At 36.8% G+C, this 139,068-nt stretch overlaps 1 protein-coding gene across 1 annotated transcript; it reads right to left on the reverse strand.

The window, feature by feature from the left end:
• Positions 1 to 7,697: 7,697 nt before the first annotated feature.
• LOC134654563 (glutaredoxin domain-containing cysteine-rich protein CG31559-like) lies at positions 7,698 to 63,296 on the reverse strand. Its single transcript, XM_063510025.1, has 4 exons — positions 61,684 to 63,296; positions 29,751 to 29,984; positions 13,639 to 13,704; positions 7,698 to 7,888 (listed from the first exon to the last, which is right to left on the reverse strand). The coding sequence occupies exons 1-4, from the start codon at positions 63,073 to 63,075 to the stop codon at positions 7,712 to 7,714; spliced, it is 1,869 nt and encodes a 622-aa protein (XP_063366095.1). The 5' UTR covers positions 63,076 to 63,296; the 3' UTR covers positions 7,698 to 7,711.
• Between the last annotated feature and the right edge of the window lie 75,772 nt (positions 63,297 to 139,068).

Raw genomic sequence — 139,068 nt, forward strand, 5'->3', positions numbered from 1 at the left:
CTTTGATTTTCAGCGCATTTTGAACCTTAATCCGTGTTAAACAGAGTTCAGCTTCGAACAAGGGATGTGAGTGTATGAGAGATAATATCTTTTTCATGTTAATTGAAGCAGTTTGAGTGTAACATTTTACGCTCAAATGAACACAACCCCGTGTCACGCACACTAGCGTACGCACCTTGCCTGCATGGGGTTACCAGCTTAAAACAATTACTTAACTTACGTAATATTCGAAAATATTATACCTACTTTTATTTTACCAAAAATCTTACTAATACCTACTGTTGCAACGTTTTCGGACGAAAAACGGTAAAAAATCATCCTAAATATTCTACTCAATCTGAAAATGCTACAATTAATGTAAACAAACTTCGAAGCTTTTGAAAGACAATTTTAGTTACCGATTTGTTTTAATTAATATGTTGTATGTTGTATGCTAAAAAATTAACCAGATAATTCAGCATTTCATTCAAAAGTACCTGCGTAAACTACCCTACCCTGCCATCTGTATGTTGACACCTGGAAATTTCAATTTATCGTAAGTATCGTATGCAGGATTTCGATGAACATTTCTACAGATGTAGTGCATAAATATTTTCCTTCGTATTTTCACGGAAACTTACGAACGTCTCTTGCTATTTCAGTCAGTCTCGGAACAAAAAGTACTGAGGTTGATTGAAGTATCATGACAAATACGAACGTTTCCGAGGAAATACGATGGAAAACAATTATGCAAGACATTTGTATCTTCACCACTTAGTTGGTTGGCAGTCCTTAACTGTGCGTTTCTCCAAAAACTCCCTCGGCGCGATTCGAGAAATGAATTATAGATTCACTAGATATGAATTAGTAAAGATATGTGACGTTCCACGGCAAAAGGTACCTTATGGCGGCTGGCGCTTACGCTATTATTAACTCCGCTCCAATATTCAGCCGGGGCAATGGCACCTTTTGCCGTGGAACGTCACATATCTTTACTATATCATATCTAGTGAATCTCTAAATCATTTTCCGAATCGCGCCGTCTGTCTCGTACAGCTAACCTGTAGAATGAACTGTAAGCGGTATTTTCGGACCGATACGACCTTCAAATCTTGATGAAAAGAGACATTTTAATTAAAAGTCGGCAACACACAACCCCTCTGGTGTTTCGGGTGTCCATGGGAGACGGCAATCGCTTACCATCAGGCGATTTGTCTACTCGTTTGCCTCCTATATCATACTAAAAAAAACTAGATGTAACTAAAAAACAAAAACTCTTTGTATTACGCGGTTTAACCTTGTAACTAAAAATATACCTACACACATGTGAAAATTGTGTAATCATTATAATATTATAGGTAAATAATGTTTAACTGAATTTTTAACTTAAAATCTCCTTTTGTTTACCTATAGATGTCAATTTACATTGTCCGGATTTTTCTTTACCATTACACGGCAACCCCACCTGCACTCCCAGATCCAGACAAGCCGGCTCGCAAAACAAAAGAGACAACGCATACCTCTTTCCTTTAGTTAGAGCAGCGCCACCAGGTGATATTGACCTTGCGCGGAATGACGTCATTCGCGACCTAGCTGCAGCTTCCCTCCGTGTCCGTGTGTGTGTGATCCAGACCCTGAAACTTTGCTAGTGTGCGTTTCCTTATCGCTGTGTGGAGAGCTTGCAAATTTTGTGACTGTGTGCGTGTCGTTTCCTTGCCGCGTATTCTTATTGCTTAAATAGAGCAGGCGATTTTAATTTAACTTCCTGTGTAACTATGAACTTGTAATTAGTATAAAGTGTAGGCTACGGAGATTGAATTAAATTGTTTATTTTAATATTTGATTACGGCCCCTATTAAGTTAAATACCTTCTAGACATAAGTTAATAGGTAGCACACATATACATTTCATAAACTTAAAAGTAAACAATATTTTGGCGACAGAACGGCGTGGCTCCGTTGAATCATCAGATCTTATTGTGTTATAATATTCGGCAATTTGCTCCGGAACCTCCGAAACACAACATCTGCAGCGGTCGGGGCACACGCACCAGAAAAGAGTTGAAGTGCACGTAGTGACACGTTCGAAGCCGGAACACCCTCAGCGTGTAACCGGAATTGTGGTGTACATGTCACCGTAAAATTGTAAACACTCGTCATTTTATAATCTAGTTTTATTATAAACTAACCGCAGTTAGATTACAAACTAACCTAACCTATGTTAAACTTACGGGTGCGCAATCTTAAAGTGTTAGCACACTGTCGCGACCTTGGTGCGTCGCACACATAGGTGAGAGCGAGAAAGAGATATCTGTTTCTTGCTCCCACTTATGGGTGCGACGCACCAAGGTCGCGGTGCGGTGTGATAGTGTGTTACCACTTTTACGGTGTCATATTCCACGACTTCAGCAGTCGTTGCTAAACTTGCTTGCTAAATACTGGTTTGAGTAAAGCGCCCCACTGATTAACAGTCCGCCGGACGGTATCGGCCTGTCAGTTAGGACAATTTTTTTACAGTTCCGAACAACTGACAGGCCGATACCGTCCGGCGGACTGTTAATCAGTGGACCCCTTAGTGTAAGGCCTGAGTGGACGCTCGAAGCGGAGCGTTCGGCGGGGCGTGCAGCGCGGCGTCGGGATCACGAGTGATTTGAGCAGCGTGTACTAAGGCCGCTCCTGTACGCTTGCATTTGTTTAACATGCACGCCACACGCCCCGCCCCGCTGCACGCCCAACTCGAGCGTCCACTCAGGCCTTACACTTAAGCTTACGATTCGCCAGCACTCGTTAAGCAGTTTCAATACCATCGGTGTAAGTATCTATTGTGTGTACGCAACAGGTTTGTGTTAGTGACATTGATTTCTCGCACAGAAGCAACAGGCGATTACTTTGTCAACGCTATATTAACTTTAGTTCGTATGAAATATGGATGTTGTTTGTTTTGTTTTAGCTTATTGGATTGTTGGCAAGTGCGTAACTATTCGGAGTCGTATTAAATATTAAGGTGACCAAGAATTATTTTGGTCCAATTCTGTGTGTATTTTGCTACATTAGTAGGTTTTCTTTTGATTAACTTCCAATATAAAGTAGATCGTTAAATAAATATAGCTTAGTACTATGATGTTAAGGCTCCGTTAACGATTTTAGAGCCAAAATGTAAAATTGATAGATTTAGTCGTTGAAATTGTACTCCTTTTGTTACGTAATATCTAAATAACAAGTATTGGTTTCTATTAACACGTCTTCTCATCTTGCCTTTTAATAATAAGGTCCCGAGCGTGCGTCACCGGCAATATATGACGAGAAGGGGCAGTTTTTAAAAATTCATCAAAAAATTATAGTTATAAATTATAAAAAATGATGTATAAGAACAGTTTCAGGAAATGTTGTAGATTGTTTAAATATCAAAATTACGTTGAAATTAAGTCGATTTTCACGAAAAATGTTCACTTGTTTTGAAGTAATTTCTGGTGAAAATTGATTTCGTCTAACTTTCATTTACTCTTGTTCAATATCATATAACAAAAATGTAGTCTATGCAAGTTGGAGTACAGGATATGTGTAATACAAAATTACCATTTTTAGCAGTCCAAACTTTACGAAATTTACAAATAAGATCGACTAAATCAGTGCTTTCCGCGCGTTTACCTAAACGTCCATCAGAAAAAAAATCATTACTAATTTAGTGAGTCAGTTTTCAAAAAAATGGTCTGTACAAATGCAAGATAAGAAGATGTGCTAATAGATACCAGTACTTGTTGTTTCTATTACGTAACAAAAGGTGGACAATTTCATCGACTCAATCTATCAATTTTACATTTTTACGACTAAAATCGATACCGGCCTCTTAAGTACGAATATATATTATGTTTTGGACTCACTGCTAGTATGGATTGGTATAACTAACCCATACGGGCAATATGTACCAAAATATGTGCCAAGAATCGACGATACAACATCAGTGTAATCTGAAAAGTACATAGGTAAGTACACAATATACAAAAGAAATCAATAATTCAAAGCAGTTTTACATACATGAATTTAAATTATATTTTGGCCATTTTAAACCACGTTATAGACATTTCATTCCACATTCCTATTAGACAAATACATATTTGTAATGTACGTACCAGGTATGTACCTTATTATATACAAAAAGTGATTCCCAGAAATTCCTAGTGTAAGACTAACAAAGTTTGTTTCTTAAATATTTAAATGAGGTACCTCTACTTACCTACCTCTTAGAAATTAAACAGTGTCTTATCCGCATCATTTATTAAAAAAATGTTGTTCACATAATGCCCAACGGATAGACAAACACACATGAAAAATAATTTGGAAATGACATGTCCTTCTTAGTAAAACTAATATGAATGTTACAGTCGACTTATAAACATTTTTAATATCCTCTTAAGTCACGAAACTTCCGTGAGACACAGATATATTAAATATATTAAAACGGGTCACTTACGTATTTTAATATATTTAATACTAGCGACTCGCCCCGGCTTTGCACGGGTTAACAAATTATACATAAACCTTCCTCTTGAATCACTCTATCTATTAAAAAAAAGCGGCCAAGTGCGAGTCGGACTCGCCCATGAAGGGTTCCGTATTCAGGGGATTTATGACGTATTAAAAAAACTACTTACTAGATCTCGCTCAAACCAATTTTCGGTGGAAGTTTGCATGGTAATGTACATCATATTATATTTTTTTTAGTTTTATCATTCTCTTATTTTAGAAGTTACAGGGGGGGGGGGGGGACACATTTTACCACTTTGGAAGTGTCTCTCGCGCAAACTATTCAGTTTAGAAAAAAATGATATTAGAAACCTCAATATCATTTTTGAAGACCTATACATAGATACCCCACATGTATGGGTTTGATGAAAAAAAAATTTGAGTTTCAGTTCACAGTATGGGGAACCCCCAAAATTTATTGTTTTTTTTTCTATTTTTGTGTGAAAATCTTAATGCGATTTACAGAATACATCTACATACCAAGTTTCAACAATATAGTTCTTATAGTTTCGGAAAAAAGTAGCTGTGACATACGGACGGACAGACAGACGGACAGACGGACGGACAGACAGACAGACAGACAGACAGACAGACATGACGAATCTATGAGAGTTCCGTTTTTTGCCATTTGGCTACGGAACCCTAAAAACCGCATCAAAATCCGTTACGTAGTTTTAAAGATCTAAGCGTACATACAGACAGACAGCGGAAAGTGACTTTGTTTTATACTATGTAGTGACATCCTCTTACGTCTTAGTGGTTTGTTTTTAGAATACAAAATAATTCTTGGCGTGACAAAGTTTGGCAATTTCATCATTAATATCAAATGTCTATGAAAATACCACGTTTATAATGACCTTTCCTCACTTTGTTCTATTAATGTCGGTGCAAAGTTAGCTTAAACGGATTTTACGTAAATTTAACTCATTAAAACCACCGTTTAATTATAATAGTTCATGTCTTTCGAAATGATACCTAGTAATGCTTTATTATTGCAATGAATGAAAAAGTTACAAGTTGAAAATTTTAAATTTATGGGTGAAATAATTCAAGCAACTTAATTTGAGAAATGAACGTCCATTTAAAAGACGAAAACATACCAAATGAAGAAACAAAACACTTTTAAATACATGCATAAAAATATATTTATCCTATTTGTTTCATAAGGATTCCTTAAAATACATTATAACATCCAATATTTTATTAATTATTGTAACTAATTTATGGCATAATTATTAAAATTACTGCTTAAATTATTTTAAGGTAAATGATAAATCTTACAACCTTTCGTTCTATTTCAATGTCCTCTTGTAAATTCAAGTAATAATATACCTGTAAGTATTTGTCTTAGAAGAGAAACAATTAAAGTACGCAAAATTCAATTCCATTTTATACTTACAGAATAAAAAAAGTGTTTCTAAATACTTTTTTTTTTACCGAAAATGTAATATTAATATAATTGAAATATATGTTTTAATGTATGGGTGCTAGTTAACATTTGCAAAATTAACGAAAGCAAATATTGAAAAGAATATGAAATTACTTCATTAAGTTTAAGATAAACATGTAAAAATAAAATATTTTGTTGCATATTCCCGATATAATTAACAGGTACCTACATTATTTCTTGTTACTTCGAGGCTACATTATTATATTTAAAATATTTTTAACACAAAGTAATATAAATATTACCTGGTTTCGCCGAAAAGAATGCTAAACCAGTAGTAAAGATACATAAGATAATATTTTCGTTGAACTAAACATTAATTGAAGTACTTACATATGTATTAACATTGTTTAGTTAGAACAATTTTAAACTAAAACAAGTACATACATAAAGGTCCTTATTTATATTTTTTCATTGACCACATTACATTATACGAAAACAAATATTGACATATAAGTAATTAAAAGATATTAAAATTTATTCTACACACTCTTGCACTTTATGATCGATTGATCATACAAGTAGCAAAGTCTTGGCCTTATTAGGCCTGTGTAAACATAGAAAAAAGTTCTTACACAGGCCTAATAAAATACAGATTATCGCGGGATATTTACACGATAAATAGCCTGTGACAAACTGTAAATAAATGGTTACTTATGTTAGTTTCAAATTGTATAATATCTAAACTTATATTTGTTACTCACAATTGACAAAATATTTATAAAACTAACATCAATATTATTTACACAGTCAATTTGACACTAATTATTTCATTTTAATACAACACTTGAAAACTTTTCCGTTAAGCATTTTCGTACAGTTGAATTAGCAGCAGACAACTCAATAATTTGAACAGCTCTACAGTAGAGTAGGTACTATTCGCTTTAGACTTCACGATTTTCCTGTCTGAACAGATTTAAATCATGCCTTATTCATGCAGATATATTTTCTACATTTCGACATATTTCCCTAACTTTATAAGTCCGTCTTTGCATTTCACACATATCTTGTAACCACATTTTGTAATTTTCTTGAAAGCGTATTCTCAGCTTCAAGAGCACACCTCACACCGTACGAGGCCGACCTCATCTTAGTTCATACATATTCTTGTAACCACATTTTGTAATATTCTTGAAAGCGTGTTCTCGGCTTCAAGAGCACACCTCACACCGTACGAGGCCGACCTCATCGCACTTCATACATATATTCTTGTAACCACATTTTGTAATTTTCTTGAAAGCGTGTTCTCAACTTCAAGAGCACACCTCACACCGTACGAGGCCGACCTCATCTTAGTTCATACATATTCTTGTAACCACATTTTATAATATTCTTGAAAGCGTGTTCTCATCTTCAAGAGCACACCTCACACCATACGAGGCCGATCTCATCGCAGTTCACACATTTTGTAATATTCTTGAAAGCGTGTTCTCAGCTTTAAGAGCACACCTCACACCGTACGAGGCCGACCTCATCTTAGTTCATACATATTCTTGTAACCACATTTTATAATATTCTTGAAAGCATGTTCTCAGCTTCAAGAGCACACCTCACACCGTACGAGGCCGATCTCATCGCAGTTCATATTATTCTAGTAACGACATTTTGTAATTTTCTTGAAAGCGTGATTTTGTAATTTTCTTGAAATCGTGTTCTGAGATTCAAGAGCACACCTCACACCGTACGAGGCCGACCTCATCTATAGTTCATACATATTCTTGTAACCACATTTTGTAATTTTCTTGAAAGCGTGTTCTCAGCTTCAAGAGCACACCTCACACCGTACGAGGCCTACCTCATCGCAGTTCATACACTTCAGGGCGACGAACTCGGCGGTGAAGTGGTTGCGGTGTAAGCTCTTCTTGGAACCGTTGCAGATTCTGCAGGGTAGTAGGCGGAACCCGCCGCACATCTGACACGTATTGCAGGCGTCGGGGCTCTGGAAGATAGAGAAAAGGGTATTTTACACATGTTGAATTTTATAACTAAATCTAGTTTTGTTGGAAATTTAAAAAAATATATGGGAATAATAGAAAAATACAAGACCTTAAAGTTAAAAAAATAATAATTTCCAAATAGGAGAAAAATAATGATACCATTCGATTTCTTACATTTTATTTAAAAAAAATATTGTATAGCAACCATATACATAAACGCAATATTTAACCGACATAATCGCAATTTCCTTGTTTTCCATACATTGAAACGGCTTCTAACGTTACATGATGACGTCACGATGTATCGCCATTTTGTTCGAAGCGTTTCGTCCGTAAAGTGCGTGTGCCAGACTTTGACCATCATTTATAACTTTTGTATTACTTTAAGACAATGGGTCCTATACAGACATTTGATCCCCAAAACAACCCTGATCGACTGATACCATTCATAAAAAAATGTCAAATGGGCTTTTTCTCATTCTACTAAGAATCGACAGCACTCTCCATCCTACCATTAAAAAAAGATGTCCCAAAATGTCCATTCCATTACGTCACGTTTTTAGTATGAGAAAAATTTTCACTTATGAATGAATGAATGAATGAATGAATGAATGAAATAGTTTATTTCAGGCAACTAGTGGCCCATACATAAATACCTTAAAACTAGCATACATATTATAAAAATATAACTAAACACTAAAAAACACATTATGATTGCGATGCATTACGCAACCCCGCAGTGTCAGGGAACCGGCCGCGGAACCGCCGAAACTTGACACCCTTCGGCCAAAACTCCTCCTTGGTGAAGGTCGCTAGATGTTCAGTCGGAACGATCACCACAAACGAATTAAAATTCGCATTGTGTCGAGATTCCAACTTCGCGACCCTCAGGATGAATCCGGTTTTTACTTTCACATACTTTACGATATCATCGACCTTCGTAAGGTAGTGTAGACGGGACACATACAGCAGCGTCGACGGTGTTGCAGGACGCAGCAAATGATTGGGTCCGGTCGGTGCGGTACCGCACTGGTTCTGACGAGCTGGTTTCCTTCTCTTCTCCACCTTTTTAAAACCATCTTCGTCGCATCGCGACTCCCTTAGAGCCGGCTGTTGGTCCTTGTGAACATGTTCACGAAGGCTCTGCACCCCTTTCTTCGGCCGCTGCTTAGGCTTGGACACAGCAGGCGGCTTAGCGGCAGTATCAGCGTAAGAACGTTCCGGGGTTAACGTACTCTCGCGTGACGTGCGCGTCTCCGGTGACGTAGACGGGCGGGCGGCGGGGCGCGGGTTGGCGGTCGCCTTGTCAGCAATCGCCGACGCATCCAAATTCGCGGGTTTTAAACCGCCGATGGACACATTCCGCGCCACGTGACACACGGCTATGTTAGAGGTATCTGACCTACATTCCGAACTTGCGCTACGTAATAATGCCAATTCGGAACGTAGCTCACTGATGGTATTATTAGATACCTCTAACTTAGCCTGCACTTCTGCCAGACTCGTCTTCAGGAATGTAATGTCCTTCAGCAGCCTGGTGACGTCGACGTGATCGAAGGTAACCGGTGGTAACCGGTCTAGCTGCTTCGCAACGAAGGCAGGCACGTCGTCTGGATCGGTCTCCTTGAACAGTTTGATTATGTCCTGGAGACTCTTCACACCCCCATCCCTCCGACGGGATGGCATCTGGTCAGTTTTGCCGAGCGTCTGGAAGAGCAGCGCCTTGCCACTGCAAATGTCGTCTTCATTGAAACTCGATTTGCAGATCTGCCTGATGCTGACTTCGTCCATGGTGTCTATGGCATTCTGTACAAACGCCAGTAACTCATTCGCTATGAGTTGTTGTGAACCCATCGCGAAAAAATACGGGGCAGCGACCTAAGTCACGCCGATCGCGAATAAATATATTATTCGATATTATGCAGTGAAGCGCGTCCGATTCCAAGCGCGCATCGCACTGCACTTATATGTAACGTGACGTAGTGGAATGTACAATTTTCATACGAAATTTTGGGACAATTTTTTTTATCACCAGGATTGAATATGCTAGTGATTCTGAGTTGAAAGAACCCAAAAACACCAGCATCTGAGAGAATCGGGTTTTCAATATTTATTTTAGAAAACGCCCAAATACCTACCCTAATGTTTGGTTAAATACAACTCAGCAAAGGTTTAAGGGAGACCACAGGTGAACGACGTTCGGATTTCTCGAACTTAAATGAATGTCACCTGCTCTGCATGATGAACACCTTACGGCCAGTGGGGTCAGTGGGGTCGGTCAAACTCGACTCCGTTCGGCTCAGTATTGCTCCGAGCAATTATTAGGGTTGACACAACTTGACGTCCCTTTGCGTGCACGACCACAGATAAAATAATGGCTTGAATTTTGACAACCCTAAATAGCCGAAAGGGATAGTGCAATAAGTTAGAAAGGGATATCATGGTTCGACCCTGAATCGCTGTCAAACTTCAGTTTTGTAGGAAGTGTCCTTTCTGTACGGTAGTACTATTACCTATTCTGTGGTAGGGGCCGTAGGGCTACCACCAGTTTGACACTGACAAACTGACATAGGTATTCGCTAGCGTGTGCGTAACTTACTTACTATGCATCACGCTCGTACTTTTGGAATCTTTCGCTTTAGAGAAACCAATAAAATTTCAACAACTATAAAATAAACTTTCTGAAAGCTTCAGTATTTGTATTGAATCGCAATAAGCAAATCCAGACAGTATCAAAAGAACGAGGAAAATGAAACACGAAAATAATAATTTCGCTCACAAAAAAGTGTTTCTAACCTCTTTGATGTTTTCTCATAAAGAGCGAAGCTAATAAAATCAGGAGTTTAATTTTGATTAATCAAATATTCTTAAGAACTTTGAACATAAAGTGTTAGGTAATATTAAAATTCCAATTCTTAAGAATAAAAGTCTAGTTACACAAAAATAGGGTGAGTTTTTAAGAACTTGCTCTATTTTCAGTAATCATTTAGTTTTTAACATATTTAAGTGTATCCTGTTTATTTTCCTACAAGAGTTTCTCTTGTCCCATGGTTTGTCTTACCCCACCTAACCTTACTTGTTTTAAGTACATGTTTAACTAACTGGAGAACCAAATTCAATCAAATCAAAACCGCCGCCCTAGTAACAATGGCGGGAATCAATCCATTAAATGGCTCCATGTGTAAACGTAAACACGTAGCGTTAATAATGATGGATTGCCAAACTGAGCGCCTACCGCGAACCAAGTTCGACGTGTTGCCTCTCTGTCGCACTTGTAAACTCGTACGTAAGTGTGACAGGGAGGTAACACGTCGAACGTGGTTCGCGGTAGGCCCTCTGTTGCTAGCCGAGTAAAGCCGGGTACACAGACACACTGTCCTACCTGACAGTTTTACTGTATGTAAGGCCGTACCGTAAAACGTGCCAACTTTTGCTCCCCACTGGGTAATTGTATGTATGTATGTATATAAAAAAACACGAGAAACACAGTTACAGAGTTAATTAAATACAATAAAGGCGAACTTAGCCCGTACCATGAGTAAAGTTGACAGTGTCAAAACTGACATAAACGCTAACCGCCATCGGGAATGTATTGATTAACATTTAATGACGATTATTAAAGTTACTGATTTAGGGCCAGTTGCACCATCCGCACTTGATAGACATCAACGTCGCCCGGCGCGCCGCGGCGGTTTACTATGAAATTTTCCGTACAATAAAATTTAGCGAACTCTTTAACGAAGACAAACAGTTTGATGCAATCGACACTTATTCTGACACAAAAAGGATTTTGTTCAGATTCCTTTGATGGTTATTTGGCGTTTACACCAGGGATGTTGCGGATGCAGATTTTTTTGACATCCGCGGATATTTAAAGGCTCACATCCGCGGATGCGGATGCGGATGCGGATGTCAAAATTAGGTACTTAGAAAACGTCAAATATTACATTTTTAGTATTTTTTATTAAAAAAAAACGAAATGTTTAGTATTTGAGCAAGAATATAGGTGCGTTATATTTAATAAACGGTAACTTGGCCGACTTTTTCTGGATCTAGACGATTTCGTTATAGGTAATGACGAAATTACCTAGCACTTACGCCGCCGCTAAGACGTTCCTGTACCGACTTGTCCGACATCCGCATCCGCATAAGCTCCGCATCGATTTTATGCGGATGCGGATGCAGATGCGGATGTTGAAAATAATGCGGAAGTTCCGCGGTTGCGGATGCGTATGCGGATTTTTGCAACATCCCTGGTTTACACGTGCCTATTAAATATAAGTAAATATGTATTATGCGACACTATTATAGAAATTGTTTACATCAGCTCAGTAAAGCCTGTGATGTGGGTACTAGACGATGATACATATAGAAAAATAACAAAGTAAATACATATATCAAATCAAACATCCGTAATTCAAGAACGAATATAAATTTCTATATCCAAATTGTGTCTCATATTTGTACAATATTTGTAGGTAAATAAAAAATTAAGGAATATCTTGATATACCGGCTTAAAACATACACTTTTGTTTAGTTTCGATACATCTACAGAATAAAGGTAAAACGGGGATTAGACAGCTCGCAGTCTTGTCGCGTCTTACTTTACAAACAACACAAATTCTATAGTTCGTTTTTTTAGCATTAGAAAAAGACTACGCGATCTAGACGTGTCTATTAATTGAAAAACGCTTTTTAAAAATCAGTAACTAATACTTATGAAAGCAAAATAATGTAAATAATCGTATATAATTCATAATTTTTACATATTTGCCGTGACTTATTATTCAAAAGTGTTTTTCAATAAAAAGACACGTCAAGATTGTTTACCTCTTTTCTAATGCGAATAATATAATAGAAGCAAGAACCGTTCGCGATCTCCTTTATAAATTACAACATTATTCTATCTTTGTCTTATCAAAATTTAGACAACAACGCCGGCCTAAACTTGATACAATAGTCTTCACCCAAGTTCCAGCTTCGAACTTTAATGATTTAAGTACAGGAGCTATCCCAGTATTCCCAGTTTCGACTTTTCAAAGTATTAAAGAGAATGAAAACATGGAAAACAAAGCTCACGGTCTGAACAGATCAAGAAATTGGATAACTTGCAAAGGAAATTAAAGGAAACTTTTGTAACAACAAAGGGAAACTGTTTTGGCCATAATACAGTGCTGAGTTAATTGGTATATTCCGATCTTCCTTCTTTGTCAGGATTACTGATTTTTGGTAATCACAGTGTTGTATGGGATAGTAACAAATAAGATATATATTTTACCATTCAATTATCATTAAATGGCTATAATGATATTTACAAAAGAAAAATGTAAATAATCGGGATGTTTCATTTCAATGACGCCCAGATTTTTTTTATACCACATCGGTGGCAAACAAGCATTCGGGCCGCCTGATGGTAAGCAGTCACCGTAGCCTGCAACTCCAGAGGTGTTACATGTGCGTTGCCGACCTTTTTAAAAACCTGTACACTCCTTTTTTGAAGAACCCCATACTATGACCCTCGGGAAAACCTCGGAAGGGAGCTCATTCCACAGCCGGAGCGTCCGCGGGAGGAAATTTCTTTTAAACCGCACAGTACGTATATTACAAAATATAGCGCTCATATATTTCGTGTTTAGGTTAGGTTAGATCTAAACATTCAAACGTATAAATACTCACAAACAAAACAAGTTTTTCTACACAAAATTCCCATACAAATTTAAATTGCAGTTTTTGTAAAAAAAAGATGATTACCTTATAAGGCTTAAGCATTTTCCTGAGGTCCCCACTCTCGTTTAGTTTCTCCACGGTGTCTGCGTCCTGAAACAATAGGCAATCCAATTAAAACTTACTAATTACTACTTCTCTGTTAAGGCTAAGACTTTACGCCCCGCCAGGAAAATAGAAGGGAACAAAATATATGGCATGCTGCGCGAAACTTGCAACAGAAAATGTGGTCATCGTGAAGATTTAACGTTTATGTACCACAATAACTATGGAAATATATTTTTCTTTTAAATTGTTATCGTCACATCCTTCGCTATATCACTAGCTATTTAATACTAAAATTACTTATACTGCTAGGGTAACTATTAGGGCTGTAGGGTAACCGATATACAACTGAAAATAAATACAAATTAACCTACACATGTTTTCGTGGTTTTATTTCTAAAAAGCCAACTTTAACAGTTTAAGGTTTTTGTTGGGGTCTGCCCTAACCATAGACTAGGAATCCTCTAGACTGAGCATAGTAACGCTACTCCCTCCGCCACTTATACGGTAGTTTTACTCCATCTTCGAGTCAATCCCGTGCCGTGATTGGTCCGTGTCTTTGAACGGACCAATCACGGCACGGGATTCGCTCACCTCGTCCCCCCGCACCCGTATTTTTGGCAGCATCGGTTTCATGAAATAATTGCTCTAAACTCAGTCTATAGTATTCCTAGTCTATGGCCCTAACTAATATAGTCTACGTGTCTGCGTGATTTTAAATGACATTCTCCGTTGATTAACCTGTCGAATCCCACGATATGACGTCACCATAAGCGTTCTGGCTCATATATGAGCTGTGGGAGCTGACAGATTACAACGTATAAGACAGAATGCAATATAAAAACTAAAATTTTGCGTTAGCCCCCTCTTAAGCCACCGTCCGACCGGTGGAGTTTAGCGATCTGCTACATAATGTACCTACAAGTAAGGAGCTAGGAAATTCTGCCCAATTCTACAGGTCTTCTAACACTTCTGCAGGAGAAAATCGCTTCTGATTGCCTCCACATCAGGGATGTTGCGAATATCCGCATCCGCATCCGCAACCGCGGAACTTCCGCATTATTTTCAACATCCGCATCTGCATCCGCATCCGCATAAAATCGATGCGGAGTTTAATGCGGATGCGGATGTGGAATAGGTCGGTACAGGAACGTCTTAGCATCGGCGTAAGTGCTAGACTGCTAGGTTATAATTTAGTCATTAACCAAAAAACCTATTAGAAATGAGCAGTCAAGCGTGAGTGGGACTCAATGTACGGAACTCTTGGAACGCGAGTCCGACTCGCACTTGGTCGGTTTTTTTAAATAAAAATTACTAAAATGTAATATTTGACGTTTTTTATGTACCTATCTTGACATCCGCATCCGTATCCGCGGATGTGAGCCTTTAAAAATCCGCATCCGCATCCGCATCCGCGGATTCAAAAAATCGGCATCCGCAGCATCCCTGCTCCACACATGCCAATTAGGACGATTGATAGTCGAAATCCAAAGTCGGCCTTTCGACGATGTGCGCGGAACCGGTAGGTATTAGATAACACAAATGCAAACGTCATGACTTTGCTTGTTTACGGCACGTCACTGCGATTCCGCACCGTCATCAGCTTATTTTGAATGAATGAATGAAATCTTTATCTCAGGCAACTAGTAATCTGTTGCCCATACATAAATACCTTAAAACTTAGAATACATGTTATAAAAATATAACTAAACACTAAAATAAAACACATTATGACTGCGATGCATTACGCAACCCCGCAGTGTCAGGGAGCCGGCCGCGGAACCGCCGAAACTTGACACCCTTCGGCCGAAACTCCTCCTTTGATTTTGAGCAGTGATGTGGCGAATCCTTGATTTAACTTAAAAGCGTATCTTTCAAGAACCAATCCTCGTGTGTCATATAAATTATATCAAATAAATAGGTTGCAATGTCAGGATTGTTTGCATACAAGTCGAGTCTCACGTTACCTACAATTGTGTCTGAAGGCGGTATGTTGACTCCACTACCTTTATTACTTCTTCAAAGAAGATTTCAAATATCTAAGCCATATATATTCGAAAAAGCCCAACTATATTGGTGGATCCCTGCCAGAGAATATTTTCAATTGGCATAAGTATCTACCAGTTTAGCCAGCTAAGTTGTTTATCAAAAACCCTTCAATCGTACCTTAACCTGATCTTTCTAAGAACGCCGTTTCATAAAAGCGAAATGTTAACTTTATTTTTCTCTCACGGCTTCGAATCGTTGTACAAATATAAAATTTATTACAGAAGGGCAAGGTTGAAATTGGTTTACAGAATTGGATGAGTTAAGAGGGTGATTCTGTTTGTTGGTGTAAATGGAATAAATTACGTTTTAGTCGAATGACAGTGTTGATATTTGATACTTATGTTGCTTCTGTATACCTATTGTATAAGTACGTATACTGATAGCATGCCATAATATGCTAGATCTGGACGCATCTTTAAATATTAACGGACGGAACATACTGTCATGAGGAACCAGCGTGTGGTGTCAGAGCTACCTTCCTCCCTAGGGGCTTCAACCCCAGCAGGGAGGGGACAGCCCACAAAGTCTGGCAGTGGGTAGTGAACCTGCCTGTGAAGCCGATGGTCCTGGGTTCGAATCCCGGTAAGGGCATTTATTTGTGTGATGAGCACAGATATTTGTTCCTGAGTCATGGGTGTTTTCTATGTATATAAGTATGTATTTATCTATCTAAGTATGTATGTCGTCGCCTAGCACCCATAGTACAAGCTTTGCTTAGTTTGATCTGTGTAAGATGTCCCCTGATATTTATATTTTGTATTTATATTTATTTCCTATGCATGTGGCCTATTTTTGAGTTTTTATATTTTTTTCCATCCACTTAGATATTTTATATAAACAAGGCAGCATGTAAAGTTGTCATTTAACCACAAATGCACCACATAACACATTTCCTCTTTCCCCGATCATTATAGGAGAAAGTGCCATTGTTAGTAGTTTTCCATTCTGTCCGTCTGTCACAGGGTTTTGCGGAAGCTGTCTCGGTAACTTTGCATGTATAATATGAGAAAAAACAACACTTTTTATGTAGAAATTCTACATGAATAAAATTAACGGACCTTAAAATGCAAATGCAGGGCAAATGCCTTAAACAGGAAACTAAACTATACTTGGTCAAGCAGATCTTGTCAGTAGAAAAAGGCGGCAAATTTGAAACATGTAGGCGCGAAGGGATATCGCCCCATAGAAAATTTGAACTTCGCGCCTTTTTTACTGACAAGATTAGCTTGACCAAGTATAGGTATATTAACAAGGGTAGACTTTAACCAAAACCTTAAAATGATCAAGAAAATGTAAGGAAACATTTCTCATTTTCCTTTCATTAAACAAAGATATGATTAAAATATAGTTTATTCAAGGAGGCATATATTACAATGCGCTTATGAACGTCAAATAAAGCTACACCGGCTCCAACCCTACACCTCTGCCCCGAGAAGATTTAAATCCCCCCTCAATCAACAAACTCGGCGTGACACATCTTTTCAAAAAATTACATCTTTATAATTAACATGCATTACTAGTAAATAAGGACAATTTATTTTATAGCCCTTAACATTCCATATGTCTACAGGAATGACTATTTATAGGGTATTTGCTATAGTTATTGGTCACTGATTAGTATTTAGCCACTCTTAACAATAAGACATCTTTTCGCTTTTTTCTTTCTGATTTGTTAGGAAAGGCCAATTACTATGTAGTGACCAATACAGCAGTCACTCTATATAACTCCTATTGCTAACTGTTTTCACTCAACAAGACAAGACTTGAAGTCACTTCACAAAAACTAGCTGACAGATTGACTTTCTCAGGAGAAATGGAAGAAAGTTTAGTCATCTTAGTATGTCACCAACGCGAAGTGAGGATGGCCACTAAGATTTAATCATGTTTGTAATAGCTTGTCTCGAGGAATGTGAAATAAGTACATGTTTTTGTGGTAAAGATGGTTAAAGTGAAACACTGCACGGCTTTATAACACGGTAGTATTTGTTATAAAAACTGTGTTATCGTTTTAACAAAGTTAGTAGAAATTGTCAGTAAGGCAAGGCTTGTATATGACACCGTAAGATAGTGAACCCGTTAGTTTACAATCTAACGTAGGTTAGGTTAGGTTAGTTTATAATAAAACTCCCTACCGTCAGTTTATAATTTAACTAGCGAGATTAACAATTTTTTTACGGTGACATATACATAGGATAGATATTATATAAATAAGCACAGCAACACTGCGACATGTAGTGTATTCTTAAGATGGTTAAAAAAGATGGCGCAGTACCTCAATATTCTCGCCTTAAAAACTAAAAAACTTAATATGATATCATTGCAGTTTAGTTCTTATGACAGAACCTGAATCAAAACCATGTCATATACAAATTTACAAATGCTCTCCTTGAATTCGTATGAAAATATAACGTGTACAGTCTTTATTTTTCCATGGTCTATTCAAGTACTCGTTTAGTCTTTAGTTTATGTCACTTTGGTACAGCATAATGAGAAAGTCAATCTTCGCTAGAATTTCACAAATTAACTGTTGAACAAATTGCGACATTGTTTGGTATACGAAGAAAATCTACGTTAGTGTAGATTTTCTAACCGCTGTATACAGTATGTACTCTGTTGTCTCTGTATCATGGAAGAAACAGATACGTATAGAATAAAATTACTTACACCTTATCACCTTATATTTTCAAATTATTTCGTCACTTGAAAATGGTAGGTTTCAACTGGGTAAGGGTAAAATTCAATTTCTGCGCAGCTGCACTACTGGTACTGAACGCGTCGTTGTTACTGTCAATTTCGATAGTAAGTTAAACAGTAGTGCAGCTGCGGTTGGAAATGGACCTTAAGTCACTTGATCTGTAGGGTACCTACGAGAAGAGATTTCCAATTTAATTTTAATGAACATTTTTTTGCATATTATTCAAAATCCGAGGTAGTAAGAAATACCAATATATCGGGGTTATTCATAAACGTCTGCTAAGTTAATCAGTTGATGATCATCGTTTCTCCCTCTCTATGGCATAACGATAGATAGGGACAAACGATGATCATCAACTGATTAAGTTAGCAACCGTTTATGAATAACGCCAGAGCAAAAACTGCCGATAATCCGTATAATCCGCAGCAATGCAAAATAAATTTCACAATATAAAGGGGATGGTTCTATATCGAAATCGCCGTTACTACACGTGCAAATCGACCTTGCCGGAGACTCGTGCTGGGCACTCCTTATTAGAAAACGGTCAATTTCTCATTATACCCTTTAACACCTACACCCTTTTAGAATGACAGACATTGTTGGTATAGTATCCAGCACGCATGACCCCTCATTTATTTACGCTGAGGAAATGTTATAGTTCAACATTAAATGGGCAAAGAGATTTAAATAAATTGTTTGCGGGCGTTGTTTTAGTGGTAAGTACCTATTAATGGGAGGGTGTGGAATTTTAGGAAATAGGTTGTTTAGGTTAACATAAAACATAAAGAGGTTGGCAGGATATTACCTATGTTATTTTTTTATTTATATTTGAATGCTTACCGAATGAGTAGATAGACACTAGACATACATACATACATCGTGGATATCTACTACGACCCGCACTTCTTTCGCTTCAAACACTTTCATTACGGTCTTACCTATACAGTCGCCAGATATAGGTACACCTCTGTAGGTAGGTACTCACTATACAAATTAATAAAAATACACAGAAATGACGCGTATGATTAAATTTAATGTGTGCAAAAGGGAATAGGCTACATGACTAATTTTTTTTTATGGTATCAATCGATCGGGTTTGTTTTTAGGATCAAATGTCTATATGGGACCCATTGCATTAAAGTAACACAAAAGTCAGAAATTGTAGTCAAAGGCCGACAGTCGCACTTCACTCGCGAAACGCCCTATACAAAACGGCCAAGGGCCGTGACGTCATCGCCCATCTTGTAGTATGGACAAAACAAGAAAATTGCGTTTTTGTCGGTGAAATATTGCGTTTATGTATACAGGATGCTTCCTGTAACAGGAGCAATTAATTAAACTGTAGGCTGTACTCCTCAAACTGACCAACATTTGTTCAGCAACTTTTGAAAATAACTTATGTTTTGGTTTTTATTACACTTTAAAGTTTATTCTAAGACGCAATGTATTGCAAATTTTGTTATGTTTAAAGCGTGACAAGCAACGTCAAACACACTGATGTCAGCGTACATTGAAGGCAATATTTATTTTGTATGAAAAAGAGCAAGTCTAAAGGATTCATAAATTTTAAAAGTTGCTGAACAAATGTTGGTCAGTTTGAGGAGTACAGCCTTTAGTTTAATTTATTGCTCCTGTTACAGGAAGCACCCTGTATAGTTGCGATACAATATCTTATTGCATGAAATGTAAGGAATCGAATGTTACCCTTACTTTTATCGTTTTTGGAAGTTAAAAAAACTTAAATTTGGAAACTTTCAGGTCCTGTATTTTTGTAATTTTTCAATATTTTATTTTAATATCCACATTATTGTGATAAATTGCTCGTATTTTACTAGATTTTGTTGTAAAATTCAACATGTGTCATCATCCCTATTAAGCCATCACGTATATGAAAATTTCATGACTTCGAAAGAGGGACACTATAAATGAAAAGACGTGACCACTTTTTTGTTTCATAGCGGCCGCTAACGGCCATTCAGGAGCGGTGGGCGGCTATTATCGTACTGTTAGAGAAATAAATAATTTACACATCACATATTAATTCTGAATTCAATACTTCCAATGACATAATTCCGACTTTCGTCGCATTTTTAATATTTGACAATCATGAAAATTCTAAAAACATCTGTAGAATAATCTGAACATGCATTCCGGAAATTTGATAATAAAGTTATTTTCAGATATGTATTTGTAGCGCCAATAGCGCCATTATGATATAGCGAAGAAGCGAAGCAGTGAATTTAATAGCACAGAGATTAGAACTGTCAAGTTAAATGTCAAATGTCTATGAAATTGTGAAGTTTAAAATAACACTTACAAGCTCTGTGCTATCAAACTCCCTGCAAACTTATCTTAGTCCGACTCTACTTTATAATATTGACATGATACTTTTATTGTGTAAGTAATTTTAATGTGGAATAAATATATTAACAAAGTACATTCGCTGTCAGATATATCGGAGCGGCCAAGGTGCTCAAAAATATACACGCACTCTAAAGTCAGACAATAAGTATAGGCGTGTTCAGATATTTGTGAGCACCGTGGCCGCTCTGATATATTTGATGGCGACTGTACATATATTTATTTCCCAGGTCAGAGCTAAGCCGTAACCGCTTAAGCCATCTGTAATGTCCACTCCCATGTGCATGTGTGTGTAGCATTGTAGATGTCTGGATTCTGGACTAGTGGAAGAAATAGAGTAGTCCTTTGGATAATTACATGACATGGAAAAACCGACCAGTTCACGCATAAAAATAAATCGGGCGTAAAATTGTATACATTTGTATTAGAACAATTTCGTATTTCATTTATTTTGTCCAGAATTAGTAGCTCTTTAAACCTACTAACTTTAAATCAAATGTGTAACGAAATAAAAATCGTCATAAATTAAAAACATGGCTCAAGTCTGTCTGGTAATTAAATTTAAAAGTTTAAGGTTAATTGAAAGGAGTTCTTCGGAAGTCCTACCTACTAATTGTTATAACATATTTTTGAATTAAGTACATAACTCTTATTTCTCTCGGCTTAATTTAAACAAGTTAAACAACTTTTTAATGTTAAGAATTTTTTTTAACAGGTTTCAATAAAACAAAACTACTTATGTGAACGGTGACGTATAATAAACTTAGAAAACATTCCGACGTTTCGAACCCTTTACACTTTACAGGGTTCGTGGCTTCGTGGTCAACGGGAGACACGCACTATACGCAATATAACCCGTGTACATAATTTTATTTCATGAGTAACTATCGCGGCAACAGAAGACAATATTATGTTTCAAAAAGTTTTATTTTACTGTGGAATCCTGGCTTTTTGTGTAAAAAACAATGATGAAAATAATGACTATATCTCTGAACACTTTTTTTCGGCAACTCCCACACTAGGCTTAGTCTGTATCGTGGGAATCAGGACTAATTCCGACTAATTTACTAACACTATTCCTCTTAGAAGCGGAAAGGTTGTTGTTTGGCGACTAAGCATTGGGAAACGCAGCGTGGGAGGGCCTTTAAATAAGGCCTGACAATTAGTCAAGGTAGCAGGTAGTCGTGGGATGTATTTTCGTTGACATAATGTACATTATTTTCTATTTGGACAATTTTTGTTATAAAAGCTTTCGTATTTGCTATTGGTGTAATATAATCAGACAATGCTTAGGTGATGATAACAGGAAGTCATTGGATATCTTTCCTTTGTACGTTATTTTCTATTTGGATCTTTTTTTGTTATCACAGCTTCCGTATTTGCTAATGGTATAATATTAACTGGAAATGCTTGCAGTTGATTAGCATGGACGCCAGATTCTAATCAATTTCAACTTCGGTTCCTATTTACGAGTTAAATAAGATATAGAAGCGACTATTATCGCGATTTTAAAGGTGCTTCTAGCTTTAAATATGCTTGAATGAAAGCTTTGCTATCTGACGAACTTGCGATCTGAAAACCTCGAAAGATATTAGATCAAAAAAAAATTGAGAGAGGCTGTGTCAGGGACACAGCCGCAATGGTTGACGTGAAACGTTGGTGTGGATAGCTAATGAGAAAACTGAAGGCCAAACTCTGTGTAGGGCCGAAGGCCCGAAGCGTCATAGTAGTAAATGTGTCTAAATGCGAAGGCCGAAGGCCGAGCTCCGCGTAGGGCCGAAGGCCCGAAGCGTCCAGGATGCGTGCTTAAACACAGAACAATAGTATAAGTGTCTAAGTGCGAAGGCCGAAGGCCGACCGAGTGCCGCTATCACATGAACATTAGTCACACTTAAAGAATGCGGCACCCTTCACACTTAAAGGTCGGGCGAAGCCCGACATTCAGCGCGCTTCGTGCGCTCTTACATACAGGGCGCCGTAGCGGCGCCCTTCACACTTAAAGTTCGGGCGAAGCCCGACATCCAGCGCGCTTCGCGCGCTCTTACATACAGGGCGCCGTAGCAGCGCCCTTAACACTTAAAGTTCGGGCGAAGCCCGACATTTAGCGCGCTTGACGCGCGCTTTCATACAGGGGCGCCGTTCTCACTTAAAGGTCGGGCGAAGCCCAACATTCAGCGCGCTTCATACAGGGCGCCTGCGGCGCCGTTCACACTTAAAGGTCGGGCGAAGCCCGACATTCAGCGCGCGAACGCTTCGCGCGCTCTTAAATACAATTTAAAATAATAAATTACAACGTCACACCTGTTTAATTATAAATGATCAATTCATTTTGGAGTAATGAATGTAATAATTAGGTACAATTTTTTTGTAAATTACACACCAAAATTACGAGAATAGATATTTTATACGGGTAATACACGTTTTATAGCAATCTCGTTCGCGTCTTTCCTGTAGACATCGCAAATTTAAGGGAATCTAATATCATTTTTTACGCAGCACCTTTACAGGCGGAATACATGTTTTCAGTTCTTGAGTCTCAAATGAGAAAAACGGGATATATACGTACCAGAGTCGTTACCTTTTAATGTATTGTCCACAGAAGTGACCTTTTCTAAAATTTGTTTGACCCATACAGCAGAAAGTACTCAACTAAGATAGTAATTAGGAATAGGAACTCGAGATTGTCAAGCAGCTACCATACGTTCGTTCTACGTGTTCTTACTAACTCGCGCCGCCGCGCCGCCATAGATTCTAATGATTTGAGGAGATTAACAGGTTTCACTAGAGTAAAAGTGGTATGTAAAGAACCGTATTTGCGTTATCTTACTACTTCAGGTAATTTGCGTCAGTTTTGCGCCTTAATTTTCGCACACAGTGTTCTCAAACAAGAGCAGTGATAAAATTTCTGTAAAAACTGTCACTCTTTTACCTTTTTGCAGCTTATTATAATTTCGCGTGTATTATTTTTCTCTTATTTCGTTAAAATGGAATAAGATCTATCAAATGACTCTAATTTTACCGAAATCGGTTAATGGGCTGATGAGTAATTACTAAATGAACACTGAAAATAGGGGTCATTTTAGCTCCTATTGCGTCGTTTCTAGCGTAGAATCAGCGCCATCTATGTCAGCGGAACATGCATTTCCGAGTAATGGCTACTTTCCTCTATACACTGATGTTATAACTATACATATACGTATTACAGTTACAGAGATATAAGCCACCGCGCCATAACACTTTTCGTTACACTTGGTTTTTGGTCCGGCACCTCTACTAAGGGTTTTTAAAGACGTTTCACGTCAAAAATTGATCTATACCTAACCAGACAGCAAAAAAAGATATAATAAAGATCTTTTCGCTTCTTAAGTTACTGTTTTCAGAGTACCTTACGACAACGAAGTCCGTGAGACAACAAATTGTAGACTTTTTTAATCAAGCAGATACATCTGCAAGCGATACTAAGCCTCCCAAAGCGTGAAAAAAAAAGAAGGAATGGAAAGATTTTGCACGCTTCTGGTAAGCCCCGGTAGCTCAGTTGGTTAAGAGCGATCGGACCACTGTTCCGTACGGTCGCAAGGTCGAGTAACGTCTTGTCCGAAGCGGTGAAATTTTCCATATTCCTTTAAAAAAATGTTTTTCATGTAACTATAGGTACTTAGTTGACTCTAGTGACTCCATGGCTTCCATGTTCCAGTGTGCTGTAACATTAACAGACGAGGCACGTGGCTCAACAGGCGGTATCGACCGCCGTGAAATGGGCTTGCAGAGAATTGCCGTGGATGGCAAGGTATAATGCATTTCGATTTAGCCCCTAAATTGCATAATTATAGTAACTTTATTAGTACTAAATTAACAGAAAATAACTTAAATGATGTATATTAAAACTAACTTATTTATAAAAAAATAGTTTAAACGAAGACTCTACGTATTTCAGTTAGCGTTTTAGTTATTATCTGTGAATCTGCGGAATAAATAACATCGTTTAATGCGCGTTTTTTGTGTTCATATATTTTTCAAAAAACTACGTTTTTAGGGTTTGAATGGTTTGATGAAAGTTTTTTATCTTGAGTGTGCAATCACACTCAAGATAAAAAACCCACTCAAGATAATTAAACTTGCCGCTCAATAGCGGAAAGTTCAATTTAAGGATGACTCACTCTAGACCGGGCCGGGGCCGGGCCGGAGCTTCCGGCGCTTCGTTTTCTATGGAAAGCACCACGTGATCACCGATCAGCCGTCATAGGAAATGACATGTCGGCCCGGGCCCGGCCCGGTTAACGAGAGTCATCCTTTATTATCAAGTTGGTTAAAATAGAGATGTATCTTCTATCCCCTCAAAAGTATTTGTCACAGTCTAATTGTTCTACATACAGATATATATGTACAGTCACCAGCATAAATATATGACTGTGGGCAGCCGTGCAAAAATATCTGATGCTCCATTGGAGGCATAAGTATATGACGACACTACCTCGGTAAAAATATGTGATGCTTTGTGGCCGCCAAAAATATCGTTAGTCTCTATCCGCATAAATATCGGATCGGGTCGCTTAAAAATATTTGATTACTCATAAAAATCAAAATTATCTGATTACTCTCATCTGGCATAAATATCTCTCCACTGTGAAAGCAAATACATCGGATGGACGACGGGCCGCCTATTATATATAATATCTGACACGTTGGAAAATCACAAATATGTTATCGACCTTCAAAACGAACCATACATGTTTGGTATAGAGCCGTAAATTGTATGAAGTGATTTGACAATTCACGAAAAGAGTGCAGACTTGTCATTGTATATGTCTGTCTCACATTATATTCTATCATCGATTTGACGGAATAAAATGGATATAATTTATTTGTAAATTTGAAGGCATTGCAATCATATCATGAATCTAGTATATAACTGGATCTGGCATGACGGGTGGGGGAAATGACCGAACGGGATAGTCTTATGTATCATTCAGTAGGAGTAGCAGCGAAAGCGCTATTATTGTTTGTCCTTGTCATAGCCCACAAGTTGACTTCTTTATCATCCTTTTTTATGTAAGAAGGAGGTTTATTAGTTTTATTACACATCTTCTATTAAAAGTCTACCTGAATTATGTCACAATTTAAAATTGCAAATGAAATACGTGAGACAGACATATGCAATGACAAGTCTGCACTCTTTTCGTGAATTGTCAAATCACTTCATACAATTTAAGGCTCTATGCTATCCAGGTATGGTTCGTTCTTGCCGATTTATGACATACATATTTCATAATTTCGTGTCAGATATATAGGCGGTCCGTCTGCCATCCTATGTATTTGCATTGACAGTGGAGAGATATTTATGCCAGATGAGAGTAATCACATAATTTTTATTTTTATGACTCGTCAAATATTTTTAAGCCACCCGATCCGATATTTATGCGGATACAGACTAACGATGTTTTTGCCGGCCACAAAGCATCACATATTTTTACCGAGGTAGTGTCGTCATATACTTATGCCTCCAATGGAGCATCAGATATTTTTGCATGGCTGCCCACAGTCATATATTTTTGCTGGTGACTGTACATACATCATATAACTTTTTATTAAGCTGTTAGAAAATGGTAGATACTGTTGATGCTGACTGTACCTACAGTGTACACTATATGCCTAATTCTTTTTGAAACTTTACTAAACAAAAATTTAAGAAGCGCTGGTGGCCTAGCGGTAAGAGCGTGCGACTTTCAATCCGGAGGTCGCGGGTTCAAACTCCGGCTCGTACCAATGAGTTTTTCGGAACTTATGTACGAAATATATTTAAAGTCTATTTTTTTATTCGGTAGACTAAAATGACATTTCATAGTATGGAATGACACATGATGTTCATACTATGAAATGTCATTTTAGTCTACCGAATAAAAAAATTGACTTTAAGTACCAGTTGCTTTTCGGTGAAGGAAAACATCGTGAGGAAACCGGACTAATCCCAATAAGGCCTAGTTTCCCCTCTGGGTTGGAGGGTCAGATGGTAGTCGCTTTCGTAAAATTAACTAGTGCCTACATCAAATCATGGGATTAGTTGTCAAGCGGACCCCAGGCTCCCAGGAGCCGTAGAAAAAATGCCGGGATAACGCGAGGAAGAAGACTAAACAAAAGATTTAAGGTAACGTGCAATCCTGGTACGAATAATTGAGAGAATTAGAGAGTCAAAGTCAATTTTAATATTCGATTTAACTTTAACAGAAAAACTAAGGGCACCGCCTAACATGGCACGCATGTGATGCGGAGGGATGAAAGTCATGTGACGAGAAAGGTATTACGAATTAATGTGGAGGGAAGTACGAGGAGAAGAAAACCGAAGAAAAGGTGGATGGACTGTGTGAGAGATGATATGAAACGAACATAAGTGAATGATGAGATGACGGGTGACAGAGAGGTATGGAAGAGAAAGACATGCTGCGTGACCCCAAGTGAATGGGACAAGGGCAAGAGAATGATGATTCGATCGTATTGAATTTCCACACTATTATTTTACAGGTATCAAGTTTAATTTCACAGAGGGGACTACCGCGATATAATTTCATTGTTTTTACGTTTCAGCGTCGGAATTTAAGGTAAAAACAAATTATATCGCGGTAGACCCCTTTGTGAAATTAAATATGTGTACAAAACGCGAGAGTTTAAAGTGTTATAATATAGGTATCAAGTTCTACCAATGTTGTGTTTAAGTTTATCTAAGTACTCGTACTACTAGACCACGACAAATAGGTCAAAGTCAGTCGAGTATTAGTTTACTAAGTTACTTACACTCGAATTTTATTACACAAGTTTCACAAATATATTGAAAACGGTGACGTGGGTTGTTACGTGTATTTAATTTAGAATTACGTCACGTAAATAGTAATTTTGTGTGTGCTTCCTAAAAACACAGTTGCCTCTTTACAGCAAAAATGAAATCAACAGACGAATACTGAGTGTTAAGTATAAAATAAATAAGTAAATATTAGAATTTTTTACACAAATTGACAAAGCGCGCCACAGTAAGCTTAAGAAGGCTTGTATTTTAGGTATATAATCAGAATAGTATATAAACGATAGGTATATAGAAAATACTCATGACTCAGAAACTGCAGCCCTAACTGAATGTGCAGTATATGTAAAGTCAATAGCGGTGGCGAGCGGCCAGCAATGCGCTAGAGAATGCTACCTGCCATTACTGTCCCGGTAATATCCTGAAGCACTACGAGCAGGGTTGTCGCTAGGCCGGTTCTCTGTTAATTTCGTGGCTTTTTTCGCTACATACGGGAAAAACTTTTACATCGGTTACGCTCGTAGCGCATATATAGCTCGCACTGGCAGTGGATGTGTTGAATGATTTTTTTATGAACGCCCCGATTCGAACAATGCCATTACGATGTCACAGCGATACGATACCGATCTGTCAGTGTCAAAATGAAATTTCTTTAACCAAAAACGTCACTTTTGACACTGACAGATCGGTATCGTATCGCTGTGGCATTTTATAGGTAAGCATCGTTCTAAATGGGCTAATTGTTGCCATATCTAGTAGTAGTTAGGTAATACCGTAAAATATAAACCTGTAAACAATACCGCGAAAACTCCGAATAATAAACATCTTATTTCTTCTGAAGTTTATTATTTTCAAAGAAAAATAGCTGTGGCACCCCTAACGGCCCATTATGATGATGTGACATTGCCGGGGCTTTACGGGGCTCTGTAAGGCGACCTCTTAATATTGCCTTAATTAAAACCTCAAACGGATGGGAGGTACATTGTAATAAGGGTACTAAGGAAATGTAGTGTAATATGAGTTACACTATAATTGTTCCACACGACATAAGTAATTATATTTATCATATTTTGTTAGCTACACTCTTTGTTTATGTATTTTATCTGACATCCTATTAGGAAAAATGACGAACGTACGACCAGGGGGCCGATTTTTGAATTTCAATCGCTCGATTTCGTGTATTTCGTTTAGTAATATCTCCAATGCTAGTCATGTAAATTCTACTAATAGAATTGAAAACGAGTGGTCAATGGCACTAGATTCCCAATTTCTATCGCTCGTATTTCAAAAATCAGCATTTCGCCGTTTTCAACCGATTTTCGAGTGACGAAATCGAGCGATCGCAATTCAAAAATCGGCCCCCAGAATTACAATCAGGCTTCGTCGAATGAATACAAATACAGATCAGCTGTAGTCACATACAAAATAAATAAATCCGCGACAGGCCTTGTCAATGTTATTCTTTCAATGCCAAGAACTGAGGAATGAGAAAAAGTGGAGAATACAAGAAGAAGGCTTCGTTTTCGCTGTCATAGAAACCTTCATACTGCTTAGGTTCATATGTGCTAGCCTGTGATAATCAGAGTTCGGACAAATCATCGCTAAACCATCTTCAAACAGTTATATCAAAGGTTATATCTCAAAAATAATAGAAGATTAATTGAAGTACACACAATAATAATTAATAGACGTTAATTGAAGTATGCACAGTATTATTGAAAAATTGTTTTTTTTTTTCAATTTATACTCTCAAGCGCAACTCAATTCTTCTCTTCAACCTAGGGTATTCCCGGCCTAGTGCCAGGGTCAGCTTAAACGCAATATGTATTGTCAAAAAAATTACATCTTATTTAAAACAAACCGTATCTGTTTTTGCGATAACCTTTCCGAGCTCTGGTAATAATTATGTTGGCGTGTAAGTAAGTAATTATTAGCATATTAACACAATGCGTTCGAACGAACGACTGCGTTAAAGCCCTTGCTACACGGTCGCCGACAAGCCTTCAGACCGCGTGGCCTTGGTCCGTCCCGGACCGTGTAGACAGTTGTTTCCAACAAAATTTGACCAAAACTGACCAAGGTCAGACCAAGGTCAGACGGTTCTGAAGGCTTGTCGGCGACCGTGTAGCAAGGGCTTTACAATCGACCGAGGGTCTTGTAAGTAAATACTTAATAATAAAAACAAAATCAAAAACTGACCCCAACATACTGGCCATCTACAAACAACTGCGGGATTCGAATCTGGTCGCTCTTCATCCTATCTCTGATCTCATCTTGATACTCCGTGCTCATGAACACATCCCGCTCCTCGTATTTGACGAGTAGGTTCCTGAGGATCTTCTTAACGAGGTTGCAGCGCTGGTACGTGCTGCGGACGATGCCCATGGTGGTGGTGTAGATTACCACTTTGCCGGCGTCTTTTTCTTTGTAGCTCTGTGAAAGAAATTAATAAATAAGTTTTTGGCAAAAATTACTTTTTGGTAAAAGCTTTTAGCGCTGACTGATGTACTTTTCCTTCCACAGACAACTAAGTGTAAGGCCTGAGTGGACGCTCGAGTTGGGCGTGCAGCTGGGCGAGGCGTGCGGCGTGCATGTTAAACAAATGCAAGCGTATAGAAGCGGCCTTAGTGCACGCTGCTCCAATTACTTGTGAGTCCGACACCACGCTGCACGCCCCGCCGAACGCTCCGCTTCGAGCGTCCACTCAGGCCTTACACTAATACCCATCGAGACCATTCTAAAAATCCCATTACTTATATTGCATTGTCACCCGACTTACATACGTATGCAAAATTTCAACTTTACGGAAACCGGGAAGTCGATCAAATTTAACTTGCAAGATTTGACCCGTACAAACATACATAAGTACATAGTTAGTTACCTAGATAGGTACATACAATGCAAGTAAAGTAAAAGCATGTAAAATAAGTTCCACGAATAAGTTAGACCAGGATATATCAGGATTGTGGCAGAAAAATAGGTACCTATGCTGGGGGTCTAGCCAAATAAGAATCGTTTACAGAACACGATAATCGAAACTTAGATAATGTATGAAAATGATAGCGTGACCATATTTATTTATATTTAATAATGCATTGTAATTTTTACGATACACATGGAAAATATTCAATGTAACCTCATCAAGTTTGGAGCCCAGTATAATGGTCTGTTAAAATAAATAGGTAAGTAAGTCGAAGTAAGTAGTTATTGCGAGTTCATATTAAATAACACCGTCTGACAAGGAAATACTCGTACTAGTTTGTTTATGCTCTTAAGTACCTATATAACTTTTAGTTAGGTAGGTAACGAGATTCTTCACATCATAAAGTAATATATGTAATTCAACATTTACGAGGCAACAAAACCCTAAAACTTATTTCAATTCGAACATTCTATCTATCTATTAAAATATCAATGTTACTGAACATATTAAAACCTAAATAAATCGAACTTAAGCAATTTTGATTTATGTTAATTATTCAGAGAGTAGTTTATTGAAACTAGTAATAGTTTATTGATTTAAAATAACATGATTTTCACTCATACTTTTATAACTACCACGGGACTTTATCGCGTAAGACTTACGTTTATTTATGGTCTGGTATGGTGGTCACAGGCAGACCACGAACGTAATGTCACGTTCGAAACGTCAGGCCATAAATAAACGTAAGTCTTACATGGTCTTACGCGATTAAGTCCCGTGGTAGTTATAAAAGTACTAGTAATAGTTGTTATAATTGGGTATTAATGTTGAGAAATGTTTGGCATTACGATATCAAAAATAACGATACCTATAGATGGATATACCTGTATGTATTTGTATTTTTAAGTCCATCGATCCTCCTCCTCCTCCTCCTCTATACCGAGTCAAAGAACAAAAACACTAAATAGTCATACTAGTTAGGTACTTACTTTGGGAAGAAGGTGTTGTGTTGTAAAACTTAACTACCAAACATAATAATGTGATATTTGCAATTTAATTTGTTTTAAAAATTCTCGATTGTTTAATGAAGTTATAATGAATGAACTTATAATGGCCATGTCATGTCAACCCAAAATTAAGGTATGGGTGGGTACATATGCAAATCAGTTATTACATTATAGGTAACCAGATTATATACAAGTAAGGGAAAAATATTAAATATGTTTTTTTATGATGTAGCATGTATTTAAACGAACAGACAAATACCGCCTTTATTTAATAATATCATAAGGTAGGCGATAAAACTGCCCGAGACCCTCAAGGAAGCGATTATTTGACAGCAAAAGGTGGCTTAGAATGTCAGCACTGTGAATCCTGAGAATTATGTTTAATCGCCTTGTACAGAAATGAAATACGTATCTTACGCTTCCGACATTGCAGCCTATGAAGTATTAAAACTTACAAAACAGAAGGCGATGAAGGCAAAATATCTCCAATATAATTAATATTATCTCAACCCAACAACATAAGATACTAAATACAAGATTTTATACGCTATACAAGATTTTGCCCATGCACTCTTATTTATAAATCTATCATTATTGAACTTTGAAAACAGCGCCATCTACCGTCGAGTAGGATAATCACGTCTATGCTAAGACAACTTGCGATGTAACAGTGAGACTCAGTGTATATTTGTCCTTAGTTATAAATATTATGTATAGATGGCGCTGTTTCAACTATTTTATTTTATTGTGTTCGACTCTAAAATACAATAAAATTAAAAGTTAAACGTTTGTATTACTTATGTGTTTTTTACCATTAGATTTACAGATTTATGGGGCATGGCACACTGCGTCCGATTCGCACGACGTGCGAGCGGGATGTCGCTATAATACACGCATACCGTTGTCTCGCTCAATCTTCGGCCCTCTTGTAATGTAATAAACAAACTAATGTCAGTTGCGCATAAATTCATTCGCTGAAGCAAATAAAATAAAAAGCGAAAGACTGATTTAGAAGCTTGCGAAAAGAAAGAAAAACTGGCCGAATTAGAAGTACAGTCAGTTAGAAGTCCGTATCATAGAGAAATATAGTAAGACAAGAGTGCTCACTCCATACATCAGTTCAGACTATTAATTTCAGTGTCTACATCTAGCATCGAGTAGCGGAACTATCAGTACTGCTACTTGACAATAGATGTAGCAGTACTGATAGTTCCGCTACTCGATGCTAGATGCTAATAGTCTTTTTAGTACTAAAACTGATGTATGGAGTGAGCACTCTATGTATTTTTTTCTCTATGACCGTATGATATTAAATGGTGAGCAGTAAATAATTTTGCTGGACTTGGACTTCAGTTGGTAAGTACAGTCAGCATTAATAGTAGCGTATCAGACTACTTACAGACTACGCGCCAATCGTCTACTCTGGGCTACCAAGTCTCTGATAGCTTAACAAAAAGAGATGTAGAATAGCTAATCAAAATTGTTGCAAATACTTTTGTACGGAAATTTTCGACATACGAGTATGTCCTATCTCTCTTTGGAAAAGTACTTATTTGAGGGTGGCAGATACTTTTGATGCGTTGTTTCATACGTTACTTTTCACGCTCACTGTACTGTGAGGTTTTACCTCAAAAACATAAAGACAAAATTCCCTTCTCTTTCACCTTTTTATCGTAGTCTAACTACGAAAAAGTACGCACGCACGTGACTTCGTAGAGACAATGTCCGATTTGCCAGTGTCATTTTACTATTGCATAATCTATACCACGGTTGACCGATCCTAAGTAGGTATGTAGGTAGACTGACAGGTGTTAAAAAGATTGCACGAAGTCGCAGCGGGTTGAGAAATGCAGGATGCTCAAATATTTGTGTTAACTTTGACATCTTTTTGTGATTTTATATGGACATTGGACAGTCAGAAATGACTATACGTAGACTGTGCAATAAGTAAAGAATATGACCCACATTTTATCCGTGGTTCCGTGGGAATCTGCCAAATTCTACGCCGTAACAGGCGACACAACAGAAAACCACCGTGTCGCCGAAATAAAATATTTTTTAGCTTGTAAGATTTTTATTATTGTATGTATATGTTAGTTTGTAAGGTATGTATATGGACCTTATTTGCTTGATAATAAATGATATTTGATTTGATTTGATTAAATTTATTCTTGCCATACCCAACACCGGTCATGTAATCATAGATTTGGAAAATTGGTCGCCTCAGTATCATAGATTTGACTGTTTACCTATGTAAAGTTTTGTCTATTATTGATCAATATTATATATTTTAAGTGGGGTAACTTGATATTCTATTAACATTATTGACTTTAAAAAACCGGCGACCGTAACGAATTAGGAAGGTACCTACCTATCTGTGATTTACACATTTTGGTGCCTTCGCACATATAAACAGACGGCGGGTTAAAAACGTTTTAGTATAAATTAAGGTTATGCAACTTTTCTGTGGAGATCATGAATTCATGACATAGACATACAACGGACTATAAAGCTAAGTTTCGTAGGTAATACTTTATGCTTTTAGGCATGTTAGCATTCTTTTAATTTGTATGATGACAGTCTTAGAAAAATGTATCAAAATCGGTAACTTTTGTAATGTCTACAGAAAAGATGCCGACTTGCTCTAACGTTTTTGACCCAGACATTGTGTAGTGCTCGGAGTAGATCTAATACAGGAATAGACTGTACATTTACTTAACATGACGGTTACTTCAACGACAATACAAAAACGTTTAGTTTACAAGTAATGTAAGTACAGTCTGCCTATGTTTTCGGCTGCATTTATTCACCATATTTTGATTTTTTTTTATTGAAAATGGCCGACTGTACCAAATCCCATCTTCATTACATAACACCATACTATAATCGTCGTTATATCATAGTTTGTCGAATTGCGCCGTATTGATTGGTTTATTGCAACTCGCGATATGACAGGTGATTGTAAAACTATTAGGGTTCCTTAAAAGATTATATTGATACTATTCTAGAGCTAATGGATTCCATTCTATTACATCAATCCTGCATTTATGCAACTGTGAAATATCTAATAAATTGAGTACATATTCAGTCAAAAACTGCAGTGCGGCGTGTGTTAAAATATCTAACTACCTATCCCGAATTTAAAAATACGAGCTAATCGAGCTATACCCTGGTCATAGAGTAATATAGTAAGACAAGAGTGCTCACTCCATACATCAGTTTTGGTACCAAAAAGACTATTAATTTCAGTGTATATACATCTAGCATCGAGTAGCGGAACTATCAGTACTGCTACTTGACTTTCCGGTCGGTGCTACATCTATTGTCAAGTAGCAGTACTGATAGTTCCGCTATTCGATGCTAGATGTAGACACCGAAATTAATAGTCTTTTTGGTACCAAAACTGATGTATGGAGTGAGCAATCTATGTATTTTTTTCTCTATGGCCCTGGTCTATGACTGTTGCAGTAAAGAGTCTCCAAGTCCTGGCTGAAGGAGGTCAGGTGTTTGCCAAGTATATTAGGCGGTCATGGTTTTAAACCCCGGTTCAGCGGCTCGGCTGTGATGATTGATGACAGAGACAAAAATCGTTCTAGGTAAATTAGAAATGTGCCACTTATCCTTTCATCATCTTCCTCGCGTTGTCCCGGCATTTTGCCACGGCTCATGGGAGCCTGGGGTCCGCTTGGCATCTAATCCCAGTAATTGGCGTGGGCACTAGTTTTTACGAAAGCGACTGCCAGTGCCATCTGACATTCCAACCCAGAGGGTAAACTAGGCCCGTATTGGGAATACTCCGGTTTCCTCACGATGTTTTCCTTCACCGAAAAGCGACTGGTAAATATCAAATGATATTTCGGACATAAGTTCCGAAAACCTCATTGGTACGAGCCGGGGTTCGAACCCGCGACCTCCGGATTGCAAGTCGCACGCTCTTACCGCTAGGCCACCAGCGCTTCAGTGCCACTTACCCTTTATAAGTGTTTCATCTACACAACTACGCAAACGAAATTTGATCCTTACATTTTTAGATAGGTACGAGTACTGTCAAACTACAGCCAACTTTGCCTCCTTACTCAAAAATAGATTTTAAGTAGCCAAATGTATAAAACATAAACAGTGACACTTTATTTTTAGTAGACAATAAGTTATATTTGCGACAAAACTATATAATACATATGTGTTTAACTTTTCCGATTGTTAAACAATTGTAGGGTGATTTTTTGCGGGCATAATCTTGTAATGCAACAAGCTACATAATTATACCTTTAGAGTTTTAGACAGTTTAAGAGTGTTGTAAGGCCCTTATAGGTATAAAGTTACGAAAACCCGAAGGGCTTTGATTCTTACGGACATAAAAACCACCAGACCATTATGTACGTTTATCCGTAAAAAATTGAACCTCATTTAAGCGAAGAATGCAATAATTTGATAAAAAGTTCGTTGAGGTGTGGTCCACGCAAAGGTCAATGGGAATTTCGCGGTGCGTTGCATCAGCGCAAATAGTATGACCACACACCTGCTGGGCAATGTACCTAATAAATGTTTTGCTGAAACACTGGCAGCATTAAAACTTCGTAGATACTTTATATCTTTCGACGCATTGTTTCGTAAAAACGTACAGAGGCGTATTCTGCCTAATAACCGTTTCTGAATTTGAACTGCATTTGTTATGGATTAATACTATCTCTGGAGTATAGCCACAGAATAAATAATAGTACTAAGTACAGAAGACTCACTCTCTAACAAAACGCGTCTGTTACGATCAGCACTGATATGGCCGCTAGGTGGCGACAGCGCCACGCGCGGCTTATGGCTTTCCCCAAAATTGGTGTGGAACGGACATCCGTTCCACACCAATACAAATAGCAAAAGTACATACTTTTAGCTACCTGTAGCAAAGCGACGAAATCGCGGAGTGAGACACGCCTGGTATAGCGTTATATGGAAGCGACACGTGGACATTAATCCAGCGTGATAGACACAAATTGAGCGCTTTTGAAATGTGGACATGGAAAAACTTAGGTACTTACTACAATCTACTACATCTGAGCTTTAAAGAGTATTAAATTATAGCTTGAAAACATAGTACCTACTTTTAAAAGAAAATTCAAGAAGCAACTCATTGCGTCACCGGCCCTGCGCTTAAAACAAAAAGTCCTAAGCGACGAAGCTTTTATTGAAAGAACATTGAACTCTATCAACAGCTCATAAGCCTCAAACTGCAATAATTATGTTAGTAGAAGTTGTTATAGCTTGTAATTTTCTGACCTTCCCGGGTCACGGTTCATTTTGTTACTTTCATTCAGTCATACGAGTACTATTGTACCGACGCTTCCTTGCTTTTGTTTGATTTAATTAGTTTGTGAACTTAGATTAGGTTTGAACTCGAATTATTTGGTCAGTATCATTATTCTAGCGTACCCATATTAGGTACCTATTGTTGAAGACGGGAATATATTTTACAGTGCTACTTTCCCGAACTAGTGCGGGAAATAGCACTTTCCGTGCGGATGTCGAAAGTTTAAAGTGCCATATGTACTGTAAAACGTTGTACGATACACGTGCGAATAGGTAATTCGCAACCACAGTCAAACAAATGTAGTTTTGTGGAGCTTTGTCCTTAACAAAAAAGTTGTAACTTTTGTGTAATATTTAAATAACTACAATAAAAATAAGCTCGTGTCGATTTAAAATTTAAAACACTCCCTTCGGTCGTATTTTAATTTATAGCCACTCGTTTCGAATTTCCTCTTTTCCGCACTTGTATCGTAAATAACTATTATTACAGTACATATGGTGCTACTTTCCCGAACTAGTGCAGGAAAGAGCACTTTCCCTGCGTATGTCGAAAGCTTAAAGTGCCATATGTACCTACTGTAAAACGTTGTACGATTCACGTGCGAATAGGTGATTCGCACTCGTGACGATTTAAAACACTCCATTCGGTCGTATTTTAATTTATCCCCACTCGTTTCGAATTTCCTCTTTTCCGCACTTGTATCGTAAATAATTATTTCTCAAACATGCTCGAAAATGGTCGGTCGCATTTTGTTCGTAAGGTCAAGTGAGGTAAATGCAACTATGGGGTTATTGCGTCTCTCCGTTCTTTCTCGAATACGATTGGTCGAAACGCCCTCTACTATGCAACGTTTCATTTCCAAGTAGCTCAGGCTTTATTACTAGACGACGGGAGGGCGTTTCGACCAATCGTATTCGATAAAGAACGGAGAGACGCAATAATCCCATAGTTGCATTTACCTCACTTGATCTTAAATCGAAGACGAAAAGTGCCCAAATTTTTATCTCAGAATCAACAAGGCAGCGCCATGCAGTAAGGCACGGACTCAGCGGAATAAAATGAAAATTGTTTATTTGATCCTTCGGCAACAATATACTCGTACTTAAACTAATATGCTGTTATAGTCCGTCCGTCTAAACAAACTCTGTATAATCGTTGAAGTGACGTCAATTGGTGATATAGTTTAAGTGTGCCATTATAAACGACATATCGTCAGGTGACAAGCAAAAGTCACTAATTACTATAAAATATTTAAACAAAAATCAACCTTCTTTTCGTACTAATATGGTTCACTATGGCTATGAACTTGTGGTGGTACTTAGTGATTTTTGCTTGTCAACTAACGATATTTTCTTAGGAATTAGTCGTTGACGGTGACACTCCTACACTTTTTCTCTGTAAAATCTGAGAAGGCACTCCTACACAGCATGTTGACACTCCTACACTTTTGCTCTGCAATCTCAATACATAAATGTTAAGAGGTAAATATACGCATCATTCGGTCAGAGAGTGTGTCAAATATTGCATATTGTAACAAAATGTCTATAAACATTACCAGCGGATAAGCTAAAGAGCTATACCTACAGTAACATGAGCCCTTCCAGTCTGAAATTAGGTCTCACACCTGACCGGTCTCGATTAAGACCTCACCGTTACCTTACGTCAGCGCCTTGCGGTCACTTAATGCACTAACACGTGCTAGAGTTAAAAGCGCTTTTAGAGATAATGCGTTGGTCAATCGAGTGACATAACGGAGCGTGATAAACAGGTGACGCTATGTCTAGTCATAGAGAAATAAGTAAGTAAGCTTAGAGGCACTCCATTAATCAGTTTCCTTACTCAAAAATAAGTTGTATGGGAGGTATGGTATGATAAATGGAAGTCTATCTAAGTATTAAGTACTTATTTCCTTTGTCTAGCTAGTGTATTAAGGGGCCCACTGATTAACAGTCCGCCGGATGATATCAGCCTGCAGTTTGAGCAAAAAGTTGACAGCTCCGAACAACTGACAGGCTGATACCGTCCGGCGGACTGGTAATCAGTGGGCCCCTTTAAGTTACACTTAGGTACCTACCATTCGGATTCATACTACAGTCGTCATTATCACTCAGTGTTCCAACTGATCGTCTAGCGACCTTCACTAAGGAGGAGGCTTTTAGCGATGCAGGATTCAATGTGCTATCGTTTGGTTCAAAACGTAATATTCATTAATGGACGTTAATGTGCTTAATATAGAAGCGTAAGTGTACACAGATCGTAATATTCCTACATCTATCTTAATTAACTAGATTGTGTAGGCATAGTAGTAATTACATTAGCATGCAATTATTGAATGCACGATTAAACTGGACAGTTACTGAGTGTTTTAGACGTAGCGATGTCGTGACGACGTCGTGTCGTTTCAAGGAAATTAAAGGTGTCAGTCCATTTCCAACCGCAGCTGTACTACTGTTCATTTTACTATGGAAATTGACAGTAACAGCGACGCGTTCAGTACCAGTAGTGCAGCTGCGGTCAGGAATGGAATGTTACCTACCCTAAGAGTGAAATTATTGTAGCGCGTTGCCATCCGAATGTCACCTTAACTTTGTAACAGTTAATGCTGCTGTGCTGAAGTCGTTATTTAAATTTCACCTTAACTCAGCTCACAATGAAGATACTGCAATAATCATCTGCCAAATTGTGGTACCTAACCAAAGATGATAACTGACTGACATAAATTTACATTGACAAAAGTGGCGCCGTGTGCGCCTTATCTTTGACACCAGTGTGAAATCCTCCTCATCCACAATGGCACCAGGAAGCTTCTTCTTAGGACCCGTTATGTCATCAATATCCTTTGAGGGAAATAATTGGATACCTCCCCCACTAAGTGTACAGTAAGTTGCAGAGATAACTGACCCCCTGAAAACAAGTTTATGTACCGGGGGTTAGTTATATCTACACCTTACTTTACAGTCTACTTCCTTTGTAAAAAGGCGAAATATGTAAACATATCTTTGGCGTCGACCTGTACAAGAAAAGGTCTGCCTGGGCGTTCTATCAGCTAGGTACCGCAGGAGTGACGAAGCCCAAAAAGACCTGTCCGCCCTCGGAATGCTTAACTGGCGTGAAGTGGCGCAGGATAGGGCAGAGTGGCGCTCTCTTGTGTCAGAGGCCAAGATCCTTTTTGGGTCACTGATTTATGTATGTATGTACTGTATGTATTTAGCTGGGGAGGTAGGAAGGAATAGAAATAGTTCGTGTAATCTAAAAGTCTTTCCAATGCCATATAGAACAGTTAGTTAAATTGCACATTACACGATATGCGACTTTGAATGCTCACTAGCTTGTAACATCACTTTACGATTATTTTAATGGGTTTTAAAATAGATTATGTACTTGAAATATAAAAAGAATCGTAAAAACTGTCATCAGTATTGATAGCGGGTAGGTGGTAAAGATAATTTGCATTCAAAAATTCGAATTTATATTCCATATAATTCTGGCCAAAATGTCATTGGATAATGTGACAGGTTTACTTTTTCTTGTATTTTTTATGTGTCAATAAATACAGAATGGTTGCAACCCGATTCCAACGCGTCGCACTGTACCTATACCTAGTACTACTATATAAATAATTATGTGTAAGTGTAAATAATATTAGGTACGAGCACAGCTTTAATATGTTTTGTGGGTACGAGTATCATATTCGTATTACGTACGTGTCAGTATTTGGATATGCCTCTATTTCTAGGTAAGATAAATAATACATTATGTTAATGTTAACTAGATTGAACGTGTATAGGTACATTAAATTTGTGTTCCAAAAAAGTTACATTGAAATTGGGTTCCAATTCATAGAGAAATTCTGTAGAAATTGTACTCTTTTTCGTTGTCATATTTGACCAGTCATCATTGTAAAATAGATACGTGCCTTTCAAATTAATTCCCACCTGTACTCAACTCATGCTGATATAAAAGCAATTAAAGTTGGTAAAATCATCTTAATTACCGACAAAATGACCAAGATTCTACTGTGAAACCTCACAAACAACCGCAAAACATTTACCATTGCATTACATTCCTTATTACTAATATCTTAAAGTTCAAGTTTATGTCAATGTCATCTCAGACACTTAGTACAATAGGGCGTATGTGAGTAAGCAATACATGGTAGTTACGCCGTTTCTGAAAGCAATTGTTGCACTTGAAGATGAGATTTTAATAGCTTGAATGAATATACATATTTCATTTCTTAATTGCAAGGTTAACGACGTTTTAAGTTTATGTGAAATAGTTTTGCAATTGCCGAGAGGCCATTAAAGTTAAGGTTTTATTAAAGTTTTATTGTAGTGAGTTGTGATAGGTACCAGCCGTAATTATGGTGACCCGCTAATACTTGCGTAACATACCAACTATGAGAGTTTACAAAAAATGACGTCTTTATTAAATCAAAAATAAATTAAATCGCGCAACGACGTGCTTTTTTCTATAGAGCTAACTGAATCTTCCGTTGCAAATATAATCTAGTTTCCATGTGAATTATTTTATGACATTTACCCTTAATTAGAACGTGTGAATTCAATGAAAAAACTACTAATTTGCATTAGCCTTCCTTAAGATTACGTTCTACACATTATCCTACTCGTAAACTAGACCGCGCTAACAAACTTCACCTAATTCTAATTAGATTACGTCGAAACACTTAGATTACGTCGAGATCAAACTTCACCTAATGAGAAACCATGAATGTTCTCATTACTCGGCAGGAATGTCCGGGGAACCGGCAACCGGTATGCACCGCTATGTAACCCGCTCGCCTCGCAAGGTCGGCGGGCCGGTTCTAATGGCGTTGGCGTGGCGTCCTGACGCCGTTAACTGTCTGTTTCCTAAGACACACCATTTGTGTACATAATACGTCCGATAAGACCGTCTGTTTAATGCCCCTATGTTTAAGGCGAGATGGGTTAAGAAAAATATAAAAAAAATAGTGTTCTTCTTACCCATAATGAAAATACGCGCATCCCATGACACGAGTAGGGGTAGCCAGGGATCGGATACCGGTATTTTTTGTATGGGAACGGAAACGGTATTTTTTCGTTCTTTGCTAATTACTTCATTTCTAATTGGACAATCTAATAATACAACTGAGTCCTACATTTCTAGTATAAATAATTCGAAAAAAATGGTTATTTCAAAGTTTTTGCAAAAAACCGGTTCCGATCCCTGGGGGTAGCATCCATTCTGTACACTTCATTAAATGGTGACATATTGTGGACGTAAGTGTGTACAACATTTTAAAATCAAATATGGTGTGCGAGATCCAACGATATTTCATGGATTGACTTAAAAATGACTTGATACAATTGTTCTTTGTTAACTATAGATATAAACAATACCTGTAAGCAACAAGTGTTTGCATTCTTTCCGAATGTAATTCATTGTTAATTGACAAAAATCCTTGACTTGATATTTCTTTAACTGCTATGCTTTAATCTAACTTGATCTTTTTTAATTTTCACTTAAGTGAAATACTTACTGGAGAAACGACTTAGATTCTCATATATCCTGCATATTTTATAAATGTAAACATACCTTCTTTCATTTGCCCTACTTTCAAGTTTCTACATTCAAAACAAGAGAATCCTTAATCGGAATGTAGTCACTCAAGGGCTATATTATCATAATAATAATTAATAACCGTCCTACATGAGAACGAGAGAGACAATAGATCTTCCCACGCTTTCTTGCATGCTACACATACCGTAAATTGAGGTATCGCATGCAATAATCCGATATATTTTCAATTAAACCATATGTAATGGGTAGATCTCTACCACCATTGATTAAATTAAAATACAAAAGCAGGTTTACATCGTCATCATGTAGCATCACAAGTAGGGTTTGCACGACGGATCCAAAATGCATGGGAAGATCTGCGGATCCAGATCCAGATCCGGATCTTTCATACATTTCGGATCCGGATTGCAAACCCAAATCACAAGTAACGGATCAGGAACGGAACGGAACAGACTACGAGTCAAAAATTTCTAACATTTTCTAATAGCTAAACAAAGTCCCTGTATGCAGAACAATTTAGACTGTGAGAAATAATAGAACAATTTAAACTTTTGATCGCGAACTGTAGAGTTCATAAGATAAGAGCACTATACATGACGTAGCAGTATGAAAACTAAGACTGGTTGGATGTTACTATTTTAAAAACATGTGGGCAATATAGGTTGGTATACGAAACTCATCAAGTAGGACCTCATTAAGATATCCGAACAAGGCAGAAATACGCCTAGTAAATATATGCTTCGACGACCGGTCTGGCCTAGTGGGTAGTGACCCTGCCTGTGAAGCCGCGGTCCTGGGTTCGAATCCCAGTAAGGGCATTTACTTGTGTGATGAGCACAGATATTTGTTCCTGAGTCATGGTTGTTTTCTATGTATTTAAGTATTTCTATATTATATATATCGTTGTCCGAGTACCCACAACACAAGCTTTCTTGAGCTTACCGTGGGGCTTAGTCAATTTGTGTAATAATGTCCTATAATATTTATTTATTTTATTTATTTATTTAAATAAAGCAACCTATTGTCTTATGGAACTCTAGTTCAAATATACATGGTAAACACTGCATGTTTCGAACGGTATCCAATATTACTGTACGTCTAACGGGTACCAAATCATAGCAAATAAGATGCGACAAAAAATGGACAGCAGCGATTATTCATCGAAACAAATGCGCGAGCCACATTGCCGAAATGAAAAGTCGTATCTTCATAAAGGTTTAATAAAAACATGCTACCTTTTGACTATATGAACGTAACTGGTAGCATCAGCAAAATAAGTCGTTAGATGACTAAGTAGTTTTAAGTTTTTTTTTTAAATCAAAGGTGGAGGTAATCCTCATTGGATACTGCCAGCCCGGTTTTGGCAGCATGTCCGACTCAGCTGGGATTGCTCCAGCTGCCTACGGACTAAAACCCTCCACCCTGTCCAGTGTTATGTTTCCGAAAACGCGGCGCTATCGGTATACACGTTGTTTTCGGGTGTGTTACTGTGTGATCCGGGATATAGTGTTTGTGTAGTGTGAATGTAAAGTGTGAAGTGTGTGTACTAGGGTTTGCTCCCGGGAAATACCGGTACCGAAAGTACCGGGAATTCCCGGGATTTAGAGCCAAGTAAAGAACCGGGATTTCAAAATTAAAAACCCGGTACTCCCGGGATTTTCGGGACTAAAATTTCCGGTACAATATTTGACTGCTTTCTGTTACTTAGCATGAAATATCATGTTTTATAAAGAAAAAACTATATTTTATCAATCTAAGGCTAATGGTAATACTTTTACGGCTGACCACTACATTAAAATAAATTAAAAAAAAAGTCAATGGGTTTGATAATGCCGACAATATAAAATTGCGTAATTTGATACTTTATGGGCATAAATGCTTGTACGATAAATAATTTTATGCGAACAATTAGTTATTTCATATTTGTATACTAACTAGAAGCAAAAATAGAGACAATTTTGTAATTAATAAAATACTATTTTTAATTCAAATTCAAACACGGCATGATTTGTCGTATTGATAGTTCTGTTACTATATGTTCGAAAGTCCACAGCCCATTTTGAACGTATGCGAAATTTATCATTTGTTTTATCCTTTTTCACAAAACGCCTTATATATTAAAAAATAATTATGATATTACTGAACCACAATTCAGTTTTTGCCAATCAACAAAGATAGTAAAAATATCATGTAGTCTAGGAAAAAAAAAACAAATTATATTAATGATTGTGTGACTTAAAGACACATATTATGATACAAAAGTAGTGTGTACCTTCACTGTGCTACTTTTTTATTGTTTTAAGAAAGATTCGTGGTCGTTTTACGCTTTTTTTTTTACTGAAAATTGATGTGAAAACTGATTTTTGAAGGCAGTCCCGAAAGTACCGAAAATACCGGGAAATCCCGGTTCCATTTTTGCTCGGTACCGAAAATCCCGGTTCTTTTAAACAGTACCGGTTCTGCAATCCCTAGTGTGTACAGTGTACATGAAAAGTTACAGGTGAGTTATAATCGAAAATAAATAAAAGCATTATGTTGAGAAGTACGAAAAACAAAATTATTTTTAAGGCCGACGGCAAAATTTAAAGTTCATTTTCGCTTGTAACTTCTGTCGAGCGAACTTCATTAAGTTTAGTCATGTAACAGTAGCAATATAAGAGTTAACATGAGCGTTAGTTGAGCGTTTCTTTTATTTTTTGCCATTTTTATTTATTGTGACCTTTTTTGCCACTTTTGTGTTATTTCTACTCAGAATCACGAGCTCTTTCTATCCTAATGGGATAAAAAATGTCCCGGAGTTTTTTTTTCCTATTATGTTACCATTTTCCCCATATACTTTGTATGATGGTAACAAAACGGAAAGTTTATGGAAATTTTAGGACTCTTTTTTTCTCCTATAAGGATGAAAAGGGCTCGCGATCCTGACTAGAAATAACACAAAAGTGGCAAAAAATGTCACAATATATAAAAATGACAAAAAATAAAAGATACGCTCAGTTAGATATAGAATTTAATCGAAAATTTGCAAGATATAAATAATACTGCTATATGGATAGGCTATAAAAATAACGACATTTATTAGATATTGTATTCTATTTAAATTAAATTGTTGTTGGCTGCAGGCTTCAGCTTGATTGCATCTAAACATTCCATAAAGCACATGTCAATTTAGTTACACGTTCGCCCAATTATCATCTATTATGTTGTCGTATGTTTATAATTAGTTTGCTTGCTGGCGGTACCTTTTAATACTTTAAAACTTGACCTTGACTTGAACTTGACGACTAGTAGAGAATGCATCATGGCATTAAGTTCGCCTGTTGTACATTAAGTTTTTCTTTTGTGCAATAAAGTTTAAATATAAATGAATAAATATAACTTGTCGACTGATTATGGCTGCCAGTGAATTGGGGGCCTAGCCAAATGACAAACGTTTATAGAAAAAAGCCAATCAAAACTTAAACACTCATATTGTATGGAAATAAGAATGTCACGTTTCGTTTAATTTTTCATCCCAATACATTTTTACTTTTCGATTGGCATTGGCTTGGCATTGCTAGCTGTTAATGTTTTGGTAAAGAATTAAAAGAATAGCATATTAATATGAAAGCCATAACAGATTTTCCACCACACCAGCTCGTAATGACTTTCTTTACAGTAATATTAATGTAAATTAATTAATTATTAAATAAAGTTCATTATGATTTGTAATATTTTATAGTTAGTGTTTTCCTCGCGGTGATAATTTTATGTGTTTCACTCGGGAGCAAAGTACGTCTTGAAATCCTCGCAACGCTCAAGATTCTATTTTCCGAACTACTCGCTGCGCTCGTGGTTCAATTTTGCAGTCTTTTGCTTGGTATCAATAGGTGCGAGGGGTCAAACCACAACTTTGTCCCCTTGCAAAACAAAAACAAACTATTTAAAATCAGAATGCCGTTCCAGGCCGCGTAGCCAAGATGCCAATCGCTTACGCTTCGTAGCGATCGAAACGCAACTGTCACTGTCGCACTAATATGGAAGAGTGATAGAGAGACACAAAGCGTTTCGTTGTCGAAGCGATAGCGATTGTAACCTTGGCTAGGCTGCCTGAATAGGTACTTAAAATGTAATACCTATCGTTTTCTTCTTCTTTTTCTTCAAAAGCTTCTACATGTCGGGTAGGTATGTAAGTATAGGATGCTGCTTAGCAAAAATGTGTCAACCCACATTTATTTTGCAATAAAATGTCAACTTTAAGCGTCATTTTTTGAGTTGACGTCTTATTGTTAAATTTGTGTGGGTTAACACATTATTGCTTATCAGCATCCTTATATTCTATGTATATTACCATTAAGCATGTAACCGCTTTTGCAATCGCCCTTTTACCCCAAAACCGCCGTCAGCGGATCATAACGAGATTTTTACCAAGAAAACCCACTAAGTGGAAACAGGTTTTTTAAAAAGCCGTGAAAGTTCACTTCGAACAGGTATAAGGGCATGACGGCAAATTATTAGGACTTTTAGACCACGACGAGACGGGTGCTATCCATTATTAGGTACCTAAAACTCAGAAACACAGCAAAACTAGTAGAGCGCCATTCTACGCAGGTAGCTAAGCTACATTAAGGAACCGTTAGGATTCAGACTGCACGAGCATTATTGCAGCAGTAATGCAGCGCGACATTACTACAGGAAACATCAAATTAAATATAAACTCGATAAAATGACCTTGATGACGTTTCGAGCAGCAATGCAGTAATGCTACTGCAGTCTGAATTCGAACGGAACCTTTATGTATCCGGTGCATACCTCGGCTTTCACAAGACATTGTTTTGCTGAAGCGACAACGAGAGATATCCGTTCAGGTAACCAATAATTGACCTACTCGTACACTACACCATGGGCGATTGGGCGCACCAAGTCAAGAAATGTACAAATATAATGCACGCGTCCATAGGCTACGGTGACTGCTTACCATCAGGCGGACCGTATGCTTGTTTGCCACCGATGTGATATGAAAAACCGTAAAAGTGTAATTCTAAGTAAACAGTTTTTTTTACTTGATTTGGTGCAATTTTTGTAACAGGGAGAAAAGACAATAGCTTTAACGTTAGCGTAAACTTACTAAAACTCATCTTCCTGATACAACATCATACTCGTATGCAGTATTATGCAAGAGTTTGATTGGCATACATTGCACCACTGTCAAGAAGTTGAAATATGTAGTGTTTAAGTTATGCTGAGATAAATACAAATAGTTTACATTTCAAGTTAATAACATAAATGCATCGTAAGGAATGACAGTTTTGCAATAAGTAAGTAGGTAACAAGATCTAACAGACCAATTCGAACCTAAATTTACATCAGAATGATATCTGAATGATATTTGAATGATATTATTTAGTTTTTAATGAACACGCGTGTGCTTCCTAAATTAAACTATCCTGTTTACCTACATATAAACGTATACTTATTTAACTTTTTTAAACTAATCCACTCCACAAATTGTACTTTGCCACTTCTAGTTCAGAAAAAAACATGTGCGATCGTAATTTATTGCGGCTATAAACCACTAATGGCGGAAAGCATGCTAGGAAAAAAATAAACCGTGTCGCGTCGTGTCCGTCTCGCAGCGTGTAAACGCGTGTTGGACCATAATATTATCGTTATGCAGATGAACTGACCGCTGTTGAACTAAATAACTCAGTTTGAACACCTGTGACTTTGAGCTTTACGATAATAGTTGAAGTACTTCTAAGCCTAATTGTAACTGGGCAGAAACATCATCTTAACAAATTATATTTTAATGTAGTATATAATCTTTGCACTATTTGACTTTGTCTATGAGTAAATGGCCGGCATGATACATAAGTTTACCAGTTGAGTTCTTTGAAATATTATATATTAATGTTTTTTATTATATTTGTAGTAAAATATTGCTTTTACGCATATCTTAAATATGTATTACCAAATACCACAATATTTGTATGTATATGATATATAAGATTGTGAACCCGTTAGTTTACAATCTAACGTAAGTTAGGTTAGTTTATAATCTCCCTACCATCTGTTTATAATTTAACTAGCGAGATTATAAACTGACGAGTGTTTACAATTTTTAATGTGCCATCAGAACACAAATATATTAGGTAATTTTGAATTTACACGAGAATAATAAATTCAAAGTAATTCAAATGTAATCTTGATCATGAATTTTCGATTATTAATGCTAATGCAGATTGAGCACACGCTTTTCATTAGAATGTTAATCTAAAACACACATTTCTCTTGCATGTAATGTCTTTAAGTCAGGGATATGTGTATAAGTTCGAATCTACTTTAAAATCAGTCAATTTTGAATGAAAGTTATAAACTTATTAAAAATTAAGTCAAAAGTACAAAACAGAACACACCTTCAGAACAACACAGAACAGAACACAGAACAGAGGGTGAACAGGCACCTTCTGGGCAGACTCACTCCATCGTAGGCCACGTCTTCGCCTCGGCTAGTCTGTGGCCATGAGTAGCCCATTTTTAATAAAAAAATAAACACAACATAAGTTGTACCTCCTGAATGATATAAAGCAATCTAATTAATCTAAAAGTTCTCAAAGTATGTTAATTTAGATCAAAAGTTTCTCTCCAACAAGTTCCCCTCTAATCCTTAACTTAAATTACTCATAAAGATCTCCTAAACACCTCACAAATTTCTCATTTCATAACAAAATTCCTCGTTACATATTTTACAAATTACATCATTTATGCTGCTCCAATTAAAATTCCCCACACCGTAGTAAACTTGCCTGGTCTACCCCGATCCGATCTTTGCCGTGGGCTGTAGCCAAGCTCGATCAAAACAGTGTATATACATACGAGCGTTATAGGGAGTTACTACATTTTAGCTTAGTCAGGATGGCCAAGCCGTGTAGGCCGGCCAAGGCGGACAGCGTTAGACCTAAGTTATGACCACCTAACCCCAAAAGGACGTAAGTAGCTACGCATCTTTACTAAAACTAGCCCTTTTGAGTTGGTGGGGGTTATCGTTTCGTCATAACTCACCCGTAATTGGATGGAATGTAGATTCCATAGCTTATGGTAGCTTTCTTTGGTGTAGGTACGTTTACTGATGACCAATGGATACAGGACGTATAGAAATGTAATCTTTATTTACATTATGGTATAACAGTAAAAAAAATCAGGAAAATTCTAATATTTACTAATTAGTATCAATGCATTTTATGATAATGATAAAGTTTCCTAGTTTTATCTTTTCGGGAGTTCTTAGCAATATAGTAATGCTGATATTTACTATAACCAACTAATATTAGGTTAAAATAAGGTACTGACTTTGATTAACGTAACAAATTGAAACTCCGCATTATCAAATAATAGCACGCTAGGTCTAGATACTAAAAAAGCCGGCCTAGCAACCATATAACATGCTCATATCTTCAGTAATTTCTCATACTGCATTTCCAATAAACGCAATGTTATCTCTCAGATTATCAGTAGATCTGTTCTTTTATAGATATGAATTCCCGCACGCCATATCAAATCAGACTAACTATTTAGTATTATCAAAACGTTTTCTACGAGTAGTCAAGTCACCCCAGAGCTCTTTCTAGTATAATTTGGTCTCTACATCAATGACTTTTGCATTTAGTTGAAGCTAGGCATATATTGGTTTGACCATCAGCAGGGCAATGCGTACGGTTTGTGAATGAGAGCATAGGTGCTAATTGTGGCAAATTGGTCGGCTGGATGTTTATGTTTAATGATCTGTAAGCTTATGATAAATTGCTTCGTTTGAAATATTACTTTTATGGGCGGAAAAAGTTAACCATTTTTTTGTTAATTTACCTTTCTTGGAATTTTTATTGGTTAGGTTATTTTTTTTTTCTTCCGGATTTGCAAATGTTAATTGAGTATTTTTTGACAGACAGTTGGTAAATACGTTCTAAAGCCGATCAAGGGAAACTGAATTGGTGGTAGTAAATTGTTGTTTTTAATTGTGTTTTTCTGGATATATATTTGCAATAATAAAATGTAGCATTTATAAAGATTTGGTTGTTTCATGGACAGCTTTTAAAATTTGCGTTACAAGAGATTAAGCGGTCAACTTAACCTTTCATTTGTGTGGTGGTCAAAAACATCGGTACAAGGCAGAAAATACGTTCTAGAAAAAAAAATACTAAAAAATCGGCCAGGACCCTTATAAGAGGTATGTAAGTATGATAAATCATACACATACAAGACGTTAATAAAAGACAAATCAAAATAAATAGTGCGTCAAGTGTGCTCACATTGCATATGACCATGGTCCATGGGTAAGGATGGGTGGTCACACTTCCAATCACGAAAATCGTGTCATCCTTATCATCTAGCACATAATAAAAACACACTTTATATCCGGAAACTAGGCCAAGCACCAATAAAAATACAGTGCATGTTTTACGTTCGAAAATTTAAATGTTCACGTTCAAACCTTGACTTTTCGCGCCCGCTCTACACTTTCGTTCGTCGGCGAAAATCGACTTTGTCAAACTCGTAACTTAGTTAACCGAGCTATGGGAAAAGAAATCGTCGATAAAACAAATAAAGATCAAAGTTACAAATATTATTGGCGCGAGATACGAGGTTTGCTTGTTACAATGTGATTTGCATGATACGTGCGTGTCTTGTAGACTTTATATTGAGACGGAAAAAATGTAAGAGGAATGCACTTGTCCTTTAAATAGATAATATAACTTTGTTGGCGAGGTTGTTGATTATATTTGCATGATTATGGATGGCAATGACACTAAACTGTAGGGTTTGGTTTAATATAACAAAGGTGTTGTCAACTCCTACAGTCCCTACAGACCTTGTGTAGGAATAACTTATTGAATTGAGCCAAATCTATGGATTAAATTAGTCATCACTAAATGTGTCTCTATTATGAAACGAGAGATTTCTAATGCCGTCGTAGCATTTTTAACATAGGTATGTTAATTATAAATTTGCTTAAAAGTTGACAGATGCTATTGCTGACCTTAAACGCTATAGACAGAAAGAAACATGATTGCTGTTCTGGTTTGAATAAAAAAAAACATATTTGGGTACCTTAAATCTACATGATGCAAAATGAGTTCTGAAATTAACAGGCTTTATTAAAGCCTCTCCCGTTTTAAGTTTGTTTGAAGCTACATATTTACTAGGTATTGTCTACTATAGACAAGGCGTATTTACTTTCAATAATAAGTAGCAGTAAGCACTTATAATTATCCGTAGTCTAATCACTATTGTTCCAAACCACTATATCCACGCTTCCTTTGTCTTGAATGAGCGATAAATCAATTCAAATTGACACTGCAGTCTCGGAAGCGTGTGAACACGCGGTTGTTTCCTACTCAGGCGCCGTAGACAACATGCCAATCGCTAACGCTACGTAGCGAACGAAACGCAACTGTCACTGTCACTGTCACACTAATATGGAAGAGTGATAGAGAGACACAAAGCGATTCAATGGCGAAGCGATAGCAATTGTCACCTTGGCTAGGCCGCCAGATAAACTGACGCTCTTAGGCACAACACATACTGAGCGATCAAGTGCCATGCTCTGAGGTCTTGCGCGATCTATACTTATTTTTTAGCATTATAAAGAAATCCACAGAAGTACGCGTGCAGTTTTTTATTAGGCTCTAATTGTTAATAATAATAGAATTATATTATGTAGCATGGTCAGTACTTAGAATTCACTTCAAAAATTTACCGCAAAACGTGCCCGATTTGGAATCACAAGCTTACTTCTTTTCTTTCTAATGCTAATGCTTTCTATGGGGCACAGGGGGCATTAAAAAAATTGTCGAGTACGTGACGCTATTTTTTTAACACTTGTGATAAAATTAAGAAGCCGATAGTTGGCATAATAACGTTTGATATAACTTAGATTTAAATTCAACGGTATGTAATACAGATTTCTGCAAGTTGTTAAGCTCCCATATACGTCACGTCCCCGACAAAGCCGACGTTTTTGCGGAATGCCTCACAGGCTTAACTGTCAGATCGGCCGGACTGTCGAGCTTGGCGTGATAAACTGTCAATTTGAAGCAAAGCCACATGGGCATTGGAAAGGCATCCGATTAGCAAATTAGTGCCTGTTTCTCGCCATATGATGGCAGTTTTTACGCGTTAGGAACGACTGTTACGCTGATTTGACTGGTGCGGTAAGTATCTAGCCGATGGATAAAAATCATGCGACCTCCCCATCGCCAACTGGTCGTAAAATTTGCCTATACATATGAAATAAATACCAAGAGGACATATTACGTGTTTCTCTTAACATTTTTATTTTAAAGAGATGCGTCATTACTTTTGCAACATTGACAAACCGGAATCGATTAATTTGCCGTCCTTAAGTTCCGAGCGATTCACACCACACGAGCGAGCGCTCTCTGTGTGATGTGTACCTTAGCTACCTCTACGTTTAAAAACTTATTCAAATTAAACCTTATCCTATTGCGATAAGGTACACAATCGAACTAGTTTTCAAATGTAGTCAGTATATTAAATGCTGTATGGAAGAGAAAAAGTGCAAGATCCCCCGGCAATTAGATTATATAGTCTAGTGAATTGTGATGATGGTTAACCGCACGCTATTGTCCCCGATCCGATTGTTATCTGTGTTAAAATCGAGGAAGTTATGGAAATATTAAATATATAAAAAACGGGTCACTCACGTACGTGTCGTGTATACGTGTACTTATACGTGAGTGACCCGTTATTAATATTTAATATGTCTGTGTCTCACGGAAGTTTAGTTATGGAAATGTTGTGATGATATTTTATATTAGGGTGACTGCTATAGTTACTACATAGTAATTGACCACTCCTAATAAATCAGAAACAAACAATTAAATTTAACTCTTATTTTTACGAGAGTCCAATTAATATGTACCTATCTAGTGGTCAATAACTATAGCAGTCACCCTAGTGGCTCTGTGAGCTGTAGACCTCACTAACCTACATGCCTCCATTTTCCAAAAAAAACCCTAAAACTGAATTGAGTAAGAAAATCTATTTAATCATCGAACCTGCTCACAACTTTCACGAAAATCGGTTGAGAATTGTATATGAGACCATCCAGGCATAGGAAAGCATTTTTGAGCAAGCTGAAACGGAGACCTTCACTAACGCTCGGTCAATTACTACAAAATAGGTGTTGAGTTACAACCCCGGCGGTTGGTATTACTAACGAGTTTCTTGAAAATTACGAACGAAATGTCATTTGATATTTTCAAATCGCTTTTCATTGACGGAAAACATCGAGAGGAAACCGGACTAAAAAGTCTATTTTTTTATTCGGTAGACTAAAATGACATTTCATAGTATGAAATGACACATGATGTTCATACTATGAAATGTCATTTTGATTTTAGTCTACCGAATAAAAAAATAGACTTTAGTTCTCAATTAAATACGGCCTAATTTCCCCTATGGACTGGATAGTAAGATAGCAATCGCTTTAGTTAGAACCCCAGATAAATACGCCATAAGATTTTAATAATCATCAAGAAACCTGAAAAGCTTGTGTATTAAAGTATTATTGAGGCAATCTTAACAATATGTGGGTCGTAATCATTTAGAAATGCTGTAAATGTTACCACTATTTGATTTGTCACCGCAAGTACCATGTTCCACTTCACACTTATTTATTTTAATAATGCATTTCTCACCATAGATATTCGCAAATTGTCAATATTGGAAAGTAAAACCATCAGCCCAAAACCCTCCTTCTGAAGTTATTGTCAATTTATATTTGCGGTATTTTTGAGGTTATCCCACACGATACGCATTTATTTAGAAGCCAACTTTTTCAATAACGGAAAAATATACTTTAAATAGCTAACAATAAGGTTTTAAATTGCAACATTATTGGTTTACATCGAGTATTAACCGTTTGTAGTAATCGTCTCTCCTTGCTTAAAAGAAAAAGGTTGTATCGATATTAGAACTTGAAGTTATTTTGCTTCGTTTTGTTTTATCAGTTTTAACTAAACTTGCCTGTTTTGATTACGGACATTGGAATCAAGTGAGGTTGAGTTTTCTACTGTTAGTTTGATTATGTGGTTTGGTAGAATGGCATAGTTTTCCACCACAATATTATGTACTGGAATTTGCCGTGAGGAATAAGATTTATAGCCGATCAGTTATGTATATGTGGTGTTTTTTTAATGTTTAGAATCTCTTTAGTTATGAAATCGCTGCATAAAATCGCTGTTACGGAATGGAAGCCTGAGGGCCTACCGCCAAAAACAAAAATCGAAAATTCGTAATCTGCATTTCTGTCGGTCTCACAAATTCAAGCGTTAGAGAGGCAGCTAAATGTTGATTTTCGTCATTTGCGGCAAGGAACTCTATAACTCCATAGCTATCACTTATGCGTACTTTCAGAAACCAAGAACATCATACTGTAAGTAAGTAATGTCTCCAGAAAACGTTCGCAGAGCTTTCATAGGTACAAAATTATTTACATATTATTATTACATTCTCCAGCTTGGAATGCAACGCAACACATCCCCATCCATTCTCCTTGAAATTGTTACGTCAACTCACGTTAGTTCTGGACGTCAGTAATAAGTGTGGATAAAAACGAATACCAGGACACGGCTGTGGAGTAACGTTGCCGCGAATCTTCCGCATTCTCGCTCTTGCGAGAGAAATATATCATAGTTATACGTGTTCTACCTTGTTTCGAAACCTTTGGACGTGAGCCTGCTGCATAAATATCTACACTACCGTAATCTGGGGTCTGTTATAATCCCGGGGAAATATTGATCATCGATTTTTGAGAAGTTGGAGTTGATTTTTGAACGCAGAGTAACAATTTTATGATGTGGTTGACAAACCTCAATCTCTTATAATAATATGACATATTAACTACATTAAAACGGGTCACTCACGTATTTAATTCTACTTCGGTCCGCCAACGCGTGCTCCCGATGATGCTACTCGGTACGGAGTGAAACATGTCGAGCGATTTTCGACTTAGAATGACTCACCTGACCCGTTTATTATATATTTTTTTAGTTTATTTAGAACACAAACAGTCGTAATATTTGAGTATATATCACATAAAATTGTAGGTACACAATGTACAGAAACAAAGATAAATAACAAATAGACCTGGAGGTTATTTTAAATTAATTTCTTAGTTTAAAAATCGATTATAAAGACTCGACTATTTAATATCACCTAATGGGTAAACGGTTTTACGGTACCTAAATAGTGTAGATATTTTTGCAGCAAAAACGTTTCCTATAGGTAAAAAATGTGGCTAAGGCTTTTTTATATCTTGCATTCTAAAAAAATAAGATTCAAACGAGGTTGTGCGAGTTTCCAATTGAATCGTTGGTTAGCTTGTACTAGAGTGTAAAAAATGATCGATGCATAATATCTACCTAATGGGTAAACGGTTTTACGGTATCTAAATAGTGTAAGTAGATATTTTTGCAGCAAAAACGTTTCCTATAGGTAAAAAAGATTTTTTTATATCTTGTACATTCTAAAAAAATAAAATAAAAATTAGGTTGTGCGAGTTTCCTGCAATTGAATCGTTGGTTCAAATCCGGACTAAACCAAAACCGCGCCTAATCATATTTAAGCATATTACATTGCAATGTTATTTCGTTGACAAATTATGATACAGATATAAATCTGAGATAGGCCTGGGACAAGCTTGCAACTATTGTTTGGTCAAGGTCAAACACAATAGTGGTCATAATACTTACCTACAGAACTTGACATAGTTAAAATACATTAAACTATTGGAAACAGTTTCTGTAAATAATGCAGTATTATTTATACAGGTTGCTTCCTGTAACAGGAACAATAAATTAAACTAAAGGCTGTACTCCTTAAACTGACCAACATTTGTTCAGCAAATTTTAAAAATTATGAATCCTTTAGACTTCCTCTTTTTCATACAAAATAAATATTGCCTTCAATGTACGCTGACATCAGTGTGTTTGATGTTGAATGGTACCCTTTAAACATAACAAAATTTGTAATACATTGCGTCTTAGAATAAACTTTAAAGTGTAATAAAAATCAAAACACGAGTTATGTTCAAAAGTTGCTGAACAAATGTTGGTCAGTTTGAGGAGTACAGTCTACAGTTTAATTTATTGCTCCTGTTACAGGAAGCACCCTGTATATTATGTATATCGAAAATACGACCGGAGATTTATTTTATCACTGTCAAAGTGTACTAAATTCTATTCCATGTCCTCATATGCATGTATTTTGCATTATTTGCTTTTGTAATTTAATTAATTCCTACAACAATAATACAGCATCGTATGATCAAAACTAGCATTGATTACGAATTAAAAAAAAACTTTTGCTTGTCATCGCCTGCGTGCAATGATGATGATGATTGGTAAAAATTATCCTATTTACTTCCCCGGGCCTCAAACTATCTCTATACCAAATTTCATCTAAATCGGTTCAGAGGTTTAAGTGCGAAAAGGTAACAGACAGACAGAGTTAATTTCGCATAATTCGCATTTACTTACAATACAAATACATAAACTCTTTATTGCACACCTCAATAAAATAAATTAATAAACAAAATAATAAAACAGAAACACAAGCAGAGGTAAAGAACAGACGGTCTAATCGCTAAAAAGCGATCTCTTCCAGACAACCTTTGGGTAGTGTATAATAAAGTAGGGATTAGTAAGGATATATTACAATTAATTAACTATATCAAATGAAAAAGCCTTTGAACAATGTCACTAGAGCCATACTTAACATCCAAGGTACATACAAGGTCTATTTAACACGGAAGTAACTGTACTAGGAAGTAAATGAAGTAATTAATCTGCAATACACAACGAATATCTCGATAAGTCCATTACAATCGAAGGCAAAGAAATGAGATCTCGTTCACGCATCGGGTATTAGCGTAATGAGAGTGTAATGCGTATTAGTGTCAAATTAGCAAGTCACATTAGATAACTAATAGATACTATGAGGAAGTGGATAATATCGTGTCCGAATGTTTTCCGAAGGCTCTCGAAATACAGACCGTGTTGTGAAAATCCCGAAAAGATAGCAGTTTCAGACAAAAAAGTTTACCTATATTGCTACCTCAACACATTTAAGTAGGTATTGTCCGATATGTTACCTATTTGCCAAATTTTAATTTGATCGAACGCGTTTCATTCATGAACCGTCAAGTTTTAAGAAGGTCACAAATCTAACCTAACAATAATCTTCCACAAAATTTATTTTACAAAAGTTTAGATATTTTTTTAGTATGCGCACATCACGACAATACATCGGACAAACGTTTTTCGAAGTTGCGATAGGTTTAACTAGAAAATAAAAAATAATTTAAGTATAAAAAGAAGGACCTTCTGATAATTAATTATATACCTAATATTAGATAGAATAATGGAATTTCACTAAGTATGTAATTACCAAACCTAATAAAAAATGTGTGACACTTCTGTTTAAAGATTACATTCTGTCGCATAATAGTGCGATGGAACCAAATTTGGAGATAGATCTGGGATTCCGACAAAAGAATAAAAAAGATGCAGGGGTGCCCAACATTTTACAGTAGAAATCATCGCACATTAATGTCACGGTTGGATAGTCTTCTAGGAACATGCAGCACTAATATGGTCAGCGACAGTTTCACCAAGACGTCGAATACTTATTCATGATTTTTTTATGAAGTGTAAAATGGCGTGTTTGACAAATTGGTTACGTTAATTAATAAACAACATGTAGGTTTAGGTAAGTTCCGGAACATGCTAATGATGACAAAAAGTGGTACAAGACACAATTGTGTTGGGACAGAAAATAAATTATGTTAAGGAAACACTGTTGATAGTGTTGATATGTACAGTTAAGGTTACAAAATAGCTTTACAAGCCAACGATCCAAAGATATATTTACACGACCTTATTATTAAGTTCGCCATTTGTACATTTTGCAATAATAACGTTTAAATAAACAAATAAAATACCTCCTGACCTGACTCGGTCATTCGGCCAATGATATAATAATACTCGTAACAGTCGTAACAGCTTCGAATCAGCGAAAAATGTGTCAATCATAACAACTTAACCTTTTCATATTAGGCGAAACGAATAATTTTCTTGTGTTTTTATTTAAAAATAATAGTTACACAGATGTCTAGCAAATTAGTTTGTTTTTCTGTGATACTTTTAGATGAAGTAATTTTTTAACTTATGATACAAGTTTTTTTTTATTGTTACTTATTAAAATCCTTAAACAGCGTACCTATCACAACAACTAGTACTACTACTTGTAATATTTTATTTACCAACTGATACATGTAGAGTCTGTGCGGAAAGAGAAGAGTCGTAGAATGTATTGGATCCCATACATTTCACGACTCTTCTCTTTCCGCACAGTCTCTATTAGGGTTTGCACGACGGATCCGAAATGTATGGGAATATCCGCGGATCCAGATCCGGATAATTTCATACATTTCGGATCCGGATTGCAAACCCTAGTCTCTATCCAAGTTGTGCATCAAACGTGCATAAAGGTCGCAAGTTCGAATCTTGCCTGAAGGGGCGAATTTTCCATTTTTCCTTTATTAAAAAAATATGTATGTCATAATCTAAATAAAACCAACGCCTTAAATCGTTCACTCAGCCACGCAAAGCACCTAACCTATTTGTTATGAATGATTGAGTTACGAGGTTCTGTTTATTTACATTGACATAAACACCTACTAAGACAGTTTACTTGTAACCTTCATAGAATACCTTCACAATGATTGTATAACTAATAATATTTCGTAGAGTTACAGTTGGAACTCATAGGATTTTTGGAACTACAATCAGCAAATCAACCTTTTGAGACTCAGGACATTTCTTGCGCTTTCGAATTTGGAACTTTCATTTATTTCTGTAGAAGTTCAAAACTTGAATTTAGGTTAAAACGGTTTTTAACATTATTGTATTCATTCAAATAATTGGCTGTAAAAGTATGGATATTATAATATGCGTTTTAAAATTCTTGCAACTCTCCATGGTGTCACATGCGTGTTGCCGTTGAATACAAAATTTAATAAAGAATTTCTTGAAAAAAACCTCGAAATAAAGCTAATTTACTTACTTTACTGATACAGTACCCTACGCCTACACTGGTCTCTATAAATATGCATAATGTCATTGAATTATTGCATACTTATTGCTTATGATATTCACGTCTGGTATGTCACGCCACGGAATGGTTAAAAAGAGAACAAAGTTAATAAGCAAGTCAAGTTTCCAGCGAATGGATAATTGTCACGCATCCGTCATAATAAGGCGGGGATTCATCTTTTTGGGTCTTTTTTTTTATACAGTGTTTTGTTTTTGGAAACGCGGCGCTATCGGTATACATGTCGCAGGGAAATGATCAAAACAGAGATTTGAACAAATCTCTAAGGGATATGATCAAATCACGCAGGATGTTAAAATGGCGAATCCATATCATCATTTCCCTAGAAAAATTCAGTCATTTGACCAAATCACTGACTCTGTTTAGTGAAAAGACAAAATCGGCCAATAAACGCGAAACGCTTTTTCATTTCACTAGATTTGTTTAGAAATTTGACAAAATCCCTAACCACGACAGTAAGTTGACGAAACGAACTCAAAAAGTCAACTAGTTTTATCATTTCGCTAAACAAGTTTAGTGAAATGATAAAGTCTCAACTGGAAGATAGTACCTATATGGTGATTGAAATGAAAAAGCGTTTCGCGTTTATTGGCCGATTTTGTCTTTTCACTAAACAGAGTCAGTGATTTGGTCAAATGACTGAATTTTTCTAGGGAAATGATGATATGGATTCGCCATTTTAACATCCTGCGTGATTTGATCATATCCCTTAGAGATTTGATCAAATCTCTGTTTTGATCATTTCCCTGCGACATACACTTTGGTGTGTAATTGTTCTAGTCGGGATATGGTGTTTGTGTGTTTTGTGATTGTGAAGTGTAGTATGTGTGTAGGTATGTGTGTGTGTGTAGTTCTTGCCATATTGTTAACAATGAAGAAAGTGAAAATCTTAAAAGTCTGTGCGGATAGAGAAGAGTCGTGGAATGTATGGGGCCCAATACATTCCACGACTTTTCTCTCTCCAAACAGACTCTATAACATTTTCGCACATTGTTCGCCATTACCAAGTTAAAAATTAATGTAATAATAGCACATTACCGACGCATCAATAAGTTTTTAGTTCCGAAAAATTCATGAAGACGCATTATAACCAGAAATATGCAGAATATATTATATACCGCGATGCTATAATTTTTTTTCATGTAGGTACCTATGTTTTCCTATTTTTTACATGCTGAGCTATAAAAAGAGCGATCTAAATGCGCCTCATATCTACGGCAGTCGCGTATGCATCATGTTGTATCATTCACAAAGTAGTACCTAAATACACAAAAACTCACCAAACAACTTGTGAATCTAACAAAAACCGTTAATAGCCTGGAAATATCTTTACACTGCTTTTCACCAAGTTTTCTAACAATCGTAGAGGCATGCCTCTTTTTTCCAGTGCACTTTCCCATCGAGTAACTTAGAAACTGGATGATTCTTGCTTCCGACATACTTAGAGACAGCTAAACGCTTAGAAGAAAAGCCGATTGCTAGGTGTGTGGTTAGAAGAGCGGAAGATGTGATTAGGGAACTTATTAAGAATGTAATTAAGATAGCTTTGAAGTGATAAAGTTAGCAATGTTTATTTATGTCAGGTTTGAAATGAGGCTAGAAATTAGACCTATGCTCGAGTACGAGTCACAACGTGTCTTGTAGGCGCATTATCATTTAAAATAACTTTCAATTTTGTGACAAAATGTTCCTTATGTTACCTACTCTGCTATGCTATCATTTAGGCGCTCTATCTACTATTCTACTTATACCTACACCAATATTAACATATGAAACAGCGCAAAATAACACCTGTCATGTACCAACCAACGTATAGTAACAGAATTATCAATATGACAACAATCGGCATTGTTGAACTCAAGTCCAACACAAGCTACTACGTCCGTTCATAATTCTGAATGTTAATCAACAACCTGTGTCAATTGTCTTACACCACCTTCCTTGAGACCATTATTCTGAACAACACACCGTGAAGGCCCAATATTCATTACCAAGACATTTTATCTCAGGCGCCAAAAAGAATTTTTAATAAACGCTGGCTACGTGCCCGCGTACACTTTCGAATACGTTACTGCGACCTCTAAAATCAAGTACGTGTATAACGAGCGGCAGTTGACACAAAAACTGCTAGGAAATTAAAAAGTGAAACAATAAAGCTGAAATTACCTTTGTCGTGTTCTGGATTTGGAGGAATGTTGCTATGCCGGCTCGGACGCGATTTTTCACGCCGCGAATCGTGCCTTTCGAACTCCTTATCGTCGAAGGAGCCCCTTCACTCTTGAAATCCTTAATTCCCGCAAAATATTCTAATTCTGATAACTCATCACTTTTAACACTCACACCACTAACACTTTTCACGGACTGAACATCGTCGAACTGTTTCTCGTTGAGATGGAAGTCGTAATATTTGTCCGCGTCAAAATAATTGCTACTGTAACACATTTTTTCTTGTTTAATTTTATCCTTCTTGCGCTCCTCGTACGTGCTTTCGCTAATTAGAGGGGTTTTAGAGACGTTCAGTAATGAATCTCCGTCTGAATTAGTCGTCACTTCACTATTACACTGAGAAACTAGACGGAACGACGTTAGTTGCGCGCTTTCTTTCGATAAATTAGCATTTTCATTAATATTCTGGTTCGCTTCCAGAGGCTCGGCCGGTTCGCTTTCAGTTTCGACCGTATTGAGTTTGACAGAACGGTCTCTAATGTCTTGGAGCAGACCTTGTGGTAGAAAGCTGTTGTCTTTGTTGTTAGTGTTGGCTTCAAAGGCCGGCATCATCGGCGCGGCAGGTGGACTCTGTTTCTTTTCGTTTTTGCTATTTTCGCTATGGTTTTCGTCGGCGTGCACGCTTCCGTTAAGCTCACTACTATTAAGCGAATCGCACGATATGTTAGAATCGTTGTCTTCATATTCATCATGACTGCCGTTCGTGGAACTAATTACAGTCACAGAGACTTTCTTTGTAGACTTCGTGAGCTTCTTTTTAGGTAGCGGAGGTGGTGTGCCGTCAAGGTCGCTGCAGGTTCCGGAATCTAGGGTGTCGCTCGGCGAGCACTGCCCACTTGACATCACTATATTGGAGTTCATGTAGGAGCTGCAGTAGATATACGGTGGTTTATCAGTTTTTAATTCTTCATCTAAAATCTTGGGTCTATCTTCGACATTGAGCCTGACCAGGCTGTTGTTTTTCTTGTAAATGTCGTTGAGTTTGAAGGCGTCGAAGTCTGCATCGCTTTTGAGGTGAACGCTCGAGATTTTAGGTGCTTTCGGTTTGTCGGAGTCTGTGTTAATTCTGATAGTGACCACGTGTGGGCCGTTTAGAGCGTCCGAGCTAGACGTGCTTGCAGGCCGTTCTGGCTGGGTCGCCGCTATGAATACCGTTGCAGAAGGCTTAGAATTAAGGACGAGTGAGTGCATCGAACTGATCGAATCCATGTTACCGTTTAACTTAGTATCATCGCTAGTTATTTGTGTAAACGTAGTGGCCTTCTGCTTGACTTTAGGTGGCAGTGGCGGGATGTACTCGACGCTGGGGCGGGGCGAGACGTCTTCCATCATGGTGGAACTATTAGACTGGCATAATTAAGTAACGGTGTTTGTCAGTTGCAATGCGAGTCAGGTCCGCTGCGTTAGATAGTGATGGATATGTAAGGCATAATGGTTCCGGTGACCGATCGAGACTGGGTCAATAATCCGCTGACCGGTTTTTCTAGCGCGCTGTTTGTTCAGACCTGTAAAGAAGAAATTCCACTTTAGAATATTGTTTGTTGTTAATATCTAGGTTTCGTTAGAATATAGTCATCAATCAAGTCATCAGACGAAAATATAGCGGCAAAAATATGTGTGTAATAGCTTGTCTACAGTTTAATTTCGATACCTTATGTTCAAAGGTTACTAAATTATTTATTTACAAAACCTTCAATGACTATAAATTAAATTTATTTACACCCACAAACACAATTTTATTATTAATGTCTAAAATATATACCGTAAAATGGGGTGAGTAGGCGCAAACCTGACATTCAAACCTCGATAACATTTTATTTTTACATATGCAAACTGAATGGTGTATATAATAAGTGTTCCGGACGTTTATATTTTAGTTTTTATCTTATTTTGGGTAGTTCCATTTCATAACTTTGACGATAAAGAGGAAAACCCACCTCACCCCGTAGTGCCTCGTATTTGGGGTGAGAGGGCTTTTCATACAAAGGTGATTTTGGAAGAATGTTGGATCGATTTTTTTTTATGCGTATTACTATAGCTCCATTTTAAATTTGAATACATTATTTTTGTAGCAGTAGCCTTAAAATCCCTTCTCACCCCCCTCTCAAACCTTCTCTCCCCATTCATAACCCACCTCTCCCCGCGAAACCTACTTACCCCATTTTACGGTAGTTAATTAAGGTCATAAAATACACATTTTATGTAAAAGAAAAACTTGTTATGCAAAAACAAAATTATCCGAATTTGACGTACTTTCTTGACAATAATTTAATATTATTTATGTAGGGTAATGTAAAAAGTAGTTTAATAGTTGTCAATGACAAATATTAGTAATATTACCCATCTGCAATAAATCATCGGTACCTATTCATGGTTTAAGTTATTGGGTTATTCCCGGTATCTAAATAGGTATATAACTAAATGCAAACTCAAATCACTGAATAACAAAAAAAAGGCGCCAAGTGCGAGTCGGACTCGCCCATGAAGGGTTCCATATTTAGGGGATTTTGACGTATTAAAAAAAAACTACTTACTAGATCTCGTTCAAACCAATGTTCGGTGGAAGTTTGCATGGTAATGTATATCATATATTTTTTTTAGTTTTATCATTGTCTTATTTTAAAAGTTACAGGGGGGGGGGGACACACATTTTACCACTTTGTCCATTTTACCATTTTACAACATCGAGTTGGAAGTGTCTCTCGCGCAAACTATTCAGTTTAGAAAAAAATGATATTAGAAACCTCAATCGTTTTTGAAGACCTATCCATAGATACCCCACACGTATGGGTTTGATGAAACAAAAATTTTTGAGTTTCAGTTCTAAGTATGGGGAACCCCCAAAATTTATTGTTTTTTTTCTATTTTTGTATGAGAATCTTAATGCGGTTCACAGAATACATCTACTTAGCAAGTTTCAACAGTATAGTTCTTATAGTTTCGGAAAAAAGTTGCTGTGACATACGGACAGACAGACGGACAGACAGACATGACGAATCCATAAGGGTTCCGTTTTTTGCCATTTGGCTACGGAACCCTAAAAAAACCTTTTAAGTAACTTATTAAGTAAGCAAGTCAGCAGAAATAATATTAACAAGTAACTAAGCCATAAAATGTATGATGACATTTCTATTACTGTGTCACTGAGTCAATAGAGAATTTCTAAACATCTATACCTACCTACTTACATAACATGTAAATCGATTAGGTATATGGAGCAATTTGTATAAACGTCTTGTCATTATTTTTCTACGTGTCGCCAACCAAGATAACTACGAAGATCAAAAAAGGGATGCAGCCTTTATATTGTATGCAATAGGTATCAAATTACAGTGTTTTTAGTTCTGTCCATGTCACATGTAACTTGGTAATGGTGTGTAATACAATTTTTAAGGCACTCCCACACTAGGAGCAAATCGTCACTGTGGTAACAAGAGTTGTGGCAATTTATTCGGTTTTTCATGGGTGAAATGATGGACTATTTTGCAATTACAAAAATCGTTGTCATCCAGTGACCCGTGCATATTGTTACATAATTCGGAAATTTTGGAGAAACTCCTATAAGAAACGGTTGAAGACAGTTTGATATTCGTTAATTTATAAAATATACATATAGTGAGGGTGTTAAGTGAAATGACCTTTTTTTGCTTGATTAAAGCATGAAACTTGGCACAGTTGTTCCTTATATCAAAATAAGCCGATTAAGATCGGTAGCCCGAGGGACCCCCCGCTTAAGCCCGAGAGGGGGGGGGGGGGTCAAGTAGCGCCCCGCCCGGCTTCATTCTAAAAATTCTAACAGGTCCCGTTTAGCTAATAGGTCATATTTGGTATCAATTTCGGATAAATAAATAACGTAGAATTCATTTCTGGTATAAAAAATTGCAATTTGTTGAAAAAAAAAATAAAAAAACACAAAAAATCTAATTTTTCAAGTGTAATTTTTGTTTTTTATTTATTGTCAAAATTAAACTGCTTAGTTTTTCTACATACAAAAAATATGACAATAAAGCCTATTTAATGCAGATTTTAAAAACATAACTTTTACTAACCTTTATTAAAAGGAAATTGCATAAAAAAAACTTATATCGTCTCGCACCGGTGAATATCTTTTTACCGACATCGGCATTGATATAGACAACATCCGAAGTGCACACTCTGGAGACCGATTAAATGTATTGTTTATTGTTGTAGATTCTATTATAAAGATAGAAAAGCGTACAATTTTTTTTAATGTGTCGTTCAGTGAAAAAGGGACCTTAAAAAAATTATCACAGCCAGCCTCGTGTTTGTATAGAAGCATACTCGTATTTAGTTAATGCCAACCACTCCATGAACTCCATGGTCCCTGTTCTCAATTAATAAGAAGTAAACTGTAAGTATTCTTTAATATACTTGCTTATTACATTATACCACACATAAATTTTGCGTCTTGTGTATTAATACAGTTCCTTCCCCCGACACATGAATGGGTAAATTTCGTCATTCACGTATATATGTCAGTTTCAACTTCAACCATATTCTGGCCACAGCAGGGTTGTCAGAACAGTTTGGAAACAGTCGTCTGCTCCTTGCTTTCATTCGGAAGAAGACGGACTGAGCAAGTTTAAAGAGGAACTAAAGTCTGACCCCAAACATATAATCCTATCCTGATAAGGCTGCTTCTATTTCAGTAGTCGATTCATGTAAAGAATTATTTCGTGCATTTTTTAATTATTTTGCAACGGCTTTATCTGTAAGTATCACTTTACTTTGCTTTACAAGGTTATTTCACCTATCATCATATAAAGGTATAATAAAGTTTTGGCGAATGCTATTTATTTACTGCTATTGCTCCATCCTGTAGGAGCTTGAATCCTTGTATCGGCCAGGCTAAAAAGGGTCCATGCTTAGATCTCACTTTTATACACCTTATATTGAATGGGGAACCCGGGTTCAAATTCTAGAAGGCATTTATTTGTCTGTTTAGCGTGAATACTTGTTTCTGAATTACCTATGGATGTTTTGAGTGTATGTATCAAATATATATGATATATATCACGTAGTACCCACATCACAAGCCTTATTGAGCTTACAGTATTACAAGGTCGATCGAGAGAATGCTTGGAATACGAGTACGACTCCTGGTTTTTCAGGGCCCGATAGAAATAAATTAGAGTTTAATTTACTATGACGGTAAGCTTCACTTATAACCACTGATCTTTTAGTGAAACTCATTTCTTTACCACTAGGTAAATCATTTTGAGACACTGTGTTGACAAAACTTCGAAGAGTTAGAAGTCCTTATTTATGCCATCGCGAAATTGTGTAGAGAAACATGTCACAAGTAATGTTCCTCGTGAGATTCCGAATAGTCCAAGAACCATGAAAAGTCCGATTCATTTAATATGATGGCCCTAGTTGCAGATGCTGTAAAACAGTCATTGCAAGGTATTGATACGCACAGTAGACACGAACGTAGTCATAGCAGCTAGACTAGATTCATGCGTACGAATATTTCCCCAATTACAGGAATTGTGGGCTCACGTTGACACAGTGGAAAACACAATTATATCACATGACACACCATTGCATCCAGGTCAGGGAATTATATTTTAAGCTAATAAAATTATCTATTCTATAAGCTAAGTAAACTATCTTTTATTTACCCTAAAAGAGCGGAAGTCTTAGCCCTGTTTCGAGCATTCAGTGGAAAGGGGAGAAAAAGTGAATTCGAAGCATGGAATCTGTTCAGAGTTCAACCAAACCACTACAAGGATTCAAGCCCTTACAAGATGGAGCAATAGCAGTGGCTAAAAGCATTCCCCTAAAATACTAAAATGTTATTATATGATCGGTAATAAGTGCAATATTGAAGAAGGCAAGTTACACCGGGATATTGAAATGAAGAGTTGTATAATGTTATACCTGTTCTATGAGATTAAGTCACTGCTAAGTTATTTTATTATTAAATTCCATAATGTATACCTACTTCTAACAAAAGGGAGCCATATAAATGCCCTATTACGCGCAGTGTACCGAGGGGTTGATGTTTAGGTTCAGTTCAGACGTTAGTTCGTCGTCAAACTTGCTCAGTCCGTCAGACTTCTTGGGAATGGAAGCAAGAAGCAGACGACGGGTTCGACACTGGTCTGACACCTGCTTTGGTCAGAATATGGTTGGAACTGACCAGAAGTAAATGCAAACCGGAATAAAAAACGCGATGCAACTACATGAATGATGAAATGTACGCATTTATGTGTCTGGGGAAGGAACTGTATTACGACACAAGACGCAAAATTAAAGTGTGGTAGGGTAATTCGCCAGTAACTGGCCACTTTTAGTAACTGGCCACCCAAAACCAAAAATTCATTTTAGGCTAGCCAGTGGCCAGTTATTGAAAGCTGGCCAGTTTTTGGAACCTTATACTAAAATGAATTCTGTTTATAGGTGAATAGAATTCATTTTTAGTTTAGAGCGGCTAGTTATTAAAGCGGCCAGTTACTGGCAAATTATTCTATAATGTAATAAGTAAGTAGATTAAATAATACTTACAGTTTACTTCTTATTCATTGAGAACAGGGACCATGGAGTCCATGGAGTAGTTGGAATTAACTATGCTTCTATACAAAAGAGAGGCTCTATGATAAATTTTTCCAAGGTCCCTTTTTTCACTGAACGACACATTTTTTTTCTAATCAAATATGATGTACGCCTTTCTATCTTTAATATATGATCTACAATAATAAACAACACATTTAGTCGGTCTCCAGAGTGTGTACTTCGGATGTTGTCTATATCGATGCCTATGTCGGTAACAAGATATTCACCGGCGCGGGACGATATATGTTTTTTTAATGCAATTTCTTTTTCATAAAGGTTAGTAAAAGTTATGTTTTTAAAATCTGCATTAAATAGGCTTTATTGTCATATTTTTTGTATGTAGAAAAACCAAGCAGTTTAATTTTGGCAATAAATAAAAAACAAAAATTACACTTGAAAAATTAGATTTTTTGTGTTTTTTTAATTTTTTTTCAACAAATTGCAATTTTTTATACCAGAAATGAATTCTACGTTATTTATTTATCCGAAATTGATACCAAATATGACCTATTAGCTAAACGGGGCCTGTTAGAATTTTTAGAATGAAGCCGGGCGGGGCGCTACTTGATCCCCCCCCCTCTCGGGCTTAAGCGGGGGGTCCCTCGGGCTACCGATCTTAATCGGCTTATTTTGATATAAGGAACAACTGTGCCAAGTTTCATGCTTTAATCAAGCAAAAAAAGGTTCGTCCTTTTTTTGTTACTTAAAACCTTAACTAATATAGATAGTAGATACAGTATGTAATTCCATTGAACGATTTATTATTACTATTATTTTGTATTTTTAAATATCACTAACCTTAATTAATTTTAAGATTTGTTTGTTGTACTAACAATTATGGATCTTTTGGATTCGAAATAAATAATTAATTGATAAATTATTTTTTTATAGCTTGCCAAAACAATAAGTACTTATATCGAATTGACGATAAGTGTCTATTGCAAATAGTGTTATTATTATTCTTGATTGAAGAAAACCAGACAGTCGACGTCAAAGATTATGTTTACACTTTTGCACATTACTCCTTTGTAATAGGGCGAAAAATGTAAACATATCTTTAACGTCGACTGTACACATATGTGATCGCACCGTGGGATTTAACCATTATTTCCGATAAATGAAATTAATTGCTTTTGACCCCAATTTACAGAAATAGTGGTTGTTTAATGAAGTCTTGATTAAGTAGATAATTACGTAAATAAGTACATTACCATTAAAATTGCTCAATACCATCACAGATCTATAAAAATTGCTGCAGAATCGAATAGAAAAACACTTTCTCTGGCTTAAATGTCGAGTCGAATCGAATTTTCTAATGAATTATTTACGAACTGCTTCATTTTCCATACAAATTTTACATGGTTATTACATAATTAAGGCTAACTGCTAAGTATAAATTCCATAATAAATAAGACCACACTATGACTACCATGACTACTAATAAAATAATAATCATTTATACCCAGATAAAATTCTCTAGTGACACATTTCTTAATATTTTACAAACTCAAATGAAAAGAGCAGATATACTGTTTCATTTTTAGGGGCACAATACATATATTCAATCAGTGAATTGTTAATTATTCACAATCATCCATCAATCGCTGTTGAACGATACTTCGACTAACGATTGATCGGTTATTGTTGTCTCAATCCCTTCCTGTATAATTAATTATATATCATGTCACATCGTCAGGTGACAAACAGAACTCATCAACATATCTGTCACTACTCTTAGAAACCTCGTAACTTTTTAATGCTGAGTTACGAGTTTGAGTGAATAAATTTTATACTCAGCCTTTTTTAATTATCATTAAATGACATAATATGACCCAGAAACTACTTCCAAATTTAAATATCTGAGACATTCAAATCAAAATACCCGATACCTTTAAATAAAACAAATGACTCGATTTGAAATAGAAAGTGGATAGCAAGTATTAACATCGCGATACATAATTGGTCAGAATCTGTTCCGGTGGCTAAGCACCGTCACAGTACACAGACTGTAATAGTACGTTTATGCAAATTTGTTTGCGATAAAGCAATTCTGAAACATTTAGCAGACATATGATTCATGAATAATCATTAAATGAGGATTTTTGCTTGTTGTTTAGGCCTCTAGAAAGGTATGCAAATCTGGTGTTGTATTTTGTAAAGTTTCATAGTTTTTATATTTTGTCATATCGTGTGACAACCACAATAATATGAGATCCCTAGAGGCATTTAAAATGACGAAAGTTTAAATGCAACCTACGCATATTGAGCTCTCTTTTCGTAAAAAGCGGCCAAGTGCGAGTCGGACTCGCCCATGAAGGGTTCCGTATTTAGGCGATTTATGACGTATAAAAAAAAACTACTTACTAGATCTCGTTCAAACCAATTTTCGGTGGAAGTTTACATGGTAATGTACATCATATATTTTTTTTAGTTTTATCATTCTCTTATTTTAGAAGTTACAGGGGGGGGGGGGACACACATTTTACCACTTTGGAAGTGTCTCTCGCGCAAACTATTCAGTTTAGAAAAAAATAATATTAGAAACCTCAATATCATTTTTGAAGACCTATCCTAAGACCTAGATACCCCACACGTATGGGTTTGATGAAAAAAAAATTTTTGAGTTTCAGTTCGAAGTATGGGGAACCCCAAAAATTTATTGTTTTTTTTTTCTATTTTTGTGTGAAAATCTTAATGCGGTTTACAGAATACATCTACTTACCAAGTTTCAACAGTATAGTTCTTATAGTTTCGGAGAAAAGTGGCTGTGACATACGGACGGACAGACAGACGGACAGACGGATAGACGGACAGACGGACAGACGGACAGACGGACAGACGGACAGACGGACAGACGGACAGACGGACAGACAGACAGACATGACGAATCTATAAGGGTTCCGTTTTTTGCCATTTGGCTACGGAACCCTAAAAAATCTATCGTTTTCATGAAAAGTACTGACTGCTCGGTTTGGAAATTATTGTCAAGTGATATGTACAAATTATACGACAGATTTACCCTATTGGCAGTTGATTGACGATCACTACATACTTACATTCCCATACAATTACGAGTAGGTATATTTAAATAAGTAAAGTGTCATGATATTAATAAACCTAAATTATCTAACTGTCATTTGACACTAAAATCAAAGATAGTCAAAAATTATCGTACTGCTTAAGTAGTCTGTGTACTGCGTAGTCATCTTTGTAGTCAATAAATCATCGTACAAACAGCTTTTCGTACTGACAGTGAAATTGAAATATTTATGTGATAGTGCGAACGTTTGTAATTACGTCTGCAACGTGTCAAATGCAAATAAATTAGTCACTAATGTATTAAGTGATCGTTTAATAAACACTTTATGAGCTGATAATCTGGTAATCTGAATTTTATCGGAGAAAAAGTGTTATGCATTCGATTGCAAAAGGGAAATGTGTAATTAACATTCAAATCAGGGCCCTCAAAATCAATTAAATGCCCATAATTATCTTAAAAACGAATATTTGTTTTGCAAACTAACAGGAAATTGCGTAAGACACACCTGTCTATTTATTAGTAGGCTACATACCTACTCTAGTTTGACATTAGTTTTAGAAATGGAAGAGTTATGGCCTTGTAAAGGCTTCGGGTGACCCGAGGGCTGGCCTATAAGTATTTCGCTCAGCGGATCAGCGTTGCTGTCCAGAGGGGCACTTCTAGGCACCGTAAGTACCAAGTGATCACGACTTAGGGTATTTCTTATGTTTATAAGTTCTTAACTTAAGTTTATTATGTTTTTATCCACTGTTTTTCATGAATAAAATAAATAAATAAATCAAAGAGTAAATTACAAAAATAAAACAAATTAATATAAATATTAGGTACTGCTACGATCCCCGGAAACCTTAATCAGATTCGAGGAAAGTGGACGACCGCTGAGGCATAGCTGCGGTTAGTACGAGTATTACATCAAATTGTATAAAAGTATTATGTTAATATCCAGATTTGTATGGAGAATTTGTAGTCCACTTTCTTCTTAAGGGTCCCAGAGCTTCTACGGATAATACTTAAAATATAAGTGTGCTGATCAGCAGGCCTACTCAAGATGACAATCAATCAATCAAAAAAGAAAAAATGATGATGCTACGAAAAACGTGACTAATTCCATTTATTATGTAAGATTGGCGTTTCTTATCAACGATTGTCACTTTGGCTAAGCCACCAGCAATTTAATAATAATAGATCAATAATTTGTATTATTATTTATTCTACAGTCGACGTAATCGTAATACGACAAATTTGTACGCATAACTTTCGACTAATCGCACAAAACTACCGTCTTGTTACACCCAATCGTATGAGTGACGTAACCACTTAGTTCAGCCGAGCAAGTTGCCAAACAAAGAAACTGATTATTGTGATTGGCAACAAGTTAGCTGTAGTGACACTGTCACGCTCTGTAAGTTGGGGCGGAAAGATATCGGCGCAGGTGGTTTTCTTACTGTACGTAATAGTCTAATAGTATAAAAATAAGTTTTTGGCAAAAATTCCATTTTTGGTACAAGCTTTTATCGCTGACTGTACTTTTCTTAGGAAAGACAACTAATAGTCATCGAGACAGTTCTAAAAACCCCTAACACAATTAGGTTGCGTTGTTTCATCACAGAGTTCCTATGACCACCTCCTGTTTCCATCATCAGATCAGCTCGATGGTACCATAATGTTGCATTGTCACCCGACTTACATGTGTATGCAAAATTTCAGCTCATTCGGAAACCGGGAAGTGGATCAAATTTAACTTGCAAGATTTGATTACAGACCGAGGCCTATGGAACTCTCCGCGCGAGCTCGGATTTATACCTACGATTCAGAGGGCCTACCGCGAACCACGTTGGACGTGTTGCCTCCCTGTCACACTTACGTACGAATTTACAAGTGCGATAGAGAGGCAACACTTCGAACGTGGTTCGCGGTAGGCCCTCTGTTTCCGTTCACGGTAGAAAAGCAAGCCAGTTGGTTGCCTCACGCACGCACGTTACCGCGCGCCGCACTGACAATTTTTACGATAGTTACAAGCTACGTAGGTACTATTGAATTACTTTAATTAAACATGTAGTGTTTATTAGACAAATGTACCTATAGTTAGATATCTATTTGAAATAAGTAGCTAACTTGGTAAATTATCATTTTATCGACAGTAAGATCTCAATTTTATACCGGAAATTAGGTACTCATTTATGCTCTGGTTATCTTATTATGAATTACCTGTAATCATGGGTTATCTATTATTTTTCTTTAATGTGTAACATTAATCTATATCTGGTTTTAAATTACACGAAGTTTTAAAACTAATTCTTGCTGGGTTAATTGCGTGGTTTATAAAACGGCGTAAACACTGCGGTCACTGCAGGGACATATGACCTTTTAAAATGAGTATTTAGTAAACACTAACCTAACCTAATGCATAAACGGAATATTATAAATCATTGCAACTTAACTTGCTTAAATGTAGTTATTTAACGCTATGCTGTTATATACTTTATGGCAAGTTCTAATGTTAGTTTGATAATTTGATCAATCGAATTAGAGACCGGTCTTCACACGTATTAAAATTTCTAAGCGTCGCGTCGGCAACCCTAGCGTTGTGCGGCGCGCTGAAGGTCACTCCATTGTATTTTTGTGTAGGTATCAAAACGGTAGGTATTTGCGTTTTCTTTGAGAGATAAGTATGTGTTCGTAAGAACTATTATATAATCTGTGCCGACAGACAGACAACGGGACAGGTGAAACTAAATAAAAGCTTGTAATATTATGAAGTTGTAATATTAAATCTGTGGCCCTAGTGAATAAGGGTAAAAAAGCAGCAACGCTAAGGGCTCATTTAGACGGTGCGAGAACTCGCATGCGAATTTCATTACATTGCGTCATTTGATAGGTCGGCTGAATTGATGTAACCTCAAACGCAAACTAAAATCGTATACGAGTTCGCGTGCCGTCTAAGGGCTGATTTAGACGGCGCGCGAACTCGCATACGATTACATTGCGGACTATTGAGGTCACATCAATTCGGCCGACCGATCAAACGACGCAATGTAATCAAACTCGCATACGAGTTCTCGCCCGTCTAAATGAGCCTTAAATGAGCCCTAATGGCATCAAATTATTGTCAACCAAGGAATATTTCCCCGTCATTGCATAATCGAAACGTCATTCAACCTAACACAAATTCAGCCAATAAAATAGCTGATTGTCGTAACACTTTCACTGCGCCAGGTGTTTTTATGGCTTTAAAGCTTAATGTGGTAATAGCCGAGCAATTGTGATGAAAGTCAAGGCTAGCTAAAGGTATTATATATGTAATTGCGATTCACCGGATGTAGTAATTGATAGTTCTGTTCGATTTTAACACTTGGTTAGCGCGTTGTGATAAAGATAAGATAAGATAAAAGATAGTTTATTATTTGTGAATGATTCTTATCGCCGCGAATCTAGCTATTCAGCAAATTGATTGTAGGTATCTAATATAAATAACAGTATTTTTTTTTTATTAAAATTAACATCACTTAAATCAATAACTTTAAAATTGCAAAATTCCGGTTTCCGAACAATATTTGCTAAGATTATATAAGAGTACGCGCCAATAATCACAATCAAAACCATGAATCTAGTATAACTGGATTGGGCATGAGTGGTGGGGATAACTGACAGAACGGGATAGTCTTATGTATCTTTCAGTAGGAGTAGCAGAGAAAGCGCTATTATTGTTTGTCCTTGTCACAGTCTCACATCTTGTTTTATTCCCCACCGTAAATTGACCACCGTGATTGGTCGAATTCATTTGTTGCCCACCATAATGCGACGCTATGATTGGTCGAATTTATATGTTTTGTCCCTCACGGAGGCACGCGTAGACCACTTCTATAGGATGCTACCTTCTATGATCAAAACTAACAACTGTAAATTTTTTGCTCTAGTAACATCGCCGATTTGACAATTTTATACAGTCTTGATCGTTAAGCATTTGACCCGTGCGTTGCATTTGTCGAAAAAGCACGAAAACTTCTGACCAACGAGCCGTACTATTACTTCATAGTTATTTTGCAGGAAATGATGTAAAAAAAAAGTAATCAAATACGCACGCCCAGATTCGATAACTAGTTATGATTTTTAATTTGTAGAGTAATGGTTTCCTGTACATAATTTTGCGAGAAAATTCACACACATTTAATAACGAATTTGATGAAATTAATAACAGTATGTTTCCATTTCTAAGTCCGTCTGCATCGTTTTTCAGTAGCAAAGTATGGAAGTGCCTCTATAAATCGTCGTCGTCGTTTCGTTTCGTCGTTTCCTATAACAATTAGACACTTCCACACTCAAAGTTAGCTTTTACTCTAACAATATGCATATTAAATGCTAGACTGAAATGAAAGTGAAACGTCGTATATCTTAGTTAATTGCTAATTTTAGGAGAATGCCTCTGTTTTTAATGCATCTATGTAGATGTCTAAAATTATCAGACTGAAAAGAACCAAGTTATGCGTCTAACAAGGATGTTGTTATTAGGTATTTTCATTAATAGATTTCTTTATTAAACAATATAGACTTATCTTACATGCGTATTCAAATTTTATTAAGAGGATGTGAATTAGATTTGATTAGATATGGATCTGATCTGTCGGTGTCAAAAGTGACATTTCTTCAACCAAAAATGTCACGCGAAATAAACTTAATGTCAGGTGGAACATTTCGTAATCAGGTTGAAGTTTGGTCATAAAAAAACCGGCCAAGTGCGAGTCGGACTCGCGTAACGCATTCCAAGGGTTCCGTACATTAAGTCCGTCTCACGCTTAACTACACATTTCTAATAGATTTTCCTGTCATCTATAGGTAAATTTTTGACCCAGTAGTTTCGGAGATAAAGGGGGGGGGGGGCAAATAGACACACGAGTGGTCCTATAAGGGTTCCACTTTTTACTTTTAAGGTACGGAACCCTACAAAAGGGAGGATTTGCTTTCTTTGTGTGTTCATGTAATCTTGACAAAACTAATAAAGAAGAATTATAACTGAATCGCAACAAGGACATCATGGTAAGGCCCCTGATCCAAAGTTAAGGTCATTAAAATTTTAGAATGTTACTCTTAAATCGAGTGAATAAATCTCCGTATACGTGAGCCGTTAGTGTAAGGCCCGAGTGGACGCTCGAAGCGGAGCGTTCGGCGGGGCGTGCAGCGTGGCGTCGGGCTCACAAGTGATTTGAGCAGCGTGCACTAAGGCCGCTACTATACGTTTGCATTTGTTTAACATGCACGCCGCACGCCCCGCCCTGCTGCACGCTCAACTCGAGCGTCCACTCAGGCCTTACATTTAGAATGCACGGCCGTACTAAAACAGAATAATTTAATGTAATTAGATAATTTGCAGTCTACACAACTGTTGGTGATTACAAAACAAGGCGTAACTAGGAATTGGATGAACAAGTTGTTTTTAACAATGAAACATGTGAGGTGACATAAGTGTGTGCTTCGAATCCTGATATAATATGTATAGTTGGTCAAACCAAATTGTCAGTAAATAAGATTAAAAAAACTATACTCATCCTTTTCATTTGGGTACTAGTACTAGTGTTAAAATATAGTATGATTATCTCTGTATATGTTTGAAAAGAGACAGCCCTTTGACAAACTATATCTTCGTGGAGGCGCATTCGAACTTTATAACTCTTATCTAGATTTGATTAGACTCGATACATTTCGCTTGTACGTAACGTACGTGAAGAGGTAACAGGCAGACAAAGTTACTATTGCAATTGTAAATATAACTAGCTTCTGCTTGCGACTTCGTCTGCATGGAATTGTTATGACGATGACTGATATTAACTACCCTATGTATTACCCCGGACGTCAAACTATCTCCGTACCTACCCGTAAGGCTAATCACTATATAAATAAAACAAAGTCGCTTCCCGCTGCGCGCCTGTCTGTCTGTCCCTACTCCCTATGTACTCGTATGCTTAGATCTTTAAAACTACGCAACATATTTTGATGCGGTTTTTTTTATAGATAGAGTGATTCAAGAGGAAGGTTTATGTATAATTTGTTAACCCGTGCGAAGTTGGGGCGGGTCGCCAGTATAATATATTATTCTACAGTCTAAGATGTATTTTAACGTCAGCTATAATTAATACAAGTGCGCACCTTAATGTCATCAGGTCGCAAAAAATTTAATGCGTATATTTGCTCTGCTCATTAGTAGCCTACCTTGAAATACTTAAGGCATTACGGCGGTGGCACCAATTTACTGATTATTACTCATGATTAGGACGCATACGCATATTAGGTATGTAGACTAATGGTGTACTAATACACCAACCAACCAATGATGTATTAAGGTATTTACTTAAGTAAACTTATATAGGTATTTACTTATTGCTAAGGTGCAGTCAACATCAATAGCGTAGAACAAGGCACCAAAAGTATCTGCCTCTAATTTTAATTATAATAATATTTTATGTGACTGTTACATTATAATGAAATGTATTAAAATATGAGTGTGAGTGCATGAAACAAGCTGAGAGCGAGAGAGAGAAAGAGATTTGACATACCTACACTATTTTTAGGGTTCCGTACCCAAAGGGTAAAAACGGGACCCTATTACTAAGACTCCGCTGTCCGTCCGTCCGTCCGTCCGTCCGTCTGTCACCAGGCTGTATCTCACGAACCCTGATAGCTAGACAGTTGAAATTTTCACAGATGATGTATTTCTGTTGCCGCTATAACAACAAATACTAAAAACAGAATAAAATAAAGATATAAGTGGGGCTCCCATACAACAAACGTCATTTTTGACCGAAGTTAAGCAACGTCGGGCGGGGTCAGTACTTGGATGGGTGACCGTTTTTTTGCTTGTATTTTTTTTTGCTTGTTTTGCTCTATTTTTTGTTGATGGTGCGGAACCCTCCATGCGCGAGTCCGACTCGCACTTGGCCGGTTTTTTATTTATTTAGAGACATGTCTCTTTCTGTATAGCAATTAGAGAATAGAAAATATTTCTGAAGAGTATTAGGTAGGCTCATCCACTAATATTGGTGGTGACTGCTGACTGTACAATTATAGACAAACAAAATGAATTAGGGATCATTTTTGTCCGCATACGTAATCTGTGTATAAAGAACACGGAAAATGCAAACAGTTTAAAAAAAAAAACATTTCTATGAACACTGTAATCTCCATTATTTATGGAAAGACCTCGTCTTTCCGTGTAAAAATAACAAAATCAGCAGAGAACATAATAATATACGACGTAAACAAATGTGTAAAACATTTCTGAGAAATGCTCGATAATTGATATAAAGGCGATAATGATAATACTTGTAATAAATTTCAATAAAATCTCCAAACTATATACCTCCACCAGATGCCGTGTTAATTTTCCGGAATGCACATTATACTGTATGATGACTGTTATGAGACTATAATGGCGGCCTTTGCGTCCCGACATTTACAAAAGTCATGCTGTCAAGGCCGAGATGCGCGCGATCCGAAGCGACTATGTTATATTATCTGTAGTTCCGTTGAAGTATTTAAGGATACTAGAAGGCGTATTCTGATTGCATAACAGGTTTTAAAAATGATCTGTCAGTGTCACAAGTGAATTTTCTGGTTGAAGAAATATGTCAAATACCCAAAACAAACGCCTTATTACGGTAACAATATCTGGGTGACCGAGCTTCGGTCGGAAAACATATAAAAACTTGAAAATGTGCGTTTTCCCTGAGATAAGACCTAGCTAGATAGATTTTTCGCCCCCGAAAACCCCCATATAGCAAATTTCATCGAAATCGTTAGAGCCGTTTCCGAGATCCCCGAAATATATATATAAATAAATAAATAAACAAGAATTGCTCGTTTAAAGGTATTAGATTAGATTCCATTACTGACCGCAGCTGCACTACTGGTACTGAAAGCGTCGCTGTTACTGTCAATTTCCATAGTAAAATGAACAGTAGTGCAGCTGCGGTTGGAAATGGACTGTCACCTTTAAGCTTCTGTGGGACTAAGGTCGATTTGTGGAAGATCGACCAATATATTTATCATATATGGGTACTAAATAACTAACTTATCTAAAATAGGCTCTTGAGGCATTATACGGATGCTGGCAGCACTTCCTCGTTATATCGCAATGCTGATACGTTGTGCGAGGAAGCCTCCAACTCTTTGGTCACCAGTTACGTCAAACAGACTCTTCGCGATTTCTGCAAACAACTTGTGTGCGCTGCGCTGGGACCCCATCATGGACGTAGCTAGAGTTTCAACTCCAAATTTATCATTATTATATTATGTGTAAAAATATGAGGTACCTATCAGGGATGTTGCGAACATCCGCATCTGCAACCGCGGAACTTCCGCATTATTTTCAACATCCGCATCTGCATCCGCATCCGCATAAAATCGATGCGGAGCTTATGCGGATGCGGATGTCGAACAAGTCGGTACAGAAACGTCTTAGTGGCGGCGTAAGTGCTAGGTAATTTCGTCATTACCTATAACGAAATCGTCTAGATCCAGAAAAGTCGGCCAAGTTACTGTTTGTTAGGTAAATATAACGTACCTATATTCTTGCTCAAATACTAAACGTTTCGTTTTTTTTTTAAATAACAAAATACTAAAAATGTAATATTTTATGTTTTCTAAGTACTAATCTCGCGGATGTGAGCCTTGAAATATCCGCATCCTCATCCGCAACATCCCTGGTACCTATACGTCCTACTAGTGCAAAAAGCGAAACTCGCTATGTAAACACAGCCTTAAAATGCCTGCAGGTTATGCGTATTCGTGGCACTGAATGAACAAATCAACATACTCCACAAGGGCGTTTGTGCAACGCATGTTCAAATGTTCACACGGTTGTCAAGTCGTTCATTACCATTGAGGACGAGCTTGTAGCTTCGTCGTTGTTTACATGGTTTCTTTACAAACAAAATATTTTTTATTTTTTTAAGCGCGGCGGTGTCAAACATGAATGGCATAAGTGCAAAGTTAGGCATGTTACAACATGGCGATATTTCATCGTCAATATCGTCATCTGTCACTTAGCGCCACTTGCACCATCCCACTAATACGGTAAGTAACTATAATAGCATCTAGGCAGTTGTTTTCTGAGTGCAGCAGCAATCTTAATTGCCTAAAATTAGGCTTCAAAACATTAGTGACATTTTAAACTAAGTTCTATATTATTTATTTGCCGTCATTGTTACTGTATACACTTAATATATTCATGGATAAGTGTCCGGTGATATATTTCAATACAAAACAATAGATACCTCTCACATCCGGTCGATTTCTCATAAAGTGTGACTGTGATATAATATGGCATAACCATTATTTTATGCGAGTAAGTCCATAAAACCATAAAACTTAAGTAAGTGACAGCTAGATGTCTGAAGATATGATATTTATTTTATTTTAAAGTAAATAAGTGGTGAAACATAAATAATAGAGGATAAACTTACTTCTTATACAGGTTTAATTGTCTATGGGCAATCAGACCTGACAAATTCTAGACAGCATCTGAAATAACGTATTTACCACTTGATACGATGTAATGTTATGCATAAGTACATACTTATGAATAAATACTTACTCATTACTTTCATGATATTTTAAAGTGGATGTATTATGAAACCCGCCTACAGCTTAAACTTTTTTTATTAGTACCTATTCAAAAATGTTTTTAGTATTTCTTATCTCAAACGACTTTATGAAAATATGCTTATATACCTATACAAGCCTATATAGTCCTTTTGTAAGCGAGGATCGAAATTTACCCTTAGGTCGCATGGTCCGATTGACTAGTCCGATCAATCGGAATACGAATATTTTTTTTTCCTGTTGGCTCGATTGATCGGACTATAAGAACTTCTCAAATCCTGTCAGTCCTACTATCGGAGTAATGGGATTTTAAAAGTTCGTCTAGTTCGATCGATCGAACCACGAGGTTGTTTTTTCTTCCTGTTGGATCGATTGATCGGACATAACCGTAGACTTGATATTTTGCTAATTCCGGATGACACATAAATGTTATCTAATCTTAACTCATTACTAGACACTGGCATTTGATAAACTTTTCTATATTTTATTTGATGCGATGTCAGTTCATAATGTCAACATCTGATCAATGTTGACGATTGCTTCGCGGTTGAAGTACTCCCGATTCCATATTTGCAAAAAGCTATGATGTTATCGAAATACAACTTTTACCTGCCACCAAATTCACGAGTGTGCCGCGAACATATGGATGCCGAAAACTGGGACTGTATCATTAACGCTAGTACTGCTGTCACGAGTTTCAACGAAACTCACACATCAGACATAGTACAAATATATAAGAGTGTTCTGCAGTTAGCACAAATCACTGTAGCATCTGCCTTAGAGTAAAAATAAACTATTATCAAAGAATGCCTATTATTTCAATATATAAAATTTACTAATTCTAATTCACACCGAAAACAGGCTAAATCCATGGCGGTTTTTAGAGAATAAGGGCTCTTAAGATTATTTGTTAAATATTTCCCTTGAAATCACTATTTCGTGGTAGTAAAATTCCGCGTCGAAAGTGAGAAAACACTTTTGAGATGTTGGTAGAATACAAAATTAACCATAAAACTACCGGTCGGACAAACAGGAAAAATAAAAATTGTCTGATCGGATTAAGAGGATTTTTCAAGCTCTCGTGGCTCGATCGATCGAACTAGACGAACTTTTAAAATCCCATTACACCGATAGTAGGACTGACAGGATTTGAGAAGTTCTTATAGTCCGATCAATCGAGCTAACAGGAAAAAAAATATTCGTATTCCGATTGATCGGACTAGTCAATCGGACCATGCGACCTAAGGGGAAATTTAATGTAACTTTCATTAGTAGTTATTTTTATTATCACTCTATTTATTTTTCATCTTAGGTTATTTATAATATGAATATAAAAGTAAAATATAAAAACACTTACAAAACATTAAAAAAATACATATAAACACATTATAAAAAACCTAACCTAGGGTGCCGCCAGCAGCGGGGCAAGGCCCAAGCTGCCGGTGGTCAGGGCCGCAGAGAGAGGAACCGGCGGACTATCCGCGCCGTGTCCAAGATCACCGCCTTCTGCATCTGGCCCTTGATCCAACCACCTAGCGAGAGTCTCTCAAGATGTTGGTCGCGACTCTTCGCTATTAGACCGTTCACTGACCGGACAATGAGCGTCGAATCAACATCCCACATGGCGGTTATCTCATGAGCCAAGTCTAGGTACTTACTGGACTTATCCTTATTTTTATTTTTATTGTGACCAAGCACTGATCTATTGTGACGGCCCTTTAAAGTTTATTACCAGTAAACCCATGATATAATATAAACGTTTTGGCGCATACGTCTTTTTGCAAACCACCACAAAGATCACGTTCGCACGTCTTCTATAAACCTAATAAGTCGTGACAAGTTATCTAAGAGTACTTTATCTCAATAACCTCTAGCCGCCCATACGTCAAACCTTGCCAAGCAAAATGAAATTTTATTTTGTCAACACAAAGTTCAAATTAGAATGGAACAGGAGACTTTTTTGTAGGTCTCTGGGCGGCTAGAGGTTAAAATTATCCAGTTAGCTGTTTACCTTCAGTTTTCCACTGATCCACTTAGCCTTAGAACGATGGATGAACTCGCCTTACATGGCGGCCATTTGCAAACTTCCAGTGGCTTTAAAGGATGTTTTTTAGCAAGGTGGCCTGTTTGATCGGGCATTTGTTTATTATTGGCATTTTGAATCATCAGGCGTCAAAATCAAGGACGTAGAATTTAGGATACGTAAGTACAACATTTCTTTATTAAAAAATATTTTGTGTCAGCCACACACGTTTGCTAAGTATAATTACTTATAGTCGAACCACTTAAGCAGTCGGACACATTTTCCGTTTATGCTGACACATCCTAATTTTTTCATTGCAAATCATGTGAAGAGTTAGCTTGGTCGAACTCTAATACATGATGCATAGGTACAAATGTCACCTGTTAGCTGTACTTGTATTAAAAACTATATTTGCCTCTTGAAAAACGATCTTGACAATCGATAAAAATACTTGATTGGGAACAAACATTAGGATTTTGGTATTGCTTAACTAATACCACAGAATGATAATTTAAAGACAAAACCAATAGGTACACAAATTAAATGACAGGTACCTAGTCCATCTTTAACCGGAAAACGTTATTTGTCAATGAATGATTTAGTATTTTAGGTAATCAGTCTCAATGATAATTTTTTCCAACACAAATTAGATAACAAAATGTCAGTTACATCATTAGATCACACGATATTTTTCCAAGTCAGAAAGAAATATGATCACTCTGTATGTCACATAGAAACTGGATTCGGACCATTAATACATATTTATAAAGCTCGTTTTTTCCAACGACCTTTGAATTTAGTTTTTTACTTATAACACGACTTTAATTTAAAGCCTGTTTAGTATACGTTTGATTTAGTTGACTCTTGCATAACTTTTAGAAAGTTAAGAATTTTTCGAAGAAAAATATTTTAGAGTTCCGTTTTTGTGGATTCGTTAATTCATACTATTTAATCGATGTTATTGAATGAGTTGATAACGTATAAAAATATTACAACTAACTATTATATGAGAAAACAGGTTTTGTTTTATAAGTAGATATACTAGATATAAGTTAGTAGTCTGTCAAAAATACTTGCGTTGTCGCACGCGACTCCATACGTCAGGCAAGCCGGATCGGTCTAGCGTGAGTCCACCTTAATACTTTTTTTTTAATCAGTATACAGTTTGGTCGACATTATGACCAGCGACTGCTTTTTTTTGTGAGAAGATTGGTGACGTGGCCGAAAGGGCCACGTCACGCTATTAGGTACTTACAGAATGTTCAACCTTAATACCTATGCAACAGCGATAAGAGGCAGATGGCGAAATTACGATTTTCGTTTTTCGCGCAGACATATTTCCTCTTTCAATGTTAGGTACCTGAACTTTGTCAGGATACATTTGTGGGTACCTACGCCAATTATTAGTTCGAGTATTACCTGTAAACAAAAAAAATAACCTTATTAATAATATATTTCATAGTTATTGTAAGTAATAAAAAATTACAATTAGGTAAAGCAGGTAACTATAAATCTTTATTCTGTAATCACACAATATATAATATGATGTACAGCTCGTAACCAACATCAATTGAAAAAGATGACACGAAGTTTTCTAATTGTAAGCAAGTTTATTATGTTAAATACGGTCAAGTTGTTTTAATGCTTCAACTTGTCATAAACGGTTTCTAATCTGTATCACGTGATAATAACTTCATTAAACGTGGATTGGATAAGCTATAACTAGGGGCCCGATTCCGATTTCGAACTAGATATCTATTAGATATCTATTAGACTTTACCAAGATAATAATTTGTCAGTGTCAAACAAGTGTCAAAAGTGACGTGAATGTTTGAAGAAACATCACTATTGACACTTGTTTGACACTTATATATCCAATTCATATCGTTTCAATATCTAGTATTTGACGTACCTATCTTAAAGTTCGAATATGGCTGTAGGGATATCAAACGGGATAAACGTCGAGCAGTTTCTGAAAGTGGCTACTTACGAGTATTTATGGTTTATTTTGTAATTTTTATGCCCGAATAAAACGACCATTAAGGATGATTTACGCTAGACCGGGCCGGGGCCGGGCCGGAGCTTCCGGCGCTTCGTTTTCTATGGAAAGCGCCCCATAATCACCGATCAGCCGTCATGAAAAAAGTGCGAATCGGATTCGCGCACGGAGGGTTCCGCACCATCAACAAAAAATAGAGCAAAACAAGCAAAAAAAGGTCACCCATCCAAGTACTGACCCCGCCCGACGTTGCTTAACTTCGGTCAAAAATCACGTTTGTTGTATGGGAGCCCCACTTAAATCTTTATTTTATTCTGTTTTTAGTATTTGTTGTTATAGTTTTAGGATTTATTTTTACCACCATATAATAATCTGGAGTACTAATTCTGGACTTGGTCTCTATTGAATTTCCTTTGAATCCTATTTTGACACCACTTGCAACGTATGCAATAAATATACAGTTTTATAATTCGAATGCAACTACAGCTCTTCTCCCTTCTATACGTGATCGGTTTTTGTTTCAACAAGTATGAATTACCTCAAATTAACTACCACTCGTACTCGTAGGCAGTCGTGTCGTGCGTGCGGCTCGTTTTGGTCGCCGACCAATTTGACAAATTGATTGGCAATTAACCGTATATGAGAGCTGATTTCGACCGGCGCGGAGTCACGACTCTTACGTGTTGGAGGATGGACAGGTTTACATGAGTACGACTTCATTTTTAGTACCAACAAAGACAGTCAATTTCTGAACTTTATGGTGATGGGATAAGAACTAATAAAAGTGAGTTTTTGGCTGTTGATGTGGAAATTATTACGTCCAAGAGTCTGCTGTTATATCGTTTTATTTAAGCTGTCAGTTAACAAGCCTTGTTTTATTATTTTGGAGCATCCTGAGGTAATTCCTTTGCACTACGACATGGGGTTCTTCAAGAATCGGGTATTTAGGGGTCTCAAGGGTCGGCAACGCTTAAGTCCATGGGTAACGGTGACCGCTTTCCATCAGGCGGAACGTCTGCTCGTTTGCTGACAGTCACATAAAAAAATCAAAAGGTCGGACCTAAAATTACTATATCGTGTACGAATACGATATTAAATAACAATATGAAATATATAGGTACCCATACTTTTGTTTACGTAAGTACCTACATATTGGCAAGAATCATAGGTATATGTTGGTACAAACATACCTATATGATTCTTGCTTTTATAATTATGCAAGTTATACTATACAAGGTAGGTAATCTATTTTATTTCATTCTATTCTAATTATTATTTTATTTGAAAAGTAAAATAGATGAGTATCTATATCGCACTAGGGATTAAAGTCCGCATTTTCCCGCTGAGTAAGCGTCGCGATATTGGACAACACATAACATAAACATAACCTTTGAATTGCATAGTCAGCATGTCATAACCTCTAGCTGCCCATATGTCAATCCTTGCCAAGCAAAATGAAATTTTATTTTGTCAACACAAAGTTCAAATTAGAATGGGACAGGAGACCTTTTTATAGGTCTCTGGGCGGCTAGACGATAATAATATTTGCGAACATTCAGCAAAACATACAAACCTACTAACTCGATGACGAAAACTTTTGTTGCATATGTTTACTTGTATTTACAGACCGAGGATCATATAAGTATATTATATAATGAATGAAGCGTAATAAAATTCATCATTTTTCCATTGGAACATCTATGTAGGTATATTAATTTTCGTTATTAGCTAATATCGCTTTGACTCTCAATAATCATGTTATTCGGATTTAACGTATACCTACTCACTGCTAAGAAGGTTTTATCTCTCTACAATTATTATCATAAGTATATTTTTTCCTACAAACTTTCCAAAGTTTTGTAATTATATTACACATGATTTTAAAAATCTCGTCAAAATATCCTTTAGGCATTAACCTTTTGGACGCCAATGACCGATATATCCGCACCGTAGGTTCAACGCCAAAGGCCGATTAATCGGTCACAGACCACAGAGCAATATCGACCTACGTGCATATACATAAAGTTCAACTTCATGTTTTGACACTTCAATGATGTGGCGTCTGAGTGACAGCTTTTGTGTTTGACACGGCGTGGAAAAGGTTAAAACTTCCATAAACTAATATTATCAAAATAAACTTCAAATGAACATTGCGCACATTTTTTTAGTGAATTTGTACTATTTTATTTATAGTACAGACATGAGTATATTCATCAAATCATCACATGTAAACCGAGCACAATTATATTCTAGGTACAAAGCCGCTCATGGACCTTGACATGGAGATGTTACTCTGACATTAGACAATTGTTTTGTTAACATTCCACCATTGAAAGTAAAAACACACTAAAATATTCCTTATGACAAGGGAATAAACATCAAATAAATGAAGATGTAATTCCAAAGTTGACATCTTCATCAGTTCTGTTGGACTGTTGACAGTCAATAAATATTAATATTTGCTTGAAAACTGTTTACGTAATGTAAAAAAATGTGTTAAAATATATTTAAGGTGTAAATAATCAATTAGGGTCCGTTGGGGTAAGTAGGAATCTTATTAGCTTTGAGTAATATTACCGGTAACATTGGAAACTTACTAGTAATATAGGTACCCAAATGGAAAAATACTGGCAAAGAGAATATTACCCACGATTTATCATACATTTTTAATATACCTACCTTTAAAAAATAAAGTTACGTTTAATTAAATGTACCTACCTAGGTATTTTATACGTAGGTAGGTCGAATTTGAGAGCATCTGTCTACTTATGTTACCTATGCGATTTCTAAACAGCTTATTTAAGACTTGAATTCTTTGAATGTTTTGATAGTAAGTATAGTAAGTAAAATACGATTAAATAAATAAATAGTAAGTATACATACAAGTATAAATTCTGTTCAAACACTTATGTTGTAGGTACCTATATGTACTTAACATGTCACATCTCTTGATATTTGATTGCTTTATATTATAACCAAGTGTCAAGTTACAAACGAATTAGTTATTACGCTGAATTTTGTTACAAAATCGATACTCGGGAAAACAGTGTTTAAGGAATTTTAATATTTTAGTGCGTTTGATTATTTATCTCCTAGGCACGTACAATTTCTCTAGATGAGATAGGCATATACTATCCTGATAATGTTGCGTAACGCATCGTAGTCATAATGTACCTACCTACTCGTATTGTGTTCAAACGGTCTAGCATAAGTTGCGTCCTCGCGCGCGAGTCCATACTTGAAGTCGCGCTTGACGTATGAAGCCGCGCGCGAGAACGCAACTCATGCTAGACCGTCTGATTTTAAGTTATAATATGTAAGCCAGTTGTAATGTGTTTACTAATATAATATCTGGGTGACCGAGCTTCGCTCGGAAAACATATAAAAACTCGAAAATGCGCGTTTTCCCAGAGATAAAACCTAGCTAGATCGATTTTTCGTCCCCAAAAACCCCCATATAGTAAATTTCATCGAAATCGTTAGAGCCGTTTCCGAGATCCCCGAAATATATATATATATATATATATATATATATATATATATATATATATATATATATATAAATAAATATATAAATAAACAAGAATTGCTCGTTTAAAGGTATTAGATAGATAGATTAGATATATTAGATAGATTATTGCCAAGATCAATGTAATTTTGATTCGTCAAAATAAAGAAACCTCCTGAGACCAGAAGCATTTGTTTTGTTTTTGAATTTGGAACCCTTAGTTACCTACTCAATGAAAGTTCAATTTTTTTTGGAATATGTACAAAATTTTGTACGCAGGGTCTTAGGAGATTAAAAAAAGAATGGAATGGAAGGCCTTTTTGATAGGCCTGTGGGCGGTTACAGGATAATGTGTATTATATAGGGTAGAGAGTGAACTAATGTTGATATGAGTATAATATCTAATCTAATGTCTATTCTACCTAAGTTCCAACTTAGATAAAGGTTGAAATTGTTTTATAGCTAAGGACTAGTTTAAAATATATCATAATAACTTCAAAATGCTGCCGGCCATTGGTCGCTGTTACCGTCTCCTACTGAACCGTGGCCAATGCTTGTAAATCAATAAAGACTTTTTCTACTCCCGTACTTTTATTTGCCATTTAAAGGGTCGCGTGCACACACCTTTAAAACGCTACCTTATAGTTGTCAAGACAAGTCTTTAGTCTATGCCCCAAAAACGAATTGGTGCATACACGCAGTATCTTTTTGGCGATTTTACGATACTTCGTGTAATGACCACTTAAAAAATATTGAATGAAATACAGTGTTGCCAACTTTATTTTAAATGTCATCTCTGATAAATAACTGAACCATAGACAGGTTTTTTTAAATTTCATTCATTCATTCATTCTTTTCCCGCCCGTACCCTCCATTTTTGCTACTTACTTGAATTAAAAATATTTGTGAAATTTACAATTTTATTTCAAAGTAAGTGCTTGGTCGTAGAAAAAGTATTGTATGCAACGTTGTTTAACTGAGTCAAAAAATACTCGTGGCGTCTTTATTAATTTATTGACCTCTCTTAAACAACGGTTGCATAATAGTATTTTATGCAACCGTTGTTTAAGAGGGGTCAAAAAAGGCGAGTGGCGTGAGTAACAATTTGAGGCGAAGCCGAAAATTGTTAATGAAGACGCCACGAGTATTTTTTGACTCAGTTAAACAACGTTGCATACAATACTTTTTCTACGACCAAGCACTAACTTTGAAATAGAATTTTATTGTAAATTTAACAAATATTTTTTATTCAAGAAGTAGCAAAGAATGGAGGGTACGCGGGAAAAGATGAAATAAAAAAACATGTCTATGGTTCACTCATCTGTCAGAGATGACTACACGAAGTATCGTAAAAGTGCCAAAAAGATACTGCGTGTATGCACAAATACTTTTTTGGGAAATAGACTAAAGACTTGTCTTGACAACTATAAGATAGGGGTTTAAAGGTGTGTGCACGACCCTTTAAATGGCAAATAAAAGTACGGGAGTAGAAAAAATACTATAAACGCCTTACTGCCTCAAACATCCCCTTTTCTATTAAAACTGTTAAGCACAAAAACTTATACCTGACCAATAACTATGATTTCTCGAAGCAACCAAGCTAAGCCGAAAACTCGTATCTCTATTGGATTCATAATGGCATACGACCTTTTGTTGTAAGTATACATAGTTACTTGGCATGCGCTAGCGCAGGTAGCCGTTTCCGGTCCGTTGCCGGTCCAATGGGGCTAGCATGGTATGCGCGTAATTATAGGATCTATAAGAAAGGATGGTTCCGAATGATGTGAGTGAGAGTGGGAAAGGAACGGCATAGAAAGTTTAATAGGAACGATAGGAACCATAATACGTCCACCTCGTTGATATTTTGATATTGGGTCTATATTGTTTCCCAAATAGTTATAAGCCATAATGTATTGTTTTCCCGCATTTTCGTTACTGATAATTCATTTGGTTCAGAAACGCGTCACTTTTCAGGATTGCCATAAAACAAACCTAACCTAACCTATCTACAGGATAACCTAACGAAAATCCTGAAATATGAACGGTTTCAGTTTTATGACTAATGATAATATGATAAACAAAACATTATGACTTAAAATTTTATGGGAAACAAAGGGACCCCTTTGATATTAAATTCGTCATTTTCAGTAACCAGCATCCAGTAGCAGATGAATATGTCCGGTTCAATAGTGTCTTTCAATGACAAATCCAGGGAGCTAGGTTTTTTTGAATCGTTATAACAAAAAAAAAACCGGCCATGTGCGAGTCGGACTCGCGCACGGAGGGTTCCGCACTATCTACAAAAAATAGAGCAAAACAAGCAAAAAAATGATCACCCATCCAAGTACTGACCCCGCCCGACGTTGCTTAACTTCGGTCAAAAATCACGTTTGTTGTATGGGAGCCCCACTTAAATCTTTATTTTATTCTGGTTTTAGTATTTGTTGTTACAATAAACATAACAATAGATGGAAGCGCTTTTGAATATGTCGATGAGTATGTGTACCTGGGTCAAATTGTTTCCCCCAAAGACCAAATGACGAAAGAAATCGACAAAAGAATAGCATCTGGCTGGGGAAAGTACTGGTCACTAAAAGAGATAATGAAAAGCAAGGACCTAGGCACCCACATAAAGAGACGTTTAATACGTGCATTCTTCCATGCATGACATATGGATGCGAAACCTGGTTATTAACAGCAGAACATAGAGACAAACTCGCTAAATGCCAACGTGCTATGGAGAGAAGTATGCTAGGAACAAAACTAAGGGACAGAATCCGGAACGAGGAAATAAGGCGAAGAACAAAAGTAACGGACATACTCGAGCGTATCGACCAACAAAAGTGGAAGTGGACAGGCTACATGCTGCGTGACAACAGGGAAAAATGGAGCAAACAAGTGACGCACTGGTACCCACTAGGCTGTAAGCGCAAAAAAGGCAAACAAATAACGAGATGGGAAGATGACATCCAACTTACTCTAGGACCCAACTGGACCAGAGTAGCCCTGGACAGACAGCACTGGAAAGAGTTGGAAGAGACCTATGCGGACAGGCACACCACACTAAAAGACATTCTATAATTTTATCAATGTATATCTCACAAACCAAATATCTAAATCTGTATTTACAAGTGTATCTTATATGGATTAAAGGCTTATTTAATTTAATTTAATTTGTTGTTATAGCGGCAACAGAAATACATCATCTGTGAAAATTTCAACTGTCTATCACGGTTCGTGAGATACAGCCTGGTGACAGACGGACGGACGGACAGCGGAGTCTTAGTAATAGGGTCCCGTTTTTACCCTTTGGGTACGGAACCCTAAAAACTAGTGGCAGCTACGAATAAAACTTCATGCTCATATAGCAAAAGCGTGCGAGCAAGACAGCGCTATTCGCTAGGTGCACGACTGGTGCTGCCCTCATTTTGGCAGACTTTCTACGTTAAATCTTATGGAGTAAAATTAGTTCAAGCGGCTGCCGCTAGTACTAATGGCGGACATTCCATAAGATTACCTGTGTTTGTGACGATCAGCGCCACTTCCCCTTCCACCGACTTCGCACCATGCCAATAGACAATGCATAAATAAAACAATAACTAAAAAATAATTCCATACTCCCTATTAAAATTCAACCCCGCGTTGTCACGCAAAATCGTGCTAGCGGCATAGGAAATAAAAATGGTAAAAATGGAAGTAGAAAAAGTGTAGACGACCGCAACGGATGGTGTTTGATGTTTTTTGCAGGGTTCCTGTAATGGTATAATAATGGTATTCCGTATTATACAAGAGCACCTTGCGTAGAAAAAACTCAAACGTTACAGAATAATGTATTGTAGGTAAGACCCTATTTTTAAAGGATTTTAGCGCCTCTGATGCGATGCATTGCATGCATTGAAAAAAGAATACCTAAATATGGTAGATATAATTAATGTTTACACCTGAATATTAGCACATATATTTATTCCCTTTACCTAAATATAGTCTACAATTTTAAACTGTATTATTTACACCATGTGTTTTAATTTAACTAACTCATCAATAATAAATTGAAAAGAAAAAAAACGGCTTGCTCTCTTCAGTGCAAATCGAACATAGGCTTAGCCCAAGATACACTTGTAAGTTTTACTTACAGGGGTGACATACTATAGTCACTGTGTGACAAAACCCCTTTAAAAATTAAGATAAAATAAAAAAGTTTTACTTGTTACGTAGGTACCTATGTAGGGACACAGGGCGCATCTTATTGAGGTAGTGCCTTCTGTTAGTACTGTTTTCTTTAGTACTATTACTGGCTAATTCGGACGTACACTGATATCAGAATCATACTCAGATTGATAGATACATAGTTCTTATTAATCATCATCATCATCATTTCATGCAGACGAAATCGCGGGCAGAAACTAGTTCCGTTGTAAGTGAGGAAAGATGATAATCGCATACATTTATCAAACGGAATCCAACTAGTCGTAGATAATCACAACACACATTAAACAGAATTAATCAATCGAGAATCGGATAAAAACTAACAAAGCCTAAACTTTAAAGGTCGCAAAAACCTTTTTGAATAGGTACCTAGTTTGTATCCCGTGGGAAAAGATCAAAGCAAGGTTTTTACGGGTCCAGGAAGTGAGATCATTGTGCACGAATGTTGTGTCTTTAATAAATACACGTATTATTCAAACGGACAGTACGTTTCTTATATACATGTCAGACTAACAGATGCGCTAGGCAGGTAATATAATGAAATTCTTGGAAGGTCAATACAAAGGAATCCTTGGCAGGCTTACCTACGACTTATCATATGAGCCTATATGATGTCAGCGTAGCAAAAACATACATAGTAATATTAGTAAGAAATAAGGCGCAAGAGCTTCTGATGATGTGCTATGTTAGAACTGTTAAAAGCGAGGGTCTTGAATCAAATCGAATGTTTTGAAACTAAATAAATACATTCAAATGCCATGAAAAGAGGTAGGTACATCTTCCTGAAATTTTTAATAAAAAGAGGCCACTTATTGCTCTCGAGTGTAGTACTGTATTGCTTTCTATACAGTGAACACTTGGTATACAAACTGTTTTTATAAAATTTTAGCAATGCATACCTAATTAATGATATTTCAATTAAAGGTATTATGAAAATTAGGTACTTAATTATTAATTACCACAGGTACGCCCCTCGAGCTATTTATTGATAATTTTATAATAGAAGCATCATCTATGAATAAATTTACAAAATCCACATTAACAAACTGCGAAATACGTAAGACAAATAGAACAAACGAAATCTACTAATAGAGCAACCGGCAATTACTTAAGTACTGATATTTCAATTAGAATTATGAAAATTAGCTACTTAATTATTAATTATCACAGGTACGCCCCTTCGAGCTAATATCTGATAATTTTATAAAAGTTAAGAGCATCTATGAATAAGCTTACAAAACCCACATTAAACAAACTGCGAAATACGTAAAACAAATAGAGCAAACGAAATTTACTAATGGAGCAACCTTGGGTCGGCAATAAATTAAGATTGCGGTAATTATTAAAAATACGTTCACTCGTTTTTTAAATTATGATATCTTGAGACAATCATGCATATCTTACCGTAGTTTTTATTGGCCAATATGAAAGGTGTGTACCTGGCTACCTGCCCATAAACTAAGGGTGTTCCCACACCTATCGACACGGAATCGGCATTAGCTGATACAAAAAAGATTTATGTCTACCCATGTATAAGACGAAAAGTACGACGACGCGTCGGCCGAGCCGTTTTGAGCAGAACGACGCCTTCTTAGCTCTTATTGCGTTGACATAAAGCTTTTTTTCTATCAGCTTTTACCGATGCCGAGTCGATAGATGTGGAGCGACCCTACGTAGGTACTTATTACAAACTATTTTCTTACAAAAAAAAAGTCAAATAGTGTGAACAAAATATATTGACCGGTATTTGATAGCATATCGATTGTTTTCGGTATTCTTAAAAATGGTAAAGAAAGAGACTCGATCGTCGATTGCGTGTTCGATCCATATCAGATCGCGCAACACTCATACTTTCACCTAAAAATCGAGTTAATTTAATCGAAAACCGAGTATAACTCTAAAAGGTCACGTTGCCACAATGTTTTCTATATTATTAGTACTGATTTATGTTCGTTATTCTGTGTGTGTTTCAAGAAGGGGTATGTAAAATCTTCGAGTTTTTGTACAATTGTATGTTTTATTTATTACATATTAAGTTCCCAAGTACTCATTGGTACGAGCCGGGGTTTGAACCCGCGACTTCCGAATTGCAAATCGCAGTTTCTTACCGCTGGGCCACCAGTGCTATTAATCTCTTGAAAGTCCATCATCAAACTAACATACCTACTGGCAACGGAATTAGTTGGTCTTAGGCCCGCCCGAACCCGGATTATATAATTTAACAGGCAAAAACAATCATTTAAAATATTCATATTAAATAACTACGAAACATAATGATAACCAATCAACCGTGAACATGTATAATATCAGTCTGTCAGTCTGTCTGCCTGTCACTAGTGAACACGACTTCACCAAGGCCAGCCATGGACATGAACACTTAGAAAAACTATAGGTATGACCTGTTTGTAAAATAGTAATATAATTATTTTATACAATAACTATATTAATTTTAGGGGAAAAAACACGTAAATAACACTTTAACATACCTATATTATATTGATAATTGAAAGATTAAAGGGGCACCCATGACTAGTTTGCTGGACGATATCAGCCTGTCAGTTAAACGCAAAAGGTGACAGCTCCGAATCCTATCGTTTTCTCTAAAAGTTTCTAAAACTTTTATATACCCGTTAAAACGATAAAACTGTATTAAACAAGCGTAACGCAGTATTTTTCATTTTTTTGGATAACCTAAATATTTGACTTTGAAACTCTAGGTCCATGGGGTCCCAGCGCGCATAAGTTGTTCGCAGAAATCGCGAAGCGTCTGGTTGACGTAACTGGTGACCGAAGAGCTGGCGGCTACCTCGCACAACGTATCAGCATTGCGATACAGCGAGGAAATGTCGCCAGCATCCTTGGTACAATGCCTCAAGGGCCTATTTTAGATTTAAGCTAGTTTTTAATTTCTTTTAGTAATACACTGTATATATCTTGTTTGTAAATAAACGATATATAAAAGAAAAAAAAAAAAAAAAATATAGGTAGGTACTGTATTGAACAGTTGTAAGAGTTAAAAGTACCTATACATACAGTCGCTAAAAAAATTCTGAAAAATTAACATCGAAGTCGAAAGTGGCCATAAAACTATCAAACTAGCTATTTCATAACAAGCCCATAGCGAATCCCTGTTAGCATCTACTAAAATATTTCGCATGGCAACGACGCTACGCTTTCCCAAATACAGAGTTTGATTAGTTATAGTATGGCTATTAATAATTTTCCCTATAGTCGATGAACTTTACCTATTCCGAATTTAGAAGAAAGTATCGATATTGCTTGAGGATGTCGTTCCAATCGCTTGTCGATCACCAGCGAAGTGGATTTACGAAGTGGATTAACGAAGATTTACGAAGTGGATTTACTAAGTGGATTTACGAATATTTACGAAAAGGATTTAGTTTTTTTACACATATCTACAATCTGTCATATTCGAACTTCAAGATATTCACAAGAGACGACACCACTAGATCCATTCTAGATACGTTATAGTTTAGATATCAACTAGTTCTCTTCTGCAGCGCAATTCGGGCAACCAATGTCACTTTTACGTTAGATAGAGTTAGATCTATTAGATGTGAATTGGATCTCCAAGTCATATCCTGTGGAAATCGTTCAAGAGTATCTCCAGAATCGCGCAAATGTCAAATTTGACAGGTTAGATCTTAAACATATCGTTATCGTATCTTGGTGATGTCTAAAAGATATCTAATAGATGTCTATTTCAAATCCGAATCGGGCCCAATGTCGCTTATGCTTAAAGATAATTAAAGTGAGTAAAGGGAAGCCATTACGTACATCATTTTAAACAGAAATCATTTAGAGGCAGACTACAAATTACCACTATACTATATTATCTTGTTTAATGTGAACACCGTATTTTAGGACATATACGTCGAATATACAAACTAGAGAAAGGCTAAAGAGAAGAGTCGTGGAATATAAGGGAAACAATACATTATATGACTCTTCTCTTTCCGCACTGAATCTAGAAGCGAAATAACGTTACACAGATATATCAGAAACCGTACCATGAGTCACTGACCGTGTCAAAATTGACATTTACGCTATCGAGGACGTAATTTACTTTCTATACATCTCGTTTGCACTAATACGCGAGTACGAGCGAGATGTATAGAAAGTAAATTACGTTCTCGACGGCGTTTATGTCAGTGACAAACTGATGGTAGCCGTACAGAGGACGTGACTTGCCTTCACTCGCGAACCAATGGTAATAGGTACCACAGCCGGATCACCATTCGCTCAATCGTTAGGCATACGGGTCGTTCACACTGTGACGTCATCAGAAAGTGAAACATATGTGGTAAAATATGGCATTATTTAAAAGAATTTGCATTACCTCATGAATATTTTGACGTTTGCGAATGTAACCAGGTGGTCGGCTTTTTATTTTACTAACTGGAGGATTTTAAACTTGAGTTACGGACACTTTTTTATTTCATTCAGGAGATTCTAATTAAAGGACAGACGTCAGCGTTAACACAACAACAGCTGCTTACAATTTCATACAACGTAAAAGAATTGCACCTACAGCCGCCATTTTTTGTAAAAAAAAGAAATTATGTATTAAGCAGAAATGTCTGCAAACCATAACACAAAATTTACTATCTCGGGCGAGACTCGAACTCGCGACTCTGGATTACTGCCCACGCTCTTCCAACTGATTTTTTCCACTTTTCATTAATTTCTAAGTTTTTACGAATGCTTCAAAATTGTCGAAACGGGAGTTATATTAGTCACTAACAACGTTCCACTTATACTTCCTCTAAATTTTCACTCACTGCAATAAAACAGAAATGATTCACGTCTGATTCAGAGACAAGAGATTTTCGAGTTCGCCAGTTCAGCGAAATTAAGTCATAGCTACGTAATAGTCCCCCCAGGCTTTGGACGCGCAAATTAAGGCATCGCGAATACTTTCTTAATTTCATTTATTGGACGACATTCCGGAGATATTGAGTTATTTATGAGATCAGTTTGTATACGTCAGATCCTGGTTAGATTGAAAATGAGATAGTGGTACCTAGGTAGACTGAGCGACAAACAAAACTGATATTTAATCATTATTTTAAAACCAAGAAATTATGACATGGCATTTAGTCAATATATTTTTATAATACACAACGGAACACACAAAGAGTGGTATGTGGACTGTAACACTTACGCGCTGAATGCACTTCAAAACGTAAATAAAGTGCAACATCTGATTACTGCTCGACATATGCAGTACCTATATGTTACACATTTCATTTTTTGATAACACGTAAATATATAGATGATACGTAGTAACCTATTGTTAAAAAGATCATAATTTATCAACGTTTCTCTTAATTATTGAAAGTTTGCGAACGGTCCGGTCTCACGGCATCGGCATAGGCACAATGAGGGAACGTTACTGGTGCACATATCTGCAATCTATGTACGCTTAATAGTCTCCATAGAATAGGTCATGCCATCCATCTATCTATCTAAAGTGTTATTCTATGTAACTTGCTAACTATGTAAACAAAAGTCACTAGTAAATTCATATTTTTTGACTATTTCAATATGGCGGTTTGTTTACATAGTTAACAAGTTCCATAGAATAACACTTCAGCCCGTATCCACTGTTGAGTAGGTATATGCTTTTTCTTTATTAAGCCACTCTCCTCGCTCCAGTGCTACTCTTCACCCAGTATCTACCTGACGCCTGTTTCACCACACTGACAATTATCCAACAGCTAAAAATTGACGCTATATACCTACCGTCGTTACTTAACGACACAGAAATGTACTTGAAATTATTATTTAGTAGGTACAGGTATCAAATTTCAAGTTGGTGAAATAGGCACCCGATGATATAAATATTATAAATAGTATAGTGATATTATCATACTAATATCATATTAGTGATAGTCTGCACAGTGACAGTAAAGTCTGTAAAAATGTAGACACGCATACTAGACACTACTAGTAGTTTACAGTAGTTACGCGTTGTGTACAAAAAGATTACCATTTTATCACTTTGTTTCTCAATGTGAGTATGCAAATTGTAATGGAAAAGAAAAGCATTCATAAATTTAAAAAGATCACATATCTTTAGCCTGTGTGGTTCTAAAAACGCTCTTATTTCATTTGTTTAAAGTTCAAAATCTGCACACACCAATAGTTAATTTATTTGAATTTTAATGATCTCTGAATATGCGTGACAATCTCGCATGCGTCAAAAAACTAAAAACAATTGAAACGTCAATTCGTCATTTTAGTAAACAAGGCACGTAAACAAACTTGGAAATGACAAACGGTACACTTTCACTCAACGAACGAATGAATGAATAAAAGAAAAGTCCGTTCGCTAGTGCGTAACGGCCATTAAGTGGTTTGTCATACAAATTTAGACTAGAAATAATATTTACCATTGTTATTCTTAATTGTAGTTGCTTAAGTTTATAGTTCCCAAACTTAGTTTCAAAATATGTGGTATTGCAAATGGCAATGTGAATAGCTCATATCTTTCGCTTGTTTCATATTATTTTATGTATATTTTATTGAACACAGCATTTATTGAATGTAATTAGGAACACATACTACACCATATCTAACCTACTTATATGCCACTGCTTGGCACGGGGCTCAAATAAGCGACAAGCATAATGATTCGCATAAATTTGCTTAATGCAAGTCATTTGTTGTAATTATGGGTTCTGCTATAATTACGAAATTGACCATTACAAATTACTCCAACTGGCTTTTGTAAAATAATAACTATTTACATAGATAGCTGCGTTTTTCGTTTTCGACCAATAGACGTACCATTTTGTCACTGTCAATCATAGATGTAAGTAAAATGAGGTAGATATGGTACCAGGCGCACTAAATAGGCGCAGGCGCATTAAATATAGGTTACGGAACCTATATTGAGTTGAGTTATTAAATTGTACACCGGGACTTAATCGCGTATCTAAGTTTTAAGATTTACCTCCGACGTTTCGAGGACGGCGTTGTCCTCGTGGTCTCGGAGAACACTGACTTAAGTTGACATCAGCATCTTCTAACCGCGCGAGTTTTTCGAACTACCCGCACATGGTCTTGTTTATCAGCTTGAACGTTTTGCGCACTAGGGATGTCACTCTGTCGACACACAACACTAACGAAGACCCGGTGACTAAGTCCCGGTCTACAATTTAATAATGTGTAAAAATCGTGAAAGTTTAAATCAGTGCTATATTGAGTTAGTCGTATGGGTGACGCTAACGTGTCAAATTGTCACAATCGTTGGATCAAATTTAAGATTTATCAACTATGAACGTCACACGTCTACATAAGTACTTAAAAGGTCATTGCTGTCAATATGGCTTATTGGCGTGGCGTAACATTTGTATCGTCATTCATTATTTACAACAACCATATATAACTGAAAAAAGTATACCGTTCCATTTTTTATGCCCCAATTTTTAGGCTTCCGTAGCCAAATGGCAAAAAACGGAACCCTTATGGATTCGTCATGTCTGTCTGTCTGTCCGTCCGTATGTCACAGCCACTTTTTTCCGAAACCATAAGAACTATACTGTTAAAACTTGGTAAGTAGATGTATTCTGTGAACCGCATTAAGATTTTCACACAAAAATAGAAAAAAAAAACAATGCACTTTGGGGGTTCCCCATACTTACAACTAAAACTCAAAAAAATTTTTTTCATCAAACCCATACGTGTGGGGTATCTATGGATAGGTCTTCAAAAATGATATTGAGGTTTCTAATATCATTTTTTTCTAAACTGAATAATTTGCGCGAGAGACACTTCCAACGTGGTAAAATGTGTGTCCCCCCTCTGTAACTTCTAAAATAAGAGAATGATAAAACTAAAAAAAATATATGATGTACATTACCATGCAAACTTCTACCGAAAATTGGTTTGAACGAGATCTAGTAAGTAGTTTTTTTTTTTAATACGTCATATATCCCCTAAATACGGAACCCTTCATGGGCGAGTTCGACTCGCACTTGGCCGCTTTTTTTATTCATTATCAAACAACCCAATTAATTGTTTCCATTTGAAGTGTAAAATCTAAACTTAGACATTAAGGTTAAGGATCGATCGTTCCTAAGTATTACAACAAGATCAAGATAGTTTACCCAAATAAGTATTTACGAGTAGATCCATACTTGATTATAAGTACGTACTGCTACTTGATTTGGAATTGCAAGGTGACATTTTATTGTAGGTTAAAATTGTTAGGTAGGTACCTACGTTAATATCAGATGCATTTGATTGATTATAACGAGTATCATATTAACTGAACCATATTTGGCTAAATTCGGTAGAAACATTAGTTATTTTTAGCACATAACAATATTACTTAAATAGTTTATTAACTTATTTCTTTTGGATAAAATTTTAGTTTTCTTTAACTCCATCTCCTATTAAGGTATCCTAATGTTTATAGAAATAAGTTTATTACGCTATTTACTACGGCATTTTTAATACATAAATTTTAAATGGGTCAAACTCACGTAATTCGCCCTGTTATCGCTGGACAAGTCGACATGTTTTGATCAGTTTCGAGGATCACGAACACCAGTTGAGTGACCCGTTTTGAAATAATATGTTTGAGATTCACGAGAGAGTCATAGTTATGATCTGGTTTAATTAAGACTCAGGCTTATAAAGATAAAGATAGTTAAGTAGGTATATTACAATGCGCTTATGAACGTCAAATAAAGCTACACCGGCTCCAACCCTACACCTCTGCCTCGAGAAGATTTAAATCCCCCCTCAATTGGAGGAGGGTATCCCAATATGGGACCGGCAAGAAACTCGGCGGACCACATTTGTTCAAAACCTTACATCTTATAATGCATTGCATTACGAGTAGGTAAATAAGAAAAATACAAGGTAGAAGTGATGCTCAAGATACTAAACGGAAGGGAAGGCCTGTTCACGTGTGAACGCGCCTGAACCTCACTCATGCATCGATTAGCGAAGCTTTCCCGGAACTGTGACAATTCGATGGAGGCGCTATAGGAAAAGAAAAGTGAATGGGAAACAGTCATTTCTACGTAATTACCTTATGTGAAGTTGGAAATGGAATCAGTTTTGTTGTGTTTTTGCATAGAAGAAAACTAAATCCGACGTAGTACCTACAGTGAGCAGCAGAAGTTGCTAAGCGGGCGAGGTGTTCAAAATTACCTCGACGCACTCTTATTCTCTTAACAATAAAGTCGCGTCAAGATCATTTTGAACACCTCGCCCGCTTAGCAACTATTGCTGCTGACTGTACAGTTACCCTCTAATGTAGCGCATCAGATATTATAGTAGGTATCTATCTCTGATAGGAAGCTTATTTCTACTACTCTCTGATTGCAGGGCTATAACCGCGAAAATCGAAGTTCGTAAATTGCGGGCACCTTTCTTTGTCACTCTTAATACGCCATCATTGGAGTAAAAGAGAAAGATCCCCGCAATTTGCGAATTTCGGTTTTCACAGTAGGCCCCTTTTGAACGCGAACTGTCGAGATATCTACATATATCTGTATTCGGAAAAGTAATTTCTTTTTTAATATTGATCCTAGCGAAAAAAAAATAGCATTTATTTTATAAGAAATCTCAAATAGATTATTTACGTAACAAATAATTTCTTGCTGTGGGCTACCGTTTACGAGTTATTTACGAATAACTATAAAAAGGGAGCTTAATAAAATTTTAAACTGTTTTCAACCTGTATCTAAACAAATTAACTCAGTTATATAATTTTGTTAACCAGCAACAAAGTTAGCTTAATAGTTTCGTTCCGTTCCGTTTAAATAGAGACAACAATAAATTACGCTCCAACCGTGAAAAACATGATTAACCACCATGGCGTTATACCATAACGGAGTGCCAATGTTACTTAACTCAGTTCGTAATTAAAGCAGGGAATTCCACGGTGCATTACTGGTGTCGCAATGGCAAAAACAATGTTTCGATGATTCTGAACGATTGCGCGAAACGATCTTTAAATACGATCAGCCTGATTCGAACTTTAAGATACTTACGTCAATTTGCTAAAGTTACGAATGTCAAAAGGGACGCTTTTGTTTGAAGAAACGTCACTTTTGACACTGCCATATCCGATCCATATCGTATCTTTAGCAATTTTCTGATGTATTTTAGAGTTCGAATCAGGCCGGATATCTCGTTTATGGTTTACGAACTCGTAATTTCACTAATAGGAAACTGTTCAGTGACCGGGTTTCGGGTTCAATTTTTTATTTAACCTTAAAGCATTATTCAATGTCTTGGTTAATATGCGAAGTTATTTAAGTACAGTAAGTATATTCAATCGTTGAAGTTTAAAAGGGATAATCTAAAGAATTTTTGTAAGCTATCATTTTGTTCTAATGACCACTTTTCTTTTTGTACCTATGTCGTTGTGAAAAATTTGTTGTTCAACTTTGATAAGAATGATAGGTAAGTATTAGGTAGATATGTTAATTATTTAATTAATTATTTCGGTTACCATTAATTCGGCAACTTCCAAAACACTGGCCATAATCTTTGACCCTACTTTTTGCATTATTTACCTAACCAGAATTTACTAATATTAAATGCCGAAAAATTAGTAAAATAAATGTCTACCAAACTAGTCTGGGTGTCTGGCGACCTACGAGCTGGCGCATTTTTTGCACAAAAACTCAGCCTCACTCCAGAGGCGGAACGCGGCCATGTCCTGGGAACAATGCCTCAGGCTAATTTAGGGCTAGATTTATGATTTATTTATTTATTTTGTTATTTAATCTCTGTTTTATTAATAAAAAGTTTTAAAGAAGAAAGTACCTAAATGCTACTTTTAAAAATTAATCAGCCTCAATTTTACTTGCGTTATCGTTTGCTTCAAAATTATCCATTGGAAATAATCGGTCAAGCTTTCTTGGAACCCAAGTGGGTTCTTATAATGATTATGTTAAGGCTTTGTGTGGAAGCCACGAACCGTGGGACCAACGGGTTCCCAGGTCGTTGGCCTGAGGGCTAAGACTTTTGGTCCTTCGAACCCGATCGAAGGAATACCTTGACGTGAATTGAGAGTTTTTGACATCGAATTCGTAGTATTTGCAAGACCCGGGGGTAAATTTAAAGGGTTTAATACTTGACGGGATTATCTATTTTTGTATTGAGATAAAATTAAATAAAAAAATACTTTGATCGTCAACTATATTTTTCGTTAAATTTCAATTGGACATAGTTAAGCAGTTAATGATTACAAAACTTTTAGAGATGGGTATTAATCGGGCTTTGCTTTCTTTTAAGACTATGCTGGACACTACGCCAGACGCAATGGAAAGAACCATGGGAGCCTGTCCACCAACAAAAAAAAATGAAACCAGCGAAACTGAAATCGATTGTAGATGATCAAAGCAGGATAAAGGTTCCCATTTCACCTTTATAGGTCAAAGAAAACATATTGTTTAAAAAAACTAGTTGTTGAGATTCCCACAACATTGTCTTACTCAATGAGCGCAGGAGTATTGAACAATACGTTTGGGAAACTATCACAATAGCGGGTGTAACCAGCACCGAAATATATACTAAAGTCGAAATTTTACTAAATTGAAAACGCAAAAACGTATTTACTGTTCAGTAATTAAGCTTAGAATTAAATGACACAAGATCATAGCAGGAGGCAAAATTGAGTGCGGTAGCTAAACAATTGCACGCTTCATCAACCGAAACCAGTGAAATTGTATACATTTGTTATTTGTTATATATAAACGTATCGTTTTGTAATCAAGTGTTACTGCGTTTGATCTGATTGTTACCAAAAATTGATGTAACGAAAATGTTCATTAGGTATATTTTTGGTATTGGTTTTTTTTTATTTAAAAACGTGTAATCTTCTAGCGCTGCTAAAGTAAAAGCAGTAAGATTTTAAAATTCATTTGTTCCTCTCTTAATTATGGGTTCGAAAATTCCAACAAACTTTCTACGGTGTTCAATTAAATCCACAGTCGTCTTCTAACCATATTCTAATACGATAAATCAAATTGTAACTAAAATATTCTATTAACAACAGAAAGGCATGCTTGTTGCTAATGTGAATAACCCCCAAGCTAACACCCAACAATATGGAACTTTCCAGAACAGTGCAAGCAGTATATTGTCCTTGATCTCCAGTAAACAGGTTTGCCAACGGCCATAACTTTGGCCGCCATCGATGCATAAACATGTCGGGAAGATGTGCGAAACCGATAATGCCTTCAAAAGCACATTAATAACTCAAACTATGGATGAGACGTTTAAATCAGAAAATGTTCGAGGAAGAGAACTGACAGAATTTAATATCTATCAAGGAATGTGGAATATTTATTAGCGCGTCAATTGCTGTATTGCAATCAACAGAATTACTTGGATCGGAATTTCTAATGCGTTGAAATACTGTTACAAGATGTTGATAACGCAATGGTTCAAAATTATGAGAATTCTTTCCAGGGTTCAATATAATCATGGCACGGTAATTGAATCTTGCTGTACGCTGAATTTCTTACCTAATTTCTTATATGCCATTATTATTATCAGGTATTGTTATTCTTAAAGTAACAGCTGGATAAAAAGCCATATAAAGAGCGATCGCCCTGATATAAAAAAAAATCCTATTTACAATTTGCATAGGTACACAACGCATCATGCCATATCTGATACTCTTCATATACCGAGCGGGAACGACTGCCGTATTCGAACTTCAAGATATTCACAAGAGACGACACGAACTAGATCCATTCTAGATACGTTATAGTTTAGATATCAACTAGTTCTCTTTTGCAGCGCAATTCGGGCAACCAGTGTAACTTTTACGTTAGATAGAGTTAGATATCTATTGGATGTGAATTGGATCTCTAAGTCATATCCTGTGGAAATCGTTCAATAATATCTCCAGAATCACGCAAATGTCAAATTTGACAGGTTAGATCTTAAACATATCGTTATCGTATCTTGGTGATGTCTAAAAGATATCTAATATAGGTATGTCTATTTCAAAATCCGAATCGGGCCCCGAGTCTTGTCATTTTTTTCAGACTTCAAAAAAAGGATATTTTTTACTAAGCCTTACTCGGAGGCTGGAGGGACATGCCCTTCAAATTATAGACCGCATGAACCGCCAAAGAAATTAATTTACATGTCTGCTCGTTTGATAAATCGTGTTATTAAAGGTTTTGTTTTAATTGGATTTTAGATATATTCTTTTATTTATCGCCCAAGGGAGGGTTAATGCATTTTGTAGCATGTGGGAGGTATATACGTAGACTAAGCAATAAATTGAAATGTTTATAGACCATTTGAGTAATTATAATTAAATTATTTTTCATTCGTTATAAGTAAATGGACCTATATTCGTTCAACTCGACGTAAGTACTTCATCTTCTTCTTCCTCGCGTTATCCCGGCATTTTGCCACGGCTCATGGGAGCCTGGGGTCCGCTTGACAACTAATCCCAAGAATTGACGTAGGCTCTAGTTTTTTAGTTTTAGTTTACGTAAGTACTTCATCTAAATATATAAAAATAAATTGCAATAGGTAATCTGGTGAAACATTCTATATAAAGTAGGTATGTTTGATTGTTATTAACACAAGATATTTTTTCGTTTATTCTGGAACACTTTTAGGTACAGATATTTACAGAAGATATAATATCTCTTATAGGTAAGTACTTACTGTAAAAGCATTACATTAGTCTTATGCAGCTCTTTATAAATCATCGTTGCATGTACTCTATTGATCCTCTAGACATACTTTCGTGTACCTCAGCAAAAAGCCAGTTTCTAGAGACTTGTGAAGCTCACGTTGAAACGGGGCTATTAACTTTGATCGATAACATAAACATTAGAAATGGTACACTCGATCTCATCTCGTGTATCGTATTTTCCAATTTCAACTTTAATATGTATACGCGTAAAGTTTAATTTCAAATGTTACGTTCTTGTATTGTTTAAGTCGGTATTCGGGAAGATTATTAAGAACTCGTTTTAGTTCTGGTTTCAATTTCAAAAATTGTGAGTCTCTTAAACTCTTCAGTCAGGAGTAAAAGACAAATTGATCGTTAAACATTCCTATTTAGGTAGAGGACACACTTCTAAGAAATATTAAGTGTTGGGATTTAATATTCAATAAAATCTATTTATGTTTTTTATATACCATTAACCTTTTGTATAATAAATAAATGTTGGTTATAATTTACATTTAAAATACATAATATGTGAATTGAAAACACCTTCCTTAATTAATTCAATACGATTGGATTCGGTTCCACTTCTCAATAATTGTAATTTAAATGTGCTGTATATTGCCCGTATTCCAAAGTGATTATTACTTATCAGCAGGGGTCGGACAAAAAGTGCGGATGACGTCAAACCACTTATAGGATGATTTCAAATAGTATTTTTGATTTTCATAAACAATTATCACTTATCATTTATCAACCTTTTTATTAAACGATATCGCCACTTGAAATGAGTAAGTACGTTTTTGACTGACACGACACATTGTCAATCAGATGAACAATAAATTGACTTCGTTATTGTTTAGCTATTGTATCTTCACGATTATATTTAGCTAAAATGTATATTTACTAATGTATAAGAAAACGCTCTAAAATGTCATCTGTACTCGAATATTGTGGCAATTTTCCGTTTTTGGAGGTACGTGACAAACACGTATACTGCTCTTGCTGTAATCAAGATATACCAACGAAGAAATTTATTTTATTCACTACATCACCCTACCACCTGTATTACTTATTACGATTATTTATTTACGATTATTTTGTTACTTCATTAATACTACTTTGTTACTACATGTCACACGGAAGTTTAAATACAAACTCAAACATCATCCTGTGTGCAAGATTACGTCATTTTTACGTCATCGGCACTTTTTGTCCGACCCCTGCTTATCAGCAAAGTTATTACATGTAATTAATTGTTTTGTAATTTAACGACATGGAAATTTGATTACATATAATTCAATTTGCCGTGTAATCTGCAATTGCGATTACATTAATTCGGAATTTAATTATTCGATTACTTTTCGTTAACCTTTTTATTCATTTGCAAAGATGAACAAATTTACTTGGAGTATTATAAAGAAAAACTTTTTAAAAATCCACTGGATAGGGGTTGTGCACAAATCACGCGAGGTATTATCGGCTACTTTGTGACTTTGTTATTTTTTTGTTTTCGTTAAATAGACTATATTCTTTATTCTTTATTATTTTCGTTATAGACGTATTTTAAAGTGCAGAGTGAAGGTAAGCAAAAAAACGGTCACCCATCCAAGTACTGACCCCGCCGGACGTTGCTTAACTTCGGTCAAAAATCACGTTTGTTGTATGGGAGCCCCACTTAAATCTTTATTTTATTCTGTTTTTAGTATTTGTTGTTATAGCGGCAACAGAAATACATTATCTGTGAAAATTTCAATTGTCTAGCTATCACGGTTCGTGAGATACCTAGAGAGCCTGGTGACAGACGGACGGACGGACGGACGGACGGACGGACAGCGGAGTCTTAGTAATGGGGTCCCGTTTTTACCCTTCGGGTACGGAACCCTAAAAAAGACTGACACGACACATTGTCAATCAGATGAACAATAAATTGACTTCGTTATTGTTTAGCTATTGTATCTTCACGATTATATTTAGCTAAAATGTATATTTACTAATGTATAAGAAAACGCTCTAAAATGTCATCTGTACTCGAATATTGTGGCAATTTTCCGTTTTTGGAGGTACGTGACAAACACGTATACTGCTCTTGCTGTAATCAAGATATACCAACGAAGAAATTTATTTTATTCACTACATCACCCTACCACCTGTATTATTAATTCCATGGATTTATTTACGATTATTTTGTTACTTCATTAATACTACTTTGTTACTACATGTCACACCCATAAATGGTTTACCTCTTATCTAGAAAATCGAATACAATACGTGGAACTACAAAGTATCGATTACAAAACCGGTAGTATAAATTACGTCAAATCTGATGTGCAACACGTACAGAATTCCATCCCTCAAGGAAGTGTCGTCGGATGTTTGCTATTTTTAATTTATATAAACGACCTCCCAAAAATAATAAATCAAAATTGCGTACTATTCGCTGACGATATTTCCGTGCTCACATCATGCCTAAATGACCAAAATCTTAACGAAAATCTAAAAAACATATTGACAAATATAACTCACTGGATGAACGATCATAACTTAGAAATAAATTTTTCAAAGACTAAGTTAATGCAATTTAGGCCCTACCAAAAAACCCCGTTACAAATAGACTTCTCATACAATAACATAAAACTAGAATGCGTTGATAGCTTTACACTTCTTGGCTTGGATATCGACTCCAATATAAATTGGAAAGCGCACGTAAAAAAGATTGCAAATAAAATGTCTAAATTCACCTATGCATTAAGAGAACTAAAAAAAACCACTGACCTAAAATCTGCCCTTGCAGCTTACTACGCGTACGCCTATTCATGGTTAAAATATTCTATCATCCTATGGGGGAATAGCACAGATGCAAACGAGTTGTTTATTCTCCAAAAAACATGCGTAAGAATATTAGCAAATATCTATTGCCCTGACAGTTGCCAACCCTACTTCATAAAATTTAAACTCTTAACCTTAACTTCAATTTATATCTTTGAAATTTGCAAATTTGTACGTAAATACCCCGCTCTATTTAAAAAAATTGCTGACCAACCTAGACGATACGAATCGAGATATAAAAATAACCTTATACAGACAACAAACTCAAATCTGAAACTACATAGCACAAGCCCACAAAATATGGCCATAAAAATTTATAACAATTTACCTAACGAAATAAAAGACATCGAATTGGAAAAAATATTTAATAAAACTTTAAAACAATACTTAATCAAAAAATGTCATTACAGCTTACAGGAGTATTTTAATGAAAATGAGTAAACAGCAAATAAATATTAGGTACGCTGGTCTAACTTCTAGATACCTACTTGCGAGTAAATATAGCTGATCCATTTTACATAATCGTACTTGTGTGTACCACGGTCTCGGTGCGAAAGAAAAATTTACATACCTACTTATTTGTATAATTCTAGAATATTTACTATTCAACCACCCTGCAATTGATGAAATTATGCTCGAAACGACTAGTATTGTTTACATATCTACCTGATTGCTGCGCCCAACAGGGTTTCATGTGTCATTTGTGTACCTACCTATACTCTTAAGTACTTGGAAAACCTGTAATGTACATGTGAATTGCAATAAATAAATACAATACAATACACGGAAGTTTAAATACAAACTCAAACATCATCCTGTGTGCAAGATTACGTCATTTTTACGTCATCGGCACTTTTTGTCCGACCCCTGCTTATCAGCAAAGTTATTACATGTAATTAATTGTTTTGTAATTTAACGACATGGAAATTTGATTACATATAATTCAATTTGCCGTGTAATCTGCAATTGCGATTACATTAATTCGGAATTTAATTATTCGATTACTTTTCGTTAACCTTTTTATTCATTTGCAAAGATGAACAAATTTACTTGGAGTATTATAAAGAAAAACTTTTTAAAAATCCACTGGATAGGGGTTGTGCACAAATCACGCGAGGTATTATCGGCTACTTTGTGACTTTGTTATTTTTTTGTTTTCGTTAAATAGACTATATTCTTTATTCTTTATTATTTTCGTTATAGACGTATTTTAAAGTGCAGAGTGAAGGTAAGCAAAAAAACGGTCACCCATCCAAGTACTGACCCCGCCGGACGTTGCTTAACTTCGGTCAAAAATCACGTTTGTTGTATGGGAGCCCCACTTAAATCTTTATTTTATTCTGTTTTTAGTATTTGTTGTTATAGCGGCAACAGAAATACATTATCTGTGAAAATTTCAATTGTCTAGCTATCACGGTTCGTGAGATACCTAGAGAGCCTGGTGACAGACGGACGGACGGACGGACGGACGGACGGACAGCGGAGTCTTAGTAATGGGGTCCCGTTTTTACCCTTCGGGTACGGAACCCTAAAAAAGTATCTACTCATGTGGTACTTAGGTATTTTTTCTTAATTTCGTTCACTGTTCATTTAAAGTTCATTCAAAATTTTCATCTGATCTTGGAAATAAAGATTGATAATTTGCATTCAATAAAAGTAATTGTAATTGAGAAAATTAATTAATTTAAAATTTTAATTTCAAAATGTAATTAAAAATGTAAGTAATTAATAATTACATTTTGTAAATGTAATCGTTAATCGAATGCGCGATTACTTTCTACATGTAATGGAAATTATTTGTTGAAATTACATTTTGTAATTGCAGTTGTTAATTTATAATTTGATTACTTTTTGCCCAACACTGCTTATCAGTCCTATCACACTGTATTTAAAGCTGAATTAAAAGATATACGTACTTTTTTTTAATAAGTAAAGTTTGAACTACCTATATTCAGAGGCGTATTTACAAATTTGGCGCCCCGGGCCATTTTGATTTGCCGCCCCCCTTCATCAGTGACGATATAGTATTTTATGCAACCGTTGTTTAAGAGAGGTCAAAAAAGGCGAATGGCGTGAGTAACAATTTGAGGCGAAGCCGAAAATTGTTAATAAAGGCGCCACGAGTATTTTTTGACTCGGTTAAACAACGCTACAATACTTTTTCTACGACCAAGCACTTACTTTGAAATAAAATTGTAAATTTAACAAATATTTTTAATTCAAGAAGTAGCAAAAATGGAGGGTACGGGCGGGAAATGAATGAATGAATGAATGAAATTAAAAAAAAACATGTCTGTGGTTCACTTATTTGTCAGAGGTGACATTTAAAATAAGGTTGGCAACACTGTATTTCATTCAATATTTTTTAAGTGGTCATTACACGAAGTATCGTAAAATCGCCAAAAAGATACTGCGTGTATGCACAAATTCTTTTTTGGGGAATAGACTAAAGACATGTCTTGACAACTATAAGGTAGGGTTTTAAAGGTGTGTTAGGTGTGTGCACGACCCTTTAAATGACAAATAAAAGTACGGGAGTAGAAAATAGTAGTTTATGTGACTGCTACATAATGAGAGGCATTAAAATACGAGTGTGGGTTTAAGAAACGAACGTTAGTGAGTTTCTTAAAAGGATCACACGAGTACATACACTATTTTATCTAAACACATACTTAAAACTAACTAAAAGATAAACTGTACGTCAAATGGCGGTGAATGAAAACTTTTTTCACGCATGTCACACATCCGTAGTTTTTTTTAAATTCCTAGGCAAAAGAATGAAGTCCCTATTCTCATGTCACTCGAGATCAAATATCGTGCGTTTACGTTTCGTATCGATAACTGTTTTAATATCTATGGATACTAGAATAGAGACCCACTTGAGTTTTGACTGCTGTTCCAAATTTAAACTCATAACCTTACAAAAATCTATAAAGGCTTGGCCAGACAAAGAGCGCGACGCAGCGCCGCGTGATGCCGACGCGATGACTGTTCAAACAGGCCGCGCGCGGACCGCGCTCTCAACACGCCCTCATGGCGCGCGCGAACGCGGCGCGGCCGCGCGCCACCGCTCGCTGCCTAACGTCCGATCCGACTGATGTGACCCAGCGCGACGCGGCGGCCCGCCGCGTCCGCGCGGCGCAGCGCTGCGCGGACGCAAGGGGCCGCGCGGCGCGGGGCGCGACAGAAGCGGGGCGTGATACCGGCGGGACGCAGTCTGTTTGACGTCGGTAACCTGTTAGCATGTGCCGCGGTCGCGCGGCGCGGACGCGGTGCTGCGTCGCGCTCTGTGTCTGGCCAAGCCTTAACGTTATGTACAATTGTACATTAAAGTACGAATTTGACTACTACCACAGATAAGAAAGTCCTCATAGTAAAATAGGTTGTAATAAAGCTTGTCATTTCCTACGGTTTCTGAACGCATTATAGAGCATTAATGACATGTGTGTAGATAAAAGTATTTTCACCTCAGCAGCTCGAACAAGGGTACTTTGCTTCTTAAAAACAGTGAGCAAAATGCGATTTTGCTCACTGAGTGAGACAAAATGACGTTCAAGTGACTTTATAGTCAAATGTCATTTCAACATGCGGGGTTAAATACAAGTTCGAAATACTTGGGTTCTATTATCTCTGTCCCTTTCACACTGTTAGCAAAAAGAAATAGACAAAAAAATGTTAAAACCACATTCAACGGTATATTCACGGTTTATAATAGACCCCCGAAAAACTTCAGACCGCATCGTTTCAAACCACGTACGAGTATGAATTCTTAATAACTAATTAATAAAAATAAAGTTTAAGATTTGATAAAAACTAATAAAATACTATATTTTAGGTATTGTACAATTCTCTGTTCCCCTCCAAGCTGTAGCTAGTCAAAGAGACCTGGGTATCACTATTTCACATAATTTGAAATGGGACACGCATATAACCAAAATCACCAAGAGAGCAAATTCTATGCTGTATATTTATGATCCGGAAAGCATTCCATGTAATTACTAAGGACCTATTTATCTACATATATAAACGTGAAAGACCTGACTGACTGACTTAAATCAACGCACATCCCAAACCGCTGGGACTAGAAAGTCCAAATTTGGCAAGTAGATTCCTTATAAGGTCTAAGGGTCCACTAAGAAAGGATTTTTCAAAATTCATCCCCTAAAGGGGTGAAATGGGGGTCCAATTAAAAAAACTCTCCTGCGCGTGCGAAGCTGCGGGCAAAAGCTAGTTAGAATATATAAGTCATACCTTCGTCCTTTACTTGAGTATGCTTTTCAGATATGGTCCCCCTACTTTAAAAAGGACATCACATTGCTGGAGAAAGTTCAGCGAAGAGCAACCAAAATGGTTATTTCATTGAAAGACAAGCCATACGAAGAACGGCTTCAGGAATTAGGTCTTACAACATTGGAGGACCGAAGGAAGCGAGGCGATCTTATCGAGACATACAAAATCTTGTCTGGACACTACAATGTTCCTAATATTATAGACCTACAGACACATCAAGCCAGAATGTAAGGTTAAGAGGACACTCCAAAAAACTTGTCAAACCTCCGTGTGCTAGTAATCCTAGAAAACACTTCTTACCGAATCGTGTGGTAAATGTGTGGAACTCTCTACCAGAAACTGTTGTTAGTGCACCATCGGTCAACACTTTCAAAAATAGACTGGATACACATTTTAGAACTTTAAAAAGTGCAAAATAAAATAAAATACAAGTGCTTCGATATACACGCATCAGCTCCAAGAGCTGCTAGTGTATCAAATAAAATAATAATAAAAAAATTAAAATAATGAACTCAAAAAATACACAGATCATCACGCAAAATTAATTATTTTACTTTTAAGAATTTCTACCATACTAATACTTCTTGAACGAAAATGTTGCTTAATTTAGGTACTTGTTGGTAGATATTTTAAGCAATTGGTGGGGTTTGAAGCGTTCGTTTGTTTATTAATTTAAATGTCAATTAATATAAAAGATAATAAAAAATATAGCTAAGTTTGATTATAAAAGGCGCCCAGAAAAAGCCGCGAGGGGGCGGCTTCGCCGCCCCCCCGAGGCCTGCCGCCCCGGGCCATGGCCCCCTTGGCCCTAGGGTAAATACGCCCCTGCCTATATTATCAATATCAAAAATTAATTTTGCTTACTTACAAATTTTGAACCTCCTTTCACTTATAGTTCTTAATTTTTTAATTACTGTATAATATTTTTAATAATACTTCATCAAGTTAATGTGCTTACATTTAAAGGAGAACAATTATTCTTGCATAACCATGGGGCTCCGGTATGTCACTTGTAGTTCAGATACCTACTTGAAAAACACTCGAAAAGTATTTCGCAAATTCATACTTTACAGTGTAAAATATGGTGTAAAGTTTACACCATAATGTCAACCAACAATCCAGCTTGTACAACTTGTACAAGTGCAGTACTTAGGTTAAGCTGTTTATTTTGCCGCTCTAGTTTCACTGCCATAAACGGTGACCTCGACTTTCGGTTGAGTGCTGCACTTTTGATAAAAATCAAAATTTTAAATGTCCAGTCGAGGTATTTTGACACTAAAATCTTGTTTTTACGCAATGACACATTTAAGTTTGATCTTTAACTTTAGTTTGTTTATTTTTATTACCATTAACAGGTACGTTTCTTACTCGGACTTTATGGTTTGTTTCAATACGAATGACACAGTAAACATATTATGTATGTCAAATTATCAAGACATGCGAGTTATAACTTCTCTTGAAATCGGGTATTTTCCATTTAGATTCACAAAAGAAATCTTACCTCGGATCAAAGCAATTTTAACATTATGCTTGTTTAATTAATGATCTGTACCAACTCTGAGTGACATTAATTGAGAACCCCGTTTTTGGAGGTCGGTAAATGTTCCTCTACATAGATGATATCTCGCTATGCCGCTTTCCACGCATGCGTCAAACGCGCGAGTTATGGACGCCATCTGCGATGATATTCTAAATGCGTACCAAGTGTAAACGAGTCGAACTGTCTAACAAACCATTATAAGAACGATCTCCGATAGCCTGTAGTTGTGGAGCATTTTGAGGCGTTGGTTAAACTAGTTGTTAGTTCGATCGACTTGCGTGCATTCGGAACACCGCCCGCTAAAGTGAAAACGACGTCTGCGCATCACCGTCCGGTCCGTAACTTCCGCAGCTATAAAACGACTTATGTTACAATCCTCTCCCATATATTTTTGACCTTTTTAAAGATATCGTGGGTTGATACGTTTGACGTTTTCACCAGTTTGAGATAAGATGGTGTAAAATGGGATGACATTTTTAATTTATAGCTCTGTATCTTTCTTCAGCTTTTTATGTTTTTACCGTTTGCGATTTAGTGGTATGTGGATCTGATAATGTATATGTATTATGTTATGTAAAAATTACTAAATCTATAAAATAAACATGGCGTCTTGTAAGATTCATAAATTTTTATAGGTAATTTTAATCCAAGTAAATGCATAATAAATAATTAACTTGGGTACTAATATAGGAAACCATTATTGAGATAAATTGCAAAATGTACTACATAAGTCGGGTAATCAACTAATCAGGTTGTATGTTTACATAAATCTTGACTGCATGATAATTATAGTTTATTATTTCCCCTTTACTTTCTTTTTAGTAGGTAAATGATTAAAAAGTATACGCGGCGTTATGATATTGCACGAGAACACATATTTTCACATACAATGTACTTAAATACCAACGTTTTTCAGATAATATGTTAGCAATTCAAATAATATTAAATAATATTAATAGTAATTAGTTTTAAATGTTTTAATAAGTTAAAAGCTTCCCCGTTCATATTCGCTTTGCTTCGCTTGAGAATATAATATTTAAAATATTATAAATAAATGACTATGACTATGACTATAATGTATTCGTCAAATCTGCCTACAAGGCATAGATGTGTCTTCAGAAGACACATCTGTGCCAGGCATGGCTTACTTACTCCACGATTTCGTCGCGTCGCTACAAGTACATGCGGCCCACACCAATTTTGGTGTCTAGCCATAGTAGTTGCCGTGCACCACTACGGAACCTAGTGGTCATCTGTCGTAATAGACGCGTTTTGTTACAGAGTTAATCTTCTGTACCTAGTAGGTACCTACTATTATTTATTCTGTGTCTGTGCCTAAGTCCCGCCATACATCGAAAGATATATCAGATAGATTTTACTATTTTTAGTAGGGTACCTTAAAACCACCCATTCATAGTCCAATATCTATGGTCTAAAACTAACTCGTATATGTTTGTTGACGTGTGAATACCTACTCTATAAATGACGTAGTTTTAAGGTAAAATATTTCCATTAATGGCAGAAAAACTCATATAAAACCAATAACAACATTGGTTTTGATACTTAATTACGTAAGTATTGAACTCTAGTACTGGACTATAGTTGGGTTTTTTACGATACTTATTTGTTTACTTTTAATTTAATTAACTTAATCATAAGTACCTAGTAGTGATCTGTAGGATGTAAACAAAGCTTCCAACTGATGATTTCACATTAAAGATGACCTCAGATCACGTGCTGAGAACAAGTGTTGCCGGATACAGTACTTATCTTATTTTTCCTTGACTCTGTCGCCGTTAACTGATAATATAAACCTTAATACAAAGCCATAAGGTACACTTATAGTCAGTATTGTTGTTAGTATATAAACAATATAAACATAGCTATGTCTGTGATTTTAATTGCCATAATTTTCTCGAGTCGCCGCTTATTGATTGACAAGGAGAATTTAATTATACCTAAGTCAGGCGAAGGTGTAACATGACTTGTATCTGTTTACTATTCATAACATTACATTTTGAGACGCAAAAATCAATCCATGATGACAATCGTAAGTCGACAGACGCAGTGTTGTGAATAACGCTTATTTTTAGGCAGACTCGAGCCCTCGAGACTCGTAAGTCTTGAAGACTCGACTACATTTTGAGAATTGTATTTATTTATTTTACGCGTATGGATGTAAGAAATCGTCTTTGCCGCCTTTGAGGCGTTAGGCCTCGAGAGTCTTAAGGGTTCGAGTGTTTAAGCCTCGAAATGAACGTTATTCACAACACTAGACAGACGCCAAAAGAACACAAAAACTACAGATCCTACGAAAAGTTGTGACTATTTCAATACTTTATTTAAGTTTCGATTTGCGTTTTCTAACAACGATTGTCATTTTGGCTAGGCACCCAGATAATTTCATTCGCAGTTTACAATTTGTTTAAGGCTTGATATTGTTAGGATACGACCTTAGCACGACTCTCAGTGCACCTCGCGCGCCGCGCACAGATAAGGGTAACATTCCATTTCAGACCGCAGCTGCACTACTGGTACTGAACGCGTCGCCGTTACTGTCAATTTCTATAGTAAAATGAACAGTAGTGCAGCTGCGGCTGGAAATGGACTGTCACCTTAAGTGTGAGTGAAATGCCAGATGTCACCATTCATCTGTATGGACAGCCATATTCGAACTTTAAGATACGTCATATACTAGATATTGAAACGATATGGATTGGATCTGTCAGTGTCAAACAAGTATCAAAAGTTACGTTTCTTCAAACATAAACGTCACTTTTGACACTTGTTTGACTGACATGCACTGACATATCGTGGTGATGTCTAATAGATATCTAGTTTAAAATCCTAATAGGGCCTTGAGTTTCGCGCACAACGATCAAGGGGTTTATTACGGGAGTGCGACACATCACGCTCGTGCAAAGTAGGTATTGTTAGTGCGACGTATGATTAGGCGATGCGATGTAGGTACGATTTGTCGCACAATCGTACACTGCCCACTTGTGGTCGCACTTACGTAATAGGGCGTTTTTTTTTGTTGTCCCCTACACTTTTTTTTCAAATTTAGGATTTTTTATGTTATTTCTACTCAGAATCACGAGCTCTTTCTATCCTAATAGGAGAAAAAAAGTGTCCTAAGGTTTTTATTTCCATTACGTCACCATTTTTCATTGACTTTGTATGGCGGTCGCGGAATGGAAAGATCGAAAAATGTATGGACATTTTGGGACACTTGTTTTCTCCTATTAGGATAGAAAGAGCTCGTGATTCTGAGTAGAAATAACATAAAAAATCCCAAATTTGAAAAAAAAGTGTAGGGGACAACAAAAAAAAACGCCCAATAATCCCCAGCGCAAGGTACCGTATCATATCTCAAAACTTTAAAATATTTTAAAACCAGAATACCATTACCAGATTAAGTCTAGAAAACTCATGATACCTAAGTGGATACAGTACCTATAAGTACTTACTGTAAATTCTTACAAATATAGCTAAAAAATTGTCGACCTTTTGAAAATATTCGGATTCAAGGTCCGCTTGTGAAGGAAACAGGTAAAATATGAATGTCAAAATGTCAACCACCTGTTGATATTTAGATATTAATACAGCCCCTACATGCAATCTTCAGGGTGCCGGTGCATTTATCCTAAAATGTTATTGTAAGTACCTACCACATACCTGTATATACGAGTATGTATAAAGGATGGAAAAAATACCCCTTGATGGGAATTACTTTAAATCTTTACGAATGATGTCTTATTTTGCTACGTGTATTTTTCTGTTCTCTCTAATGGCTCCTCTACACGATGGGCCAACGCCGGCCACACCAAGGGACGCATTTATGCGTTAGAGGGAGCAAGTGATATTGCTATCTCATTCTACCGCATGGCTGCGTCCCTTGGAGTGGCCGACGCTGGCCCATCGTGTAGAGGAGCCATAAAACGACGATGGCAGCTCGCGGTCCACCTGTTGGTAAGCGGCCACTGCAGCCTATGGACGTAAGTATGTAATTCTAATGTTGTTAAGAGCTCGCATCCAAGCCTATGTTTCCTTTAGGACTTTAATAATGTATGGAGACATCACTTCACAAAACTAAAAGTGTATCCATCTGGATCTCTTCGCTGTCACGAACTGACGAACCAGGAGAAATGATTAAAAACGCAGTCGCATCGTTTTTTCCAGTCCTTAGCTACCTTTTCCATCCAGAGGGCCTACCGCGAACCTCGTTCGACATGATACCTCCCTGTCACACTTGCGTACGAATTTACAAGTGCGACAGAGAGGCAACACGTCGAACGTGGTTCGCGGTAGGCCTTCAGGGCTTATTTTTTTACCCTGTATACCTACTACTTACATCAATTTTTCCTACAAAGATTACTAAAGGTACCTAAAAAGTATAACCATTTTAAATGATAACGACGTGGGTAGGTAGATAAATATTTAATATGAGACTATAACTATACCGTAGTTAATTATTTTCTATTGTTCAAATGCATAAATGCTAGTTAGATACCGATAAAAAACTCACTATAAGTAGCTATTCATTTTACTACCTAGTTATTATAATAACTACCTATTCATAATAGCGCTAAATTGTTCAGTTGGTTTTCAAACTGGGTACAAAAGCCACTATTGAGAACTACCTCAACATATTTCTGCAATCTTAAATAAGAAATGACAGCAATGATATATAAATCGCCGTTACACTAAAACTAGATATAAACAAAAGGTACTTCTAATTAACATTATTTACAAAACTTACCGTAGTGTGAGAAATCCGACCTTAATGTTGCCACTGTCAGTCAATGTCACAAATTAAAAAAATCTGCCTCCCAAAAGGCGGTAAACACTGGCCACAAATAACGGACACTGCGCGAAAAAGAAATCAAACGTCAGTTCGATCGAACGCGATTGGCCGGTCGATTGGAGCGTTCGAATTTCAAATTGGCCAATAGCGTGACGTACGTGGAGCGGCGACAAGTGCTTGGCGCGGACTGAGGTGGTTTCTCAAAATCTCAAATGACTGGTAGTCGATGAGACTCCATTCACACTGTCAAGTTAATTCTACATTTGGTACTTTAAAATAAACCTTAAGTTACAGAGTTATGATTGATTTCAGGTTGTCAGAAAGTTGAGTTTAAGTCATTGTGCGGTTGGAGCTAAACGCATTGCCACCTCGGTCGCCTTCACATGCGCACGAGTGTTTTTTTTGCACCAACTTGTTTTAATTTCTAGGTTTATTTTCAGCAGTTGAAATTCCACAATGGAATTTTAGTAAAATTTTGGGATGAAAATATTGAAGTAACCTACGACCTAATTTATATTAAATGTGGGTGATAATGATAAGTGAAATTTTATAAATATGGAAATTAGTATAAATTTCAACTTATATATCAGATCATATGTATTTGGTGAAGATAAGTTAATAGATTGACATAATAATTATTTCTGATAATATTACCTACTGCCGTATTCGAACTTCAAGATATTCACAAGAGACGACACTTATTTAGGTACTAGATCCATTCTAGATACGTTATAGTTTAGATTTCAACTAGTTCTCTTTTGCAGCGCAATTCGGGCAACAAATGTCACTTTTACGTTAGATAGATTTAGATATCTAGGTATTAGATGTGAATTGGATCTCTAAGCCATATCTCCAGAATCGCGGAAATGTCAAATTTGACAGGTCAGATCTTAAACATATCGTTATCGTATCTTGGTGATGTCTAATAGATATCTAGTCCAAAATCCGAATCGGGCCCCTAATCTCACTTTGACTTCAGACTAGTACGTTGATGTCTAATGTATGAAGGGTATCTCGCGACATATTCCTCAAATCGATGAGTTTATTTGAAGTCCGTATTTTTTGATTCAATTGGTATACTTTAATATACGCAATTATGTGTTATTATCTTATCTTATACCTTTAAACGAGCAATTCTTGTAGGTATATTTATATATTTCGGGGATATCGGAAACGACTCTAACGATTTTGATGAAATTTGCAATATGTGGGTTTTCTGGGAAAACGCGCATTTTTGAGTTTTATGTGTTCGGAGCACACAGCTCGGTCTCCCAGATATTATTAAATAAAATGTCCATTTCATGTCATAAATTTAAATACTTATTAAATAAGTTTTAGTTTTGGCTCACTCTTTTACAAATATGGCAGAATTTTTAGCATAGGTATTATAGGTAAGTACATCTGGACATTGAGGCATTGTTTTGTGATTAGGTACTGATTAGGCTTATGGAAATTTTTATACGTAGTATTCAGTAGCAAGTAAGACATAGTTCAATATTACATTTTTAACATTACTAATGATTTGGTAACTTTTATGTGTAATCTAAATTTTGCAATAACATATGTATGGACCATCACGCTCCACGATTCTTACAACATTTAGGGTTCTAGGTAAATTGGACATTCCATAGCGTAAGTATGGAACAGACAATTTAGATAGAACCCTAAATTACGTAACAACCCCGTGTGGTGACCTTACCTACAATACCTAGGTATTATTGCTTAAAAACTAATGCTATAGCTATTGCTTTGAATTTTCTTGTGCAATATAATGTAATAAAATAATATGATAAGAAACGGTGTTTTTGTGTTAGTAAATATGTGCCACATTTACCTACATACAGGTTAACTATATGTAAATATATAGTAAATAATTCTATAGCAGTCCCTATTCCAGTTTTGAACATAACTTGACTTTCATAGCATCGTTAAAAACTTCCATTTAAAAAAGAAATACCTTTTACAGTACATATGGGGCTACTTTTCCGCACTAGTGCGTAAAATAGCACTTTTCGTGCGTATGTCGAAACTTTAAAGTGCCATAAATATGTACTGTAAAACGTTGTTCGATACACGTGCGAATAGGTAATTCGCAACTCGTGTCGATTTAAAACACGACCGAACTCGTTTCGAATTTCCTCTTTTTCGCACTTGTATCGAAAATAACTATTTTGCATACCTTTTTAACACACTAAGGGCCACTTGCATCATTCTACTAACCCGGGTTTAACCGGTTATACCTGGAGTTACTATGGTTACCAGTACAATTTGACACTTTGTTAACGGTTTAACCGCATAACCCCGGGTTAGTGGGATGGTGCAAGTGGTATGTTAACAAAATGCCAGTAGAATCTACTAGTATTGGTTACCAGTGTTACCACTTAAATACTATTAGTACTTTAAATAATAGCTTAAATGCTATTGGTTACTCACCATGCTACTTAAAAGATAAATACATATAAGAGCATCCAAATAACTTAGCGAGGGACACTGACACTTATTTCTGTAAAGAATTTAGCCTCAAAGGCCGTACACGGTGTAAGTATCTGTACAAATAAACACACCCATATAAAATACCTAAGTGTAAGATAAACATGTGTATTTCCAAAAGCAATGATGTCATCTTAAACATCAAACTAAGCAAAGTGTAATACGAGAATAAGTTAAAATTGAAAACAAAGTAAAACATTCTATACATTGCGCAGTAAATATGGCCACACCCGTTAGTAAAATCATTTGGTTTATAAGCAGCCCGTAGTGTAAACAAAACATTAATATCGAAACGAATCATTGAAAGTATTTTGGTGAAGAGATATTGGGCACGCGTCTTGCAGAATCCGTTACCAATAAATATAGCTATACTTAATACAAAAAATTTGTACCGACCTTAAGAAAAGTTGTTAAGAGTCATATTGCTGTAGCAGCTAATTATGTTAAGGCTATTATGGTTGTATGTGGCAAAAAAAAAACCTTTGAAAAAGTTGTTGGACAAGTTGGCAAACATCCTTTTGTGGACACGTTACTTGTGTGGCTTTGCATCTTTTTAGGGTTCATATTACTATGTTTCCGCTGTCCATCTGTCTGTCCATCTTTTCGCGTGCCGTATCTCATTTGTTATATTTAGAATTTTAGACAATGGAAATTTACCACGAATTAAAATCAAAATTTACCAGAGAATTTATTTCTGGTATATAGACTTCTATAACTTAAACCTATCTAAAACTAAAAAAAAATAAAATATAAGTGTATGATGCTCCCGTGGAAAGGAAAACTTATAAATCTAACATCTATTTCAACTTATAAACTTGCTTATAAATTTGCTTATATAATTGTGCTATTATCTATGAAAAGGGACCTTATTGCCGATGGCGCTTACGACACTGACATCGATAAGCAAAAAACGTAGTAGTTTAAAATTGGGGATTCTGGCACATGTTTAGTTGTTTTGATTCCCAATTTAGCAATTAAGTTTCTTTGAATACTGGAACAGTCAATGTTGCTGTCTATCCAATGCGGAGGTCAATTTATGTTATGTGACGCTGATGAACTGATCAATCATGTTGTGTTAGAAAACTTAAATCGGATTTAAAGGTCCCTTTGTAGTTTTTTATAAATAACTCTTAAACGGTGACCTGTAGCAAAAATGTTCTGATACATAAGTAATCTTCATAAAATTGTCTACATTAAATATTCTATACGCTTTTTCGCTAGGATCAATATTTAAAAAAATATTTAAGGGAGAATGTTAATTATAATCAATTGTTAATATTTTTTGTAAATAACTCGTAAATGGTGGCCTGTAGCAAAAAATGTTCTGATACATAAGAAATCTACATAAAATTTTCTACATTAAATATTCTGTACACTTTTTCGCTGGGATCAATATTTCAAAAAATATTTAAGAGAGAAAGTTAATTATAATCAATTGTTAATATTTTTTGTTAATAACTCGTAAACGGTGGCCTGTAGCAAAAAATGTTCTGAAACATAAGTAATCTACATCCAATTTTCTACATTAAATGTTCTATAAAAAAATTCGGTAGGTTCAATATTTAAAAAAATATTTAAGGGAGAAAGTTAATTAATGGAGAAGTTAGTGCACTGAGTTGTCCCTTTTGTCCCAGGCGATGCCGCTTGACACAATTGTTCCTTGGATCATACTTAATTGATCTGAAGTCTTAACCTGGATATTAACTTTTGATTTCCCCCCAAAAAGAGAGAGGAGAAAAGTGGTTCCGGCGGTACACTGCGCTCTGTTTGATATAAAGCCGCAATCCGATGATTGATTGACATAATTGTTCTCCCAGAAGGAGGTTCGTGGGGTATTTGTCTTTGGTACGGTCGTATAGAGGGCGGCTGGGTGACCTCCAGAAAATTCCGACTTTTGGTCTACCGCTTCCGGTCAGAAAAATGTTTGACGGCTCGGCCAAACGGTCGGACCTAGGTGGGGGGTGCTCGACCAAATGTCATAGAGGGACCCTGGCAGTTTTTGACGCCGCCATTTTTTTTTCAAAATGGCCGACTTTTCTATTTTAATTTTTTCAAGTTTGTCCTAGCGCGCTGAAATTTTGGTCACGGAAACTCGGGGTCCCCTAGATTCCTATGAAAAATTCTTTTTTTGAAAAATGTTTTAATTGCGGAAAAACTGGGCACTTTTATTTTGTATGGCAACTTTTAAACGGTGCGTGATAGGTGGGGGGTGCTCGACCAAATGTCATAGAGGGCCTCTAGGGAAATAAAACTGCATTGAAAAAAAATCAAAATGGCCGACTTTTATTTTTATTTTTTGAAGTCGGTCTGAGCGCGCCGAGATTTTGCATGGCAAGAGATAGAGGCCTCTAGATTCCTATGAAAAAAAATATTTTTGAAAAAAACCCAAGATGGCGGAAAAAATGGCAATTTTTATTTTGTATGGCAGCTTTTAAACGGAGCGAGATGGGTGGGGTTGCTCGACCAAATGTCATAGAGGGCCTCGAGAGTAATGGAATAGGGATGATGACACATGTTGAATTTTATAACAAAATCTAGTAAAATAGATAGCAAACGAGCAATTTATGACAATAATGTGGATATTAAAATAAAATATTGAAAAATTACAAAAATACAGGACCTGAAAGTTTCAAAATTTAATTTTTTTTTTAACTTCCAAAAACGATAAACGTAAGGGTACCATTCGATTCCTTACATTTTATCCAAAAAAATATTGTATAGCAACTATATACATAAACGCAATATTTCACCGACAAAAACGCAATTTTCTTGTTTTGACCATACTACTCCATACTACAAGATGGGCTCCCAGAGACCTTGACGTCACGGTCCCTTGCCGTTTTGTATAGGGCGTTTCGCGAGTGAAGTGCGACTGTCGGCCTTTGACTACAATTTCTGACTTTTGTGTTACTTTAATTCAATTCAATATTCAATATATATTTATTTCAGACCAAAATTACAGTCCATATTTGTTAGTTATGTACAGTACTATTTACTTATATCTACGAGGGGCGTTCAATAAAAAGTGAGAATGAGTATGTTATATACAACTTTTATTAAATGTTATTTTATTTTTCGACATAGTCACCTTTTAGCATAATACACTTAGTATATCTTTTTTCTAAACTTAATATTCCATTTCTAAAAAAGGTTTTACCTTGAGTACTTAAAAAATCTTGTACTGCAGCGACTACCGCGTCGTCGTCTTCAAATTTCTTGCCTCTTAGGTATTTCTTAAATCTCGGAAATAGGTAGAAATCACTAGGGGCGAGGTCTGGTGAATACGGAGGATGCTTAAGGATATCGAACCCAGCATCACGTATTGCAGCCATTGCAACGGCGGACTTGTGTGCCGGTGCATTGTCCTGATGGAACAACACAATTTTCGAGAGTTTACCTCGCCGTTTTTCACGGATCTCATTGCGCAATGTTGCTATTTGTTTGGCATATAAAGAGCCCGTAATAGTGGCTCCATGCTCGAGATACTCAATCACTACGACCCCTTTACCATCCCAAAAAACAGAGCCCATGACCTTATCGGCAGATGGGCCCACCTTGAATTTCTTCGGAGTTGGAGATGATGGCCTTTTCCATGTCATAGACTGCAGTTTCGTTTCAGGGTCGTAATGATGGAGCCATGTTTCGTCCATTGTTATAAATCGCGCCAAAAAAAGTTCCCGGTCTTGCTGTATCAGGTCCAAAGCTTCTTGACAAATCTCGACTCTAGTTTGTTTTTGCGTGTCAGTAAGCATTCTGGGTACCCAACGCGCTGATACCTTTTTCATATCCAAGCGTTCATGTAAAATATTATGCACGCTCCCCGTTGAAATCTTTACATTTTCAGCAATAAAACGAACCGTGACACGACGATCCGCCAAAACTAAGTTTTCGACTTTTTTCACAATTTCTTCAGTTACTGCTGTAGTAGGGCGTCCGGAGCGGGGGTCATCCATGGTCGATGTTCTTCCACGTCTAAATTCGGCGCACCAACGTGTAACTGTCGAATACGGAGGAGCATTAGACCTTAAAGTGTCCCGTAAATCTAAATTGACTTGCTCCGTAGAAAATTTTTTCAAACACAAGTATTTAATAACGGCGCGCAGTTCAATTTTCTCCATTTTTGCTAACGTACTCAACAGCATCGCAAAGAAATCGCCGTATTTTTTTTTTAAACAAAAAACAGTTAGTTTTTTTTTTCATGGCAATCAGCTAGGCAGATTAGCTTTACCGGCCAGTATTTACTTTCCTAATATTTAAAGAGTTTGCATCTCATTCTCATTATATATTGAACGCCCCTCGTATGTTAGTTTATCCTAGTCCTATCCTAATAAAAACTTACAAATTACTATTTACAGTCCTGGTACTTAGGAGCGTGCAGCGACACCCAGTGTCTATAAAAAGGGTTATCTAGCCTCTCTCCTATTGCCGCTAAGAAGCCATTGGCGCTGCCTCGCACGCGACACATTTGAGAGGCTACTCGTTTGCGCATTATTGCATAAAAATCATCCATGCGTGCCTCAGCAAACATGCCGGATGCGCTACAAAAACGCGGCAACCCCAATAGCATTCTATACCCGTTATTGAATTGGACCCGCAAGGCACTGTAAGCTTTCTTGGTATAGTTAATCCAAAGGCTGCTCGTATAGAACGACTGGCAATAAGCTCTAAAAAGTGTCTGTTTAACCTCAGCCGTACAACGAGCGAACCTACGGATCAACATGTTTGTTCTAACTTCCAGTGCCCTGCGTTCCCTCTCAATATCGGCATCATCGTTTAGGTCTTCTGTCACTACATGCCCCAAGTACTTAAAACTCGAGACCCTATTCAGAGGGGTGCCACAAAGAGTCACCGGTGGTGTAACTGACGGGCTCCTGCGGTTAGCTCTGAACACGAGGAGTTCACTTTTTTTAACATTATAGCAGAGCCCGTGGGCTTCGGCATATGACTCGCACATCCCCAACAACTCGTTAACGGCACCAGCCGTGGGACCCAGTAGCACCATATCATCGGCGTAGCTGATTTAATGCAATGGGTCCCATATAGACATTTGATCCTAAAAACAAACCCGATCGATTGATACCATAAATTAAAATTAGTCATGTAGCCTATTGCATTTAAAAATTTTCAAAATGGCCGACTTTTTTTCGGCGCTTCGCCGACGCTCGCTTATCAAGACAGTTGACTTGGTAGAACGCTTGGAAGCGCTGCATTCACGCAGCTCGGCCTTCGGCCTCGCTTTAAATTACTGGGGGTTGCACGCTTGGGAGTCGGTGTGAAGGCTCCGGGCCTTTGGCCCTCCGTCGGGGTCGGCCTTCGGCCTCCCAGCCCAGCCTGTGTAGCGTTAGGTATCTAGGGCAGAGATGAGCAATAAGGCCTAGGCTACAAAATGAACTGTGGTTTAATCGGGCTTAAATACGTGGGTCGTTGGCCTACTGTGGTGGCGGCACTTGGATCGGTGTGTAGCTGGGCGTTACTGTCCTGGCGTTCCTGGCGTAGTGGTAACCCGGCGGCTAGCGCGGGGCAGCGAGAAGAGCCCCGGCGCGGAGATTGAACGACCAAGTAGCCCGTAGGGTAGACCCTGGAATTTTATTCCACTGTGTTAAGGCTCCGCAGTAAAACCTGTTCCATGGAGCGTCCCGCCTTATTTATAATGCTCATGTCTTGACAGCATACGACATTCTGGTGGTTAATTAATTTAAGTTCAGTTTGTCTGTGGCGGTCGATACATGGAGATTCAGAACGGAGATAAATAATGCTTAGGAACATAAGCGTAAGGTTGCAATTGGCAAAGTGCGATATTATGGAAGCTAGAACATTCATAAGTATCTACTTATTATCTTACGCATGACAATTACGGATTAAGATCATATACTTATTTACTTAGGCTAAGAATATAATTTACACCCATAGTGCATATTAGCATTCAAGAACAGAGTCCGCCATTTTGACGTAGCGTAAGGCATTAGGCTATATGATATAGTAGCAAGCTGCGGAACAGAGAAAAACTTAAAACTAGAAGAGGTATTTGTGTTCAAACTTACCCAAAGCGGGGGAAAAACAGATGCACTTTATTTTATTCGGAACTTAGTGGCACAGCAGTGGAAGAGCACTTGTTCCCTATTATATTATTAATTACGAGTTACGACATCGCGAGACAAGGCGCGGCCGTTAACGCTCGCACAAGGGACATGCGTCCAGCGCTGCAGTCAGATCTCCAATGCCCGGCTGCGGCGGACCGTTATAACATGGCGCCGGCTATCGCGTAAACAAGTAGCCCGCGGGACTGGAAAAGTCGATAATATCGACATCGATACTTATCGGTTGCCATGACTATTATTTATTTATTTTACTAAGAAATAAATTAACGCTACAGTTACCCCGCTCCCTTGGGAAGGATTTTTGCTCACCTAACTAAACGTAAAAAAAAATCCGATTAACTTAACTATATTTTAAATGTAAATTCGTTTTAAATTCAACTGGCTAAACTAAGACGAATTCGCATTATCTTGAGCGCCTTACTAGTTTAAGGTCCTTAATATGCCAAGTACCCAAATCTTTGCCGGACATATCTTGTAAGTCATAGACTAAAGGGGACCTCTTATGTATAATTCTGCATTCTATGAATTTTGGTGCCAACTTCTTACTGAAATACTGGTCTTTGTCGCTTTGGTAGTAGGTTTTTCTCCAAACTATGTCATTGACGTTGAATTCAGTAGGTAGACGTCTTAGGTTGTAGCGGGAGGTATTTTTAGCATGAGCTTGCCAAAGACGAGTTTGGACCTCATCAAATATATTTGCCATGTGACCAATATTTTCGGCATAGATACTGCGTGGTAGAAAAATGATCTCGTTGGGCAGATCGTTATCTACGTAGTGCGAGCCGCAAGTTACCAATTCTCGCGCGTATACAAGGAAAGATGGCGTGTAATTAGTTACTTCGCTTCTTGAATTATTAATAGCAAAAGTTATTTTTGGTAGATTAACGTCCCAAGTCCTATGATCGTTTTCTATGAAAGTAGAAATACACGTAATAAGGGTCCGATTATGACGCTCGACGGTATTTACTTGAGGAGTATAACGAGGGGTAAAGAAAACGTTGGGTACTTTGTACTTCTTAAAAAATGAGTCTAAGTTTTTACTTATAAACTGACTCCCGTTATCTAAGAATATCGTCTGCGGAACTCCATGAACGAGAAATACTGAGTCCTCTAGATGTTTGATTACTGCCTCCGCATTCGCTCGTCGTAGTGGAAACGCGACGCAATATTTCGTAAAACAGCACACTATTACGAGTAGAAATGTGTTCTGTTTCCTACTTGAAGGGAGAGGACCAATAAAATCAATTGATATCATTTGAAAGGGTCGCGAGCATTGTTTAGGTCTTCCCATGACCCCTAACGTAGTATGGTTCGGTAGTTTATGTGCCAGGCAAACAGAACAGCTAGAAACAATCCTAACTACATCAGAATGCATACCCGGCCAGAAATACCGCAGAGCCAAACGGTGATAAGTTTTATGGATGCCCAAGTGACCAGCAGTTGGAGTAGCATGGTTATCTATGATAATTTGCTCACGTAACTCGCGAGGAACCACTTCTTTCCACGCAAACTCCGACGTTAGTGTACACTTATTTTTAGAAAGTCTGTAAAGAACATTGTTGTTGATAGTGAAGTTAGGAAGACTGGAGGGAGACGTGCGACAAGTATTATATTTATTTATGTACCACGGATCAGCCGTACGCGAGATAGAATTGGTAGTTGTAATGGAAGCTATGGGCAGAGCGCGAGAAAGGGCGTCAGGTATAATATTATCCACGCCCCGACGGTGTTTTATGTTAAAGTTAAAGGTAGACAATCGTATGCCCCAACGAGCCAACCTACCGGTTGGGTTGTTGAGTGAAAGAAACCATTTTAAGGCAGCATGGTCCGTGTACACCGTAAACGTCTGACCGTTGTCCAAATAGCAACGCCAGTGCTCCAAAGCGACTAGGACGGCCAAGGTTTCCCTCTCGGTAATGCTATAGTTACGCTCTGCACCCGTTAAGGACTTACTCATGTATGCTATGGGGTGTTCTTGGCCGTTAATCGTTTGACACAGCATAGCACCGATGCCGTAATTACTCGCGTCAGAATGGACCGAGAACGGAAGATCGTAATGTGGGCATGCCAAGACTGGGCAAGAAGTAAGTTTGTTCTTAAGCTCCTCGAAAGCATCGTTAGCTTCTTTAGTCCAAAGAAAGGGAGGACCACCTTTTTTACCTGAGGTTAAGCTATTTAATGGACCAGCGATGGTACTGAAGTTCGGCACAAATCGACGATACCAAGAAGCGGTACCCAAAAAGCTCTTTATATCCTTCTTTGTAGTTGGTGTAGGATAATTTCGAATTGCCTCCACTTTCCCAGGATCTGTGCGTAGCCCCTCGGAGTCGACTACGTACCCGAGATATTTCAAACTTTCCCTAAAAAACTGAGTCTTCTCAAAATTAATAGTCAGGTTAGCCTGTTGAAGCTTTTCTAAAACACGTGACAATAAAGAAACATGGCTTTCAAAACTGTTACTTACGCAAATAATGTCGTCTAAGTAACAGAAGACTCTGAGCTCAAATTCCGGACCAAATAACTTATCGACCAGCCGCTGCTGAGTAGCAGGAGCATTAGTGAGGCCGAAAGCCATTGTTTTAAAACAAAAGGTTCCCCGATTAGGTACAAAAAAAGCAGTTTTGCAACGGTCTTCCGCAGCTATAGGAATTTGCCAGAAGCTTTTAGACAAATCAATGCTCGTTAAGTATTTCGCATCTCTAAGATTGTCTAAGATCTCTGCCATATACGGAAGACTGTACGCGTCTTTAACTGTTACTGAATTCAGTTTCCGGCTATCTAGACAAAACCTTGGTTTTCCATTTTTTTTGTTAACTACTAGTACAGGGGACGACCACGAACTTTCACAGGGTTCTATCACATCTAGTTGTAGCATTTCGTCCACCTGTTCATTAATAATTCTACTCTTTTCCGGTGACATACGGTAGTAACGCTGTCTGATAGGGGATGCATTACCTGTATTTATGTTATGTTTAATCATCGAGGTTCGACCTAATCCCTTTTCCTCATAAGATATAGCCTTAAATTTCTTAATTATATCATCGACAACCGAGCGCTGATTGGAATCTAGATTTTGATAAGGTGTAATGTGATTTGCCTCTTTTGGGTTAATCCGATCGGAATCGGAAGTTTCATCTATATTCAATGAGGCAATGTATTTAGGACACAAGTTGAATTTCCGCCAAAAATCTAAACCCAAGATAAAATGCGTTGTTATCACTGGAACGACGTATGCTTTAAGGATATGATTCTGTCCTTCGAAGGCTACAGGTAGATTTATATAACCAATACTCGGTAATCTGTCCCCGCCCGCTGCTTCCATGTTAGTGTTGTCATCATTATGTATAGTATATTGTGAAAAGATAGGATCCTTGTGAAAACCGTTACCAATTACCGTTACAGCGGCACCGGAATCCAGAAGTCCCGAGGTTTTTTTTCCTTGTATATTAACATCAACAAAAACTCGGTCATCGTGATTCATTGATTTTGATTGCAGAATTGAAGTTACTTTATAGACACGAAAGAAGTTCTTTATAAATTTCAACCAGTCCTTCCAGTCACTAACATCGGAGTAACTACAATTCTGCTCTAAGCGTTTTTTTGTTCTTGTGTAGTGGACGACAAATGTTTCTGACAGTCTGGGCAGTCATGAAACTTAACCCCTGGATGACCACAACGAAAGCAGACAATGACACGTTCTGCGGTGCAGTTCCTCAACGAGTGTGTGTCAACACGGCAGCGCGGACAAAACGTCGGCTTGACATTAATAGCATAAACAGGTGTAGCAGCGGAAACTGCATTGACAGGAATATTATTCGCGGTATTCGGCTTATTTGCATAGGTAGCGAAGCGTGGCTTAAAATCATAATTTTTTGGGTAGGTTTGTCTGTGTAAATATGGTTTATTTGTAGTATTTATAGAAGAAGAGGCATGAGAATAAGCAAAGTCCGGGGCTAGGGTCTCAGACGTTGCTTTGGGAGGTTCCCGATATTGCGCCATACGTGATTGAACATTCTCGTAGTTCTTACATACGGTCTGCAATTCTTCCACGTTTTTGATTTCCGGGCAAGAAGTGAGCACGTTGGCATAGCAAGGACGTATATTATGTAGCAATATTTGTAATTTTTCCTCTTCCGGTAGAGGTTTGTCCAGTTGTGAAAACATGCCTGACATAATCGAAAGGTAGATTGTAATATTTTCTCGCGGGCCCTGTGTACGTGCCTTTATTTCGTCACGAAAACGATAGTCGTAATTCGGAGTGCTGAAAGCCTCCTTAAGCCTAACACAGACGTCCTCCCATGAATCAACATTATCTCTTATACTGCGAAACCAATGTAAAGCATCATCGGTGAATATCTCGGTTGCGAAAGATAAGATTTTGCTAGACGATAGCGACCTGGCTTTAATAAAATCAGACGCACTACGGATAAAGGAACGTACACACGTCTTCCCATTAAATTTAAGCTTTGACAGCTCAGAGGTCAATGCACGTTCGCAATTTACAGTAATATGACCCGGAACATCGTCAGAACCTGAACTCGAAGCAACTGTATCAAACTTGTTTAAAGCTGATTTGTACGTTTGGTACAGTTTAAGGCATTCATTGCACGCGGATAAAGCGTCCGGCTGTAGTGAGCAATCAATCCGGTTTAAGCGGTGGAAAATGTGATTCATGGTATTTTTTGTTCGAGCTAAAAGATTTTTATCAAAATTATCGTTTAGTGATTTGATATTTTTAGCAATCTTAGACAAGCTTTCCTCCACTGCCGTTGTGTCTACCATTGGATCAAACGGCGACACCAAAATATCCTCAGAAGGATAAAGCCGCACAAGTTTTGTAATTTGCTTACGTAAATCTAACACATTATCAGCCGCAGTTTCCCCTCTAATCTCCACTTCATACGCGAGCTCTGTCTTTTGCAGTGACATGAACTTTATTTCCGATGCCATGATTGTAAAGTTATTTCTCACAATGTTTGGGTAAATTTGCACACTTAAAAAAAACAAGGTTATTCTAAACTACTCCGCTCTGTTACAAAGGATAGTGAAAGTGAAAGTAGTGACTTGTTTTTATTGTTAAAAGGTATGATAGAAAAGAAATAGCAAGTAAGTTGTAAAGAACCGAAAGATAAGAGAAGTAAGAAAAATGAAAATGGAAGGTAATTTAAAAGAAAGGCTAACTACAGAAAGGCCAAAATAATAGAACAACTCGTGTCTAGAGTGTCGTTACAAATCTTCGGTTTTATCGATATCGATAAGTACCGTGTCCACTCTCTAGACCCAAGTTGTTAAGCACAAATAAAGTAAAAACAAGACTTCACAAACAACACGCACACAAAACAAACTACTCAACGATCCAAAATACCACGGAAACCACCTTGATACCAGGTTGAAGGCGCCACTTGTAGCGTTAGGTATCTAGGGCAGAGATGAGCAATAAGGCCTAGGCTACAAAATGAACTGTGGTTTAATCGGGCTTAAATACGTGGGTCGTTGGCCTACTGTGGTGGCGGCACTTGGATCGGTGTGTAGCTGGGCGTTACTGTCCTGGCGTTCCTGGCGTAGTGGTAACCCGGCGGCTAGCGCGGGGCAGCGAGAAGAGCCCCGGCGCGGAGATTGAACGACCAAGTAGCCCGTAGGGTAGACCCTGGAATTTTATTCCACTGTGTTAAGGCTCCGCAGTAAAACCTGTTCCATGGAGCGTCCCGCCTTATTTATAATGCTCATGTCTTGACAGCATACGACATTCTGGTGGTTAATTAATTTAAGTTCAGTTTGTCTGTGGCGGTCGATACATGGAGATTCAGAACGGAGATAAATAATGCTTAGGAACATAAGCGTAAGGTTGCAATTGGCAAAGTGCGATATTATGGAAGCTAGAACATTCATAAGTATCTACTTATTATCTTACGCATGACAATTACGGATTAAGATCATATACTTATTTACTTAGGCTAAGAATATAATTTACACCCATAGTGCATATTAGCATTCAAGAACAGAGTCCGCCATTTTGACGTAGCGTAAGGCATTAGGCTATATGATATAGTAGCAAGCTGCGGAACAGAGAAAAACTTAAAACTAGAAGAGGTATTTGTGTTCAAACTTACCCAAAGCGGGGGAAAAACAGATGCACTTTATTTTATTCGGAACTTAGTGGCACAGCAGTGGAAGAGCACTTGTTCCCTATTATATTATTAATTACGAGTTACGACATCGCGAGACAAGGCGCGGCCGTTAACGCTCGCACAAGGGACATGCGTCCAGCGCTGCAGTCAGATCTCCAATGCCCGGCTGCGGCGGACCGTTATAACATGGCGCCGGCTATCGCGTAAACAAGTAGCCCGCGGGACTGGAAAAGTCGATAATATCGACATCGATACTTATCGGTTGCCATGACTATTATTTATTTATTTTACTAAGAAATAAATTAACGCTACACCTGAAGCTCGCCCTTCGGGCTCGCTTAACACAGTTTTTGTATAGGATTTTGCTTGGTTCGTCAGTAAGCCGCATGCCAAATCTCAGCGCGCTCGGACCAACTTGAAAAAAAAAAAGAGTCGGCCATTTTGAAAATTTTTATATGCAATTCCATTACTCTCGAGGCCCTCTATGACATTTGGTCGAGCAACCCCACCCATCTCGCACCGTTTAAAAGCTACCATACAAAATAAAAATTGCCATTTTTTCCGCCATCTTGGGTTTTTTCCAAAAAAAAATTGTTTCATAGGAATTTAGAGGCCTCTATCTCCTGCCATGCCAAATCTCGGCGCGCTCGGACCAACTTCAAAAAATAAAAATAAAAAGTCGGCCATTTTGATTTTTTTTCATTGCAGTTTTATTTCCCTAGAGGCCCTCTATGACATTTGGTCGAGCACCCCCCACCTATCACGCACCTTTTAAAAGTTGCCATACAAAATAAAAGTGCCCAGTTTTTCCGCAATTAAAACATTTTTCAAAAAAAGAATTTTTCATAGGAATCTAGGGGACCCCGAGTTTCCGTGACCAAAATTTCAGCGCGCTAGGACAAACTTGAAAAAATTAAAATAGAAAAGTCGGCCATTTTGAAAAAAAAAAAATGGCGGCGTCAAAAACTGCCAGGGTCCCTCTATGACATTTGGTCGAGCATCCCCCACCTAGGTCCGACCATTTGGCCGGGCCGTCAAACATTTTTCTGACCGGAAGCGGTATACCAAAAGTCGGAATTTTCTGGAGGTCACCCAGCCGCCCTCTATACGACCGTACCAAAGACAAATACCCCACGAACCTCCTTCTGGGAGAACAATTATGTCAATCAATCATCGGATTGCGGCTTTATATCAAACAGAGCGCAGTGTACCGCCGGAACCACTTTTCTCCTCTCCCTTTTTGGGGGGAAATCAAAAGTTAATATCCAGGTTAAGACTTCAGATCAATTAAGTATGATCCAAGGAACAATTGTGTCAAGCGGCATCGCCTGGGACAAAAGGGACAACTCAGTGCACTAACTTCCCCATTAATTAACTTTCTCCCTTAAATATTTTTTTAAATATTGAACCTACCGAATTTTTTTATAGAACATTTAATGTAGAAAATTGGATGTAGATTACTTATGCTTCAGAACATTTTTTTCTACAGGCCACCGGTTACGAGTTAATAACAAAAAATATTAACAATTGATTATAATTAACTTTCTCCCTTTTATATTTTTTTAAATATTGATCCCAGCGAAAAAGTGTACAGAATATTTAATGTAGAAAATTTTATGTAGATTTCTTATGTATCAGAACATTTTTTGCTACAGGCCACCATTTACGAGTTATTTACAAAAAAATATTAACAATTGATTATAATTAACTTTCTCCCTTAAATATTTTTTTAAATATTGATCCTAGCGAAAAAGCGTATAGAATATTTAATGTAGACAATTTTATGAAGATTACTTATGTATCAGAACATTTTTGCTACAGGTCACCGTTTAAGAGTTATTTATAAAAAACTACAAAGGGACCTTTAAATCCGATTTAAGTTTTCTAACACAACATGACTGATCAGTTCATCAGCGTCACATAACATAATTTGACCTCCGCATTGGATAAACAGCAACATTGACTGTTCCAGTATTCAAAGAAACTTAATTGCTAAATTGGGAATCAGAACAACTAAACATGTGCCAGAATCCCCAATTTTAAACTACTACGTTTTTTGCTTATCGATGTCAATGTCGTAAGCGCCATCGGCAATAAGGTCCCTTTTCATAGATAATAGCACAATTTACTCTGTTAAAAGCTGCTTTTCCTTACGCGGCTTTTGAAATATTTACCTAAGTACCCAGTTAATCAATGTAGGTACATATTTAAAGACTTTAAAAATAAGTGATGGATTGAACGTCATAATCGCGGCAGTATAATGCGGCGGCGAGTGTCACCCGTCACGTCAGTATCAGCAACATTAACGCCGCCGCAGTAATGTCGCATCACTAATGCAGCTGCAGTAGACATTTGGGACTAAAGGTGACTTTAGTCGACCCCAAACAAGTGTTACTAACACCAACATTTGGCACTAAAGGTGACTTTAGTCGACCCCAGACAAGTGCAATGTTACTAACACCAACATTTGGGACTAAAGGTGACTTTAGTCGACCCCAAACAAGTGTTAGTAACCCAAACAAAAGTGTTACTAACACCAACATCTCGGACACCTGTGCAATACAATTTATGTAGTGATATTATCTTTTTAATCAAGACGTATCTATTAGCGTTTGAATGCGAAGACGGAGCAGGAATCCTGTACTGAAAATTATACTGAAGAGTGAAGATCCCTGAAGAAAAAAAAAAAATATATATATATTTTTTAAATAACTCTAGACAGTAAGAGTTATCCTCCATATATTATTTACGTCGAAATAAATCATGATAGTATATCAGCGTTTTCCATGTTTAAAATTCTTACCTTTTGGTACTGATTTGATGTTTTCGCCATCGCTCTCCAATCTCAAAAGCACATACCTAAAAATAATCAATGACATGGAATGCCACCAAACGACCTCCGCGGCCGCGACCGGTCCAGCGCGGCGAATACACCGGCGATTTAGATGACAATATCTCATGTGGTAGGTACAGTGTTGTGAATAACGCATATTTTTAGGCTTAAAGACTCGAGCCCTCAAGACTTGTAAGTCTTGAAGACTCGACTAAATTTGAGAATTGTATTTATTTATTTTACGCGTATGTATGTAAGAAATCGTCTTTGCCGCCTATGAGGCGTTAAGCCTCAAGAGTCTTAAGGGTTCGAGTCTTTAAGCCTCGAAATGAGCGTTATTCACAACACTAGGTAGGTAGCCAAATGCTTGAGAGGACTGGACGCCCGCTTGTACCATACATATGAAGTTCCCATTTTGCTCTCTGGATGGATAATATTAATATTTTTACACAATTTGATAAAGATTAACCATTGAATAAAGATAAACGACCCTTTCGTTTCACTTTTTCCTACTTTTTAATTACCTATTTACCTATAAGAATAGTAACAGAGACAAAAATATTGCTAACAATTTTTTGGAACATCGTGGGTTTTAGACGAAGAAACATGTCGACGGTGGAAATTTCAAGTGTATTAATAAGGGAAATACGACAATATGTCCATTACGACTTTTGAAATTTCCACCGTCGATATTCTAATACAAAGAATTTAAAACATGTATGGATGTAAAGGTGAGCATTCAAATGGCTGAAGCTAAAGTAAAAACTACAACTCGATTCTCGCTTATAAGTAACTTAATCTGGCAGCAGCGACTGTACTAACTTCTAATCGTAAAGTCTTAGTTTGTTTTATAATCTTCGCGAAGTGATTAACTATAAAATACATTAGGTATATCATAACCTCTAGGATTATAGCCTGACATTTAAAAAAATCATGTCTACGATGAGGTTGCTAATGATGATCTCATTCTGACAAATTTACTACCGTAAAATGGGGTGAGTAGGGTCAAAACTGAAATTCAAACCTCGATAACATTTTATTTTTACATATGAAAACTGAATGGTGTATATAATAAGTGTTCCGGACGTTTGTATTTTAGTTTTTATTTTATTTTGGGTAGTTCCATTTCATAACTTTGACGATAAAGAGGAAAACCCACCTCACCCCGTAGTGCCTCGTATTTGGGGTGAGAGGGGTTTTTATATAAAGGTGATTTTGGAAGATAGGTGGATCGATTTTTTTTTATTATGCGTATTACTAGCTCCATTTTAAATTGGAATACATTATTTTTGTAGCAGTCGCCTTAAAATCCCTTCTCACCCCCCTCTCAAACCTTCTCTCCCCATTCATAACCCACCTCTCCCCGCGAAACCTACTCACCCCGTTTTACGGTAACTAAAAATATATAATTTAGCGGCATACAAATCAATCTTTGCAGGAAAATATTTTTCTTTTTAAGGATATCTCAGGTCATAAATGGTGTTTTCTCTGTACAAGTTTCCCGTAATATATTTCACACAATTTGAGACCATAAAACACGACAAACAGGTTAACAATATGCTGTTATAGATTATAGACCTTGAGTCTCTTGCAGAATACTAATGCCGTTGTTTATTATGAACCCTATCAAATACGTTTGCAAATTTTGTTAAACATTATGAAAATAGT

Source organism: Cydia amplana, chromosome 15, assembly GCF_948474715.1.
Source record: "Cydia amplana chromosome 15, ilCydAmpl1.1, whole genome shotgun sequence".
NCBI lineage: Eukaryota > Metazoa > Arthropoda > Insecta > Lepidoptera > Tortricidae > Cydia > Cydia amplana.

Coding starts and splice junctions, on each gene's coding strand:
- LOC134654563 (XM_063510025.1), bottom strand. CDS start 63,075: ATGATGGAAGACGTCTCGCCCCGCCCCAGCGTCGAGTACATCCCGCCA. Junction 29,985..61,683: donor AAATCCAGAACACGACAAAG/GTAATTTCAGCT, acceptor TTTCTTTCACAG/AGCTACAAAGAAAAAGACGC. Junction 13,705..29,750: donor TAGATGGCCAGTATGTTGGG/GTCAGTTTTTGA, acceptor CTATTGTTTCAG/GACGCAGACACCGTGGAGAA.